A 144,179-nucleotide genomic window follows, 5' to 3' on the forward strand; every position below is an offset into this window, starting at 1 on the left:
TTACGGACCTCCCTTTGATGTGACCTGTGTTAGGCTATTGCAGACACATTAACGCTGTTCTGCAAGCATCACTTTTCTCTGTTTGACACTGAACACTTCTACTTGTAAACTGAGCTTTGTATTCATCTAGGACTTGACGATGGTCCATGATCCAGAAAAAATATTAATTTGTTAATTAGGACTATGGTGCTACCACTGAGGGGCTCATTCTGAGTACGGCGGTAACTGAACCGCCACACCGGCAGCAGTGTCTTGACCACCGCCGGGGTGGCAGTGCAGACTGCCATATAATGAGTGTGGCAATTTGGCTTGTGCCAAACCGCCATTTACCTGTTCCTACCGCCAGGGTGGTTGGACCCGCTGGGCCGGAAATGAGCATCTCTGACCCGGCGGGCCACCCAATACCGCCACTGGTATTCCAAGTCCCCTTTCCACAAGGGATTCTGTGGTGGTAGAACCGCCATGAAATCCCTGGTGGAAAGGCTACCGGCGACAGGAATTTGAACCACTCCCAGTAGTGATCACCCCCACCCCCCTGATCCCCGTACTTACCTCCCACCCTGATCCCTGTACTTATTCCCCATCCCTGCACCCACATGCACCCACAGACATGCACACCCTGACACACACTCACTCACACTCACAAAACCCTTACACTCACATGTGCACACACATGCAACACCCCCCATATCCTACACACATACACACACATACATGCAACACCCCCACCCTGTCCACATGCATGCACACACGCACCCCGTTTCAGCATTCGCATTCACCCACACACGCATCACAATCACCACATTTACACACAGACACACATGCACGCACAAACACTCCCTTCCCACCCCCATTCTTGACACGCATACACACAATCACACACACCCATTCATACACCCCACCCCCTCTCCTCCTGCAAGAGAACACTTACCTCGTCCGAAGAGGTGCTCCTCCCTGAGGGTGCGTGACCCTGCTCTCCCACGTCTGTCAGCGCCCCTTCATCAGGACACCGCCAGTCCGTATTACAGGTTGTAATATGGAAGGCGGTGACCTACTGGCGGTGCTGGTGGTGGAACCGCCCCAGCGCCTTCGACCGCCAGAACGACTACTGGAGGATTTCTACCCAAATTGTGGCGGAAATCCTTCAGTTCTCGTAATATGATGGTCAGAGGACCACCAGCACTGGCGGTCCTCTGGAACCCACAACTTCGGCGGTCTAAGGAAAAGACCGCCGAAGTCAGAATGAGCCCCTGTGTAACGTAACTGAGGGTTTACAGTCTGCTCTGTAATCCTTCTATCACACATCTCCGCACCAGTCTCTTAATCAAACCTGGTATTGCCATTCTTTTGACCAGGCAATCACGAAGATGACTTTTTTACCTCAATGCTGCACACTATGGTGAATCTTGCTGGATCACTAGCAATACTAGTTATCTTGGGGTCCACCTCTCAGCCTCTGCCTCATTAATGAAAATTGGAGAGTGGTCACTGAAAACTCAGGGGTTTCACTTGCTTTCCCTTCAGGAAAGCATTAGCGAAGAACTAGCTAACATGAAAATAATAAGTTACAGCAAGGAAAATCTGGCCTCTGCCCTGTGTGTTTACATCTGAGCGTGTAACACTTCAGGTACTCATTACCAACTCCTCCCATTTCTAACTCTTTCCCCCAAATGTCTCCCTCACTTCACCTGAGCATCAGTATGCTCCTTATGACACCACAGGAGCTCAGCACTACTTAACTCTGGAATCTTCTGCAAAGCAACTCTCTCACTGATCTCTGTCATACACAGAAGCAAACAAAATCATTTAATGAAAACCCTGAGACAGATAACATTCGTTTGGTGAAAAATCCAGTACTACTTTGAAGCAGGGTCTGGGTCCAACACCTCGTTGTTAGGCAGGTTAGTTAAGTAGATTCAGACCAGGCTGAGGTAAGTGATGTCCACTCTTCATTTGATTTTTCTTTACATCACTAGTGATCAGTATAATGTTATACAGTGTTTCTTATTTAGGTTGGGGTGTTTTTTCACACCATTGATTACTCAGTACTCTTCTTAGCCTCTTCCTCTTTTCTTTTTTCTACAGGGTTTCCCCATCTCCTGCTCTCTCTTGGATTGCTCCAGGATTGGTGTGAGCCTCAGTAAGGAAAGACAAAAAGAAGTCCAGCTAAGTGTAAGTTAGTACCTCTAACAGGCAGGGGAAGGAAAGGTCATGAGGGGACTGGAATCACCCGTGCTTATCACCACCAGTGTGCAAAAAGACTCTGTAGTTTGCCCTGGTCTCAGGTGACCTATTTTATCAGGTGTTTCCACTGTACTCCCCGACATATATAGGTGCCATCCGTTCCTCCCACCACAAATGCAGCTTGCACGGACCACCTATCTAGGAGTTTTCCCTGTCCCGCTCAACCCTCCACCTCTTAACTTCTTGCAGTGGCCGCGTATGTGGTCCCATATGTGACCTAGTCACGTTCCTCCTGAAACGTGGCGGGCGACTCGTCCTCTTGCTGTCTCCTCTCCACTTTCATTCAGGTCAGCTCTGGCCTCCTCTCTGGCTTTCGCGTCCTGGGATGACTCTTCTGGTTTCTCCTGGCCTCCTCTTGCACTGCTCCTGATCTCCAACGCCACCTTCCACACTCTCTCTGTCAGCACTGCCTCCTTTTTAGGCTGTCGGACGTTCTGCAAATGCGATTTCAATGTATCGGCTAGACCTGCGGGCCTTTCCTTCGTGGTACCTCTGGGGGGCTTGCCTCGGACTTCATCCGACTCCACACTTTCAGTAGCCACGGTTCTTGGTTCAGTGGATGTGTACCTGCCACATTCGTAAAAGCTAAAGGCACTCTAGGAACTTGCATTACTCCTGCATCGCCAGCTACTCCCTAGTGATCATTATAATGGCTAGCCTTGTATGAGTTATATTTAGCATCTGAAATTAGTTTTAATGAAAGTGGGACCCTTTGTAGTAGGCCCAAAGGCCAATACAGAGCTTAGCGACTGAACTCTTTGTCACCAGATGTTAGTGCAAAGAAGCATGATGAGAGAAGCTGCAAGATCTTATGATGATGCCAATGACTGACCTTGCGACAACATGATGTGCCAGCTGCAATCTGCATAAGATAAGAGTGACAGGCCAAGGAAAAAAGCACTGAGATAGATAGAATGATAAATTGAAGTTTTCTGAAGGAAGTATGAAGTATAAGTAAAAAACTTGGTTAAAACTTTCAGGAGGTAAAAGCATACAGATCTTTTGTATGGTTTCCTTAAAGTTAGACTCGGCATCCAGCCCTTGTTCCTAACAGCTTAATTCTTACAAACAACAATGTTCTCCTGTGGAGGATATTTGTATCCTCCAATGTAAAGAGTATTTGCAGATGTTTTTTTAATGAACTGACTGGACTATTCATGTTTGTCTTATTCTGCTCAATCCACTGTCATTGCCTCCATGCAAAAAATATGATGTAAATTAAAACCCGTTGTTAAACTCACAATTTAGACATATTTGATAAAGTAACCTGGTAGACCTTCTTAATTCGCAATTCTATGTCACAAGGATTTTTCTCAGGTTTTGGGTCTTCTAGCACAATTTATGTAATTGCACATCCTTGTGCCACTTACTAACACTTTTGGACATTGCATACTATAACTTGGGATACTTGTTATGTGCATCATCCTGCATAATTCCGTTCTTATGTCTGCATTATGAGGATTGTGAAAGCTGAATTAATTACTAATAAATGTGCATTAATTAATAGCTAAGAATTTACATGAATTAGGATCACATAGAAAAAATTGTGTGTCTTGGAGAATATGCCCACTGATGTGACTGCCATGACATGTACGACATTAATAAAGAATTTCACTTATATTCTAGATAGATGTGCATGTGTAGAATACAATGTATGAGTTCATCATACTAACGTATTAGTACTATGCATTTGCCTAAATGTATTAAGGCATCGATTAATTATGAGATTTGGGCCTAGTCGACAAAGTCTTATGTTAAGTTTCATGACATAAATAAATGTTCGTAAATGTTTTGTGAAAGCAGACAATTAATATTCCTTGTTCACACTGTGCTGACCATGCGATTTGTAGATGTCTTAAACTTTCTTGTGAGAACTATCTGCTGAAATGTACTGTACTGCGAATCGTTGCAAATGCATATGAGAAACTGATGTTCCCAGGATTAAACAATGGCTGCACTGACTGCAGGTAGGACTACAACTAAAAAGTTACTTGACAAAGCTGATGTTAGGAACAGGAGAAGAGAAGCCAATCATAGACGTGTGAAAGACTGTCTAGTTATATCATAGATTTAAAAATTAGGGTTTATTGTTTCTATTCTGAACATACAATATTCTCACCAATGACGGCGTAAGAAGATACTTTATGGAGTTTAACTTAGCCTGACTGCACTTTGGAGTCCTAAAGCATTCAATCCCACTCTCTACCCTTTGGCAGTCCTGTTTGTGGAGCACTGCAGTTCCAGATGTTCAATCAATCAGTCAATCAATCGGTGCTTGTATAGAGCAACTACTCACCCGTTAGGGTCTCAAGGCGCCTGGAGGGGGGAGTGTAGCATTTACCGGTGAGGTAGTTCTTAAAAAAGCCATGTCTTCAGTTCCTTCGTGAAGCTGAGGAGGGAGGTGGTGTGTCTGATGTGGAGAGGGAGGGCGTTCCAGGCGGTGGCTGCAAGGTAGGAAAAAGAGCGTCCTCCCGTGCTGGTTTTCCTCATGCGGGTAGGCTGGTCTGGTGTTGTGGAGGGCTTTGTGTGTGTGGGTGAGGATCTTGAAGGTGATTCCTTTCTCTAAGGGAAGACAGTGCAGTGTACGCAGGTGTTGCGAGATGTGCCAATGTCGAGGTAGGTCGAAGAACAGTCTGCCAGGGGCTTTCTGGATGTTTTGTAGTTTGTGGGTGAGTTTCTTGTTGATTCAGGCGTAGAGTGCGTTGTCATAGTCCAGTCTGCTGGTGATGAGGGCGTGTGTGACAGTCTTTCTATGTTCGAGGGGGATCCACTTGAAGGACTTGCGTTAGAGGCAGAGGGTGCGGAAGCAGGTGGAGGTGACTGAGTTGGTTTGATGGTTCATGCTGAGGTTGGAGTCCAGGATGATTCTGAGGCTGCGGCTTGGCTGGTGGGGTTGGGTGGGTTTCTGAGGGTGGGAGGCCACCAGGAGTCGTTCCACACGTTGGGTTGAGGGCCCATGATGAGTACTTCTGTCTTGTTTGCGTTGAGTTGAAGGCAGCTGTTTCTCATCCAGTTAACGACTGCTTCCATGCCTTCGTGGAAGTTGTGCCTGGCTTTGTTGGGTTCGCAGGAGAGGATTGACTGTCATTGGCATAGGAGATTATGTTGATTCAGTAGCTTCTAACAAGGGTGGCTAGTGGGGCCATGTAGATGTTAAACATCGTGGGGCTCAGGGAGGATCCCTGGGACACTCAGCAGGTGCAGGGTGTGATGTCTGCGAGGAAGGGGGCGAGCCTCACTCACTGAGTTCTGCCCAAGAGGAAGGATTGGATCGAGTAAAGAGCCTTGCCTCTGATGCTGGCTTCGTGGAGTCTTCTTATCAGGGTGTGCTGGGAGACTGTGTCGAAGGCTGCCGAGAAGTCTAGTAGGATAAATGCTATTGTCTCTCCCTTGTCCACCAGGGAGCAGACGTCGTCTGTTGCAGCCAGGATGTTCTTTTCCTCATAGTTTATCCTCATAGAGTAATTATGTTAATGCTGATTCCTTAGCTTGATGACCTTTCTAAGTTGGTTCAGTTGACTTAAAGCCCAACCGTGGCTGAGCCAACCCCCTTCACTATCCCATTGCTGACACTGACCAGCCGGATGTCCAACTGACGAAGAATCGCAGCTTGCCAATCCATTTAGGTGAGATATAACAAGATGTTATTGTTTTTGTTATAAATGTTGATCTTTTTTCCTAGGTACCAACAGCTATTTTGATAGAGCCTTAGTTAGATGTTTTCCAAACTAACTTTGACTAAAATTACTTTTGCATGAAGCCCAATCATGCCATTCGAATTGGAGGCTTATTTAGGATGTCCTGCGCTAGTAAATGCTATCAACAAAGAATTGATTTTCTTCACCTGTTGAATCTAGATGTATATGCCATCTCTGTTGTGCAGTTACTGATGCTATTAATTTGTACTGTAACTCTTGAATGCCTAATGATTAATGCTTTAGTTACATTGAGGTTCTTCCTCCGCTTTGGTCAGCCTGTGTTGTTTGTATATGTTTATCGTTTGGTTTTGAGACTAATTTACGTGATATTAGCATTGTTAATCTAGGGGAATAAACATTTCTAATTCAACTAAAGGTGTGGTTATTCATGGCCGCATGGGTCATGGTGAGTAAAGATTACTGACTCCTAAATAGTAAAGTAGTTGTTATTGATTATGTAGTTACATTGCTGATTTGAAGTTATGATCCATGGTGGAATCACTCTAAGCGTAGTTACAAGGTCCATCAAACCTCTAACCAGTCCCCTTTTTAATAAATTATATAAGGGCAGACGCTCTCACAGTTTTGGTAGCAGAGTCAGATGGTTACGTCTCCTTAAGAAGCCACCATAATTTTCTAGATTTGGTAATGCAAACAAAAGATTATGTTTCCCTAAGAGCCTACCATGACTTTTCCCAGAACCTTGGAGGTTGCCAATGCTTGTTTGAAGAGGTTCTCAGCGTTCCTAGTGAGAGTGTGAGAGAAATAGTTTTTGTGCTTGCACTGCTTAAGCAAATCACAGGGGAATTGTGATGTTTGTGAGTAATAGGGAGTTGGCGTCCTCCAATGAAGTTGTTTAAGGAGTTTGCATACTCCAATGAAGTTGTTTAAGGAGTTTGGGTACTCCAAGGAGTGTGTGCATGGAAATCATCGAACTTCACATGTATGTGGCACTTTGTGCTAAAAAATTGCCTACGTGGTTGTTGGTATATGGGCCCTGCATGGTCTAAGACTCCGGAGTATTGTACAAGTGTATGAGACACTTGCTCCTATATTTATACTTTTTGATGGAAAACTGCGCAAACACAGTTTTGCATCAAAAAGTATAGCGCTGGCTTGGTCATTCCAGAGTGCCAGCCGGATGCCAAATTTATGGAATGCCACAAGCCGGCAGAAACGGTGGGCTAATGTCTGGGAAAATGACGCTAGCCGGGTGGGGGTGGTGGTATTGAGAAAGAGGGTTTTGCACCAAAAAATGACGTTAGGCTGGTTAGAGGCAAAATAAATGCCTCTAACAAGCCTAGCATTATTTCCTAATGCAAAACCATCCATACCGCATGACTCCTGTCACCACCCCATTGGCCAGCACATGGGACAAGGGTCGTCTGGGCATGGCCATTGCACCCAGTGCCTTGTTGGGGGGCCCTTTCCAGGGCCCCCAATGGCACTTTAAAAAATATTTAAAAATACTTACCTCCACTTAACCTACTTACCTGGGATGGGTCCCCCCATCCTCTGGTGTCCCTCTGGTGTGGGTGGGGGTGTTCCTGGGGCTTGAGGTGGGAACCTGTGGGCTTTTTCCATGGTGACTGACCATGGAAATGAGTCCACAGGACCCCTAACACCTGCCATGACCCAGGCGTTAGGGGTCCTGTGGACCCTTTTCCATTATCTATGCCCGCCCCCGTGCACCATTTTCGCATGGGAGGATAAAGAAGGCGCTAGGGCCTACGAGTCATTTTTTGGATGGGAGCACCTACCTTGCATCTCATTGACGCAAGGAGGTTTGAAGCAGCCAAAAAATGACTTTAACTCCAATATTTTGGCACTAGATGGGTCTAGCATCAAAGTATAAATATGGAGTTAAGTTTGCGCTGAATTAGCGTAAAAAATTGGCGCTAATTCAGCGCAAAGGAAGTATAAATATGCCCCTTGGTTTGATATTGTAATTCGTCTGTTTAATAGGCCAATCAGGCGTGGTTCACAAACTCAGAGTGCGTATTAAAAAGGTGTTAGTTTTAACGGAGATTTGGTGAATCCAAATGCACCAGGAGGATCTGATGATCAGTTGAGGGTAGAATTTCCTGGTAGAATTTTGCATGCAAGTCCGGGAAACTGAGATAGAAGGAGTCAGAGCTAAAAGCCACAGTTGAAAATTCAGTAAGCGATTGTGTTACCTACCTGTAGTAGACAGACAAGTTTGTGTATTGATTTTATTTAGTGCTCGCAATATTCACATTAGTTTGGCGTGAATCTGAGTTGAGGAAGACAAGCCGGAGGGCTTTGTCAGTCGCTGTACATGTGAGTGTGATGTCACTAGAGCTGCACTGGGATAGGTTGGTTAGTGAGAAAAGCCGCAAATGGTTTGGTGAACAACCATGAAGCGTTACTGGGTGAGAAGGCAGACAAAAAGGATTTTGGGATTGAAATGTATTACCTGATTTGATTGAAAGCGTAGCCTAAACACAAAATGAAAAATTTCAAAGCATTAATGAGTGCCCTAAGGGAAGATGTGTTAATTCCAGTCAGGTTAGGAGAAGTTACACCGCCAGAAGGTACACCTGCATATATTAAATTCGGAGAACAAGATGCTGCGCCATGTCTTTGGCTAAAACAATGGTGCAAAGAGACAGAGAAAGAAGGGAGCTTAGCGTTTCCTGCCCACGGAACCTTTAATTTGAGAATATTCGAGAATTTGAGGAGAGTACTGTATGATTCAAAACCTCCTCCGAGACCTGCACAGTTTGAAGGATTAGCTATTTGGGCGTTAGTGGCCAGACAGCAACAGACATTTGAGAGGAGATTGAGAAAAGCTGAGAAAACTTTAGCTGAGGCGAGATGGGATAGAGAGGAGAAATTTTGGAGAACTGATACTTTACAGGGAATTAAGATGTTTCCGGCAAGTACACAAGAGAATGAGAGCCATGTCAAACAGAAGGCTAAAAGAAACAGTTTGCATCCTTATGAGGAAAAAGAGCAGGAGGCAAAAGAGTACAGACTATCCTTGACTTACAATGAAGATTCAGATGACAATGAGTTTACTTTACAATTATTGAGAAGTTGTACCCCACCATATGCAGCACACGTGGACGGTCCAAGTACTAGTGCCGATCCTACTGCTCCAGTACCTACTGAAGCAACACAAGGCCAAGTACAGACTAGCCATATTATCCCTACTACTTGCACAATTCAGACACCTGTGCCGCAGGTTGACATCCCTAGGATTTATCCAGATGTCCCTATTGTAAACTCAACACCAAGTTTAATAGTTCCGAAAGGTCAAGTGTCCCAAATGAGACAGGTTTACCAAAACCTGACATTGATTCAAATAGAATCTACACCTAATTTGATGTCCCCAATGCAAGCTCAAGATACATACCCATAACAATGTCACAGACAAAAACATCTGCTTTTACAAGTCAGAATACAGGAGTAATGTATCCTGGAGATCAGAGCGTTTGACCAAATCCAGACGCTGTGTCAGTACTTGATACTATTGGTCCTGTTATACCATTGTTTGCCAGGGAACTAATAAGAGCCATGAACAGAAAACTTTAAATTCGAGTGCAGAATTGGGAAGATTCAATGTAAATACAGGAAGTTTGACTCCAGTAAGCAAAGCATTTGACATGACATCCATCAATCGACTTGAATTATTCCAGGACTCCACCGAATATCTCGGGGAAACCAGATATAGGTTCTATCCCGTTCTTGGTGACACCAAAGACTCCATGCTTAACATTACAACAGCTGCCCGGTGCAAGTAATGTCTCATCAGCAATTAACCGAACGGTTGGACAAATTGAGTATCACACCAGGAGATTCCAGTGGAGGAAGTCCGTTAAATTTGACCAGGCTTAAAATGGAAATAGAAGAGTTAATTGAAGGAGCAATTGGATTGGACAGACTTCACTCATACCGAGAAGATGAGTGGCGCTTTTTGTGCAAACTAATTACCAACAAAGCAGGATTGGTACATCAGAAATCAGCAAACCTGGCAGATAAATATGACACAGAAATTGAGAAAACAAAGCATCTGAGAAGCAGTTACAGACTCAAAGGATATTGGGAACATGAGAATACCGGGAATGAAAATTCACATAAGGGAATTAATACAGAGCATTCGAACATGGGGAGCATTAGACATATGGGAAGGCAGATGGGTAAAGAAACAAGCCAAAAGGAAAAGGGAGTCTGCAAATCAAACTGTTAATGTACAGCAGACTGATGATCCCGTAAAAATCCTACCAATGAGAGAAATTCCGAGAGGGAATTTTGTCCATGTCCCTTGGAGCAGAAGTGACATTTTGTCATTTACAAAAGACTAATCAAGATTGAGAGAGAAACCAGTGGAATGGTGCCAGCAAACAGATAGGTTTGTGAAACTTACAAAATGCCTGTGGGAAGATTTGAATACACGGTTGGAAATAGTGGTTCCAGCAGATTTGTCGGTGGAATGTAAAAGGAGTATAGATTACCAGTGAGAGAGCCCCCTCGAGACCAGTCCACAGGTGCCCCATCTCCTGACGTAATGAAGTATTACAAAGTGATTGAGTTCTTGAAAACAAGAATGTCTCACAAAAATAGCGATTGGCAGAGAATAGACAGGACAGCACAGGAAGGAAAAGAGTCCATACATGTGTACTACAAAAGATTGTTACAGGCATTCAACCATTATAGTGGTACAGAAACAATTGAGCAGAAATACATGATTTGCTTTGTGTTCAGATTTGTTGAAGGATTGAAACTTGAAATTGGCCAGATGATTAAGAGTCATTTGATTTGTTGGCAAGCAAAGCCAATTGATGAAGTATTATAAGATGCTAAGTACTGTAGTGACGAGATTTGAATTGAAACAGAGAAAGTTGAAAGAGAAAACAATGATGATGCAGGTTAAAGCGGCACAATCAGGAATGCAAGAGAGTTTTCAGCAGCAGCCACAGCATGGAAACATGTTGTTTCAGAATCAGGCAAGAGGTAGAGGTCATGGTAGAAATGGAAATGTGGACCGTGGTCCCTGTTTGAATACTGTAGTCACTCAGAATGATGTGCAGGCTTGTGGAGGCCTCGGACATTGGAAGCAGAAGTGTCCGACGCTAGGACAGGAAGGTGTTACCTCACAGACAGATGAAATCAATTCTTTTCCAAACATGAGAGGACCAAGAGTGAGAGGTCAAAATTTTGTTTTCCAAAACAATGTGAATCCGGTGCAAGGTCCTCAGCCCATGCAACCGATGCAAATGCCACGTTTGCAGATGCCACAGGCACAGCAAATGCAACCCCAAGTTTAAATGGTACCTAGACCACAAATACAGATACCTCAAGCCCCAATGGATCAGCAGCAGAGTTGCTTCCTCAGTAGGGCATAGGTCAAAGGTTTAACCCCAGTAATAACACAGTAAACCAATACCCATTACACAGTGAGGATGGAATGAATGATGACTGGGTGAGTGAGAGTTCAGATGAAGAAGAATGTGTGTTAGCAGATTCATTAGAAGTCAACCAAAAGGGCCCTTATGTTAAGGGAAAGGTAATGGGTCACAAAGTTTAATTCTTGGTTGATACAGGAGCTACACGCTCTACTATAAGTGCAGAAGTCCCTAACTTACCTTTTCAGGAAGAACAGTACAAATTGTAGGAGTTGGAAACCAGTATTTGACCAACCCAATTACTGAACCAGTTTCAGTTAAAATTGGAAATTTCAGAGGTCTACACAAGTTTGTAGTTTGTGACTCGAGTCCTGTTTCCTTACTAGGAAGAGATTTGCTATGCAAAACAAGATGTTCAATTACTTATTCAAATGATGGAATTGCTATTCAGACAAATACTGATGATGAAGATGACCAACTTGAGGTAACAGGCTGTAACTCAGTAAATGAAGAGTACCCCTTAATCAGTTTCTTTCCTGTCATTATAGTACAAGATCTTCCTTCTGATTTGCAGGGAACAGTTTAGATGAAAGTATGGGATTTTTCAGGGAAAGACATTGGTCTAATCAAAGGAGTTGAGCCAGTCAAAGTTCCAGTTAAGCCAAATGCAATTTCCCCCCAGATCCCCTAATACCACATGACACAGGATACTATTGAAGGGGTCGCACCTATAATTGCAGAATTTGTAAGGCAAGGCATCTTAAAAGAAGTATTGAGCAGCCCATGTAACTCACCTATGATGGGACTGTGAAAGCCATGTGGGAACTTTGGAATAGTTCAGGATTTGAGGAAAATAAATGATATTGTGATTATGTACAAACACATTTTCCCATAGACACAGAATGGGCAAAACTGCGTGCTACATGTGGCCCTAAATGTTGTACTGTGGTGCCAAATCCAGCAGTGATATTGTTTCAGGTTCCATATGATGCTGAATGGTTCACCTTAGTGGACCTGTCACAAGCATTATTTTCTGTACCTCTTCACGAGGATAGCCAATTTCTCTTCTGTTTTAAATTCTTTGATTGCGTATATTGTTGGTGCAGAATTCCGCAAGGTTTTTCAGAGTCACCATCCATCTTGATTCAGATACTGAAGAAGGATCTAGAGTCACTGGAAATGCCTTTCCAATCAACATTAGTTCAATACATTGATGATTTGTTAGTTGCTTCAAAGACAAAGGAAGAGTGCAGGCAAGATACTATTGCCTTATTAAATAATTTGAGAAAGAATGGACACAAAGGCCCTCATTATGATGTTGGCGGTCTGGGCCGCCATGCCGGCGGTCAATACCGTCACCCGGCATGGCGGCCCAGACCGCCACATAATGATGACAGGGAGGGCCGCCATAGGCGGCCCTCCTCCACTGCCAGGCTGCCTCTGACAGGCAGCCTGGCGGTGGACGGCATCATTATCCGACAGTACAGCGCTGCTGCCCCTCGGATAATGATCCCATGTCCTCCAGCCTTTCCCTGGCGGAAGGGGTGCTCCGGGACCCCTGTGCAGTGCCCCATCGCGCAGGTTACTGCCCGATATACAGGCAGTGATATGCGCGACGGGTGCAGCTGCACCCGCTGCACAGAGGCATTGACGGTGGCTCCATGTGGAGCCGCCGGCAATGTCCCGGCCATGCATTCTGCTGGGCTGGCGGGCGGAAACAGTGTTTCCGCCCGCCGGCCCAGCAGAATGTATATTATACGGCCGGCCGGGTACCAGGGGGGCTGGCGGTCGATAGAAAGACCGCCAGCGTGAACACGGTGGTGTTAACCACCATGTTCATAATGAGAGCCAAAGTGTCTCCAGCAAAATTATAGCATTGCCAGAAAGAAGTGCAATATTTGGGACATCAGATTGAAAAGGGAGCAAGGAAAATTTCCAGAGAAGGGGTCACTGCCATTTAACAGATGAATCCCCAAGTTACACAAAGAGATGTCAGAATGTTTCTGGGAATGGTGAGGTATTGTGGACAGTGGATTCCCAATTTTTCAATCAATCTCAAAACCACTACACAAGTTGACACACAATGAGGTTACTGACCCCCTAGAGGTAGATCAAATTTGTCTGAAAGCCTTTACTGATCTGAGAGAAAATCTGTGCAAAGCTCCAGCTTTGGGAATGCCTCACTACACAAAACCTTCAATGTTGTTTTGTCATGAGCGTGATGCATGTTCTTTGTCCGTCCTGACACAGGTACATGGTGGCGTAAACCGCCCAGTAGCACATTTTTTAGCTACTTTGGACCCAGTTGCAGCAGCTTTACCTGGCTGTTTGCGAACTGTGGCAGCTGTTTGTTTGAGCCTCCCTCAGAGTGACAGTATTGTGATGGGACATCCCTTAACTGTTTTGGTCTCTCAGTCCATTGAAGTTTTGCTTACCCGAACAAAGATCCAACATCTGACGAATGTCAGATTGACCCGATATGAAACTATAATTCTGGGTTCACCAAATGTTACTCTGAAAAGGTGTACAGTGCTTAGCCCAGCAACTTTGCTTCCAAAAAAAAAATATTGAAATTGACAAATTGACAAATTAAAAGATGTTGAACATGACTGTCTGGAGGTTACTCATTTGTGCACAAAACCTAAACCTGACATTCGAGATACCCGAGTGGAAGAAAATTACCAAATTATTTTTGTTGATGGTTCCTGTTTAAGAGATAACATGGGAACATTGAAAGCAGGATATGCTGTGTGCACAATTTCTGGTAAACTCGAAGCTTCCTGGCTTCAGGGAGTATATTCTGCACAACTGGCATAATTGGTAGCTCTTACTGGAGCATGCCATGTCTCTGCACAGCTTAAAATGACCATTTATGCAGACAGCCTGTACGGTTTTGGAATAGTCCGTGATTTCGGTCAGCTATGGTCACAGAGAGGTTTTATGACCTCTTCTGGTTCGCCAGTTAGAAATGGTGATAGAATCCATGACTTGCAAAGGTGTGTGCGTCCACGAATCTGAAATGGCCAGACGCACTATCGTTAGTTCTGATGAGTATGAGAAACACACCTGACAGAAAGACTGGACTGTCACCGCATTAAATCCTCATGGGCAGAGCAATGAGACCACCTGCGGTTCCTTCCATTGCTCTTGTGAACATAACAGATGATATGGTGTTTGATTACTGCAAGGGTCTGGCTGATGTGGTTTGCTCTTTCTCTCATCAGGTGGAGGCTACAACTGTGCAGCCATCCTAAGACCAGAGTCACATCCTGAGAGCTAGAGACTGGGTTGTAATCAGAAAACACATGAGGAAGACTTGTTTGGAGCCCAGGTGGAACGGGCCTCACCAAGTAGTACTGGTTACTACTGTGGCTGTGAAGTGTGCAGGAGTTCTGAACTGGATTTATGTCAGCCATACTCAGAAAGTACCCTGTCATTTAGACAATGAAGAAGAGTTGTTGAGAATACCAACAACATCTGGACGAACCCCAGAAGCAGACAAGGAGACTGCAGAATCAGAAACGGAATCTGAGCAGACCGAGGAAAATCCAGACACTCCTGTAAGAGCCGAGACGGAGGACTTACAGGAAAGGTACATCGAGCAAGCCTCAACTGAGATCGCAGGAGAGTCTAGTCAGAGGAGGGCTCTCCCAGAAGCAGATGATCTTGAAAATCTAGAAGAACAGCCCACCGTCTCGGTGGAGAGAGTTGAGTCAAATCAGAGTCAAAAGGACCGGACTCCTCCAGAACCAGCTGCAGGTACATCAAGTCAAAATCCTGCAGAAAAATGAGAAGCTGTAAACCCAGCACTGAAAAGAACATTCACAAAAGGAAGACAGGAAGAGGACAAGTGGCCAAGATCACAAGCAAAGAGAAAAGACTCAGTTGCATTATCAACAATCAAAGAAGAAGTAGGCACCATGAGAAAAGAAGATTTGAGTGATGGAGAATTAAGTGGAGATTGAAGACCGAAAAGAAAAAGAATTGCAAATCGAAGGTACGCAGGACCTGAATGGGCTCATGCAACAACTAGTGGTTTGCAAGTGAATTTTTGTCATTTTGTTTTGATCAAGAGATTCCAGGCCAATACTTTGGCACGTGAAGTTTGTCAATGAACTGAACTTTGAGAAGGATTCTGTGCAACGGAAAGAGAGAAAAGAAACATTGAAAGTAACCTGAAAAGACTTAAATAAACTGATTTTGACAAGCTGCTAAACCAATTTTTTTGACAACAGTTACCGATTTTGACAAAAGTTCTGGACAAGAGACTGAAAGCTGTAAATAACTGGCAAGAGGATTAAAGATTTTGTATTTTGTTTTGTTTTGCTGCATAGATGTATATATTCCCCTCTTTCTACTTTCTGATTCTTTACAGATCATGAGTAACCACAACAAGGAGGTTAGGAACAATAGGTGCTGTAAATACATAGCTATTAGCTTAGCGACTGTGTACATGATAGTACGCTTGTTCTGGATTGTGAGTATGAGCTTTCTCGGTAAAGCTGTAGCTAATCATACCTCTGCTTTAGAAACTACTACTAAACTTACAAAGTTAGACAAGTCTAAAAGGGCCAAAATATATTTACACATAGATAGGTCACAAGAAGATCTTTCCTCTCATGTTTTCTATTGCTTATTGCGTGAATATGTTGAGACGATGAATGCGAGAGATTGTTATGTTTGCACCCAAATTCCTTCATCAATAGAGGAAGGAATAACCTACCAAAGTTTGCCATTAACGCATAGAATTAGTCACAGTCTTTTACTAACAAGATTCTATAACCAAGAATACATACAATATTTCTATTCAAATCACAATGTAGTGTTTTCTTTTGTTCCTATTATTAAATACTTGAGTAGAGTGGCTAAAGAAAAAAATATAGAATTAGTGAGAGGTTTCTTTGAACCTACATTGACATTTGGTACAGCTTCTGCGCATAGGAACAATTTAAGTTCAGACTGATGACAGAAGAAAGGCATTGAAGGAGAAGAGAAATCAGAGAAGGGCTCAGAGAAAAGGACATTTAGAAATGATTATGCATTTAGTGAAACTAAAACACAAGGGAATTTAGCTTTTGATGCACAACACATAGGGAAGCTTTGTATATATATAGACCACAATCCAGAACTGATACATTATTTGTGGGAAGGAGTGAATGCAGACATGTGTTTCTCTTCCAGAGTAAACAAACGTTCATGTTAAATGGACAAGACCCAGCTATTACAGAGGTTTATTATATATGTAGACCTAATGCTTATTACTCTCTGCCAAGAGGATGGTATGGCACATGTTACTTGGGTATAGTTTTCCAAAAGATTTCTCAACTTGAAAACTTAAACGAGACACCTAAACTGAATGAATTACACCTTGGTAGACCAAAGAGAGAGTCTTATTCTGGTATAACTGGAGATACATTCGGAGCAAATAGTCCCTCAGTGGGAGTTATTCTGAATTCTTTAAAGATTCAAAAGTTGTCTACTATTGTGGATAACATGCTGACTAGTTTTTCAGGAGCCATAGTCTTAATGGACACTGAAAAGGCTGCGGTAAGATCTATGAATCTTCAGAACCGCCTTGCGTTAGACATCCTTTTAGCAAAGGAGGGCAGAGTCTGTAAAATGCTGAATTCGCAACATTGTTGTACATATATTCCTGATAATAGTAGAGAAATTAGAAGCTTCATTAACAATCTGACTAACATTAAGTCTGACCTAAAAGTTCTAGAAGAACCTGGAGTTTGGGAAAAGGTTGGCAAAGGTTTTGCTTCTGTCAGAAATTGGCTGGGCAACCTAGGGAAACGTATAATAATGAAAATAATACAAATAATATTGATTATTATAATTTGTATCAGTGGCTTATGGGGAGTTTGGAAATTGTACCATGTAATTAAAAGGCAGAAAATGAAAAATGATCAGAGGAGGAAAGAAATTAAATTAGAAATGAAAAGGAGTACACATTTGAGAATTTGGAAAGGAAAGGAAATGTGAAACATTATTATGAAACAAAACTTTGGATGAACAAAAATTGTGTTGTGTGATGTAGAGTGTGATGACACATTTAGTTATCAGAGGAGGGATTGTGAAAGCTGAATTAATTACTAATAAATTTGCACTGGTTAATAGCTAAGAATTGACATGAATTAGGGTAACATAGAGAAAATTGTGTGTCTTGGAGAATGTGCCCACTGATGGGGCCACCATGACATGTACGACATTAATAAAGAATTTCACCTATATTCTAGATAATGTGCACATGTAGAATAATATGTATTAGTGGATCATACTAACGCATTAGTACTATATATTTGCTTAAATATATTAAGGCATCAGTTAATTATGAGATTTGGGCATAGTCGACAAAGCCTTATGTTAAGTTTCTTGGCATAAATAAATGTTCGTAAATGTTTTGTGAAAGCAGAGAATTTATATTGTTCCTTGTTAACACAGTGCGGACCATGAGATTTGTAGATGTCTTAAACTTTCTTGTGAGAACTATCTGCCGAAATGTACTGTACTGCGAATCGTTACAAATGTATCTTTTTTGCGTGAGAAACTGATGTTCCCAGGATTCAATCGAGGAGAGGTACAACAAGAAGTTATTGTTTCTGTTATAAATGTTGTTCTTTTCTCCTAGGGACCAACCACTACTTTGATAGAGCCTTTGTTAGATGTTTTCGAAATTAACTTTTACTAAATATACTTTTGCATGAAGCCCAATCATACCATTCGAATTAGAGGGTTATTTAGAATGTCCTGCGCTAATAAATGATATTAACAAAGAATTGATTTTGTTCACCTGTTGAATCTAGATGTATGCCATCTCTGTTGTGCAGTTATTGATGCTATTAATTTGCACTGTAACTCTCGAATGCCTAATGATTAATGCTTTAGTTATATTGAGGTTCTTCTGCTGATTTGGTAGGCCTGTGTTGTTTGTATATGTTTATGATTTGGTTTTGAGACTAATTTACGTGATATCAGCATTGTTAATCTAGGGAAATAAACATTTATAATTCAACTAAAGGTGTGGTTATTCATGGCTGCATGGGTCTTGGTGAGTAAAGATTACTGAGTCCTAAATAGTAAAGAAATTGTTATTGATTATGTCGTTACATTGCTGATTTGAAGTTATGATCCATGGTGATATACTCTAAGCATTGTCAAAAGGTCCATCGAACCTCTACAGCGGCCCCTTAACAATAAATTATATAAAACCAAATAAGACCAGACGCGCTCACAGTTTAAAATAAAATCCTGAAAAAAAACTAATTAAAACATGGAGGGAGGAGACCGTGCTAAAATCAAATGAGAGAAATATGGAGGGATCAGACTGGGCTAACATCTTGTAAATCTGGACTTTAATAATTCACAGATTTGCTATTTGACTGTAAAAACCCCTTTGGGTAATAGGGTGGCCACAGTGTGTTATTTGGTGATGTATGTTCTATGTTAATGAACAAAGCCAATAAAGTTGTTTATCAAAAAAAATCTTGTTAAATGTTACAGCTCACACTACCGCATTCGGAGGCGGCCTGCACCGACAAGAGATGCTAATTACAGATTGCATCTGGCTGAGCTCAGACCCAAATGTTTTTTGTGGGCATGTCATGAACATCGAGTCACTAACAAGGCCGCCCGCCTTCACTTTGAATGTACCAATCTAGCATTAGCAGTCCTTCTATCTCGAGTTAATAACATCAATATTTTCCTTTTTTTCCTCAAATTAATGCTGCATAAGGGAAATAATTGCAATGTATTAATGAGTAACTTTTTTGCGGTTTTGCTTTGTGGAAAGCACAAACGGACTAGAACTTGGAGTTTGTACTAGTATGTTATTTTATTTGGATTTCTAAAGTGCAGCCTATCACCTGAAAAATATCCAGGTGCTAGAGCAGGTCTGTAGTCTTCTGCTGGATATATTTTGAAAAGGCAGGTCTTCAGCTTCTTGCATAATTCTGGAAGTGAGAAGAAGGCTCTTATGTGTAGTGGGAGGTAGCTGTAAGTTTTGAGTGCGAGGTAGGAGAAGGCTAGACCTACTGTTCTGTTTTTGCAGATGCAACGGGTGTGTGCAAGAGACAGTAAGGTAGAGGATAGGTGCAGGTGGGATGGTGGAAGTGGAGGCGGTAGTTGAGGTAAGCTGGTCCTGTGTTGTGCAATACCTTGTATGCATGTGTGAGGAGTTTGAATTGGCAGCCTTTCTGTATATGCAGCCAGTAGAGTTGTCTGAGGTGAGGTATTATGTGGGTGCGCCAAGGGAGGTCCAAGATGAGTCTGGCTATGGTGTTCTGGATGGTCTGGAGACAGTGAAGGAGGTGGTTGGGGATTCCGGCATGGAGTGTGTTGCCATAGTCTTGTCTACTCACCAGTAGTCTACCATAGCCCCTCAGCTGATTCATATCAATTCTCATTGTTGTAGATTAGAGATTAATTTGTGATCCCACAATATCAGTGAAAACCAGAACAATTCAGAGGTGGTTTTATCATATCATTACAGCAAACAGCATCCTTGTATACATCTTTTATAACGTGGAAACATAGGAGACGCATAGTAAGTGCAGTAGCTGTCCATTTTATGATTTATTGCAATGCTTAGCTTATAGCCTGAGCAGGTGGACACATTCAAAAAATTTCAGATCTCCAAGGCCCGACACTCACTGAATTTGCTTGGAGAGAACATATGTCACCAGTGCTCACAAGTGTACACTGGCTATATAGCAGTTGCAATTAATTACATAGGACTACTTTTGGGTCATAGATTACTAAAAGAAATTACATCAAAGAACAAAATCCATCCTACACAAGCCACTCACAGGACAAAGTCAGGCAGCATCACCAAAATCTAAGAATGTGTGAGCAACTGAATAGCACATTGCGGCCTGTATGACCAGCATTCCCCAAAAATATGTTGAATAAAACATTACAATTGTCAAGAAAGAGATCAGGTTCATAAACACTACCACTTCAGTAAATTATTAATGATAATGATGATAAAGTGGTAACAAATTAGGAGCAGAAAAAAGGAAAGAAAACATTGTTTCTTTTTTTTTAACAAAAAAAGGAAGGTGGGAATCTGCAAACAAAATCTGAAAAGAATATTCTTTCAAAGGTCTACTAGGAGTCTCTCCGATGGATTTGCAGCACAGTAACCAATGACTCAGGCAATTGCTTTCATGTATCTCTACTTCAGAACATTTAGCAAGCCTGTTTCTTGTGACTTGAGAGTGTTGCCATGTTCACTTTCCCATATAGTTGTAGTTGAAATTCGAGAGTCAATAATTGTGCAGGTATATGTGAAAAATTCAATGTTCTTTTCGTAGCACCCTGACGCCCAAGCACGATTCTAAATAGGCTGGTAACTGCTGGCTGAGATATGGCAATTGGGTGGGAAAACAATGAGGGAGAGAAGTTACCATCCTAGTTAGAATCGTACCAAGATACAAGAGCTTTTTCTGTTCTAGTCCAATATATTGCCAAGAAACCCTCTGGTGTAAGTGTGCTTTAACAAACACAAATTCTTAGAAGTCAAGGAATTTTGGGGTATGGAATTTGAAGTAAGTTCTCCTGCCCCTCTGCGCACCCTGCCCCTCTACCCTTAGCTCCCTGTTCATGTCACTACTGACAGCTGAAGAGGACCTAAAAAGTGAGAGCATCGCTCCTCCTCTGGTGCTCATGATGGGAAATTGACTCTCTGGAAATTGAGCCTCAACAATGATAACAGGTGTTTCCTTGCGAGGACTTAATATTACACTGTCATCTCTCTTGCATGAACCCTGTCAGTAGCGTAACAAAGGTGCAATAGTCCTCATGCCAGCAAAGAAAATGTGACCACTGTCCCCTGCTAGTAAATAATAGTCATAATTAGGGTGCAGGAGGCACCTGGCCCTTTTTGCAGGGTCATCCCCAAACATTTTGCCTCCTTCCTCCTATTTTTTCTGACCGGTTTTTGTTGGCTTTAGGACTCTGGGCACTTTACCACTGCTACCAGTGCTAAAGTGAATATGCTCACTTCTAAATTGTATTGGTAATTGGTTTATCCAAGATTTGCATATTTGATTTATTGGTAAGACCCTAGTAAAGTGCACCAGAGGTGCCCAGAGCCAGTAAATCAAATGCTATTAGTGGGCCTTCAGCACATGTCTCAGACTGTTTCAAACAGCCAATTCGACCTGGCAAGTGAACCCACTTGCCAGGTCCAAACCTTCCCTTTTTATACATGTAAGGCCCCCCTAAGGTAGGCCCTAGGTAGTCCCATGGACAGGGTGCAGTATATGTTAAAGGTAGCACATGTACTGATGTGTTTTATATGTCCTGACAGTAAAATACTGTCAAATTAGATGTTCACTGTTACAAGGTCTATCTCTCTCATAGGTTAACATGGGGTCTGCCTTTAAATATCTTTTAAGTGCATATTCCCTTTGGGAGCAGATAGAGATGTGGAGTTTGGGGTCTCTGAACCCACAATTTAAAAATATATCTTTTGGTGAACTTGGTTTTTAGATTGTCAGTTTGAAAATGCCACTTTTAGAAAGTGGGCATTTTCTTGCTTAAACCATTCTGTGACTCTGCCTGCTTGTGTATTCGTTGTCTGGGTAAGACTGACAGTTGGGCTGTTTGTGAATCTCCACTACACCTTGACACAAAGGGAGCTGGGGTGTAACCTGCATATCCTGATGGGTCATCTGGGCTAGAGTGGAGGGAGGAGCTGACACTTACACCTGAATGGGCTGTGCCTGCCCTTACACATTGCAGTCTCCAACCCTCTGGTGTGTGTCTGGGGCCAGGCCTGGGCAAGGCAGGATTTTGTGAACAACAGAGACTTTCCTTTGAAGTTTGCCTACTTTAAAGGCAGAAAGGGGTATAAGTAGTGGACCCAAAACCCTAGATTTTCAGATTATGTCTGCAACCAAGAGGAACCTCTGCCAAGGAGAAGAGCTGAAGAGCTGGAAGAGGAGTACTGCCCCTTTGCCGGGTTGGCCTGTAGTTGCTGCATCTGCCTGAAAGAGGACAAAGACTGGACTTTGTGGTATAGTCCTGCTTGTGAAGTGTCTCCAAGGGATTGGACTGATCTTGCCTCCTGTTTTGAAGTCTCAGGGCCATCAAAGACTTCCTCTGCCAGCACCTGGACTCTCTGCTGAGACTCCTACCCTGCCAAGGGGTGCCCTATCCAGTTCCTAGGACCTTGAAAGGTGAAGCTGCAATGCGGCTGTAAAAATGATGCGCCACCTCCATCGCGGCTGAAATCGAAGCACCACCTGCATCATGGCTGGGAAATCGCCGCATTACCTGCATCGCAGCTGAAATCGACACAACACCAACTTGCGGCTGCTAAAATTGACGCAAACTCACGTAGAGTGGATTCTTGTCCTCGTGGGGCTGGATTTTGCACACAACATCGCTGGGCGTCCAAATCGGCGTGAACCTGCCGGGACCCGAGGTGTCCATCCAGAAATTGATGTATCACTCTCTTGTGGGAGAGAAAAATGACACACCGCCTACATGACCGGAGAAGAAACTACGCACGGCCTCACTTGCCAGTTGGGGATCAAGACATCGCTGACTTTTCTGGCGCATGCTTGCCCGTGTGGCTTTATTTTTTACGCAAACCAAGTACTTTGTGTAACATCAGCGAATCCATTGTTTTCTATGGAGTAAGAATCTTTTTACTTTAAAAATTCATAATTTTACTTGTGTATGTTGGATTTTTGTCGTTTTTGGTCTTGTTTGATTTAGATAAATATTGGCTATTTTTCTAAACAGGTGTGGTGTCCATTCTGTAGTGTTTTCACTGTATTACTGTGTGTGTTGGTACAAATACTTTATACATTGCCTTTGAGATAAGTCTGACTGCTTGTGCCAAGCTACCAAGGAGGTGAGCAGGAGTTATCTTAAGTGTGTATCTCCATTGCCTTGACTAGAGTGAGGGTCCCTGGTTGGACAGAGTGCAAACTGATTGCCAATCAGAGACCCCATTTCTAACAGCACCTCACACCTCTGCGCCCTAGAGCTGCTGCACCTATTGCACCAATGAAAGCTAGGCTGATGGTCTTTGCACCTCAAGGATTTAAGGCAGAGCAGTAGATGGAGGTGGCACTGTTCCTCTTCACATTGTCCCTAACCTTTAAAGAGCAGCCTATAGAAAATGTGTATGTAATAACTCAGAATGGATAGGCTATGGATCCCCAGATTTGTTAACACATCAGATTTCATGAGCGTAAAAGCACACACAATTCTGGAAATGCCACTTTTAGAAAGTTGGCATTTTCTTGTCCAAATTGATTTGTGCCTTCTGCCAGTGCCACATGACTAGGAATGGCTCTGCTGTTGGGGTTTGTGTATTGCTTCCACAAAGGGGGCTTAGGTGTGAACAGAATGAGCCATCTGGACAGGATGATTGGGGAGGGGCTGTACCCAGCCTCACTTATTCTTTAAAGGGCTTTGCCTCCTGCAGAGGATTCTGACACCATGCATGCTCTGTCTTTGTTTACCCCATAGAGTTTGGAGCCTTGATAGGGGAAGGGGAAAAACTTTCCAGAACCAGATGTAGGAATATGACAGGGGGTCCCCTCACACAAAATATGGCACCAGGTATAAATATTCGACCTCCAGAGCCACTCATCAGCAGTCTCTTGGAACTGAGGAGGTTTCAGAAGAAGGACTGTCATGCTGCTGAAGGACTGCCTTGCTGTCTGAGAAGGTAGGTTTGACCTGCTTGCCTTCACCCTAGGCTACTCAGAGTGACTCCAATGGTGGGTTGGCTGACCTCATGTGTGAGCTACAGGGACACAACAAGCTTCAGAGGCCTCCCTGCAACTGCCCAGCTGACCTGCTGCACTTGACCTGCTTTGCCCTGCAACTGGACCTGCCTGAGCCCTGCTGCTGGTCTCTGCCTGGAGTGAATCCTGATCCCCAAGAGGTGCCCACCAGGTACTGGACCACTGGCTGGCATCAGAGTGTACTCCTCCCTGCTAAACTGTGAGTTTCATCAGAACCTACGCAGCACAACGCAACTTGAAGTAGGACTTTACATCGCAGCCCCACAGAGCTCCTGATTGGAACTGATGCTAAGAGACATGAAGCCTCACATCAAGGACATAACATACAGCTCTCAGTGGGACTAAACTGGTTCCTGTAGCCAGCCTGCTCTCCATGCAGTCAGCTTAAACTTGTGACTTTGGACCGGTCCAAATAGCCAGGCAACCAGATAGCCACAGTTGGTGCTTTGTGCTTGTGGCACTATTTCTACAAAAAAAAATTAAAGTGAATATCTCCAGTTCTACTGATTAGATTTTTGTCCTCCTGGTATCATTCTATTTAATAAAATTTACTTTGGTTTTCTTAATTGGTTAGGAATTTTTCTTCTGTTGTGTTTTCACTTCATTGTTTGCTGCATAAATACTTTACACATTACCTATAAGATAAGCCTGATCGCCTTGTGCCAAGCTACCAGAGGGTTAAGCATAGGTTAATTTAATGACTTTTGTGGCTCACCCTGACAAGGATTGTGGTTGTTGCCTGAGTGGGACATTCACTCCCATCAGAAATTAACCCAATTACTTATAGGTGGGATGAGGAAAAGCTTCAAGTGCCCATTGTCATTAATGTTTAGGGAAGTCTAATAGTAGTAGTCGAGGCTAGTTCAAAAGTGAGTCTGCAGTGGAAAGTTGATTCAAAAGTCGATAAACCAGCTCAGAAAGGATAAATGCCTCACATCAGAATTAAATGTCTGAGGGATGGAGCTGTGTGTGCACTAACATCTGTGTAAGCCAGCACTGATGTTATCTTCATAGGAAGAAGTGGTGTCTCATGGTTAAGCTCCTTTGCTTCATCTCTCTGATTGGTTTAGCCAATTGTGTTGGATCTTAATGATCTCAAAGTTTTAGAAGCTTAATCAAAAATAGAGACTTCGCCATAGCCCGCTGCCTTCCATCCTGATGGTTCACCTGTGACAGTACGTGGATATCTGCACCTCAATCTCTTCGTTAAATCATTATATATATTTTCCCATTGTTGTATGGAACTTTGTTAGTCGACTTGAAGGGTTGTAAGGGGGCTAACATCAGAAATACCTTTCCAAATTTGTGAAGACAATGTGACTCCACAATGAAGACCAAGAATCAAATCAATTAATTCAATTATATAGGACATTAATCCATCCAGTAAATCTGCAGAGTAGAAATAAATTCAAAAGATATAGCAATATAGTTTGAAGACCAGATTGTGCCAGTAGGTTAAATCGCTATAAAATGAGATCCAAAATAGCAACAGCCACAATGCAAAGAAACCCAATTGTTGCAATAGGGTGTTTCATAAAGAAACTCCCCTTTAATAATCTAAACATAGATTGAGATCAAATTTTCTAAAGTGGATTCCTAGCCGGGAGCATAAAAGGTGTCAGCATAGAGTCAAAATTCTGTTGACATTCAGGGAAATAAGAGAAGTGTTTAGCATGTATCTTTACACTTGGGAAAGCCCAGCAAAGATATCTGTATCTTCTCTCAAGGGAAAGTCTGCCTAACTAATGGTGGAAACACTAATCAAATATAACCAGTAGCTTCAAGAACATCCATATCTCTCTCCCACCACCAAGAGCCATGCATGAAGGGAGTTGACCTACTCCCTCAGTTCCCATCTCCTCAGGATTAGGTATTCAGCTGGCAGCATTGGACATCTCACACTCATGGTTCGTCATGAATAGAAGGCCTCTTATTATAATTTCTTCAAGTTTGTTGCCAACTTAGTTCCTGCAGGCCTCACTATCAGTAGTCTAATACAAATGATAAGCCTTTCTCTAGCTAATGAGAAGCGTTATAACGATCACTGGCAACATTAAAATTAGCATTTCCAATCAATGCCTAATATAAAGCTAAGCTATCCGCAAAATCAAAATGGATGCCTATTAAAATATTATATGTATATGTAAAATACAAACAAACATGAATATTAAATGTGAATATGAAAAACATGATTACAGCAGTCATTTAATCAACTTAATACGCTTATGTATAAATGCTTGGCATTGCAATCGGTGCACACTATTAATTCATCTACGGGTAAAGCGCCCCCCCCCCCCAAAGTGGGGGAGCGCGGCCCGTTAGGGGACGGGCCTTCGAGGCCCAACGCTCCCCTTACGCACCGGTGGTGTGCAGGACTGGCCGGGGCTTCCGCCCCCACACCTCACGAGGTGTGGGGGGCGGAAGTACTTGGGGAGGAATCGTTGAGGTGACATTGGCGGCCGGCAGGATCCGGCCGCCGCAGAAAGGTGGGGGGCTATTTAAGAGCCCCCCTAAGAAGGCTTGTCCTTCTTCTTCGTCTGCGGCGGCTGGGTTCGCACGGAGCCCGAAGTTATTGCATGCCTCTCCAGGATTCGTCGGAGGATCGGCTGCTGGATCGGACCTGAATCTCCTCTTTTCCTTAGTCGACAGTGGTTGAGCGTCCTCTGCTTCTAGGACCTGGATCGGGTGCTGCTCTCGTAGGCTTCGTTCTTTGGGCAGCAAGTTTGTAAGTATCCGCTCGCATTAGTTGTAGAGTGCCGGGGTTAATTAATTTGTATTATTGCGCTTGGAACCATTTTGCGGGGTTGCTTTATTGTTAGTTAATTGCTTCGCGCTTGGGTGGCTAAACACGGCTTTTTGCATCAGCGTGCTTTGTGCGCTAGGGCACCGGTAAGAAAAAACACGCATTGCACTATTATATACGTGTAACTTTTTAATATAATTCTCCCTTTGGTGTCCTTCCAAGGCCAAGCCTACCCCTTTTATGAAACCCTCGCTCATGGTTTGAAAGTGCCATTATTTACGGGCTTAGAGCCTGGTCGCTAATTTTCCACAGGCAGGGAATAAGAAAAACATGCATTGTATTATTTTGCACGCGTAACTTTTAAACATCATTCTCCCTTTGGTTTCCTTCACGCGCCAAGCCCCCCACCCCCCTTTTTAAGGAAACCCTCGCTCATGGTTTGAAAGCGCCTTTATTTACGGGCATAGAGCCTGGTGTCTAGTTTTTTCCGCAGGCAGGGAATAATTCTTGTGGGGGCATCACTGAGCTCAGCACGCGAGGGAGAGAGCTCTTCAGTTATTGCAATTAGTTCTCTCCAGGACAGCTATGTTTAGCAAGTGAATAATTCAAAAAGTATACCGTTTGTACTTCATTTATTGGGGCAAGTTAATAAATGTGAAAGTGTACCATTTGTGCTTCATCTCTTGCAGGAAGCCGCTAAATCATAATAGTATTCATGCTTAGGTGACTGTACGGTATATGGCCATGTGTTAAGGCTAGTGCCTTGGTTGACTTGTTATTTAACACAACTATATATTGTTTGATTTACAGGGTCATCATCATCACCTTTCCTAAAAAAAAAAAACCAAAAAACCTTACTTCATTGTTGAGTAGTTTTTTGGTATTTCATTTGCACCATCCCACCTAGCAAGGCTAATGCTGCCAAGAGGAAAGGGAGGGACCCAGAATTGTCACAGTTATTAAAAATGGTGTTGGAGAAACTAGGGAATGGTGACGCGGACAGTAGTGACACGGCATCTGATAATAAAGTTAGTGGGGAAATAGCCAGCTGTTTGCGGCGGTCCCACGTAGCCCCTCGTGCCGCGTTTCCTCCAGTCAAGCGTAGGAAGAATGGGAAGTCAGCGTCCCCCGCACCCACTAGTCAGGTTTCATCGGGTCCCCCTAGTCAGGTTTCACCTGCAGTGGTCATTCCTCCGGCGCTGGTGACTCCGGTCCCCGAGGTAGTGACTCCACCCGCGCAGCAGGGCCCGAGTGTAGGCGCACCCATAGCTCCAGCGCTAGGAGTAGAGGAGGTCTTAGCGAATATTCATAATTCATTGGCTTCCTTGTCGCCCGCATGTAATACCCATGTTAAGTGGTACAGCTGAGATTTGGCTGTCACCTTTGACATCACAATGTTGATCTGCACATGATCATTTTGATCATATATTGTGTAGATTGATAAGCTAATTGTAATGTGGTGCTCTAAAAGTCCATTTCGAGGTGCATTCAGTTTAGTGTAGCATTTAAATGTGTGCAATATAACCATATTAATTGAAATATAATCAGTTATTTTGATTTCCTATATTTCCTTATGATATTAGAGAATAGTTATCATTTCAATGATGATGAATTTCATAACCAATGAGCACTAAATGTCGTAGGCTAAAATTGAAAAATGTATTTCCCCACCATATTTACTGACATGTGTTAACAAAGTTGTTTCATCTTGCATTTCATTGTAACATGGAGTCTAAACGAATTATTGCTGAGAATTTTATATTTGAAAAGCTTATATGTTTGGATTAATCTGAATAAAGTGTGCCATTTTAATCCTGCTTTAGTTTATCATGCGAGGCCTGCTAGGCCTCAGTGTCATAAAATGTGGGGAAATTCTTTTTCTTCTTTGCTAACCTGTCATTTCTTTTCAGATTTTGTTCAAATGAAATGTTAGTTTGGAAATAGATGTGCTATTTTTTTCGTAGAGAGCCCGAGATATTAACTTTGAAGATGGTACATGGAGAAACAGAGAATGTGAAGACTAGTTTTATTCATATTGTTGTAAAGTTGTACAGGACACCAAGGACGGAAACCATCTGAGGATGGTCTTTGGAACGTCTAGCCATGTTTTAGATGTCTGTTGTATAATGTGAAGGGATTGGACAATGAAATCTTTTGATCTATATGGCGTTACCAATGGACAAATCATCATTCACTTTGGACATTAATTTATTATTTTCAGTTAGCTGCAGTAGGGGAGATCCCTTGGACTTTGTGAGGTACAGACCTCTTTGTCCTTGGCCTGCACTTCTCCAGATGCTTGCTGAGAGAATTTAGGATTACTTTGACCCATGAGAAGTCTCTTGACCGAGCTTCTGAGATGCAAGCACCTTCCTTTTTACCTACTTTTTCCTTACTTTAGTCAGCTTCAATTTGCCCGATATGTCATTTTTCCAACTTATTTTTGTTCTTTATTTTCTTTTTACTTTTTGTCCCCATATTTTGTAGCCCAGCACATGTCAATTAGTGTCTTGACCAATTCCCATTGCTTAGCTAACTATTTAGATGACTTCAGTTTGCACTCATGCTTAGGACGGGTTGGACAATGTTTATTTAATGAGCACCCAGTGTTGTTATTGTTGTTTTGTATAGTTTTGTTTGTTTAATGTTAATCAGGTTGCTTTTCTTTCAGAGGTTTGGGCACCCAATGGTGTTGCTATACCTCTACAGCCTCTTTTTGACAACTGCTTACATTAAGGTGAGTGCATGTTTGTAATAAAACTTTTCAACTTTATTCTTGATTTGAGTTTTCATTGTGTGGCCAAATTGGTCATACTGTAAATTGAGTGCTGATTGATGTACACCTTAACATCTCTTAACCCCTGTTAGAGGTGAAAAGATTTGTCAACCTTGTTTTGAGCCTATGGGGAATTATTATTTTTGCATGCCGTGACTTGTAGTTCTGTTTTTTTTTAAGCTAGGATCAGCACAAGTTCGAGCCCTTTAATGCAGGGAAAAATACAGAGCTGAATGAACTACATGCAACTTACTGGGGACAACTGGTGAGCTTTCTGTATGTGTAAAGTGAGAAAGATCCAGTTATTTTAAGATAAACTACCCCCAACATCAAAAAGCAAGTTACATATGCTTCTGTGCAGTGATAGAACTCCGTGCTGACAAGCTATATCCTTATTATGTATAGTTATGGAAAAACTTTATCCATATGTTATTAAGTAATAAAGGAAATCTGTAGCATAGCCAGCCGGGTACAAGTCCTACAAAAGAAGTAGGGGGACTAACCAAGTTAGGCAGTATGCAAGTGACATAATGGTGCGTGACATCACATTGCGCCATCACGCCATCACAGGAAGTAATATTACAACCCATGACCTCACAATAAGTGACTTTACAAGATGTGACATCAGATCCTAACTCTTCACACACATTTTGCAGGTCTATCATGAGTACATTTGAGCGCATTATGAGATTTACACGATGAGATTTTGTGTCTGGTTTGTGCCAAAATCATGACGCAACTCCACACAATATGTGGATCTCAATTTACAATCTTTTTTAAAAAAAACTCTGCTTGCTACAAGAAGTTCACAAAAAAAGAGAAACGTAGCAGTAAATCTATTTTGCTTAATTGGTTGCAAAGTCTACATTTTAAAATACCTTATGGGGTTACGGCACCTGCCGCAGAGATCTTTGTGTGCCCGGTAAATCCCAGGAAACAATAATAATAGTAAGATGACGTTGGAGGAAAGCGCATTTGCTGGAGAGCCCTGTATTTTCTATAGTCTAAGTTTTTAATCAGAGTAGCGTAGAGGGCTAATGTGTCTCCTCCAAAGCATCTGCAGATGACAGATTTTATGTTGCTAAGTAAGTGAGTTACTGCCTTTGAGGCAGTCATTCTTTTGTTACTTGCAGTTTGTGAATTGTAATCCTCATATAGCACAGCAAGCTATGAAGGCAATGTGACTGCTACACCTGATAACCCTCACTGTTTTATGTAACACATCTTGTACATTGATTTACACATTTATAGAATTTATTGTCAATGTATAATGTGTACGTCTGACGTAAAGCGCTCTGACACACTGCATTGAGATGAGGAGCGTTATAAAAGAAATAAAACAAAATAGTGGTATTTAAATTGTTATTTGTCTAATAGGGCAGACCACCACATCTGACATTCTTACAATGCTTGCATATCTCTTTTATATAGGGGCTGAACACCATAAAAAGTATGCTTCTATAAAATACTTGTGTAGTGATAACAACAAGCTGTGCTTCTTGGTATCCCCTCATTTGCATCTAGGTGTGAGGATCAGATAGATCTCAGTCAGGACAGTGGACCAAAAAGAGGCCTGATGGTCCCTCAAATTTGGCCATTGTTATGGGCCCAGCAGGAGTTTGAAACATGAATGCCCCCTCGCCACCTGAGGCTTGCTGCTCGAAATGAGAGATGACAAGTTTAAGGTGCTGCTGAATAGTCCCCGTGTCTGAAAATGACACCTGGACATGTTCAGCATAGTTCAGTGGGACCCACTTCTTGCAGGGTAGCCGGCATCCACCTTCTGAAAATAGTGGGTGGACGCCCTGCAGGTACCCCCGACTTGTCCACTGGTAGCCAGCGTCATGGGCCCTAGTCTATGGAAGGAAACGGGCCCGCTCCCACTGCACCTGCTGCACCAATTGAAGCTACACCCTGCAGCAAATATGCATGGAAACAGGGAAATTGTGCACCCCTTACATTTCGGTTTGGAGATTGTCTCCAATGATGAAATCTCAATACAATAAACCAATTGCGAAATCAGTGGTACTTCGCAGACGCGCTGCACAGGCTGTTCTGTAACTGCTGAGAACTGTGTGAGTCACCCGTGGCATGGTATTAACTGCCTCGGGCCGGTTAACTCACTTACAAACACCGTGACGTTCTCTTTGGGTTCTCACAACATCCCTGAATTTGTCCAGTTTGTATTTATTGTGCCAGCATTTCTCCAACAAAGAAAAACCCGCGACTTGAAAAATATCGAATGAATAAATACACTATAGTGTAAACACGGTGATTCCGGAGAAACCTTCGGAAACTCGCTCTTGTAAAAAAAGATGCAGTACGATTAAAGGTGTATGAAAGAGCAAGAATGCCTGATATTTGTTTCTCAGTGAAGAGGGGAGGGGCACCCTTAAATGGATTAGGACGGTTAAGTGGAATTCAATGTGGCTAGCTGCTTTTAAAGATGCAGTGCATATTTGCACAGCCGCCATTTTGTTAATTGAAAGTCCTGCCTGCAGGGTAGCTGGGAGGAGATGCTTGGAGACAAGGGTCATTAGAGGCTCAGATGGCATGCGGAGATACTAATTCTATAATTGACTGAATGGAAAGAGGAGACGCCTGCGTCCAGTAACTTTCTGGCTATTCCAGGGAAAGACTGCCAGGCCCAAGGACGCTCTTCTTTAGAACATATACACAGAAATATATAATCTGTCTGATGGCAGACAGCAGAGCGAGGTTCTTACAACCTTCCTATTTTTGCCTGATTTTTTACACATTCACTGTATATGGCCTCCATATTTATCCTTACGTACGTATTTTATTAGATGGAAAATGTGATACAAAATACATAGCATAATGGAATAATATAGAACGATACCTTGAAATCCAAAAGCAACAAATTGTACAAAATCATAATAATTACTTTAATAAATGAATGAAGTTAATAGAAATTAATCTGCACATTGGAAAATGATCTATGGTAGACATTGCTTTGACTTAAAACTTCCGAATGTTTGCTCACCTTTTTCTTTCAAATGACTCATTCTTTTCTTCCATCCACTGCATGCCTTCTCTCTCTGAGCACAGCTGACAATAAGTCAGATGCATGTTTGTCTTCATCATAGTTATTGAATTGTAGTTCATACAGGCTGCATTATAATTCCTTCATACTGCCCATCTCCATCACCAGTACTGTATCAGTCTGCAGCAATAAGCAAACCATGACTAAATGAACAGGCATGAAATAACTGAACAGATCTGCCAAGTGCCTCTGAAGGTCGTAACAAGGTACAGACTACAACTGCTTCCTTACATCTTACAATAACAATCAGATGTGGGATCATATTACCAAATGTCCATTCCAGCAGATCCCTCCACCATTTCTCCCTGTAGCCTATGCCTGCTCAGGACCATAAACTTTAAACAAAATGGAATGGACAGCTCAGTGCAGTAACCTGCTAATTGGTATATTATCATAAGAAATACCATAAAGGGACCTGCAAGCTGTTCAAAGCTGGCAGCTTAGTGAAAACCATAAACAGTGTGCATCTTTCTCAGACTTCTTCACCTATCACACTGCTAAACGCTGAATTGCATAACACAAAAACCACACCTCAGTGATCATCACGCACAGCTTGGAAACACTTACCACATAGGATCAAAGTGAAGACAGCACACTTCCAACTACTACCTGTGTAGGCACGTGCTTAAGCGACCTACATAGGGGTAATAAGTGCTATATAAAGTTGCAATCAAATACATTAGACTACCATCAACCACCAGCAAAGTGGATCTCTGCGGACCTCTGCTGTGATATGCACCTCATGAGGGCTAATGCTAACAGAACCAATTCACCATTTCATCCGTCCCAGGATGAACATTTCAATACCGCGATTTCACTTCGAAATTACACTAAGCCTTTCTCCCTTCTGAGGCTGAAGAAATTGTGTAACACCTTTTTTTGCACCCTTTTATGAAGGGTAAAAACAGTGTATAAAATAAAGCATCATAACTACTATGTTTTACCACCATGCAACACCATTTCCAGAAAGGGTCAAATTCCCAACACAGCACACAAAGAATTAATTAATAGATATTTTTTATTTATTTTATAGTTTTTCTAGAGTGCTGTACAAAAGAGCTCAAGACCCAACTATGTGAATGAAAAAAAGGGATTACAACAATGGTGTGTATCCTTAAACCTACAGGTGGTACATAGGGACAAAGCATAGGTTAAAACTAGAACAATCACAGAAGAGGTAAAACAAGATACCAGCAGCCTCCAATATAGGATCAAAATGTAAAAGGAAAAGGAAAAGGAGAATTTTGAGCTTCTTCTCAAAGTTTCCTAGGGAGAAGGTGGTGCGGAGATCTGGAGGAAGCGAGTTTGGGGTGTGGCCTCAGAATGATTGCTTTAGATACCATTTCTGTTTTAATCTAGGAGGTTCAAGCAGAAGGGATTAGGCATTTCTAGATCAACATTAGCAACCATAGATTTTCAGTTTCTCAGTCAAATACGAGGGAGTATATGTGAGAAAAAGTTTGTCATTGATGCAGGCCCTTTTGTATTGTTCTTCAAACATCTACTGGAAGGAATTGGAGTGAAGTTAGGAATGTGGTAATGTGGTAGACTTTCATGCAACCATAGGCTATATGAGCTGCTACATTTAGCACTGCGCTAAAGTGGATTTGATGGACTTAGGAAAGCCAGTGATTAGAGAATTTCCATAGCCCAGCCTAGAAAGTAAAAGTCCCTGAACTACCAAAGTCTCGTCAGAAATGAATTACCTGATGCCCCAAAATACTTTGAGTTGATAGCGTGTGTTGTTAGTTAGTGTGGACATTTGTTTTTATAAGATACGTTTGTTCTGAAGGAAGAAAACCAAGGATTTAATATTTCTATCCACAGTGGCTCGTTTGCAACCAAGAAAAGAGCAGACTTCAATCTAGGATTGAATGGATAGGTTGGGCTTTTTTGGGTGTAAATAATAGAAACTCATTTTTGAGGATTTGAGTTTGAGGTGAAGACCTTGTATCCAAGTTCGGTCATTTTTGAGAATTCTGGAAAGCAACATAATGTAATTCGGGGAAACAATTTTCATACAGATTTGGGTGTCCTCTGCATATTAATGGTACAATTACCAAATATTCTGAGAGTGGTGCTAAGAAGTTTGAGATAGATGTTAAAAAGAATTGATGACAGGATAGACCTTTGACAATTTGTTGTCGGAATGCCTTGCTGCATAAAGCATTACTGATTGTCACTGCTTAGTATTGATTTGACAGGTAGGACAAGAACCATTTCAGAAAGACTCCTTCTATGCTCATTGCATATTTGAGGATATGATCAGGGGATGTAGCTGTATCGAAGGTAGCCGAAAGATCTTGGGGTACAAGTAAGCAGTAGTGACCTGCATCCAAGAAGCGGAGAGCAACGTCAATAACCTGCAAAACTGCAGGTTTCATACTACAACTCTGTCTGAAACCAGACTGAAAGTTGTCCAAGTGATTGTTTGACTGGATATAATGAGAAAGGTGAGAGGCAACACAGCATTTTGCCTGCTCCAGGAAAGGAAGACATAAAACATGGCAATAGTTATTGAGGTCACTGGGGTCCACTGAGAGTTTCCTCGGACTAGGCAAGACATGGCCAGTTTTCAAGCAACCAGGGAATACACCTTGCATAAGCGTTCACTAGGTTAGTCCAATGTGGTAACAAGTATTTGGCATTCTAAGGACATGGCTCCCTGTTGCAGTTACCCCCCACCTTTTGCCTGATATTGATGCTGACTTGACTGAGAAGTGTGCTGGGACCCTGCTAACCAGGCCCCAGCACCAGTGTTCTTTCACCTAAAATGTACCATTGTTTCCACAAGTGGCACACCCGTGGCATACAGATAAGTCCTTTGTAAAAGCTACCAGTGGTACCAAGGGTCCTGTGACTAGGGAAGGTCTCTAAGGGCTACAGCATGTGTTGTGCCACCCTTAAGGACCCCTCACCTAACACATGCACACTGCCATTGCAGATTGTGTGTGTTGGTGGGGAGAAAAAGGCAAAGTCGACATGGCATCCCCATCAGGGTGCCATGCACACAAAATACTGCCTGTGGCATAGGTAAGTCACCCCTCTAGCAGGCCTTACCTTACAGCCCTAAGGCAGGGTGCGCTATACCACAGGTGAGGGCATAGCTGCATGAGCAATATGCCCCTACAGTGTCTGTGTCTATTCTTAGACATTGTAAGTACAGTGTGGCCATATTGAGTATATGGTCTGGGAGTTTGTCAAAAGCAAACTCCACAGCTCCATAATGGCTACATTGAATACTGGGAAGTTTGGTATCAAACTTCTCAGAATAATAAACCCACACTGATGCTAGTGTTGGATTTATTAAAAAATGCACAAAGAGGGCATCTTAGAGATGCCCCTGTATTTTACCTAATCCTTCAGTGCAGGACTGACTGGTCTGTGCCAGCCTGCTGTTGAGAGACAAGTTTCTGACCCCCTGGGGTGAGAGCCTTTGTGCTCTCTGAGGCCAGAAACAAAGCCTGCACTGGGTGGAGATGCTTAACACCTCCCCCCTGCAGGAACTGTAACACCTAGCAGTGAGCCTCAAAGGCTCAAGCTTCGTGTTACAATGCCCCAGGGCACTCCAGCTAGTGGAGAGGCCTGCCCCCTGGACACAGCCCCCACTTGTGGCCGCAAGTCCAGGGGAGATAATGAGAAAAACAAGGAGGAGTCACCCACCAGTCAGGACAGCCCCTAAGGTGCCCTGAGCTGAGGTGACCCCTGCCTTTAGAAATCCTCCATCTTGGTTTTGGAGGATTCCCCCAATAGGATTAGGGATGTGCCCCCCTCCCCTCAGGGAGGAGACACAAGGAGGGTGTAGCCACCCTCAAGGACAGTAGCCATTGGCTACTGCCCTCCCAGACCTAAACACTTCCCTAAATACAGTATTTAGGGGCTCCCCAGATCCCAGGAAATCAGATTCCTGCAACCTGAAGAAACAAGAAGGACTGCTGACCTACAAGCCTGCAGAGAAGGAGGAAGACGACAACTGCTTTGGCCCCAGCCCTACCGGCCTGTCTCTAACTTCGAAAACCTGCAACCAGCGACGCATCCGACAGGGACCAGTGACCTCTGAAGCCTCAGAGGACTGCCCTGGAGTAAAGGACCAAGAAACTCCTGTGAACAGCGGTCCTGTTCAAAACCTGCAACTTCCTTGCAACAAAGAAGCAACTTCCAAAGACTTCACGTTTCCCGGCGGAAGCGTGAGACTCTACACTGTGCACCCGACGCCCCCGGCTCGACCTGCAGAAAACCAACACCTCAGGGAGGACTCCCCGGTGACTGCGAGCCCGTGAGTAACCAGAGAAGACCCCCCTGAGCCCCCACAGTGACGCCTGCAGAGAGAATCCAGAGGCACCCCCTGACTGCGACTGCCTGTAACAAGGGACCCGACGCCTGGAACCAACACTGCACCCGCAGCCCCCAGGACCTGAAGGAACCGAACTTCGACGCAGGAGTGACCCCCAGGTGACCCTCTGCTTTGTCCAGGTGGTGGCTGTCCCGAGAAGCCCCCCCCCCTGTGCCTGCCTGCACCGCTAGAGTGACCCCCGGGTCCCTCCATGGAAACCTATACAAAACCCAAAGCCTGCTTTGCACACTGCACCCGGCCGCCCCTGTGCCGCTGAGGGTGTGTTTTGTGTGCCTACGTGTGTCCCCCCCAGTGCTCTACAAACCCCCCTGGTCTGCCCCCGAGGACGCAGGTACTTACCTGCTGGCACTGGAACCGGAGCACCCCTGTTCTCCATAGGCGCCTATGTGTTTTGGGCACCTCTTTGACCTCTGCACCTGACCGGCCCTGAGCTGCTGGTGTGGTAACTTTGGGGTTGCCTTGAACCCCCAACAGTGGGCTGCCTACGCCCCAGGACTGAGACTTGTAAGTGTTTTACTTACCTCCTAATCTAACCTTTACTTACCTCCCCCAGGAACTGTAGATTTTAAAGTATTAGCTGTAAATCTTGAACCTGTGGTTCTTAAAATAAACTAAGAAAATATATTTTTCAATTTAAAAACCTATTGGCCTGGAGTAAGTCTTTGAGCGTGTGTTCCTCATTTATTGCTAGTGTGTGTACACCAAATGCTTAACACTACCCTCTGATAAGCCTTCTGCTCGACAAGACTACCACAAAATAGAGCATTCGAATTATCTACTTTTGCCACTATCTTACCTCTAAGGGGAACTCTTGGACTCTGTGCACACTATTTCTTACTTTGAAATAGTATATACAGAGCCAACTTCCTACAGTCATGGTCCTTGCAAATGTTACTTGGCACTGCGACTGTTAAATGTTTTGACATTGATAATGAGTTTTAGAAGCTCATGCTCCAAGATAAATGTAAAATGAGGCCAGAGACAGGAGTTTCGTGATAAGATTAACATTATTTACGTGTTTAGAGACTGGAGGGGGGTGAGTTTGATACATTTGACATTTTCAGTAAATACATTTACTAAGTCTTGACATTTGGAGTTTGATGACTCTGTTGAGGGTGACCTTGGCCAGGTTGGTTGCCTACCTGGGCCGGGTTTGTTGCCCATTTGACTAGGTTAAATATATGTCTTTGGCAAATTTTGGCAATGGCCAAGAAACACTTAATATGTGAGGATCAAGACCTGAAAATCTATTTTTGGTGCTTCAAGTAACTCTGAGGTGAGCAATAGTGCCAAGAGGTGGGGATTGTCTCCAACTGTTCCCACCTCTCCTAAAGCATTGTCTTTCCTATAAATGAATTTTCTTGAACCAAGGGACAGAACAACGTCATCTTTTATTATTGCTTTTCAAAAGAGAACATTCGTCCATCACAGCTGTCATACGTTTATTGTACTTAACTATGGCTCCAAAGATTTCTTGTTGGTGTTTAACCCCTTCGCTGCCAGGCCTTTTCCCCCTCAGGTGCCAAGCCTTTTTTTGGCTATTTGGGGTAGTTCGTGCTTAGGCCCTCATAACTTTTTCTCCACATAAGCTACCCATGCCAAATTTGCGTCCTTTTTTTCCAACATCCTAGGGATTCTAGAGGTACCCAGACTTTGTGGGTTGCCCTGAAGGAGACCAAGAAATTTGCCAAAATACAGCGACAATTTCATTTTTTTCACAAAAATGGTGAAAAAGGGCTGCAGAAATAGGCTTGTGGTTTTTTCCCTGAAAATGGCATCAACAAAGGGTTTGCGGTGGTAAAATCACAATCTTCCCAGCTTTCAGGCAGAGTTGAATTAGAAAACCCAATTTTTCAACACAATTTTGACATTGTACTGGGACATACCTCATTTTTACTATTTTTTGTACTTTCAGCCTCCTTCCAGTTAGTGACAGAAATGGATGAGAAACTAATGCTGAGTCCCAGAAAGATAAACATTTCTGAAAAGTAGACAAAATTCTGAATTCGGCAAGGGGTCACTCGTGTAGATCCTCCAAGTGTTTCCTATAGAAAATAACACCTTCTCCACGTTTTACTCTGTAACTTTTTCCTGCGATGTCAGATTTTTGAAAGCAATATACCGTTACTTTTGCTGGACTCTTCTGGTTGCTGGGATATATAGGGCTTGTAGGTTCATCAAGAACCCTAGGTACGCAGAGCCAATAAATGAGCTGCATCTTGCAATGGGTTTTCATTCTATACCGGGTATACAGCAATTAATTTGCTGAAATATAAAAGTGAAAAATAGGTATCAAGAAAACCTTTGTATTTCCAAAATGTGCACAAGATAAGGTGTTGAGAACCAGTGGTTATTTTCACATCTCTGAATTTTGGGGTGCCCATACTACCATGTGAATTACATGGCATTTCTCAAATAGACGTCTTTTTTACACGCTGTCTTACATTTGGAAGGAATAAAATTAGAGAAAGACAAGGGGAAAGAACACTTGTTTTGCTATTCTGTGTTCCCCCAAGTCTCCCGATAAAAATGGTACCTCACTTGCGTGGTTAGGCCTGCTACTAGCGACAGGAAACACAAAATGGACACATCACATTTTTACATTGAAATCTGACATGTTCTCTGCAAAGTGCCTAGCTGTAGATTTTGGCCTCTAGCTCAGCCGGCACCTAGGGAAACCTAGCAAACCTGCACATTTCTGAAAACTAGACACCTAGGGGAATCCAAGATGGGGTGACCTGTGGGGCTCTGATCAGGTTCTGTTACCCAGAATCCTTTGCAAACCTCAAAATGTGGCCAAAAAAACACTTTTTCCTCTCATTTCGGTGACAGAAAGTTCTGGAATCCAAGAGGAGCCACACATTTCCTTCCACGCAGCATTCCCCCAAGTCTCCTGATAAAAATGGTACCTCACTTGTGTGGGTAGGCCTAGCGTCCGCAAAAGGAAATGCCCCAAAACACAACGTGGACACATCACATTTTCACAAAGAAAACAGAGCTGTTTTTTACAGAGTGCCTAGCTGTGGATTTTGGCCTCTAGCTCAGCTAGCACCTAGGGAAACCTAGCAAACCTGTGCATTTTTGAAAACTAGACACCTATGGGAATCCAAGATGGGGTGACTTGTGGGGCTCTGGCCAGGTTCTGTACCCAGAATCCTTTGCAAACCTCAAAATGTGGCCCAAAAAACACTTTTTCTTCAAATTTCGGTGACAGAAAGTTCGGGAATATGAGAGGAGCCACAAATTGCCTTCCTCCCAGCGTTCCCCGAAGTCTCCCGATAAAAATGGTACCTCACTTGTGTGGGTGGCCCAGGTGCCTGCAACAGAAAAATGCCAAAAACCTCTAGAGATTGAGGGGATAGCACAGCGACTTGATAAGCACATATTTTTCTGGGGGCAGAAAGGCCTAAAATAAATAGGCCAATCTGCCCCCAAGGGTGGCAGAACTGCCCAATACTACTTTTTGCCCCTTGGGGGCGACCCTTGCCCAAGAGGGCGTCCCCCCACACACAAAAAAAAAAAAAAAAAAAATCCCTGGCGTCTTCATGGTTTCTGCCCCACCTGGGGGCAGAAGGGCCTACAAAAACTAGGCCAATCTGCCCCCAAGAGTGGCAGATATGGCCTAAATTACATTGCCCCCTCTGGGGGGGCGACCCTTGCCCAAGGGGCCACCCCCCACTCAAAGCACACACACACGATCCCTGGCGCTAAGTGGATTCTGCCCCCCTTGGGGGAAGAAAGGCCTAAAAAATAGGCCGAACTGCCCAATAGTGCTTTTGGGTTCTTGGGGGCGACCCTTGCCCAAGGGGCCGCCTCCCAACACAAAAAAATGAACAACAACAAACAATCCCTGGTGTCTAGTGGCTTTCTGCCCCCCTTGGTGGCAGATCGGCCTACAAATAAGGCCAATCTGCCCCCAAGGGGGGGCAGAAATGGTGAAAACGACATTGCCCCCCAAAGGAGAGTGACCCTTGCCCAAGGGGCCGCTCTCCCACACAGTTAACACACGCTCAAAGAGACATCGAGGGAAAGGAAAACCCTTTCCTTTCCCTCAATGCCTCTTTCAGAGGGATCCCCCCCGCCCGGAGGTAAAACTTATCTCCTTTCCCAAAGACGTGCTGGAAGCAAATGGCTTCCAATGCGTCTTTGCACCCTTTCATGATGTCAGGGCGCAATCGTGCGCTGACGTCATGGGGATGGAGGGGTGGGGGTGGAAGGGGAAGCGATTCCCCTTCCAGCCCTGACCTGAGGGTAGGGGGGGTGGCCTTTGGGGGGCAGCACTAGGTCTTCCCCCGAGGGCTGGTAAATGGACGTAATGGTTACGTCCATGGCGCCTCACAGGCCCAGCCATGGATGTAACCATTATGTCCATGGCGAGCAAGGGGTGAATAGGAGGGAGGATCATCAGAGCCTCGCAAGCAGGTGTTTTACTATCTATATTTGTTGCGTCCCAAAACCAAAAGGTTTGATGTTTTGCTGACCAAACGTTTTCCAGTGGGCAAGAGCTATGGTGGAAGGAAGCTAAGGTGGAAGTGATCTGAAGACAGCTTGACCTGTCCACTAGGATAGGGCCATCAGTAGATATGAAAAGATCTTTGGCAATTATCAAATTGGGTATGGACCCATTAGATTAAGTGGGTTTATAACAGTATTGTCATGAAGAAAGGTACAAAGCCGGTTGACAGAAGTATTATTGTTGCTCCTCCTCAACACACGTCAAAGTTGCCAAGTAAGATGCCATACTCAGAAATAATAATTTTGTGTGTGATGAAGCCCATACATTCTTCCAGAGATCGATATTCTCACCTGGGGGATGGTAAATAACATTTAGTTTGATTGGCCTTATGAGAAGAGATTTCTAACAACATGGATTTGAAGAAATTAAATTTGTCAGTGCCGAATCATCTACACTTGGTTGGTATCACATAGACCCCCTTATTCCTCACTCTTCCACATTCAGTTCTGACACTTTCCCATTTCTCACCTTTATGAATTCATTCACTGTTTTTTTCTCACCATGTCTGCTAAGAGGTCTTACCATGCATTTCCTCCTCATCTCCTTCCTAATATCAATCCTTACAAAATTGAGTAATTAGGCATGGCACCACTTTGTCCAAGCTTTCTTCAATTTCTATACTACTCATCTCTAATCTACTGCTTTAAAAAGATCGCACCATAGCAACATATTTCCAAATCTGATCTTTGAGTCCTGAAGCCCAATTTTATACCTGCCTACTCTGAGACTCTTCCTGTTTCCTTCCAGACCCCTTTTAAACCTCTCACTGACCGCATGATTTTTCTCAAATACCTTTTGACACACCTCTGTCCTGCCTACTCTAACAAAACCCTCTTTTACTTCCTTTTTCATCTAATTTCCATCCAATTTCCCAATTTGTCTTCTATCCATTCTCGCTAAACTCCTTGAATGGTCAATCTGTAATCAACTCTCAATACTTTCACTAGAACTCCATTATATTTACCTCTAATCTGGATTTTACCCCACTCACTCTACTAAATGACTCTTTTCCACAATGTCAAACTATCCTCTTTCATTATTACTTTTATTGGATCTGTCTGCTGAAATCATAACATACCACAACATATTGAACATTCAACCAAACACAACGCTAAACAAGCATTGGCAAATCAAATAGGTCTCACCTATACAAGAGCTATTGACTTTGCCCATGTGTTTTGCGATGTTGTACACCAGTGTGACTGCTGTTCAGCCTGGCTGAAAGTTAGCGGCATGGACTGCTATAGTGGAGTGGGGGAGTAGAGTGTTGTAGAATGGATTTGTTGGACACTCAAGGAGGAAATGAATTTACAAAAGGCTAAGGGCCATATTTATACTTTTTGACGCACAACTGCGCCAACGCAGTTGTGCGTCAAAAATTTTAACGCCGGCTAACGCCATTCCAAAGCGCCATGCGGGCGCCTTATTTATGGAATGACGTTAGCCGGCGCAGCTGACTGGTGTGCGTTAAAAAAAATGACCCACACCAGGCAGCGCCGGCGTAGGGGAAAATGGAGCTTGGGCGTAAAAAAATGGGGCAAGTCAGGGCTGAGGCAAAATATTGGCCTCAACCCGATTTGCGCCATTTTTTTTTACTCCCAACCCCCATTGAAATGACTCCTGTCTTAGCACAGACAGGAGTCATGCCCCCTTGCCCAATGGCCATGCCCAGGGGACTTATGTCCCCTGGGCATGGCCATTGGGCATAGTGGCATGTAGGGGGGCACAAATCAGGCCCCCCTATGCCACAAAAAATAAAAATAAAATACTTACCTGAACTTACCTCAAGTTCCCTGGGATGGGTCCCTCCATCCTTGGGCGTCCTCCTGGGGTGGGCAAGGGTGGCAGGGGGTGTCCCCCCTTAACGCCTGCCCTGACCAGGCGTTAAAAAATGACGCAAAAGCGGCTGGACGTCATTTTTTTTGACCCGCCCACTCCCGTGCGTCATTTTTGCACAGGAGTTTAAATAAGGCGCACATGCCTTGGAGTCATTTTTTAGACGGGAACGCCTACCTTGCATATCATTAACGCAAGGTAGGTGTCCACACTAAAAATTTACGCAGACTCCAAGATCTTTGGCGCTAGACGGGTTTGGGTTTTTGCTCTTTTCACAAATTCTTATAAACCTTGGAACTTTCCCAATAAAAGCAAAGGGGTGTAAAGCACAGAAGGAATAAAACAACACTGCAGTCAGAGCAGTATCAGCCAAAAGCACCTCCAGGGATAACATAAAAACTCCTTGTTGCTCAGGACAGATGAAGTTGGGAAGGCACAGTATACATTAGGGAAATTGTACACACTTTGGGCTTCCATCTTGATTACTCAATTGCCTGAAAATGCAGCGTAGTAAACCTTACAAAGTAGTACAACCTTTGTCAAGCACTGCTTTTAATGGATCTTCCTCCTTGTGTCTTCATCTGCCACCTCCACCTCCACACTATCCAAACTTCCTAGTTTGCAAGTGCTGCATCTCCCATAATGCTTTTTTTTGCTTCTGCCCTTAAAGATTTAATTCCGGTGTTGGATATAACATAAGGTCTCACCTACCACCCCAATCTGGCAAATGCATTACCTTCATAGCAAGTTTAATGTGGACGATGAGATCCATTCTTCTCAGTCTCATCAACCCACAAGACATATGTAACCCATCTTGGCCGTCACATTAATAATGTTTTTAAGATTCACTTGTGCCTGAGTCCTCTTATAGAAAACACTGCACATATGTATGAGTGACAAGTGAGACATTGCTCGCCGCTACCATTATAAAAATGAGTTCTAGCACACAAGTCACTCTGCAGTGATGCTATCTGTAACTTTTTTGGATCATTACAGCTACTGCTAACAGAAGATGTTCACCAGTCTTATTTTGAAACTTAATCCATAGAAGGACAGCTGAACACTTGTTAATACTTCTCTTTCCTATCACTTCACACTTTCAGAATGGATAATGTAGCCTGACTAATGCATAGGCCACCATCTGTTCCCTTAAGAAGTATTCTTTTCCAAGTTAAAATATATGTAGACCTATCAAAAGGAGTGCAGTTGCTTATCCCAAAGCTATACAGTTTTAAAAACAGGCCCATACTGCAGTGTAAAACCAATTTATAAATTTTAGATGTCTGTCCTGGAAGTGTAAATCTAGGTCTGATAGCAGCAACATTCCAACAATGTGTTGTAAAGGTTTGATTCTGGATGGTGAGAGCACAAAGACCATGCTCATTAGACAGAGTGATGCTTGGGCCCTTCCATCTAGCCTCCCAATATTTGATCTTTACCCCACTATTTAAAATACTGACAACAAAGATTTCCTCAAATCCAAGTGGACATAATTGTCTCTCTTCGTGTGCTTTTTTACGCTAACGTCCTTCACGGAAGTATCCCTACCTAAAGTTTCAGCAATTATTGGCTGACAGATTGACTAAAGCAATGCACTCAACTTTGAGCTGCCAACACCCCACCTAGTGATGGTACGTTCTATGCAGATGTTACAATGCAATACTTCCTGAAAAGACACTGCTGTTTTGTGTGGTATTTGACAGTTATGGGATTTAATGCTCTTTCTAAACAAAGGCAGACATTTTACCAACCTCACATTCTTAATTCCAGAGCCTATATGCCTTTTTCTGATGGTACATGGTCTTTTTATAGTCTGGTTTGACAACGAAGGGCTTTAGCTCTGCTTAAAGGTTGGGAGGCAGGAGTACATGTTTTGACTGGGTAGAAGTAGAGTTTGCTCTCCACACAGCTGTGATCATTTGGTTAATTTAACCATCTGCCTGATCTTGAACTTTCAGGGGCACACACATGACATTGTAATGCTATTAGTCTTAGATAGATAGCTAATTTATTTAGCTTACTTAGCTTTTTTCTGGAAACAGCACAGATGAGAGGAGAGCAACTAGTAATCAAAATGGATTTTTTAGGCCTGGCTTGAGATTGCAACTGCTACCAGACCTTTTAACCTGCATTAATATTATTCTACAGTTCTTTGCTTCCACAAAAATACATATTAATTCCTGTGCTATTTATTTGTAATGCTTCACATTACCATACTGCATTCCTTTAAAGCCAGATCTAGTGGCATTACCAATGCCTGTTCGAACATGTTGCAACATTCTTTTGTGTGGACTTTTTGAGTTTTTAGGGTTGTTCAGCAGCTTGAATATATCTAGCACTAGGGAACAGCCAGGCGTCAGAGATCTTCAAAGTACCCACAAACATGCAAATTGCACGTAAAAAACATAAAACCTTCATTCACCTCTCAAATATTCCTAAAGGATATTTAATCTTCATGTATTTATTAAAGTTGAGTGTAATACCTTGTCAAAGCTTTGTGAGTAACATAATCAAATTCAACACTTCATCTTTTTGCATTTCAATACTTGCACCACTTCTTTATAAGAAATCAAAGGGCATTAATGCTTAACTACAGAGCCAATGACATGCTTGCCATTCACCACAATTCTTGTACCACAGAAGCAACATTTAATCTTGAAACCATATTATATCAAACTAGTATTTTTGGATGTCCTGATTATCCACTATTACAGTAGATTTGCCCAGTGGCATAACATTAGCCCCCGCTGTCCCTGTGGTGCGGGGGCCACCTCAGCAACAGCAGTCACTTATAGCTCACTGGCTGGCACTGTACACGGGGGGTGGGACTCTTGTCCTGACTGGGTCACAGGGGGGAAGGATAGTCTCCTCCATGTACTTCAAGTTTGGTTATGCCACTGGATTTGCCATTTACTGTGTGTAGTTGCCAGATGTTTTAATCTGTGAAAAAAGAGTGCATGGTCCAGTCATTGTCTGAGGAGCCGACCACCAGTGCTGCTGAATACTAATGCTGACTGTTCTTGATTCCATCTCCTGCCTCTTTCTCCCGTCCTCATGCATTCCTCCCGGTCTCCTAAACCCACTCCTGCAAGTTCTTTTATCACGGTTTCAATATCTTCCTCTCCGTCTTCTTTCCCTCCCTTTTGCCTTTCTTTTGCTCTGGGTTAAAATCCGATGATGAAAAGTTAAGTCCAGGGGCCATCTTATACTTAAGGTGCACTTGCCCTTTTTGTGCCACAAAGTACCCTTCAAAACGCTGGATGTAAACATGGACTGTGTGCCCTATTACAAAGAACGTGCTGCCCCCAGGACTGCCGTGAACTCTCACTGATCTGGGGCAGTGCATTCAAGTGAAACACAGAGAGCGCCTGCTTTGAAGCTGTTCTGTGTTTCACAGTGCAGGCAGCAACCCACCTGCACTTTGAAGAGGGGAGAGAGATCCCCTTGCAGGCAGGTGCAGTGAGTGACTACACCTGCATGCCGGGGAATGTCTGGTCTCCCCTCCACCTTTTTGCAGCACATGTTCAGTGCGCCTCCTAAGGGCATGTAAGCATCCATAATACGGTGCGGGGGCAGAGGCAAAATGATTCCCTCATTTGCATAGGGCCATGCTTCCATGCAAATGAGGGAACGCTCTCTCACGATATCGCTGGCACCACATGTAAACCAGAGCTATCAGTATAACAGAAGGGGTCACCCATCTGTAATACCATTGTGCCCTGGGGTGCACAAAGTGGGAGCACATGCCCATTGCACCCTCAGTGCTAATGTATAATACAGACCCTGGTGCCCAAAAATGAGCCTGCATTCACCGGCACAAATTAAGCAGTGGTTGCTAAGGACTGCAAATAATAAAGGCTCTCTGCTGTAAGAGCAGATATTCTAAAGTTTTAGTTTTTGGATCACTATGATAAATCATGAGTAAATATATTCAGTCAGGCCAACAACAAACTAACCCTCCGTGTTTGGATTTATAGCTAATTAATTCCTCGTATTGTATCAGCAAGAAAAGGACAATATTGCATGATCAGGTCTACAAATAGTGATATATAAGCCAAAGATGAAACCGCTGCGCTGCGTTAACAAAACACATTCACTACAGGTGCCAAATGTAATATAGCCTTAGAACCCGCCGTAGCGGGCTCTACCGGCTTCCCGCGGCGAGGGCCTTTAACAAGGGAGAGGGCCTTTAATAGCCGGTAGAGCCCGCTACGGCGGGTTCTAAGGCTATTAGAACATTCTGCCATTAGAGGGCAGAATGTTCTCATAAATAAAACAAAGGCTTCACGGAACCGGAGGGGATTAAAATCCCCTCAGGCTCCGTAAGCTTTGTTTTACAGCTCTTGCTGTGAACAAAGAAGATTGGAATGTTGGCGCTCCGGGCTTTTACCGGCCAGAAAAAGCCTGGAGCACTCCATTGTTTTCAGTGGAGCTGCCAACATTCCAATGTTCTTATAGTGCATAGTATATGCAAACAGACTATGCCATGCATGATCATCAACTACAGTACACTGAAGAGGAGAATCATGGTGTGCCTACTGCTGTGCTATCATTGGAATGAATAGCATGAATAATCATGAGTCATAATCTGAGTGAGGGAGAGTGACTGTACTCTTTGAAGCCATCAGGGGTGGGCGCACTGCGCTAAGACGTCATGTAAACTGGCCTGATGGGTGATAAAGCTGGGTACTCCATGACCATACCTTGTCTTCCAACAGCTCCATGGAGGTCCCTAATCTGTTCTCTAGGGTGGTTGAAAACGTGTTAGTATTTAAATAGCTTAATTCCCGCTTCACATTGCTTTGCAGCCCAGAAGCCCTTCTGGATACATGTCTTGCTGAGAGATGTTAATGACCTTCTAGCTGTGGGGAGTGTGACTCATCAAGACAAAACTGAGAAACAGCCACCTACTGCTCCACAGCTGAACCTCCCACACCTTAGGTAGAAAATATCACAAGACCGATGAACACCCACAATTGAAACCCACAACCAGTACTGACTAATTCAGAAACCAATACCACAAGGCATCTTTATTGTTTGCAGCCAGATTCCATGCCTTTGCAACTGTACAGAGACTTGACGAAGTAAAGACAAGTATGTGACTCTCCACCATCAATTTCCACAAGGCGTTAATGTCGCTGCACGCATGTCCTGAATCCCACTTTTTTGAAGGCATGGTATATCCACGAACCTGAGTAATACCTTACTATGGAGTTTTGGCACTTCGAATCACCTTAGATCTGTTGCCTTACTGAATTTAGTTTAAATATAAAAATAGCTAAGCCACTCACCCTATGTTAGTATGCATGTTGCCAGGCATGGGATTTGTCGTGTGTGCATCCTTTCTAACATGTCTTGCACAGATGCCTGTGACTGCCTGCATGCTACAACCTTACAGGTGTCCTCACCTGTTGTTTATATCTAGAGTACCATCTGTATCTCTGATCACTTGCCGCAGGTACTTTTAGAGTTGTATTTTAACAAAGAATATGCTAGTAATTGTGTTTCCTCGCCTGGCACAACGTCACAATTGCTCTATTAACCAGCAGAATACTGCAGACAAGTATTCCCAATGGCTTCTTTGTCGTTTCATTAACTCCAATACCATATTAAAAACATTTATTGCATATACTGTATTGCTTTCTACACGTATCGCAGTCTCAATCCTATTTTCCCATACATAGGTCTACCACTTCCAATCCAGGGATATCCACAATCCTGCCTCCTTCAGAGAGAAGCTGTGCAAAGTGCAAGGGAAGTGAGGCTGGCATCGAGCCACAGATATATCCAGCTGTACAACATCTGGAGGGCATTAACAACAGGTCGATGTCAGCGAAACCCACACTCCTCTCATCCATCGCCCATCCACCCTCCAACCACCCAGCAGTCCCTATCCCTGCTTATAGCTTGCACGTCGACTGACGGCTGGAGGGAGCCTCGACATGGGCGATGGATGACTGAATTTTCTGCCTGTTACAATTATTATTTGTTATCTTTGTTTTATTGTATGTATTTTTGTGAATTTCCCTTTCATAACGATGGCTGTGTCCATTGATAACTCCTACACAAATAACACTTTCTCTCACATCTTGTTTTACGTGACCAGTGGCAGAGCTCATAGGAAGGGGCAGAAGCACCCCCAAACCCCGCTCCAAGGCTCACTTATTGTTCAAATTGCACCTCCTGACTGACGCCCAGTAAGGTCAACGTAATCAAAAGCACTGTCCACCCAAATCAGGGGGACTGCACCTTTCCAAATGATTTGTCTGCATTTCAAATGGTTCTAATGCTTAACAGTATTTACTGCTGCCCTAGTGGGAAGGGGGTTCGAGCTGGTGTTAATATCCAGGGCACAAAAAGGGCAGGCAGAGATTCAGGGAGAGATTTACTGACTGTTGACGCCTCAAAGAGCAGTACACAAAGTTGCTGTGTTGCGTTGCATGAAAAAGAGAGGGCAGAACAGCATCATGTCTACTAACATACAGCGCTGTTCTACTGTCTCTCTGCGCTGGGACGCTTTACGCTGCCATGTGCCAACTTACACACCTTTGCAGTGAGGTGAACGTCTTAAAAAGTTGCTCCACGGTTACACCTGCCTTGACAGAGTATAATTGTTTGGTGCAAACCATTGTCCACAAATGTCTGTTCATAGGGATTTGCGTCAAAACTTATGGGTGGTTGCATAGGGAAACACATATATTTCTGATAGTACACCTCTCGATGCAAACTAGCTCTATTTTGCATTACTTTAGGCAACCTTTTTAATGCAAATCATGAAGAAAGCAATGACCGGAATTGGTGCCCGCTGAGAAATCTTTGCACCCTCTGGTACCTCCTACCTCCATCACTCTTCCTGACTCATATAGCAATTAATTTGTCCATTTCTTTGGGGGATGGCAGTCTGTAGCATTCACATTACAACTTGCTGTTACTTGTGTTGTCCTTTTTTAAATTTGTTTTCTTCGCTCTCCTGGATTCACGTATGTTTAATGTGCTCTCCTTTTAGTTGAGCATGTTATAATACAAGCCTGGAAATGCTTGCAGTCTTTTAACTGTGCTAAGTAGCAATGTTTGCAGTTTTTTTATCCGTGCCTAATATCAGTGCTTGCAGTCTTTTATCTGTGCCTATATCTCTGAATTGCACAGACTTGCACCATGCACGCTTGCCTAATGTGTACTTATCTGTCTCTTGCTTCTTCTTTAGAGTCATCACGTCGGCGCCCTAGGGTTCCCATTGGTGAAACTGGAGGAGAGATACTGGGAATGTGTAGGACTTGGATTCATCAATGCAGGTAAGTCAGGAGACTTTGGAGGTCTTGCTGCTGCGGAAGCTGATTGCCAAGCAAGGCATGGACTGAGGTGTGGCCTTTTCTGACCTTGGAATCCAAGATGGCCGCTGAAACTTCTAAGTCTCGAGTGGCTTTGAAACCACCTATCAGGTGGCTCTTTCTCAGGGACTGAAAGGGATGAAAGCAGGACGCTGTTGTATAAGTGGGCATGTCTGTAGTGTGCATGGACATGTCTGCAATGTGAGTGGGCATGTATGTGATGTGATTGGATGAGTTTGTGTTATACATGGGCATGTCTGTGGTGTGATTGGATGAGCTTGTGTTATGCATGTGTCTGGGTGTTTTTTGCATTGGGAAAGCATGTAACGAATGTGTATTTCTCCCTCCTGTCTCCCACCGCTCTAGCCAAAGGAGGCCATAGATGGCAGAATGCACTATGGGGCCCAGGTGCATTCTGAAATTATGTCCCTGAGGCTTAGATCAGGACGCCAGCAGACTAGCCCTGGAGTCATCATAGGGTCCTTGGTTAAAGATGAATTTGCAGGTCCAGTTCTTCTTCACCAGGCAAGAGGGCAGGAAGCAACAGCTCAGCGCAGCAGAGAAACATTTTCTTTAGAGCAGCATTGCAGAAGAGGGGCACTCTTTGTAGCATAGAATCCACAGGCACAGAAATGTACTGAAGAGTTGGAGTCTGAGGTCCTTCTTTTATACACAGTTGTATCTTTGAATTGGGGAGCAGTTTCTAGAAGCAGGTCTTTGAAGTGCACAGATGCCCTCCCATCCTGGCCCTGGCTCCAGACTAACTACAGGGGGTATGCAGCCCTTTGTGTGGAGACAGGGCACAGCCTATTCAAGTGTAAGTGCATCTAGGCCCAGCTCCTCCCACACATCCTGACAGTGTTGGCCCATCCAAACCTAACACCTCCCACTATGTGTGGCTGCCTAGGAGGAATACACAAAAGCCAACTGCCAATTACACCCTATCATATGATTCAGAGATGGACTGTAGGCCCCAAATGGCAAAGGCAAGAAAATGCCAACTTTATAAAAGTGGCATTTTCAGAATTGCAATTAAAAATCTGACTTCACCATAAGTTAGGACATTAAATTGTGATTCAAGATACACAAAACATGAACTGTTAATGTCATCACATTTGGAAATTACACTTACAAAACTATAATAAGGCAACTCCAATGTTATCCTATGAGAGAGATAGGCCTTGCAGTAGTGAAAAATGAATTTTAAAGTTTCCACTCCCAGGGAAAATGTAAACGTGCACACCCTACATTGTAAATACATTGCTCCCTGCCCTCTGGGCAGTCCAGGGCCTACCCTAGGGCTGACACATGTTTTATAAATGAAGGTTTGGGCCTGACAAAGGGTTTATTTTGCCAAATCAAAATGGCAGTTTGAAACTGCCCACAGAGACTTCAATGGCAGGCCTGAGATGTGTTTCAAGGGCTACTGTTGGGATGTAATGAATTGTGTTAGCGTGGAATGTGGGGCAGCAATGTTCTGGAATGATGGGGAGGAATGGTGACAGTTATGTGGAGGACAGGAAGGAGGTGAAACGCTGTCCTGTTGTTGTTTGCAATAAATCTTCTGAAATCGGCTTGGAGTTCTCATCTTTATAGCTACTTAAGTGGGTCACACGATCAGTGCTGCAGGCCCAGTAGTAGCATTTAATTTACGGGCCCTGGCCACATGTAGTGCCACCACGGACTTACAACTAAATTAAATATGCCAATTGGGTATAAGCCAATTCGACCATTATTTTAAGAAGAGAGCACAAGCACTTTAGCATTGGTTGCAATAGCAAAGTGTGCAGAGTTCTAGAGCCAGTAAAAACAAAGTCAGCAAAAACAGGAGGTCTGAAGGCAAAAAGCTAGGGGAAAACCATGGCAAGGATGCCAGGTCTAATGAGGACCGGTTACATTACACAAGAACACATTCATTTTTAGGTCTCCGGTTTAGGCTCGGCTAGACTGCGCATGCACTCTCTCTTTGAGACATTTTGTTTACACACAGTGTGCTTACAGCCCACCCATAGCATTATCAATGGTTTGCTTCAGCATCACTCTCATTTCCTTTGGTCCAGTTTGCGAAGGCATGCCTATGGCGTTGCCATATAACATTGCTAAAAGGCATTGACATTGGAAAAGCCAATAGCCCTCACATTGCCGAGATTTATTGGCTTTGCCAATGTATGTTCTTAGGAACAATGAGCAGTTTGAAGTAATTGGCATCTGTTTTTGATCTAATAGCTTATGTTCTACACACCAGAAACTGATGCACTTCAGTCTACAGAATCAGTATAATAAATATTCATTGTGAAGCACATTTAAAACAATAAATCTTACACAAAGAGAGATAAAAGAGAGCTACTGACTCACACCTATAAGGCACTTCAGAATATCGGACCAGGCTACCTCAACCATCGCCTGACCTTCTACACCCCGTTAGGTAACTCCGATCCTCCCATCTCGCCCTCTCCACCATCCCCAGAATCTGGAAAAGCACAGCTGAAGGCAAATCCTTTTCCTACCTCGCAGCCCAGATATGGAATACACTCCAACTCATCCACAGACAGGCCGCATCACTGAAGCAATTCAGGAAGGACCTCAAGACGTGGCTCTTTGAATGATCAGCACACCCACTACACCTCCTTGAGACCCAATGGGTGATAAGCTGTGCTTTATCAATACCGACTGATTGATTGAAAAATCTCTGTGAATTGCCTGTATTCTAATCAGTGCTTAATTCAGGAAAAGCAATAAAGTGATGGGACCCACAGTTCTGTTCGCAGGCCTGCCGCTGGTGCTATGGAAGGTCAGGGTGCGGAATATCAAGGCCCATATTTAACACAAAATGACGGAGCGCGACGCTGAGCCAAAAATAGGCAGCGCCGCACTCCGTCATTTTCACAATGCAGGGATGCGCTGTATTTAATTGAATACGGTGCACCCCTGTGTTGTCTCCTGCGCCGTCGCTAAATTTGCAGCCAAGCGCAAATGCAGCCACACTTGCGCCATGGTACACAAATACAATCTTAAATGGTGATCTGCTCTTCCTATGTGTGCTGCAGAAGGCAGAACAAATAGAAAGAGCAAAAACAAGGAGAAATAAAAGTACTTCTCCTCGTTGCTCCCTGCTAATGCCACCCCTGGAGTGGTGTTAGATTTTGGCTCTGCCTCAGGTTTACGAAAACTTGTAAATCTGGGGCAGCGTCAAAATGCAATGGGTGTTGCTCTGGCACAGCCACAGCAATACCCATAGCACACCCCTTCCACGCAAAGCCTGCATGTGAAGGGGCTGTATTTACAAGGTGGCGTTAAGCTGATATGGTGCAGGGCATAGCGCCACCGAAGGATCACGAAAAGTGACACTCAGGTGGCGCTAGGGACTCTTAAATATGCCCTCAAGTTTTTATAGTCTTGACTACACTTCATGGACACTCTACCGTAGACACTCCATGCATCTTTATCTCTCTCTTGCAGGTTTTATTTCATCCCTGCTTTCTCTCGTTCTCTGTTTCTCAAAAAGAAATTCTCTTCTTTCTCTGTTTTGTGTATTTCTCTCTCTGGCTGTGGATCGTGTATTGAGTAAAAATAAATGCTGGTCCCAAAAACTAGAGAAGGCAGGCACCACCGGCAACATCAGGTCAGTGCTTAATTTGTAAATAAAAAGATGTCGGTGCCCAAAGCCCTCCTCTTAAACACGCGGCTGCTGTATTTAAATGTGCAAACACGGAATACTGAGGCAGTGTAATCCTGAAGCCATCTCAGGCCTCTTCAATCCATTTACAGCCGCTTGCTGCCCCTTCAGCTCACTCTCTCGCAGCTTTCCACTTTCTCCCTTTGTGACGCTTTTTTCATTTTTCTCTTCCTCAGTCTTTCCCATAAGTGTCTTTTGCTCGCAGAAATACTTGAGAATGAAGAATAAGCCCTGGCCTCAAAAATAAGTGCCGGTGCTCAGCACCAGAAACAACAAGCACAAATTAAGCACTGCATCAGGCTCAAATGACATAGTGGTCATAATTAGGTTTTGAATGTGCAATTTCCCAATACATAAATTTACAGTGAAGACCGGGCTCGTAGGCCTTCCAGGGTGGGACTGAGTACAAAAATAGATATTTTTTTCTGTAGAGGAAAAAAGATGACTATGAAAATGCACATTTGTGCCAGCTTCATTGATGCCTCATTTTCCACCTGGTGCAAAGGGTTGATGTATACATTTTACACACGGGAACACTCCTGGAAATCCAAGACTGCCATAGATTTGCAAGAGAGCTCTTTGAATTCTTTATTAATCCCTTCAAAGTTGGAAGTTTGCTCCAACTGTAGCATTATCCCACATAGAAGGCGTGTGATTCAGGTGACGTGTGCAAAGGAACATAAGCAAGATTGTAAACAGAAATGATAGAATCTAGTAGTGTTTCTGCAAACAGGATGCCTACTATTTAGGCTCAAACATGTAACTGACGTTTCCTCAAGAAAACTAACAAGGTTGTAATCTGAAGCAAAGAAATTCTGAGGCTGGGAGAAATATTGGGGTTTACAAGTTTTGGGTGAATAACATGAAGGGATCATACTTACCATGCCAATGCCCTCATGGTTTCCCCACTGTTTTACCCAGAGACTTCACCTGCTTGGCAGCAGGAAAAATCCTGCTATGTAACACCGAGGGCAGCATACCTGCTTTAATAGAATATTCAGTCCCAGACTCTTCAGTCACATACATGTCTCTCTTATGCAGTGAAAATGTTTCTGCCTTAAAACACTGGGAAAAAAGCATACTTAATAGTCCTTCAAACAAGAGACACCTTTCTGCAAATTGTCAAAATGCCCTTCAACCAGGACTGAGGTCATGGGCGTGACCTTCCACAGATTGCTAAAAAATCTTCTTGACTAGGGTAGGTTGGAGTCAGGGAACCGGTTCTGAAGAGACTGCAGTCACAGCAGGGCCCAGATTTGTGGTGAGCCACGACAGCCCAATAATGGCTGTTTTTCCTACCCAAATGGGAAATGTGGCTCGATTTTCCTTGCTTGCGCCAGAGCCCAGGTCTTTCTTGTTACACCACAGACCAACAGCTAAAATAACTGATGTGACCACAATCAGTGAAAGGCCTGCGGCCCTTCAGAGCCCAGTGGTGTAAGGAATCCCTGCGAACTGCCCCTCCGCATGTTGTTCGCCTGCTGTCAAGTACTTTTAATGTAAAACATTTGGGCACAATTTGTTTTACAATACTCCTCTGATTCTGGATTCTGGGAAAGCATCGTGATAATAACAGCTCCAGCCTTTCCCATGCTGATAGCAGTCACTTTGGCCCCCTTCCAGGCCTGGAGGTTAGCAGGGGGGGTAAACGTGGAACCTATTAACTTCTCATGTGCTGGTGTAAAACGTTGCGGTGCTTTACAAAACTCCTAAATAAACAAATAGATGTATGGAGAACCACTTTCATAGCACACTAAATCAAGGGAGTGATTTCAAGATAAAGAAAGAGCGAGAAGATGAAAGGGAGAAAAGAGGCCGCTGGCTTGGTTTAATGAGAGCCATGGAGAATATTATACTGCAATTATTGTATTGCTTCCTGTGGTGAGGTGCGTTAATGTTACAAAAGTCCAATGCAGCGTTTCTCAGATAAATCTTGGCCCAGAAGTGAGTCCCGCAAAGCTGGGGCTGAGGTCACTGTTGAGAGAGATCGAATGCTGTGTATTACTGCAGGGGCCGTAAGTCAAGAACAGATGCTGTAAAATGCTATCACAGTTGCTAAGGCTGCCGTGAATGCACATTCAGAACAGTGCGTTCAAATTTAAAACAGTGCATGAAAATTCAAAACAGTGCATGCAGTTGCAAAACAGTGCATTCAAATTCAAGGCAGGGACGTAGCTACCATTGGTGCAGCTGGTGCAGTGTACCAGGGCCCCATTGAATAGTGATGGCTGCTGCAGTTTACTTGTACAACAGCATTCATAGGGACGATTTCCCTTGCTTGCACCAGGGCCCGTGGCATTCACGACACCTTACTGATTCAAGGTCAAAATTGATTCAGGCTCAAAAACGACTTCTGCAAGGGATTCGGGGTACTTTGTCATAGCAGCAGCATAGACGTCATTTAAGAGTCGTCAGGGGTTGCAGCTGTGACCCCTGGCTTGCCCTTTGCTACCCCTGGCACTGCCTTTGCGACCTCTGGCCTCAGAGGCGGCAAATTTAGTGCCAGGATCGCAGTGGCAGCTCACCCTTATGGACGTCAGTTGGGGCTCCGCCCTCTTTGTTTTCTTTCCGTTTTTTCTTACACTAATAGTGAATAATATATCATTATTCACTGTCAGTGTAATAAAAATGGAGTACAGTTAGCTGAAATATACCCTTCCAATGCAGCTCGGGTAAGTAAAAAAAATGCTTTTAAATGTATGTTGTGTGCCTGCTTGCGGGTGAGAGTGTGTTTATGTGAAAGAGAGTGTATTAAGTGTGAATTTGGGTGTATGTGTAAGTATGTGTGTGAGTGAAAGTGGAGGCCAAAGGGCATGTGATGTCACCGCTGCTACCCCTGGCATTTAGGTGACTTGAGGTCAAGGAGCAGCAGCTGGTTAAAGTCCTGCAAACTGTTAAAGTTCAATCGCAGCCGGTATATTTCTTGCGTTTGTGACTCCTGGGTGCTCTGTACTTGCATATAGCGCCGGTGAATCTCGTTCTTCCTGATCTATACTTTGGCGCTGTATGGTTATTAACAGGAGATGTTGGCCTCACTTTCTCGTGAATGTGACTTCGGCAAAGTGGGCCTGAACTCTCTGAACACACCATCGTGATCTAAATGTGTAAAAATATAACAGACCTAAAGACCCCTGATTTTTCACTTTCAAGTTTTATAGGTTTAAATGTACATCTTGCTAGCAGCTCCTCTTTGCGTAAACATGTGCCATGGTTGCTTAATCCATTCTACCTCTGTGCACAAAGGGCTCAGTTTGCTGAACAAACAACTGTCCCACCACGGTATTCTAGATGTAAAACTTTTTTTAATGTATTAAGAATTTTACCAGGCTTCAGAAAACTCCAGTCATGACAGGCGTAAGCTTAATTTGCACTTTTAGGTAATAACCTATGTGGCATCTTGAAAAAGTTAGCACCTGATATTTCTGAGTGATTCCACTAATATTTAGGAACTTGTTTTGAGTTTATTGTGAACACACTGGGGCATATTTACAAGCTTTTTGGCGCAGGGCAGTGCTGCAAGCCTTCTTGCTGTGCTGCCCTGCGTCAAAAGAAATGGGCAGGAATGCGCCGTATCTACAAGATACGCAAGATACAGCACATTTCTGTCCTTTTACCCTGCGCTGGTGCACAATGGACTGCCATGCGTCAATACGGCAGAATTGCACCGTGGTGCAAGGGTGTCTGCGTTGCAGGGATGATTGTTTTTGTGCAGGAAGGAACACCTTCCTCCACAAAGACAATCATGAGAGGCGTTTTTCTCTTTCTATGTGTACTGCAGAATGCAGCACACATGGAAAAAGAAAAAAATACAAGGAGAAATTAAGATATTTCTCCTCGTTGCACCTCCCTTACACCTGCCCTGGAGAGGGATAGACTTTTGACGCATTCCCAGCCATAAAAGTCCTTGTAAATCTGGGAATGCGTAAAAATCCATGGGTGTTGCATCGGAACACCCACCGCAACACTCATTAAATGCCTCCTTGTCGCCGGGGGAGTCAACGCAGTGACTTGCGCTGTGTTGACTCAGTCCATATTTACAAGGCCATGAAAAGCCATGCAGGGTGGCTTTATGTGGCCTTGTAAATATGGCCCTGTAGTGTGCCCCACACTAAAAGTGACGTTCCGGCAACCCAAAGGGCCTTGTAAATATGGCCCTTTGTTTACAATTCTCCTGGCATCGTTCCCTTCTCTGCTTCTACTTCTGATTCCAACTCTCCACTGCCTCACATTGGTTTTTCTCAGCATCAACATTCCAGCAATGGCATTACAGGTACTTCAGAACTGGCTGACTCCAGAATCCTCTGCACAAAGCGGTCACACAGACACCTGTCACACAGACACAACAATATTAAACCCTGTAATGCAGAACTTCTGTTTAATAAACAACTCAATGGCGGAATAAGGCTGTTCACACTTAATAACACAAACACATCACTAATGTGCGCTATTTACTCTGACCATGATAATAGAATCCTTACCTTCACAAAGGTTGCACTTTTTCAGGCTGAACTAGGAAAAAATGGAATGAAATCTACAAGAGGACGAGTTTTCTCATGCCTATATTTATTGGTACGAGACAACCAGATGACTTCAAAACTGCTGTTCAAGCCTCTGTACTCTTGCATCTGAATGGGGGTAACTACATGCTCCTTGGCCTCTCAAACTCCACACTGGCACTCCTTATAGGCAACCTGCACACTGCAGCATGTCTCATCTAGGGACTGAGGAAAGAAGAGCGCAACATCCCTGTCCATTGGGTCCCCTTGCCAACTAGCAACTTCTTCAAAACAGCTCCATTGTTTACAAAGCCATCACTGCCGTCACCTCTGCTTGTCTTGCGCTATAGACATACCTTATTCATAGACACCTGCAAATTATGAATTAACAGACCGCTTTCTGCCACATGCATCCACTCACTTATTCAATTAAGAGTTCTCCCTTGAAACACCTTGTTTTTATTCTATAATTAGTTGCCATTCCATGAAAGCGTCATTATCAGGAATGCAGTAGCGGCTCAAGGGGCGCTGAAGGGGCGGGGCAGCACACTGGGGGGCGAAGGGAATAAACATAAACATTTATTTTATTTAATGAAAAAAAACACGTACCTTTCCTCACCGCCTTGCCGCTCCTCTGCCCCTCGTCGCTGCTGCAGGCACAGGCTCCCAGCCTGCCCTGCGGGCAATCCTGACCCAGCCAGGGCACTCCCAGGCAGACGGGCAGCCTGTGCAGGCTCTCTCAAGCCCGGCACCTGTATTGCCGGGCTTGAGAGAGCCCACTGCGCATGTGTGTTTGGGCAGCCCGAGACGGCCGGCTAAACATACATGCGCAGTGAGGGGGAATACTGAGCACTCCCTCGTGGTCCTGCCCCCTTTACCAGAAAACAATCATAAACAAAGTTTATGATCATTTTCTGGTAAAGGCTTTGCAGCTGCCGCTGCTGGCAGGAGGGCAACGCTCCTCCCCCCAATCGGAGGAGCAGCCGCTGCAGGAACGTATGTATTAAATTGTCATCACGTTCTTTTAGTTGTGTTTGCGCACACAATCTAGCATTTAGGTACATACCTAAGTCAGGGTTGTGATACCAAGGATATTAGAGGGGGTTCCACCCAGGATATTCCATCTATACTGCACATCACTTTGCCACAGATCTCGGCCTTTGTGTCTCTACAAAGACTGATTGGGAGATTGGAGGCTCACCTTGTCCTAAGATACGGGGTTCGGATGCTTCTCATGGACATGGTATGGTCAGATTAGGTTTATCACTCTTGCTCTCTTGAGGGTAGCAAATACGCTTTAGGGAGGAATTTGCATATTCATGTTGTGAGAAAACAGGGCTGATTTCAGAGGCCCCATAACTTTTTGCCCCCATTTTCCTCTTTTTGCTGGTGTTTTCCTGACTTTGATGGTGCCCTGGGTACTGCTAACCAGTCCCAGGGCCTGTGCTCTGTGTAAAATGGATATGCAAATTAGGCTAATTATAATTGACTAAGTTAACCTACCTATAAGTCCCTAGTATATGGTAGGGCATGTAGGTTTAGGGACCACAGCATAGGTGGTGCACACTGCTGAGGTGCCCAGTGTCATTTTAAAAGCAAGCCTGCCTTGCTGGCTGCTTTTAAATTAAAGTTATATGCATATTCGACTTTGGAATTAAAGGTACTTCCAAAGTCTTAAACTACCTTATTTTTACATATAAGTCACCCCTAAGGTGTTCCCTATGTGCCCCTAGGGCTGGGTGCCATGTAACTATAAGCAGGGACTTTATAAAAATAGATTTATAACCCCTGGTGAGGTAAAAACAGCCAAATTCGTTTTTCCCTCATTGAAGTAAATGGCCTTCATAGGCTAGAATAGGCAGACTTTATTTTAAATTTTAAAGTCTCTTTAAATGTTACATACCAAGAATTTGGTATCAAATTAATTGTTGTAATAAATCCCACAACTTCCAGTTGTTGGATTTAATATAACTTGTTCAGGTAAAAAGTTTAGACTTTACCTAAAAAGTTGCCAATTTCAGCTCTGCATTGTTTTTGCTGCTGTGCTCTGATTGGCCAGCCTGCAGCAGCTTCTGCCAGGCTGCCTTGATGAGGTGTGAAGTGGCCTGGCTTCACACAAAGGAATGTGCTTGGGGGAGAGAATCTCCCCTCAGCAGATGGTGAGGCAGGAAGGGGGAGGGCTGCCAAACTGGTCTTCAAAGGCAGAGAAGGACATTTGGAGCACCCAGCAACACCCCCACATCCTGCAACCCCAGACAATTAGGTGCCCCCTTGATTAGATTAGGAGAGGGCAGGAGAGGGGTGTGTTTATGATTTTTAGCCACACCAGTGGGTGGGCTCAGCCAGATGTAACCTCCAAAAATCAGATTCATCCATGTTGGATTTTTAGAGACTGTTGCCTTCTGGGATGGATTTTTGCCACACTTCCCAGGAAGTGGTCATCACAGGGGGACGACCCTGTCCCTTATTGGAGAACCAGGGCCCCCCTGCTTTTCACCCAGGAGCAAGGATAAAACTGGCAGACCTGCACCCACGCCTCAGATCCCCACCAAATTTCAAGAAGAAAGAACTTAAGGAGAAGAAGGACTGCCCTGCTGGACCCCTGGCCTGCACCTGGAACCTGCACTCAGAAGGACTGCACCAGCTGCACACTTGGGCTTCACCACAAGAAGGACTTTGCCTGGCTTCAACTGGTTCAAGGAGGGACTCCCTGTGGACCCCAAAAGAACCTTAAAAGAACATCTGGGTGAAGCCCCAGAAGTTTGGAAAAGATTTGAGAATTTTTGGAAAAAAGCTCCAGAGAGGGACCGACCCGCCGCGGAAATTCTAGCCGGCTTGCCTCAACCGCGACCCGGCCTGACTTCGTGGTTCGTCCCGGTAAAGAAAAACATCCAAAAAAGAGACTAAGTCCGAACGTAAAAAGTTGACCGGGACCTCCCAGCCATCGTATCCGAGAAGGGCTCCATGGACGTCGGATCAATATCCAGGTTTACCCCGGTCGAAGGATTTTCATCTCGAAAAAACGACTAAGTCCGAAGGTAAAAGTCTCCACCGAGGAAACCCACATCGCGTATCCGGACAAGGGCTCCAGGAGGTCGGATTCAACTGGCAGGTTCGTCCCGGTGAAGAAAAACTTCAAAATAAAGACTAAGTCAGAAGGTAACTTTTTAACCTATGCCTCCCGCGACCTGTAGCCGAGCAGGGCTCCATCGGGGTCGGCCTGAAAGTTTGACTTTGCCCCGGTCGAGGTGCAACCAGATGACCCGATTGGCGCTTTTTGTTTCTAAGCGCTAGAAAAGTAATAATTCTTTAAAAATTCATATCTCCGGTTCCCCTGAACCGATTTTAATAGTTTTTGTGTCATTTTAAAGATAAAAATATAAACTATTTTTATAAATTGGTTTTGGATTTTTAAACTGTTTCCTGTGTTTTATTTAATTACTGTTTTGTGATATTTGAATGCTTTACACTTTGTCCCCTAAATTAAGCCTTGACGCTCGTTGCCAAGCTACCAAGGGTTGAGCTGGGATTAATTTACTGAGACCTAACTGTACCTAGGTGGAGGTTAGTGGCTTGTTGCTAGGTGTAGGTACCTACCTGCCCTACCAATAACCCATTTTCCAACACATGTCTAATGCAATATGTTGGGGTTGCTCATATTTACATCGCTTGTTTTCACAATCCTGATTTTGTCTCTTGTAATTATCCTAATCATTGCAGCTCATGCATTTTATCGTAGATTGCAGTCTTTTTAATATTTGTATTGAAAACTATCCTGCATCTTCTTTCTTGTCTGTGTGTGTGTGTAAAAGACTTATTACTAAGGAGGAAAGGGTAAGACTTGTTCAACCATGATTTTTCTCTTTGAGAATGTTCCTCAGAGTCCATGGACTAGGGTGCCAGAAATCACCTTTACTATTGTGTTTTGGTGAGGTGCTGCTAGAAAGCCGGAAGGATTGGGCTGACAACTGGTGTAGGAGTGACTCAGTAGCCTACAAGCAGAGGTGCTGCTGCCCCTAATCCAGCAGTGTTGTAGTAATACGAGGGTCCTTACGACATTGTGAGGACATAAGCATTGCATTTGGTGTGTGAGTTTAGATTTTCTTTTCTGTGTGAGTTATGGATTGTGGTCCTAACCATAATTTCACTGTTTTTTGGTTTTAATTCACAATCGTGGCTCCATTTAAGCTGTGCTTTTCTCCCTAAATTTCCAAGCGTATTTCACCTACCTTTATGCGCCATAAGCAAGCTTAATCACAATCTCACTTTAACCTTTGTTTTTTTCTGTGATTTGTCCAACAGTTTCTTGTGCCCAACCCACTGCAGGTGGTGAACCCCTACTGCATACAGCTTTATCCTTTGGCTGTATGCAGCAGGAGTTGGACACAAGGCCGGTTCATGCGCCAAACCTGCCATGGGCAATCAACAATTACTTCGCCCAGCCTTCAGCCTATGCAGCAAGAGTTGCTGTAGGATCTGGCCTCCAGTCAGACCTTGTGTCCAACATGCCACTGGCATCCAACATGGGGGATGTACCACAGAGCATCACATTTGGCTGGCCCTGTTTTTTTGCCCATATTAATTTATTTGGTTTATGGGCCATATTGTAGGGCTTGCATACACTTGCTGACTAGTTGACCCTTCTTGGACATTTTAAAGGGTCTGCTGACATGGCTTCAGAACGCTGCCGAAGGCCCAACAAGAGAACATGACGTTTGCTGCAAGTTTTCATTCCTTGACCATGAAGCTTGCTGTGGTTGAGGTCCCTGATAAGTGTTCACAGACCTCAGGAGCTGTGCTGGATGATGTGAACCCAGCCCCACGGTCTGTGAGCCGCATGGCAAACATTTTTATTGTATCCACAGGGGATCCCTTTGGTCCCCCTACTACCTAAACAAGACATTCTGGGGATGTTCTTCCTTGTTGCTCCTTTCATTTTTTAGGTCGAGCTCAGAAGTGCTCTGGCCTGTTGTAATCTATCTGTGGGCTTTTAACCACGCCCACAGCACACCCATCACTATCACTCGTTCATGCGCTTGCCTTTCAAAAATCTGTTGTTATCATTGGTAAATGCTTTACATTTGTCCCTCCTTGGGGCATTTTTGTTACTGCCTTAGCCATCGACCCTGTTACATGGATATTGCATGTTTGCCGATACGTTTCACTGCCAGCAAACATCTTTTTCCTTTTGTGTCTCTCCTTCGCGCTCACGCTAATGGCGGCCATTGCACTTTGAATTTGCTTGCTTATGTCAACTGTTTTATCTTTCATTTGTGTGTCACCCTATCTTTGTAGCCCTTCTGTCCTGGGGATTAAGATCTTGTTCTCCGCCAGCGATTTCATGCCCCCTGGGGGGCCCCCTGCTCTGCCCATGCACTTGGCATTTCAGTGGACGGGCTTTTCTGTCTGTCGAAATCCAAATGAGGCCCTATATGTCCAACAGGATTCTTTTAATTTTTCGGACTGCCCTCTGTTTCCAGGCAAGGCCAGTCCGAAAGGACAGAAACTAATGGTATACCTCTTTCTCAGGGCCAGGCTTTCCTAGCTAGGGAATAAGTAATCCAAAATTTCAAGAAGGCAAAGCATGTTTTTTAGTTGCATTTGACTCCTGAGCCAGTCTGCAAAGTAAGTATGACATTTAGGCCCTGATGTACGAAAAAACAGCTAGTCACTAGCCAGTCACAAATTGTATTTTTGATTTAGATTTAGATATTTAGATACTTAGAAAATGTAGCGATTCCTTATTTTTGCGATAGAAAATACGGACTCGCTAAATGTGATTACCAAATAGCAAATTACTATTTCGATGTACAAAGTATTGACAAATAGGAAATTAGTTAAAACGCAGCATTGTCCGTGTGCAAAATACCATCAATTGGAAGCAGATGGCAGTTAGGTGCGAAGTATAAAAGGTGGGCCAAACTACATTGCAGTCTTTCATAATAGCTGCACTCTATGCTGTAGTGAGGAAGATGTGGATTGTTGGACCTTAAGGAGAAGGAGGGAATAGATTTTCACAGAGAGGGTGACTTATTAAACAGATGGGAAGGTTTATGCTGGTTGCAGGTTTACGAAAGAGGTAATTCTTACTTAAATGATTTAGACACTGTACTGAACAGTCCTGCACAACGCAGTGGTGCTATTCCTACACACATTCAGGATTTGTGTAGTTTACACCTTTTCTCTTCTGGTAGCTACCAACACACTGTTGCAGTAGCAGGAGGGATATTTAAGAGCTCCTTATGCAGGAAGTTTAGGAATTTTCTCGATGAAATGTTGGCTAGAATTAATTCACACATTGCATTTCCAAGTATTCCTGCTGAGCTTGAAGCTACAAAATTCTATGCAATAAAATAACAAATGTTTAGGAATTGCTGTTTGCCTATAGGGAAGATATGTGAGTCATATTTAACGATTCAGCATTTGTCACAATATAGGAAAAGCGAAATATACTTTCAACAAGTGAAGGACACATAGATGTTGCTTAGAAGAAGGCTACATTATTATAGTAGTCTAAAGTTTTCTATATGTCAAGCAGGACGTGAAGCCCTTCAAGAGTAGCAACAAGCTTGCAGTCTTAGGATCTCTACCCCTAGACTCATCTTCAGTAATAAATAGAGACCACAGGACTGCATCTCCTCAATCTCCTCATTTGAGGTATTATTATTTCGTAGCCATCTTTCATCTTCTCTCCATGCCCTTAGACCCATTTGCAGTTCCCTCTTCATAAGTGTGAATACATTTGGAAAAGCCTCTATTTACAAAGCTTTGTAATGGCTTGAACATTCAGTCAAGAGAAAGAGGCAAGGTCTGTCTCCGTTTCAAAACAGAAATGTGGTACTAGCCTTTGCTTTGAACTTCACCTCATTATTGCTAGAGTCAGGTGTAAAGTTATAAACCTATGTATATATCACCCTACCAACACCATAAAAGTTAGCCACCCAGCAGGTACCTAGGCAGCCCACTTACCTGGACTGGTCCTCACACCAGTCAACGCCCTTTCAGATCCCGCTCTCCTCTGCGATACCGCTGCCCCTCTTCTGAACACCTCCGTCCCCTGCTCTCATCTGCCTGTATTGGCATTTTTCTGGTTTTCCGTTCTCTGTATTTCCATTGCTCACTCACACCTTTTTGCCTCCTCTCCTGTATTGACATTTTTTCTGCTTTTGCACTTTCTTCATTTCTCTGCTTTTCCGTTCCTAATTCACACCTTGTTGCCGCTTCTTCACCTTTCCCAGTCACCCGTTTTGCCTCTTGTTGCTCTTTTTACATTTCCTATATTTCTTTGCCTCTTTCTGTGCTTTGCCCCTTTTGCACTACTCTTCTCACCTGAATCCTTTAGCATTGCTCCTCCCCACTCCCGCTTTTTCTGATCTCTCCTGTTGCTCCCATTTTCTGCTCCCTCTGACATTCTCCCACTTCCCCCATGCTCTTTACCTGCTCTCCTGGACGTCTTACCACCTCTGCTTCTTCCCGCCATCTGCAGCCCCGCCCATGACCTACTTAATGACAGCTGCAGCCTGACTCCACGCAGCATGAACCCTGGCCTGTCCACACCTGGACCGCACCTAGTGCCATGAACCCTAGCCCATCTGTCTCCCACAGCTACACCTCTGCCAACCGCCACCAACTTCCACTCCCTCAACACAGGGAGCTACAACAAGCACTGTTGCCATGCCAATCCACACCACAAGTTAGGACCATTTACCTGCACCCACTGCCACTTCACCTACAACAACAAACAGCTAGCACACCACCTAGTCCCCTAACCACTCTGCAGACTGCACCAGCAGGCACACACAAGCTCTCATGCACCCTTCTCAACACATTTTCACTATGCAAACTTGCCTGCGAGATTTGGGACCTCTTAACCACCCTTGCACCCGATGTCCTCTTCCGCAAAGAGACCTGGCTCAACCCCACATCCTTGCCGGACAATGCCATGGTGGTCCCCACACGATACAAGATCACCCACCATTACTGCATCAATAAGCCAGGAGGAGGAGTCACCGTCATTCACAGGGAATCCATCTAGTACACCACAATGATGGGCAAAACCACCCAAGCCATGGAACACCTCAACTTTCAGCTCCAGTTCTATGGTAAAACCACCATCGGGGCACCCTCATCTACCACCTCCCAGGACCACGCCCAAGCTTCTATAACATCAAAACCGACTTCATCACCCCTCTCGCCTTAGACTCCAAAGACTGCATTTTCCTCAGAAACCTTAACATCCATCACAATTATCACAATGACAAGAACACCACTAACCTTCTCAACAGAATTAACACCATGAGGCTCACCCAACTCATCCACGGCCCAATGCAGACTGCAGTCCACAGGCTTGACCCCATATTCACCGCCAGTGACCGCATCAAGTACAGCCACACTTCAGAACTCAAATGGACCGACAACTGCATCATCCACTTCAAAATCACCAACCCATGGACCTCCTCCCCCCGCCTGCCCAGCACCGCAACTAGAGCAAAGTCTCAGAGAACCAATGGACCAATGCTCCTAACATTACTTACACTATTCTGCCAATAACCTAGACCAAAAAGTCACAAACTTCACACATGGATCCCTAACTGCGCCAACAAGGTCACCCTGTTCAGTAACAATGACACACACAGAAGATCCAGTAAGCAGTCAAGCTGGTACACAGCAGACTTCAGAACTGCCAAATGCTACTGTAAACAACTGGAAAGAAAATGGCGCACATTCAAAGACACCACCCGCAAGACCTTCTTCAAGACAACCCTAAACCTCCACCACCAACAGCTAAAAGACTCAAAGAAAAAAGCCATAGCTTCACACATCGAATCAAGCTCCAACAATAGCAAATAACTTTTCATCATTGTTGAAGAATTCTCCAACCCTGCAGCGGAAACAAACAACATCACCCCTTCACAGTAACTCTGCAATAACCTTGCTAACGCCTTCCACAAAAAGATCGCCAACATCTATAAGCACTTCAACCCGCAGCCCAAGACCACCAACTTCTTCAAACAACACAACAGCCCAGCTACCTCTGCAGATCACCAACTGACTGACTGGAACCTGCGTGACCACAGGACACCACCTCCATCATGAACTCAATCCACTCAGGGGTCCTCAGTGACCCATGCCCACACCACAACTTCAGCCAAGGCGGAGCCAAAATCAGTAAGGAACTCACCACCCTGTCCAACACCTTGATAGTTACAGCCACTTTACCTGAGGACTGGAAACATATAGAGGTCACCACACTACTAAAGAAACCTTCAGCCAACCCAGATGAACTCAACAACTACTGCCTGATCTCCCTGCTGCCATTCCCGGCCAAAGTACTAGAAAAAGTAATCAACCACAACTTCTCCTCTCACCTGGAACAGCACCGCCTCCCCTTGATTCCACAGCAACCACAGGGAATCCATCTAGTACACCACCATGATGGGCAAAACCACCCGAGCCATGGAGACATCCCTCATCATGGCCACCAACAACATCTGAGCACTACTTGACCAGGGGGAGGCAGTAGCACTGATCCTCCTGGACCTCTTTGCAGCATTTGATACAGTCTCACACCACAGACTCATCGCTAGGCTGAACAACATCAGTATCCAGAGAACCGCTCTCAGATGGATTGCCTAAACCTCACCGGAAGAACCCAGAAAGTCTACCTACTCCCTTTCGACAACAAACCTAAATAAATCATCTGTATAGTACTGCAAGGATCCACCCTCAGCCCCAGCCTCTTCAACACTTACATGACACCACTAGTCAGCATCGTCAAAACCCACGGACTCAACATCATATTGTATGCTGACGACACAGAACTCATCCTCTCCCTGTACAAAGACACCACCAACACCAAGACCAGCTTCCGCAACTGCATGACAGACATTGCCACCTTGATGAGGGACAACTGTGTGAAGCTCACAGAGACAAGACAGAGAGATCTTCGGCAACAAAAACTCCATGTGGGATGCCTCCTGGTGACCCACAGATCTCAGACCCACACCAAATCCAACTCCAACTGATCACGCCACATACCTAGGCATTATCCTGGACAACAAGTTAACCATGATGGTCCAGAATAACTCCATCTCCTTCCCCTGCTTTTTCATCATCTGACATCTTCACAAGATCTTTACATTTAAATAGCTTTCAGTAAGCTCCAGACGCATTATCATCCAGGCCCTCCTTGTGAGCCGAGGGGGCTATGGGAATGCTGTCTATGCAGGGATCTCAGTCCAACTCCTCTAAACACTGCAGACCATACTGAATGCCACCAGACTCACCCTAGAGAAGTCCACATCACCCCATCCTCAGGGAAGTCAACTAGCTTTCCATCCAGAAAAGATATCTGTTCAAGCTCCTAGCGCACACATTCACGGTTCTACACAACTGCAGTCCTACCTACATGAACCACCACCTAAACTTCCAAAAGCCCACCAGACACCTCCACTTTCCCACTGTTTTGACACCCCACACTCTTTGAATCTGACGATCCAGAAGCAGAGGTTGCTACTTTTCTTACCTAGCAGCGAAGACTTGGGGCATACTTCCCCTATATCTCTAGACCACTCCATCTCTGCTGAAGTTCCAAAGAGCCCTGAAATCCTGGCTCTTTGGTTGATCACCTGGACCCTGACATCACCTGGATACCATCGTGGGTGACAAGCCGTGCTATACAAATCAACTGATCAATTGACTGATTGATTGATTGAGAAAGCTGTGGGGACTGAGGGGCCAAAGGTGTTCATATGTGCTATGTCTCAAGATCTACAACAATGCAACGAGAAGGAATACCCACAGGCTATATGAAGACAATCTTTAAGTATCATTGTCTCATCTTTTAGTAGCATGGGCTATAGCTGAACGTTAAAAACTCAATAAGAACACATCAAACAGAAATTCAATTAGAAAACTGTATTGAATTGTAATTCCTTTACACAGCACTTCAGAGCACTGAAGACATGCCAAGTTGTATTTGTGGACAAGAACCATGTTACTCCTTAAGAGTAGTCTAGAAGGAAAAGTGTGTCTCTGTCACGGCCTTTATGAATATTGTCACAATGTTGTGTAGGAGGACCAACCTTGTTTTGTTTTGTCACTGTGTCTATGCGTGAATTTGAGTAGGCTAAGTAGGCAGACTAATAGAGCAGAGAGGAAACACTGATCAGCTAAACCCAGAACACAACATGTTACAACAAACAGAAACCTGTACAGGAAAACAAGGAAACAATATTTTTTTTGTAAAACAAATTTCTGACAAGTGGTTCAGCGCAAGACCTGCAATTTGTCATATCCGTGCACATTAAAAGCAATTAATGCAAATACCAATTATAAAACAAAAACATGGTCTGCATATGTCTTCACTTGTGGGCTTTCTTCACTGGAAGGGGCTGTCCCTGTTGTTATTTGCAGTGCCTGGAAAGCCCAGGTGTCTTCTCAAAGAGTGCTGAACACCAGGACGCAGTTATTTACTTGCTGCTTCTAGGGAGGCTTTATCTCCTCCTATAGCCAGTGCCATAAGACTCAGGTCAAGCTGGGTGACACAGTATGAGACATGGGGGTAATTACAACCCTTGCGGTCTTCAACCGCCAGGGCTGTTTTGGAGGAAGCACCGCCAACAGACTGGCGGTGCTTCCAGGGGGATTACAACCGCGGGGGAAGCGCCGCGGTCGCACCGCCGGGACCGGCAGTTTCCCGCCACTTTTGTCCCGGCGGGAGTAATCCTCTAGGGCAGCGATGCTTGCAGCGCTGCCCAGGGGATTACGAGTCCCCCTCCCGCCAGCCTTTTCATGGCGGTAAGAACCGCCATGAAAAGACTGGTGGAAAGGGGAGTTGCGGGCCCCCTGCCATGGCCCTGTGCAGCTATTCACTGTCTGCTATGCAGACAGTGAAAAGCGCGACGGGTGCAACTGCACCCGTCGCACAACCGTAACACCGCCGGCTCCATTTGGAGCTGGCTCCTGTGTTGCGTCCGAGATCCCCGCTGGGCCGACGGGTGGAAATCAGGTTTCCAACCACCGGCCCAGCGGGGATCTCATAATGGCCGTGGCGGGAGTGCGGCTGCATTGGCGTCTGCCCGGCGGTCCAACCACCCGCCAAGGTTGTAATGACACCCATAGTTTGTTGAGACTTCTGTTTGGGAAGTACCTGAGTATTTCAAAATGCTTGGGACAGGACATAGTGCTGGTGCCAGGGGCATGCATGGCTCTTTGTTGGATCAATGCAGGTACTACACCCCATTCATTTAACAAAGGTCATATTTTTAGTGGCCAGGCTCCACCAAATGGGTGTACAAAAAGTCTATCATAAAGAAACTTTACTCACTACCCATGCCGGTGTATCATCTTCAAATCTTGCTGCATCACTGTAGGGGCTGGCTGTGTATATACTATATCAAAATGAGATAGAGGGCCTGATTCTAACTTTGGAGGACGGTGTTAAACCGTCCCAAAAGTGGCGGATATACCACCTACCGTATTACGAGTTCCATAGGATATAATGGACTCGTAATACGGTAGGTGGTATATCCGCCACTTTTGGGACGGTTTAACACCGTCCTCCAAAGTTAGAATCAGGCCCATAGTGTTGCACAGAGTTCATGGGTTCTCCAGAGGTTTAACAGAGGCTAAAGTAGATAATACTAATGCTCTCTTTTGTGGTAGTGTGGTCGAGCAGTTAGGCTTATCAGAGGGTAGTGCAAAGCATTTGTTGTACACACACTGTCAATAAATGATGCACACACTCAATGGCTAGCTTCAGGCCAATTGTTTTTATGTAGCAAAAATATATTTTGTTACTTTATTTTTAGAACCAAAAGGCTCTTGTTGCAGGTAAGTACATTAGCAAGTAAGTATCAAGCATATGTATCTAACACACTTTATTTAGATTTGAGAAATAAAACTGCTTACAGGCAAGTAACACTTTCCACTTTAAAAAGTTGACACTGCAATTTTCAACATAGTCATAGGGGGAGAAAAGTGTTAGTGCAGTTTTGCAGTAAGTACTCGACTTACAGTTCCAGTCTCTGGGGGTTAGGATGTTCACAGGTCAAGGTTCAGGTTGACCCCAAACACACACCACCAGCAACACTGGGCCGGCCGGGTGCAGAGGTCAAAGTTGGTGTTGGATATAAAAAATGGGACTCTATGGAGACTGGGGGCACTCTGAAATAGATCTGCTAGCAGGTAAGTACCTGTGACTTCGGAGGGCATACATGAGGGTATAGCTGAGTACTGGGGGGGGCACAGGATAGGACCAAACGCACACCCTCAGCAGCACAGGGGCAGCTGGGTACAGGGTGCAAACATAGCGTTGGGCTCCCAATGATTTTCAATAGGAGGACCCTGGGGTCACAAAGATGCTACAGGCTGGGTCCGGGGGTCGGTTCCAGAAAACCACAGGCTGGACAAGGAGGAGGGCCACCTGCTGAATGTTTCTGGGCCAGTGGTCACATTCCCCAAGGCCAGGGGGCTGCGGGTGCAGGGGTACCTTGAGGAGTCAGGAATCTTTGTCCGGTTCTCTCGTGGTCAGGGCTGTCCTCCGGATTTAGGCTTCAGGAGTCGTTGTGTTGGCCAGGAGGGGTCAACCCCGGGCAGACACAAGGTCAGAATCACCTGGGGACCTGCTCTGGACCGGTGTGCCCCCTGGACATGGGCTGTGGGCATCGGGTGCAGAGTGGGCAGGGCTCGCGGATCTGGGGCAGTTCTGAAGTCCTTGTTGGAGTTTTCATTTAGACAGGGCTGCTGACCTCTGGAGTTCTTGGTCCTCTGGTTGGCAGGCAGTCCTCTGGGGATCTGGAGAGGTTGCTGGTCCTGTAGGATGCGTTGCCTATTTTAAAGCAGGACTGCTGAAGCTGCAGACAGGCCGGGAGGGCTGGGGCCAAGTCAGTTGGTGTCCGGAGTCTTCTCTGCTGGGGGGTTGGCTTAGCAGACCTTCTTCTTGTCTTGAGGTTATCAGGAACCTGACACATTAGGTTCAGGGGAGCCCTTAAATCCTAGATTTAGGGGTGTTACAGGGGTCATAGGGCAATAGGCAATGGCTACTGTCCCCGGGGGTGACTACACCCTTCTGCTGTCCACTCCCTTTGGGGAGAGGGACACAGTCCTAACCCTATTGGTCCCTGTCCTCCAAACCAAGAAGGAGGACTCTGCATGGATGGGGTCACTTCAGCTCTGGACACCTTAGGGGTGGTCCTAGCTGGAGTGATCACTCCTTCTTGTTTTACCTAATTTCCCCACTCGACTTGCTGCCAAAAGTGGGGCTTTGTTAGGGGGGCGTCTCCACTAGCTGGAGTGCCCTAGGGCACTCTAACAGGAGCCCTGAGCCTTTGTGGCTCACCGCCAAGTGTTGTAGTTCCTGGGAAAGGTGTGGAGCACCTCCCCCCAGAGCAGCCTTTGTTTCTGGCCTGAGAGAGCACAAAGGCCCTCATCCCATGAGGTCAGAAACCTATCTGTTAGTGGCAGGCTGGCACAGACTGGCCAGTCCTATACTGAAGGGTTGGGCAAAATACAGGGGGCATCTCTACGATACCCACTGTGTGCATTTTACAATACATCCAACACTGGCATCAGTGTGGGTTTATTGTGCTGAGAAGTTTGATACCAAACTTCCCAGACTTCACTGAAGCCATCATGTAGCTGTTGAGTCTGTAATGACAAACTCCCAGCCCATGTACCCAGTATGGCAACACTACACTTACAATGTCTAAAAATGGACTTAGACGCTGTAGGGACATATTGCTCTTGCAGCTTTGCCCTCACCTGGGATATAGTGCACCCTTCCTTAGGGCTGTAAGGCCTGATAGAGGGATGACTTACCTCTGCCACAGGTAGTGGTTTGTGGGCATGGCACCCTGGGAAGGATGCCATGTCGACTTTGCCTTTTTCTCCCCCCCAGCACTCACAAGCTGCATTGGCAGTGTGCATGTGTTTGGTGAGGGGTCCCTTAAGGTGGCACAATACATGCTGCAGTCCTTAGGGACCCCCCCCGGTCACAGAGCCCTTGGTACCATTGGTACCTTTTACACAGGACTTAGCTGTGTGCCAGGGGTGTGCCAATTGTGGAAACAATGGTACACTTTTGGGAAAGAACCCTGGTGCTGGGGCCTGGTTAGCAGGATACCAGCACACTCTCAGTCGTCAGCATCAATATCTGGCAAAAAGTGGGAGGCGGGGTAACCATGCCAAAAGGGGCACTTTCCTACAATCACCTACAAGGTACAAAACGACCAACACTAAACCATACCTGTCTGAACATCTCACTCCTCAGGAGGCCAGTTCAACACACAAAGCCATGACATCACAAGGCAGGAAATCAAGAAATGAAAGAAAGAAAAGACTAGAAATGCAGGTTGTTAATCTACAAACGAAGAGTACGGAGCAATGTCCTTTTATGCATCAAGCATGTCCTATAAGTTCTAGGCCTTAGATAATAGCGGAGAAGGAGGCAGCATGTCAAAGATCACCTTCACCGGAAAGGAAGCTCATGCTCCTCCCAGCACTTTGGCCCTACCAGAAGAATACCCCCATATCTGTAAATCATCCAGAAGGGCACCCCCTCTCTTGAATGGAGGGGCCCGCGGAGAGGGAGAGACGCAGTCTAGTCTCTCCGCGGGCATTTTTGGGAAGGGAAGTGGCGCGCAAGGCGCCTCATTGGTCGAGAGGTAGGTGGGGGTGGGTTTTAGGCAGGGGATATAAGGGAGGTGGAGGGTGGGGTCGACCTCTTCACCGCGCCGACGCTAGTGTAGGAGGGAGATTTATTTAGGAGGTGTACGTAAGGAGTTGGGCAGGCCAGTTAGGCCACAGGGCTAGGCTGGGGAGGTTTTTTTTGTTTAATAAGCAGGCGCCCCGCCTCGCGGGCCGTTTGTAATTTCCCCCCTGCTTTCATTATTAAGGCACCGGCGGAAGGTGCGGGCGGCCCGTTTTTGACGGGGGGAGCGGCTCCGTTGGGCAGAACACCAGCGGTGGGATCGGGGAAGGGCGGCCCCACCCCCTCTACATTACTTATACAGCGCGGAGCCGCGCGCTTGCGGGAGGCGGCCCCCGGGTTTTTTTTTGCCTCAATAAAGGACACCGGAGGAGCGGGACATAAACCGGCAGGTGCAGGCCTTGCCAGCACCGACGCGCGGGGCCCCCGGGGCCATTAACGAGCGCTAGGCCACGTGGAAGGGCCTTAAAAAAAAATAAATAATAATAAATTTCTTTTGCCCTCACAATTTCTGGCGGCATTTAGAAAAATAGCGGACACCCCCCCAAGGGCAAGGGACAGCGCAGGGCGCACCAGAGTGGGGCCAGATATTTTTGGGCCACACAAAAAAAAAAGAAAATATATATATAATAAGATAATAAGAAAAAACAAATATATACATACACAGCCAATAAGCTTGGGGGTAGTTGCAACCAGTGAAGTCCAGGCCACAACATGGCCACCGGCCACGACGCGGAGGCTGTAAGGGCCGCACTACGCGTGCTAGGCGAGGCAGGGAGGGCGGATTTGCTTAGACCTGGGGTTTTAGATAAGGCCTGGGTGGGGATGACACGCCCCAGCAGGGCGGCATCGGGGCGGGTGGCGGCCGCAATTGCGGCTTGCGAGTCACAAGACTCTGAAGAGGAAGGAGATGACGAGGCGATAGCCCCCGGGCAGGCCGGGATCACGCAGCAGGTCCCCCACGGGACTCAGAGCCCGCTGATGTTTGGCGGGGAAACCCAGGCTTCGCAGGACGCAGCGTCAGCCAGCGCGCAAGTAGGCGCGGGCCCAGCAGGTAGCGGGGGTCCCAAGGCGGGGGAGGCAGGAGACGACAGTCATGACAAGGAGGCAGATCAACCCATAGCGGGGCCCAGCGGGGGATTTTGCCCCGTTAGATTTGTCATACCACAGGGGGGAGGCCCACAGCTCTGGTTTTTTCGGGGCACCCGTCAAGAAAAGAGGAAAATATGCTGGAAGGCACAGGGGCGGGCCAGGAAGGGCCAAGGCAGCGCCCCGCCAGGCCAAGGGAGGAAAAGTCAAGGCAGTCCAGGGAACAGGGACCGTGGGGGACCTGAGCCCGCACAGGCAGGTGGCCTGGGACCAACGCAGAGACATGGGACTTAGATGCTAGAATAAGTGAACAGCGCAAGGCAGTGGCAGAAACGGAAGCCAGGTGGGCGCAGCTCTGTAAGGACAGGGACGAGACACAGGCCCGCAGTGAGTTAACACCAAAGCTTAGAGAGGCCAAGGGACAGGCGGGGCCACAACAACCGGGGCAGGGAGATGGTAGCTGGGTATGGGTGCCACAGGCAAGGGGAGAACAGAGACAAGAGGCTCGAGCGGCTGAAGGGGCAGTAGGCGCGGTGAAACCCGGTGACGCAGACGGTCATGGGGTCAGAAGGGCAGCAATGCCAGCGGCGGAGGTTGGCAAGAGACGGAATACGCCAACTGGGCGCAATACGGCCCAAACGCGTTGGCACGAAGCTCTGGAGGGGTCTGCAGCGGCCTTCTCCACACCAAGGGACCACGGACGCCGTCCCGATGGCACGCGTCATGCGGGTGGGGAAGCAAGTACGAGTACATCTGGCAATACTAGAGATTTCGGTCAGCGCAAGGGCCAGTGGGAAGGAGATGACGAACTTGAACTGGACTATGAGGAGGAAGGGGATGAATGGGAGGATGGCGAAATACGTGATTGGGAGGTGAATACGGTTACCAAAGGGGGCGGGCGAGGGCGCAAGAGCGGCGCAACCTCTTCGTTGTCTGTTTTACAGGTGGCACCCCTGCTGGAAGGCCCCGTGGGCGGTCGGCAAATTACGCCGCGAGGCAGAAGCCTAAAAAGAATACCAAGGAGTCTGGCAGACACCACTGGAGGTAAGAACTGGTAGTCAGTGTGGGGCGAAGGGAGTGGTATAATGAAGGAGGCTAACACAAAAAGGTCCTTTGGGGTAGGGGACGGGTCAGTTCTAGAGAAGGCAGGTGATAGCGACATTCAGAAGTCGGTAGAGAACAAGGACAAAGAAGGCACAGCCACGAGTGGTACGGCTACAACGGGGAAGGAGGATACGGGAGAAAAGACGGTAGAGGACAAAGAAGGGGGAGGCCTCAGAAAGAGACTGCCATACATGGGTTTAGCCATGCCTCTGGGTTCGCATGTGGCGGAAAAAACAAAAACAAAATATGGAAACATGAATATGTGGACGTGTTTAAACTGTTGCATAGGGACATACAGGCAAAGGAAGGGTCCAAGGAGGAGGAATGGGATCTAGCGCGTAGACCTCGGGTGCCGATAACAATGGATAACTGGACATCGGCCTTTTTGATATTCGCCAGTATATACTGCGAGGAATACCCGGACAGGGCCATTGCACTTTTCAAATACATGGATATAATTAGAAAGGCACAGATGCATTTTGGAGGTTTTGTATGGCTCAGTTATGATGAGAAATTCAGGGCCCGGGTGAGTGTTAATCCGGAGAAACCGTGGGGTGACGTGGACCCCGAATTATGGATGCAGTGGATGGCATTGGCGCAGACAGCGGCGTCCACTCACACTGCGAGTGGCCTGCCAGTGGCTTATAAGCCCTTTCAAACTCGCCCCGCCCAGGGAGGGGCGGGCAATACTACTAAGACAACAGGGACAACGGCAGGGGCTTGTTGGAACTTTAACAAAGGTTTTTGTTCCAGGGCACAATGCAGATTCAAGCACGACTGCTCCAAGTGCGGGGGCCGTCATCCAGTCACCCAATGTTTCTCATTGTCCAGCCCAGCTGAACAGTGGAGGGCTGCTAGAGGGAGAGGGGGCATGGCACTCCTGCGCCAAAAGGGGCCTACGCCAGTTAGACTGGAATTCCTGTTACCATGGTTGCATAGATACCCAGACAGGGATAAAGCGCGTCTACTCGAATGGGGTTTTAGAGAAGGTTTTAGAATAGGTTACCAAGGCCCCCGGCAACGTAGATGGGCTGACAATTTGCGGTCAGCCAAAGAACGCCCGCAGATAGTGCATGACAAGTTGGCAAAAGAGGTAGCCTTAGGCAGAATAGCGGGCCCATTCTCTGGGTGGCCAAGTGACACTCTTATGATATGCCCCTTGGGAGTGGTACCCAAGAAAGCACAAGGAGAATTCCGGTTGATTCATCATTTGTCTTGGCCGGAAGGGACGTCGGTCAACGACTTCATTGCCCAAGAGGACTCTAAAGTAATTTACGCATCAGTTGATGATGCGATAAAGTTAGTTTTGAAATGTGGCAGGATGACGGAATTGGCAAAATGCGACATCCAATCCGCTTTTAGACTGCTCCCTATTCATCCAGCAGATTTTGACCTCTTGGGCATGCAGCTGGATGGCAACATATACGTGGACAGGGTGCTGCCCATGGGCTGCTCGATATCATGTGCCCTTTTCGAGACTTTCAGCACCTTTTTACAATGGGTTTTCGTAAGGGCGAGAGGCCATAGGTGGGTGACGCATTACCTAGACGATTTCTTATTCGTAGGGCCAGCGGCATCCGGGGCATGTAGGCGGGCCCTGGCCGCTTTCCAAAATCTGACACGACAGGCAGGTGTGCCTTTGGCCCCAGAAAAAACAGAAGGCACAGTGCCGATTCTAACCTTTTTGGGCATTGAACTGGATACAAAAAATTTGGTCGCCAGGTTGCCAGCGGCAAAAGTGAGGGAAATGCTTGGTTGCCTAGAGGAAGTGCGCACTTTGCGTAAGATGGACCTGAGAACAGCTCAGAGGCTGTTAGGTTATCTCAATTTTGCGTGCAGGGTAGTTAGGGGAGGTAGAACCTTTTGCAGGCGTTTGGGACTTTCCATGTCAGGTGCTGTGCTTCCGCACCACAGGATACGAGTATCATTGTCGTTACGAGAAGACATTAGAGTGTGGGAGATTTTTCTGAGACATTTCAATGGAGTCCCGATGTCTTTTGGAGAGTCGGACACGGTATGGCAAATACAAATTTTTTCAGACGCAGCAGGAGCGTCAGGTTTTGGTCTGTATTGGGACGGGAGGTGGTGTGCGGAGAAATGGCCGGCATTTTGGATGCAGCAAGGGAGAAGCATTGCGTTCTTGGAGTTTTTTCCCCTTTTAGTTGCACTGGCAGTGTGGGGTCAAGAATTAGCGAACAGGACAGTGATTTTTCAGATAGACAATATGGCAGTGGTAGAATTGGTCAATAGACAGAGAGCAAGGGACCTCAGAGTGTTGCGCTTGTTGCGCCAGTTCATGTTGTTATGCCTGTCATTGAATGTTATTTTTAAAGCTGCACATATACCGGGGATTTACAACGAGATTGCAGACTCACTATCTTGTTCACAGTGGCGGCGTTTCCGCGAATTGGCACCTGGAGCGGATCGGAACAAGACTGTGGTCCCGGCAGACATCTGGGAATGGGGGGCATGATGATCACGGGGCTGGTGGAGATGTCATTAGCAGTATCTACGCGGCATAATTACAGAATGGCATGGTTGGAATTTAAATCTTTTGAATGGTTTTGGGGCAATTTCTGGGCACAAAGCCTGCCAATGCTGGAAGCCAGGACTAGACGTTTCGTGCTGTTTTTGATCGGGGAGGGTTTATCTCCAGCTACTATCGGGGGGAAACTGGCTGGTGTGTCGTTTTATGGTAAATTGTTTTTTGGCTATGATCCAGCGCGTAATGACTTATTGGGCAAAAAGCTGAAGGGATGGAGCAAAGTTAGAGTGAGCGGAGACAAGCCAGCCAGGGAGCCCATTACGTTTGAAATGTTGGTAGAGATGTTACAGGTGTTACCAGTTTGTTGTAGGGATGAATACGAGGTGGGCTTGTTTAGGTTATGCATGTTGTGGATGTTTTTTGGCGCTTTTAGAGTATCAGAGTTGTTGGGGGTGGGGAAAGAAATCGGGGTAAGGAGAAAAGAGGTATATGTGCATAGAGACAGGTTGGGGATATGGTTAAGACGGTCAAAAACTGACCAGCTGGGGAAAGGCAAATGGATATGGTTGAGAAAGGGGGGGGTGGATTTAGCTTGCCCGTTTGAGGAATGGGTTAGTTTCAAAGACAGATGGCCAAGGGCAGGTGAAACAGGTGTTTTCATGCATGCGTCAGGAAAGAAGCTAACGAGTTACCAACTTTTACAAGTTATGAGAATGGCACTTGGAAGGACAGGGCGGCGCGCAGGTGATTATGGAACGCACTCTTTTAGGATTGGCGCGGCAACAGAGGCGGCACACTTGGGATGGGATTGGGCTAAGATCAAGGCCATAGGGAGATGGAAGTCGAGGTGCTGTGAAAGATATTTTAGGCCGTGAAGAATAAGGTACAGACAGAAGAAGAAAATAGGGGAGGGGGGTTTCTTGTATATCCAGGCAGTTGTTACAATGTTTTTTCTTTATAGGTTGCGTGGCTGGGCCAGAGAAGGGAAAGATGACGACATGGTTGGTCGGCCATTCGTTTGTACATTGGGCGGTGAAATTTGCAGAGAAGCAAGTGTACGGCAGATCATTGGGACTGCCCAGCAGAAACCATGAAGTGCGCTGGTGGGGCGAGAGTGGTATGAGGTGGGGGAGCCTGCTTCCATTTATCACGAGTAACTTGCCGCATTGGGGGTGTCCAGATTTGTTATTGATACATTTGGGGGAGAATGATCTGGTGAAACTATCGGGGCTCACTTTGATTCAAATGATGCAGAGGGATTTGGAACTTTTAAAACACAAACTATGTGGAACATGCTTGATTTGGACGGAATTTGTGCCAAGAAGGGCTTGGAGAGGGGCTATCAATCACGGAGCCATAGAGCGGGCTCGGAAAAAATTGAACAGAGCTATGAGAGTTTTCTGCTGGGCCCAGGGGATCAAAGTGCTGAGACACGGGGACATAAAAGAACAAGAAAAAGAGTTGTTTCGTGATGATGGGGTACATTTATCACAACTGGGCAATGTGTATTATATTACAGAATTGAGATTGATGTTAGAAAGCGCATGGGGTACAAATTTGTGTACCAAGGAATAAGAGAGGGTGGGGCAGCGAAACGCCTCACGGGTTTCCCTGGTTGGCAGGAGATGGGGGAGGGTGGAGAGCCAGGTGCGGGCTTGTCCACCCTTCCAGGGGGAAAAACAAGGATTTGAAGGATCAGAGCGGGGAGGGATAGGCTACAGGCAGGGAAGGCATGTGAAGAATAGGGGAGTAGATACGGTAGGGAAATTGAAGGGAGATATTTTAAGGAGGAAATAAAGGAAAAGGAATTGTTTAAGTTAAAGTCTGTTTAAAAGAGAAATATAATTAAGTTTTGAGTAATGATGTTTAAAACCTGTTCTAATAAATGACCTTTTACACCAACAAGAGTGTCACGCCTGTATGTCCCGATGGAGGGGCCCGCGGAGAGGGAGAGACGCAGTCTAGTCTCTCCGCGGGCATTTTCGGGAAGGGAAGTGGCGCGCAAGGCGCCTCATTGGTCGAGAGGTAGGTGGGGTGGGTTTTAGGCAGGGGATATAAGGGGGGTGGAGGGTGGGGTCGGCCTCTTCACCGCGCCGACGCTAGTGTAGGAGGGAGATTTATTTAGGACCACCCACCCACCCAGCTTAGGAAGACAGAAGGAGGAGATCGTAGGTAGGTAGTAAGGGGTAAGTAGGGGCGGTTAATAGTCATTTAGGACAGGTGAATTCGAAGGGATGGCAGGAGATGGGGGAGGGTGGAGAGCCAGGTGCGGGCTTGTCCACCCTTCCAGGGGGAAAAACAAGGATTTGAAGGATCAGAGCGGGGAGGGGTAGGCTACAGGCAGGGAAGGCATGGGAAGAATAGGGGAGTAGATACGGTAGGGAAATTGAAGGGAGATATTTTAAGGAGGAAATAAAGGAAAAGGAATTGTTTAAGTTAAAGTCTGTTTAAAGGAAATATAATTAAGTTTTGAGTAATGATGTTTAAAACCTGTTCTAATAAATGACCTTTTACACCAACAAGAGTGTCACGCCTGTATGTCCCGATGCTTCCTCCCATTGGTTACGAAGTGTTGCCTCGATCACACCCACCCACCACTTTCAAGTGATTTAGTGAGTCTCCCTAAATGGATAGATTGTCCCTAAAACCGAGCCCTAAACTGACCTTAACTAGGACCTCCTAGACAAGGTTGAACAAGGCTTGGAAGGAGTTTCTTCGTATTCCATGCACAGAGTATGCCCAATACTGATTTTCGTATGGTTGGTCTCCTGTTATGGAACAAGTCAGCTAAACATAAAAAGAAAAGCTACCTAGAGGGAGTTCCATCTTAAAGAAGGTTTGACTCAAATATTTGTATCTGTTACATTTTTGTAAGTGACTCTAGGTGTGGGGGATATTTTCAGCCGCAGCCCTGAGTTTGCTTTAGACTCAAGTTTCGTTTTGTCAATTATGCTCCCTTCAACTGCACTTCAGCTAGGTGGAAGCATATTTGTGGTTGCCCTTTCCCTCTCATACAGGGCGCGGCTTAGAAATTAGAGATAAAGTGCTACTTTTGGAGTGTTTCTAAGAATGATGTGCAAATATTTCTTCACCTTTTATAACACGTTAGACAACCTAAAATCGTGGAATGGAATGCTGCCCAAAAGAATTCCTGGTGGGTAAGGACTACTGCCTGAAGCATTTCCACGCACGATTGCCAATCAGAGGAAGAGTTGTAGAGTCTTGCGATAACAGGAGATGGATGTGATCACACGTTACACAACACATAATTAATAAAATAAGAGGATCCAATGATCTATGGAGAATCAGTGCCTGGCTCAGTTGACTTCTCTAGGAGTCGAATGACATCACGATGAAGAAAAAATATCAGTGATAAATACATTATAGTTTATTTTTCTAAATGTCTGCTTGCAGTCATTTTGTTTTCCAAAGTAATTGTTATAGCAGACTTGAAGCCACTTTATCACTATAATATTGTTAGCCTTTCACTGGATGGCCACTTCAGCATTAACACGGAAGTCACACATCAAACTCTCATAGGGTAATGAAGCCAGCCAATGAAAATACAAAGTGCAAAACTATACCGATATAGATAGTGGGTTGAGCTACAGTAAAGGGAAACTTGTCAATAGTAAGAGCATGACTTTTGTATCCATGTATGTTAATAACAGATCAAGGAGAAACAAAAATACATGTAGGGGGTCATTCCAACCTTGGCGGTAAAAGCCACTTACCGCTGTCAGAAGACCGTCAAAAACCGCCGCGGCAAACCGCCACGGTCATTCTGACCCACAACAGGCAAACCGCCAAAATACAGACATCCACAAAAGTCCGCCACACCAAAGGCCAGCGAGAAACTGGCGATGACCAAACCTCCACCGTCACGCCAACAGAAATACGCCCACACTATCACGACACACGAATCCACGCGGCGGTTTTTCAACTGCGGTATTCCATTGGCGGTACACACCGCCGCGCTCAAAATACACACACATTTACAAAACACATCCACATTGGACAAATCGAAAAACACACACCTGATACACATACATACACCACTCCCACACACCCAACACAATATAAAACACACACCCACATCACCCACAAGCACCCACTTCTACAGAATCGGGACCACGCACTGAGAAAAAGAGAACTGAGCACCCAGACGCGCATTTTACTTTCACCCAGCAATATTTCCACGCACTTCACACAACACACCAATACACATCACCACACAATCCACCCCACACATCACCTACACCACCCCATGGCACCGCAAAGACACCCCAGGTTCTCCGAGGATGAACTCAGGGTCATGGTGGAGGAAATTGTATGGGTAGAGCCACAGCTCTTCGGGACACAGGTGCAGCACACCACCATTGCCAGGAAGATGGAGCTATGGAGCAGAATAGTCGATAGGGTCAACGCTGTGGGACAGCACCCAAGAAATAGGGACGACATCAGGAAGCGGTGGAACGACCTACGGGGGAAGGTGCGTTTAATGGTATCCAGGCACAACATCGTGGTGCAGCGGACTGGCGGCAGACCCTCACCTCCTCCCCCAGAATTTACAACATGGGAGGAGCAAGTCTTGGCGATCCTGCATCCTGAGGGTCTCGCAGGAGTATCTGGAGGAATGGACTCTGGTAAGTCAAATCATCACTACTTCATCCCCCCCACCCCACCAGCATGCCAACTCATACCCCCACCCTCACCCTCACCCCCATTACATCCTGCTCCTTGCAAATGTCTCCACATCACAGCCCACCCATCCCAACCCCAAGCCCTGCATGCGACCACAAAGCATGGACACCCATCACCAAAGCATGCCCACTGCACATACCCATCCCCCACCAAATCACCGTCACAAAAGCCCCCACACGGGAATGCCAGCACTGGGGTACAAGGGCACCCACCCATTACACGCTATGGCACACACAAATGCAATAACCATACTTTTATACCCCTGCAGGACCCGAACGCCAAGTCACCGCGCAGGAGGGTCCACAAATGTCCACTCCACCCCCAGAAGAGGCCCACAGTGAGGACAGCACCTCTGTCGACCTGGATCTAGATGACCAGCCTGGCCCATCGGGGACCTCGGGACAGTCGGTTCCCCTCAGACAGCCACAGCCCATAGCAGACCTTCCCCCCTCTGGGAACACCAGCACAGCACCCACCCAGCGGGCCCATCCCTCAGTCCCCAGGACACGTCAATCAGCGGTGTGTCCACCACTACAGGGCACCCAGGTTAACCCACCACCCCAACAACAACAGGGACCTGGGGGCAGTGGTAGTGGGCACACGGTCCAGGGGACAGAGGCCCAAGGAAACAGGGGAACTGGGAGGGCTGCTGTGCAACAGGGGGGGGGGAAAGGCCCAGGGAACCCACTCTCCACGAGGCCCTCTCCTCCATCATGGGAGCATACCACCACTCCCAGGAGACGATGGCGACGGTCCTGGCCAGGTTTCAGGAGACCCAGCGCATGCTGGAGGAACAGTATTTGGGGTTCAGGGAGGAACTACGAAACATCAGTTCCGCCCTGGCCACCATTGTAGGGGCTCTGAATCAGGTAGTCACCACATTGCGGGACACTGTGGCAGGACAAAGGGCCCCTGACACTAGCATGGACCAAGAACTGCCTACCACCTCCGCCGGCGCTAGTGGACAGGAGGCCCCGCCACAGGACCAACAGGCCACCAGTACCCCACCCCCTGCAGAAGGAGAACCACCCCGCACGCGGACCCTGAGATCCAGGGAGAAGACAGAGTAAGATGCCAAGACCCCCGCCAGGAAAGGATACCTCCCTGATTGTCATCCCACTGTCCCACATTGACACCCTGTCCATTCTTATACTGTCCATGCTCCACTTTCCACAGGCATTTGGACATTGCACCTGTGAGACTAATAGTCTGGACTCTGCCATGGACAATCCTCCACCATCACCCCTCACCGATTTGCAATCACCCACCAGTATAGAGCACTGAAATAAACACAGTTATTGCACAAAACAATCAGGAGTCTGGCTGTGATTTTGTACTAATGTATTAGACATTACCGTCCGCAAATGCATATTTACATTGTGATGCCAACATCCCACTGTCACACAGCTGTAGTCCATGGGGAAACAAAGCAGATGTCACACACTGGGGGCCACATCTCTGAAATTGGAAGGGAAAGTCACAACTCAGTTACCATACACTGGGGGAAAAGGTCAGACAGTAGAGAGGTAGTAGGGGTTAAGTATATGTAATATGAAGGGTTGGACTCTTACCTGTGTGTCATTGAAAATACTGCTGTATTACTGTGTTCCTGTTGTCTATGTCGTCCTCTTCGGCTTCCTCTTCTTCACTCTCCACAGGCTCCACAGCTGCTACGACACCACCATCTGGACCATCCTCCTGCAGAAAAGGCACCTGGCGTCGCAAAGCCAGGTTGTGAAGCATACAGCAGGCCATGATGATCTGGCACACCTTCTTTGGTGAGTACAATAGGGATCCACCTGTCATATGGAGGCAGCAGAACCTGGCCTTCAGAAGGCCGAAGGTCCGCTCGATCACCCTCCTAGTTCGCCCAGGGGCCTCATTGTACCGTTCCTCTGCCCTTGTCCGGGGATTCCTCACTGGGGTCAGTAGCCAGGACAGGTTGGGGTAACCAGAGTCACCTATTAGCCACACACTGTGCCTCTGGAGTTGACCCATCACGTAAGGGATGCTGCTATTCCGCATAATGTAGGCGTCATGCACAGAGCCAGGGAACTTGGCATTAACATGGGAGATGTACTGGTCTGCCAAACACACCATCTGTACATTCATAGAATGATAACTCTTTCTGTTTCTGTACACTTGTTCACTCCTGCTGGGGGGTACTAAAGCCACATGGATCCCATCAATGGCACCTATGATGTTGGGGATATGTCCAAGGGCATAGAAATCACCTTTCACTGTAGGCAAATCCTCCACCTCAGGGAAAACAATGTAGCTCCGCATGTATTTCAGAAGGGCAGACAACACTCTGGACAACACCTTGGAAAACATAGGCTGGGACATCCCTGATGATATGGCCACTGTTGTTTGAAATGACCCACTTGCAAAGAAATGGAGTACTGACAGCACCTGCACTAGAGGTGGGATCCCTGTGGGTTGGCGGATGGGTGACATCAGGTCTGGCTCCAGCTGGGCACACAGTTCCTGAATAGTGGCTCGGTCAAGCCTGTATGTCAGTATGACATGTCTTTCCTCCATTGTCGACAGGTCTACCAGCGGTCTGTACACGGGAAGATTCCTCCATCTCCCAGCGGACGGTGCCTATGTAAGACAACAGCGAGCACAGAGTCAATCAGCCCACAGGTACGTTACCACAGTTTGCAACAAACACAATTCCCAATGCATTGAATGGTTTGTAGGAGTGTTGATGCAAGGCCTAGGTATGTGTGACGCAGTTAAAAGTAAGCCATGTGGGCCCTTGAAATGGCGGCTGCCTGACCTGTGAAGTGTGACAATGGGATGTGAGGTCAATGCGCTGGCGTGGCACACTGTGGCAGTAGGTGGTCGAAGACCGCGGCGTAAAGCAGCATTGGTTAACATTGAACCCTATGGGTCTCAGGAGCCAATGACGATGTGTGCCAGCGGTCGCGGTACGCACTGCCGCGGTACACACCGCCGCGGGCGTGACCGCCATTTTCTATCGGCTTAATCACTCGATACCTGATCTTCGACAGGAGAGGACCTACACTGCAAGTGCTGCTGTGACCTCGGTCTGGAAGAGACAATGGCTCATGTGACTGGGGAAAGGGCCCCTGCCTTCACTGCTCAGGAATTGGAGAAACTCGTGGATGGGGTCCTCCCCCAGTATGCGCTACTCTACGGTCCTCCAGACCAACAGGTAAGTACACTGGGACCATGCTTTGGGGGCAATGCCTGTGTTGAGTTGGGTGGATGAAAGATGGTGGGGAGGGGAGCGAATGAGGCATGCATCAGACGACGGATGACAGGATGTGCCACGTGTCAAGGGTAGGGATGGGGGGCCACTCACATTGAGGGTGCAGAAGGTGAGGACTCTTTTTCTCCCCCTGTACATTTCACATAGGTCAGCGCCCACCAGAAGATAGCCATTTGGCGTGCCATCGCCAAGGACGTCCGGGCCCTGGGGGTCCACCACAGATGAGGCACCCACTGCCGGAAGAGATGGGAGGACATCCGACGCTGGAGCAGGAAGACGGCGGAGGCTCAGCTGGGGATGGCCTCCCAACATGGGAGGGGTGCCAGTCGTACTTTGACCCCCCTGATATCCCAGATCCTGGCGGTGGCCTACCCCGATTTGGATGGGCACGTGAGGACATCACAGCAGACACAAGGGGGTGAGTACAACCTCATTCTGCTGACTTTGCGTGCAGTGGAGGTGTCTGGGTGGGGGAGGAGGGCTGTGGGTATCCCTAGGCCAGGGTGATTTCTGTAGGCTAGGCCCCTCCGTAAGGCATGGCCCTGTGCCCCTGCCCCCCACCTCTGTAGGGTGCCAAGTACAGTTATCCATGGCCCTGTGTCATCTATGTGTGCAGTTGTCGTCCATAGGCTTGTAGGCCATGTCCCACGGATTGAGTAGTGGACCCCAAGTGCGCGGCGTAGTGCAGGGGGCTTCTGTGTCTGTCCTCTCCGCCAACTGTGTCGCCAATGCATGCACTCAACATGTCTTTATTCCCCCCCCCCCTTTTTTGCGGTCTTCCTGTTCATGTGTGCATTAGCATCATCAGGCGGAGGAGAAGTGGCATCGGAGCACGAGGGAGCTTCATCCCACATGGCCCTGGAGGGCCATGCAACGGATTCCGAGTACACCAGTGGGACGGAGGGCGAGGGGAGCTCCACAGCGGGGACTCGTGCAGACATTAGTGACACAGACTCGTCCTCTGAAGGGAGCTCCCTTGTGGTGGCGGCAACATCCGTGCCCCCCGCAACAACAGGTACAGCCGCCACCCAGCGCACCAGCACCGCCCTCCCAGCAGACCCTCATCGTTTGCCCCGTGCCCGCTCACCCAGGAAGGTGGGCATCTCCTTCGCCCCAGGCACCTCAGGCCCTGCCCCAGTCACCCCTGCTGCCCTCAGTGAGGAGGTCATTGACCTCCTGAGGACGCTCATTGTTGGGCAGTCTACCCTTTTGAATGCCATCCAGGGTGTAGAAAGGGAGGTGCACCAGAGTAATGCATACCTGGAGGGCATTCATTCGGGTCAGGTTGCCCATCAGCGATCGTTCAACACTCTGGCCTCAGCACTGATGGCAGCAATTGTCCCTGTCTCTAGCCTCCCCCCTCCAACTTCCTCCACCCATACCCTATCACCTGTACCTCTGCCTATCCCAGACACACCATCGGACCAGCCTGCACACACCTCAACACCCAAGGGAAGCTCATCCAGACATAAGCACCACACATCACACAAGCATTCACACAAGCAACATCCACATTACAGACATACCAACACCCACTGCCTCCACTGTGTCCCCCTCCTCCTCGTCTCCCTCCTCCCTCCCTGTCACGTCTCCACTCACATCTGCATGCACAACATCTTCAGCCACTACGTCCATCACCAGCACACCCACCAGAACCCCCCGCACACGTGCAGTCACCACCCCACTACCATTTACACGTCCCCTGTGTCCTCTCCCACTGTGTCTGTGACCCGCTCTTCCAAGCTACACAAACGCAGGCAGCCACCCACCCAACAGCCATCCACCTCACGACAGCATCCAGCCCAAGCACCTGCACCCAAAGACACCAGACTGAAGACTCCTACAACCACAACCTCTTCCTCCACTCCCATACCCACTACACCTACCCGTCCCTCTGTTCCTAAATTGGTTTTCCTTTCCAAACTTGACCTCTTTCCTACAACTCGCCCACCCCGTCCATCTCATAGGACTCCAGTCAGCACCTTAGCCACCACAAAAGCGGGACCTGGAATGACAGTGTGCCATGAACTGTGGAGTCCCCCACACTCAAGGGCAGCCAGTTCAGGAAGGAGCCAAGGCACGGCCAGCCCACCCCGGGTAAACATCCGAAGATTGTCAGTGGCCGGCGCAAGAGGCCGAAGACACCAGGGACCAAAACCCGACCATGGCTCTGGCAGGAAGTGTGGTGCCACCTGGCACACCGCCAAAGGTGGGGAAGGGCCACAGGCGAACAGGGAAGGCTGGGAAGGGCAGCACGCCTGACAAATCCGCCAGCAGCCCAGCTGGCCAGGAGGGCCCCGTCTGCCCCATCCCAGGTGGGCAGGAGGACACCCACAGGCCCGGTACTGCAGCCCAGGAGGGCCCCACCAGCCACACGACAGATGGGCAGGAAGGCACCGCCAGCCACAGGTCAGGTGGCGAATGACCTCCATGCCATGGCCAGATCCGCGGAGCTGGACACTCATCCGATGCACAGCTGAACCGGGCACCGCCGTCTCAAGCACCGCTGAACAGGGCACTGCCGTCTCAAGCACCGCTGCACTGTGCACCGCCGTCTCAAGCACCGCTGAACAGGGCACCGCCGTCTCAATCACCGCTGAACTGGGCCCTTCATCTCAAGCACCGCTGCACTGTGCACCGCCGTCTCAAGCACCGCTGAACTGGGCCCTTCATCTCAAGCACCGCTGCACTGTGCACCGCCGTCTCAAGCACCGCTGAACAGGGCACCGCCTTCTCAAGCACTGCTGAACAGGGCCCTTCATCTCAAGCACCGCTGCACTGTGCACCGCCGTCTCAAGCACCGCTGAACTGGGCCCTTCATCTCAAGCACCGCTGCACTGTGCACCGCCGTCTCAAGCACCGCTGAACAGGGCACCGCCGTCTCAAGCACCACTGCACTGTGCACCGCCGTCTCAAGCACCGCTGAACAGGGCACCGCCGTCTCAAGCACCGCTGAACAGGGCCCTTCATCTCAAGCACCGCTGCACTGTGCACCGCCGTCTCAAGCACCGCTGAACAGGGCACCGCCGTCTCAAGCACCGCTGCACTGTGCACCGCCGTCTCAAGCACCGCTGAACAGGGCACCGCCGTCTCAAGCACCGCTGAACTGGGCCCTTCATCTCAAGCACCGCTGCACTGTGCACCGCCGTCTCAAGCACCGCTGAACAGGGCACCACCGTCTCAAGCACCGCTGAACAGGGCCCCTCATCTCAAGAACCGCTGCACTGTGCACCGCCGTCTCAAGCACCGCTGAACAGGGCACCGCCGCCTCAAGCACCGCTGCACTGTGCACCGCCGTCTCAAGCACCGCTGAACAGGGCACCGCCGTCTCAAGCACTGCTGAACAGGGCCCTTCATCTCAAGCACCGCTGCACTGTGCACCGCCGTCTCAAGCACCGCTGAACAGGGCACCACCGTCTCAAGCACCGCTGCACTGTGCACCGCCGTCTCAAGCACCGCTGAACAGAGCACCGCCGTCTCAAGCACCGCTGAACTGGGCACCGCCGTCTCAAGCACTGCTGGCCCATTGGCGGAAGGGGCAGGCCCACCTCTGTGTCGGGCAGGGCTGCACGAATCACTCTGGGCATCAGTCCCCCGCATGAACCAGTGGAGACATGCATCCACTTGAGAGACCGTGGCTTTGCACTCCCCAGGATGTAACAGTGGGCAAGCCACCCACTGTAGAGACTTGAGAGACTGCGGCTTTGCACTCCCCAGGATGGTACAGTGGGCAACCCACCCACTGTAGAGACTTGAGAGACTGCGGCTTTGCACTCCCCAGGATGGAACAGTGGGCAACCCACCCACTGTAGAGACTTGAGAGACTGTGGCTTTGCACTCCCCAGGATGGAACAGTGGCCATGGAGGCCCATCGTGGATCTGGCGTCGTGGACTCATCTGGCTGAGGTGCCCCCCCTTCCCTTCCCCCTGAGGTGCCTGTAGTTTTGCTATCTGATGCCCCTGCAGTGTTCTCTCCGTTGGAGTCAGGTATCCTGTGTAGGCTTTGCCCATGTGATTTGTGCCCAGTGGTCCACGGACAATGCCTGCTACAATGATCGGACTTTAAAATTTATGTATATAAAGGTTTTAGATGTGTGATATATTTTTAAGCCAGTGATACAATATATTCCAATGTTTAGAATCATTTCCTTTTGTCTTTGCATTCTTCTGGGGGGTTTGGGGGGGTAACTGTGATGTATTGCTATGCATTGATGTGTGTGTTGTAGTGGGTGAGGGTGGGGGTGGGTGTGTCGCGTATGTGTGTCCCCGTAATTTCCTCCCCCCTCCCCTGTGTCGTAGGTGCAGTACTCACCGTTATCTTCTGCGCCGGTGTTCGTGCTCCTGGTAGAGGAGCAGGTAGACAATCGCTGGGAGTTCGGGTTCCATGCTGTCCAGATTCCTCGTGGGTTGTATGGAGGTGAGCGTTTTCCGTTCGAAATGGCTGTTTCCGCCGTGTTTTATCAGCGGGGCTACCGCCCCAGAAAAGGTGGCGGATTGGTAGGTTGTGATGGGGTGGGCGGTACATTGACTCTCGCCTGTCTGTTGGCGGTGACCGCCGCGCTGTTTGTTTGTCCCGCCGTGGCGGGCGGTGTGTTGAAGTGGTGGCCTCTGTTGGCGGTTTCCGCCAGGGTTGGAATTCCATTTGTTTTACCGCCAGCCTGTTGGCGGTTTAGCCGCAGGTTTAACACCGACCGCCAGGGTTGGAATGACCACCGAAGTCTTTACAGAGGATTCTAAGTTGGAATATTGACTACAGAACCATAACGCTACCAAAATATCACAACCAAAATATTGAGAAACAAAATTTAAAGAAGTTAAGTGCATAAAGATAAGTAAAATTTTACTATTCTTAACACCACATCTATGTACCTTCAAGATATATATATATTCGAGAAGATATAAATGTGAAATTAAGTAAAGTAAACCTAAACTTACTGTATGCAATTTCCTTGTCAATATTTTGGTCCTCGATATTTTGTCCACGATATTCCGGCAGCACACTATTCTGTAATCCAGTGGCGGCTGCCACAAATCTCAAGGGGGAGGGTGGGGGAAACAAATAAAAAATAAATTAAAAAATAAACGTATCTGTCTCGATGCTGCCAGCCGCTTCGCGCTCCTCTTCTGATGGTGTCCCAGCAGTCCCTGGGACACCAGCACAGGCTCCCCATGCAATTCTGCCACTGCTCTCCTGCAAAACCTAGCATGAGAGCAGCACCAGCATTGGTCTTCCACTGAGACACTGCATGGGAGTCTGTGCAGTTTCTCCAACCCGGCTGTGCAACACTGCCGGGTTAGAGAAACCAAAGAAAGGGAAACCAAAGTGCGGCTGCCCAAACTGACATGCACACTTAAGGGGCACTCAGTGACTCCACTCCTCCCCCCATGGCCTTCCCCACCTCTCTCCGCACATGTTGTCTGAGCCAGCAGCTGAAAAGTAAAACAACAGTAAACAATTGTTTTTTTTTTCAGCTGCTGGCTCTTAGCCGAGTTGGGGGGACGAGGCACTATCGCCATTGCGAAGGAGCCGCTCCTGTTGGAATCGATATTAAGGAGGAACAGCATTCAGGGCAAATGCACCATTTTGGGGGAGGTGTTTTCACTTGGATGCTTGTGAAAGCAAAGCTGGGCAACTAAATGGAGCAGTAGATAGGTCTGGACTTGTCAGTCCAACCTATAATAAATCAAGATAGGTTTTCAAAATGATTAACAAACTTTCAAATGGCCATACTTTAATGTTGCTTAAACATACCCATTGCTGTTATTGCCCCTGGTATTCTTCATTGTGCAAAGCAATTATTGGATTTTAACTATTAGTTTGGTGAGATGACTCAGTGAGCTAAGTTCTGACTGCTGAGACCTGTGTGAGTGATTGACCAGGTACAGTTTGAATAGTGACAGGGCCAATGTTGTCAGTCTCCTGACATAGACACATTGAGCACAGTTACATTGCGCAAATGTAACATCTGCTATTTCCAATACTATGAAGCCCCAACACTTGTGTATTAAGTGTTATAGAATCAATTATTATTATTATTATTATTATCATCATCATCATCGTTATCATTATTATTATTCAGTGGCTCGAAAGAGCAATCACAGCTACTGTGCCAATCTCTAATAGCCGGGTCACTGGAATAATCGATTCTGCAGCTGCAGCTTTTTTAGCACAACTAAGAATTTGCCCTATTCAACAAAAGTTACTAAAAACTTGGTAATGTGTGTTCACGCGCATTGGAAGACCCTTTGCAAAGGTTAACTGTTCATCTTTCGGTTGCTTGTTTATGCATTTGGTTGGAAAACTGGTACTGAGGTGAAATATTTGCCCAGACAGTATTACCTAGCATAAAAAATATAAAATAATGAATAGCATCAAAAAACGTGCCACGTTATGCCGCATACTTTGCCTTTTCTTGGCGCACAATATAGTCAACTCTGTTTCATAATTTGGTGCTGTTTTGCCGCATAAATGCAGTGGGCACAGTAGAGCACTGTTGTGCATACATTAATCTGCACGCGATTGCAATGATCTCCGCGTGTGATCCCTCTCTGAAAGAGGAAGATGAAGTTCTGACTCAAAGAAACCGTAATTACCGCATAGTCGACAGAGGCGGTCACTTTTAGGAATTGTTTCCGATAAACCGCGGTTTGTGTAGACGAAATCAAACACATTCTGAAGATATCGTGCTCGCGTGCTGCCAGGGAAACACAGTGCTGAGATGCGTGTGAAGTCCCCTCTTTGGAAACAACTGGTGAGTAATGAGCACATGAGTTGTTGGGGAAACTGTTGCTAAGCGATATTGCAAGAACATGCAAATGACTCCTTAGCAGCGCGCAGCAGCACAGTGTCAAATGAAACATCTCGGGGCTTTCTCTACTTGGAATTTAGAAAATGCTGCCCCTAATGCACAAACATCAGATGTTGTTTACATGTCTGACAGAAGCTTTTAAGCGGACAGGGTATTTCACATCATGTGGAGCCGCTCTCTGGTGCACAAACTCCTCTTTCAAAACAGTGCAAGCATTGGCAAAGCCAATAGGTCTAGCTTAGAGAGTAAGCCTTTTGACATTGTCAAGGCTTGTTTTGTTGTGATATCTGTAAAAGTTCCCAGCCTTTTGGCTACGACCAAGTGTAGTACATTTTCTTAACATATTGAAACCACTATCAAGTGGGACTAAATTTGATAATTGTTAAATCTGCTACTTCAACTTTTGAGATTAAATAAATTTGCATAGAATATGCAAATGTTTGCAAATTGTGGTACAAGGCCCACTAGTCTCTATAAAGAGAGAGAAAGGACACCAGCGTGCTGGGGTCAGTTTGCCCAATAGGGGCGCAAGATATAAACCCAGAGGACGGCACTGTCAGCTCTTAGAGCACAGTAACATTGCTCTCCATATCTCTTCTTTTTCCTGGCGTTTGGGGGGACTAATGCTAGAGGATTAACGCCCCTATCAAGCTTCCTTCACAGGCCTGTCAGTACTCAGACCTCTGGAGAGAGGATACACGCTTAGGTGGTAACACTTATAACCTTCAAGAGTGACTGCCAGTGCTTCTTGCACTGCAGGCAATTGTTGTCTGCTTGACGGTACAGGACAGGTAAACCCACAGGCATACTGGTAACCCTGAAGTAACCCAGTGAGAATCCGGCAGCCCACGCAGTATTACCAATGGCAGCAATAGTTGAAGATATGGACACTGGAACTCCAGTGACCAACACAGAAGGCATCCCCTCAGTAGACACCCAGAAGCCCAGCCCCAACACCTCAGGGGAGGGTGGGAAAATGGCAGGTAAGACGAACCCCCCAAAAGAGACCACCTGCACTGAGAAGTCTGCTGCTTAGAAGGCACCATTGCCAAAAAAGGGAAAACCTGAAAGCACCACAGCCAAACTAGGGAGTAACGTGGAGGGCAAGAAAGGGACCACTCAGGGAAACACAGCTGAACTCTTTAATGTGCGCTCCCTCGCACATAGGCACACCCAGGTCATGTGATGGGAGATTAAAGAGAAAGAGGGGCCCAGGTTAGATCGGGACCTATTTCTATATAAGGACATCAAGCCAGCGAGGATCTCAGGGGCGGAGGTGCTGAAGAGCCAAGCATCAGCATTGGGGTTGATCTCCCTCTTGAGTTTCATCACCCAAACTCTCTATATGAAGGTCTGGGTGCGCTTCCAAGAGACGAAAGAGGAAACACCCTACAACGCCTTCAGTGTGACAGTAGGATGGGAGCCAACGTCAGTAGAGAAAAGGAACACATGAAAATGACAAACCCCTGCATCCCGGACTGAGACATTGCAACACTTCTCCAGAGATACAGCAACACCGTGCAAGGACCCACCCAGGTCTGAGACAGAAGAGGCATATGGAAAACGGCCAGACAGGCAACCATCAACCTCCACAAAGACCCAGCAGGGAAGGACAGACTGAGACATCACCGGCAAGCTTCTACCTAGGAGTAGACAAGGGCAAGATTAAGTATCCAGGACAACATTTTACCTGCAGGAAGTACCAGGTTGTGGGGCATAGACTGTCTGGAGATGTTGTGCAGGGTCTGCAAAGAGACCAGAGACGAGGCAAGCCGATGCGCTGGCAAGAAGATGTGCAACTTCTGCAGAGAAGAAAGTCACACCTACTACCAATGCCTGAAGTCTGACAGATTACGGACCTATGCAGAGGTAGCAGTGGGAACTCCAACCCAAAAGACCACAAAGCTGGACATGGCAGCAAATGGAAAGGTAAATGCCCTCCTGAAGGCTTCAAAGGAAGAAACCCAGAAGAAGCCAGAACCAACCAGGAAGGGCATTAAGAACGGACTGGCCAGAAGGACCCAACACCACCAGGCCTAGAAAAGCAGAACTGGCCACAGTAGAGGATCCAGCACCCCTACTGAGGCCGCACATCATAGGGAGATCCACAACTGAGGGGTGCCCTGAGGACAGAGCACCGTAGGTCGGTCTACCAACAGAAGCCCAAAAGGAGCCAGAACCAACAACAGAAGCAGCGGGCAAGAAGGAAATGGAGACCACAGCCCCAACCGAGGCAAAAGGGAAGCAACCAAAGAAAAAGAAGAAGAAGGAGGGCAGCAGCAGGATAAAGTCAGCATAGTGTAGCTGAGTGAGATCCCAGAGGCTGTGAGAGAAATGCAGGAAGGAGAAAGAAGAGAAGGAATACTTGTGACAGGCCAGGACCAAGGGAAAACAGGCACCTCAGAGAACACCACAGTTAACACCACAGAGAACACCTAAACCCAAACCTAAGCAGGAGGAAGAGATGGAAGAAGAAAAGGGGGACCAAGGCCCCACACAAGCATGCAGGAAAAGGACAAGGCAAAGGAAGAAGGACTTCTACACCAGGAAGTACCTCATCACCTTGCAAGCTAAGCACCAGGACAGAGACTGCAGGACTATCAACTTCAATAGTGAAGATGACGAAGAAGACACAGGGGCACCCTGGACGTACCAGACCTGGCCATCCAATCAGCATTCCAGGAAATACATCAGCAACTACAAACAAACACAAATGATGGATGGAATGCAGAATCAATCAAACATTCACCCCAGTCACAGAGCTGGGTTTAATTATTCAATTATTTTGCTCACCATTCCACCCCAGTTTGGACCCAGCCATATGCAAAACAGTTGTGACCCTGTTTCCCAGGGGAACAGTTAAGCCCTAACTGACAGATTAGGTCCTCCCTGGACCAGAAACAAGCATCCTGGGATGGGTTTTAGGGTATTACCCATCGTCAGCCAGGCTAGTTTGAACCCAGTGGCCTAGAGAACCCGGGACCCACGGCTGGGTATGCCCGGTGAAGGGGGAAGCAAAGACCAGTAGGCAGCTCAGCACCACCAGTAGAGCAACTCAGGGCCCTCATTCCCAGCAGCGGTTTATCCAGATACTGACAGCTAGTGCTGAGACAATGGCTATATCAATGTTCACCTGAAACTTCAGGAGTCTGAAGGATCAGGTCAGGTGTGTTGGTACATTAGCCTTCCTGGCCGCTCAGAACAAAGATGTCTGTTTTCTGCAAGAATGGGGATACCATACATCCAGTTGTACAGCCATCTCGAATGGTAGTGGATCATTTATTTGGGCCGATGGAGACAACAGCATATCATCTGCATTTGCCATTCTGATCAAAGCAAAGCATTTTACTACGGAAAGGGTTACATATCAGGTCAACGGCAGAGTGCTGATTGTGGGCGGCTTATGGTCGGGTGAGCCCGTTAGGATCATCAACATCTATGCCTCACCCTGGGAAAAACAACTTAAGATATTCAGGATGCTCAGGATGCAGCTCATGCCCTCAAGGGCCAGCCTGAAGGATGGTGATTTCAATTACAGTGTAGAGGTGGATAGACACACTAGGTCAGACTCTGTGGGGATGGACGTGACATTCAAGCGATTGGTGAAGATGATAGGTGAGACATCCTTGCGGGATGTCATCATCGGGAACAAGGAACAGAATGCCAGGAACCTCTCCTGGAGTAGACTGGACGGATCTGTGCATTCACAGATCAACTTCCTATTCACCTCTCCAACGATAAAGTCTGGGTGGAGCTCAATGGCTGCCGTCCAGTTCTATGACCACAGAGCAGTCAGTTTGGAGGGTGAACTTACAGGGAAGTTCCTCACAGGCCCCAGGTCATGGAAGCTGAACTGCTCACTGCTGGAAAATGAGGAGTTAGTGGCGAACGTCAGATTTGCATATGTAGAGCGATGAGTGATGGGAATGAAAGGATAGGTTCCAGAGCTTCTTCCAGGATGCAGGCAGAGTTGTTCATAGGAAAAGAAGGGTGCCTTGAAGAAGCTGCAAAGCAGATTGCAACAACTGTATGAATTCAAGCTCAGGGGACTGGATGTGGATGAAGACCTTGAGGAAACCAGAAAGAGGCTTGCAGAGCACTTCAGGGAGGAATCTAGGAAAATCGTCTTCCGGACCAGAACCAAGAACCTCAACAAGAACAAGAAATGCAACTTGCTCTTTTTTAAGAAACTTCACTCAGCCCACACCCCGCTAGTGGAGCATCTGAACTAGAAGGGTAACCTCCAACATAGAAAAAAGCAAGTCATAGGAACTGTGACTGACTTTTATGGTGAGGTTTACTCACCAAAATCATCAGAGAGATTTCAGACAGACAGTTTCTTAGTGGGCATCTCAAATACTCTGGATCTGAAAGACAGAGAGGTCCTGAACGCGTCCTTCACCCTGGAAGAGCTCCACTTGGCCACTATGATCTCTATGAGAGGCAAGATCCCAGGAAGTGAAGGTCTCCCAGTGGAACTTTATGTTGAACTGTGGGACCCGATCGGACTAGACTTGCCAGACCTCTATGAGGAAATGGTAGACAAGGGCAGTATGCCGCAATCCCTGCTTGAAGGCATGATAACACTTTTTTAAGCATAAGGGAGAGAAGGAGGACCTAAAGAACTGGAAGCCTATCTCGCACCTCAATGTGGACTACAAAATCCTAGCAAAGATAATGGCCAGCCACCTAAAGAAGATAATGGCAAAGATAGATCACCCTGGCCAGTCCTGCAGGATACCTGGTCGGCACATCGTGGACATTCTGGCCCTGGTTTGGGACACAATTGTGTACGTCAAGAGTCAAAAGGTTCAGACGGCCTTGGTCAGTCTAGACCAGGAAACATGTTCTACCACATCTCCAATGAGTTCATGGGCCGGATGCTCAAAGCACTGGGACTGGATGACTTCTTTTGCGACATGGTCACCACAATGTGATATTTCTAGCATGGTGTTGGTTAACAGATGGAAAACCAACCCCTTCCCTGTCCTGTAAGGTGTTAAGCAGGGCTGTCCACTCTCACCTCTTCTGTTAATTTGTGTTATAGAACTCCTCGCCGAATGCATCAGACAGAACAGGAATATCAATCAATCAATCAATCATTGCATTTGTAGAGCGCGCTACTCACCCGTGAGGGTCTCAAGGCGCTTGGGGGTGGGGGGGAGCTGCTACTGCTCGAACAGCCAGGTCTTGAGGAGTCAGTAGGTCCCTGGTCTGACGTAGGTGGATGGGAAGGGTGTTCCAGGTCTTGGCAGCAAGGTAGGAGAATGATCTGCGACCGGTTGTTGACTTGTGGATGCGTGGGATGGTGGCAAGGGCGAGGTCGGCAGAACAGAGCTGACAGTTCGGGATGTAGAAGGTAAGATGATCATTGAGGTATGCTGGTCTGGCGTTGTGGAGTGCTTTGTGGGCATGGTTAGGAGTTTGAATGTGATCCTTTTGTTGATGGGGAGCCAGTGTAGGTCTTTCAGGTGGGCTGTGATGTTACTGTGGTGGGGGGATGTTGAGGATGAGGCGTGCAGAGGTGTTCTGTATCCGTTGAAATCTTTTCTGGAGAATAGCCGTGGAGTGACAGTACGGGGAGCAATGAGAAGGGCGAAGTAAAGTGCTTCCTCTACATGATGGTCTTCTGTGCAGACTGGCGCACTGTGAAGGAACTGAAGATGACTTGCATTGAGTTTGGAAAGCCATCAGGGGCAAAGATCAACAGCACCAATTCAGAAATTCTGCTCTTCAGACACTGGCCCCCCACCCGAGACCTGATATCATTTCCCATCAAGCTGGATTTCCTGAAGATCCTTGGAGTCTGGTTCAGCAGAGACAGTGCAGCGAAGAAGACATGAGAGGAAAGACTGTCAAAGACAAAACAGAAGCTGGAACTCTGGAGCCTCTGGAAGCTGGCAATGGAAAGGAAGTCTTTGGTCCTGCGAAACAAGACCCTGCCAGTGCTCCAGTACACTGCATGGGTGTGGCAAGTACAGCCTCGAACGGCCAAGGCCATCACGAGAATGAGCTTATACTTCATCTATAACTCCAAGATGGACATAGTTAAGAGGGAGGTGATGTTCAAGTCCCATGATAGGGGAAGCAAAGGAATGCCTGACATTGCCAACATCCTGAGAGGGAATCTTTGTGTGCCACTGCATGAGGAGCATTCCGAGGACTGTAGATGAAAGCCATGTTGACTTTCTGAGGGCACCCTTCTTCCTATTGCCAATGTAGAGGCACCTTGAATGGGCAGAGTGAGTACTGTCCCCTACAACTGGGATACCCTGTGATTCTACAAGGAAGTGGAGAAGTTCATAAAGGAGTTTGGTCTAGTGGTTCCTGCCTCAAACCAGTGGACTCCGAAGATCGTCCAATGTCAGATCCATGCGAGGGCCATCAGTAAACCGATCGGAACCCTCTCATCACCTCCAACCGCCTGATCAACCACCACAAAAACATTCCCTGGATGGCCATCCAAAGAGTTCTGTCAGTGGGAGCCTTCTTGCACGCCGGAGGACTCAACTGATCCAAGTCCTGCCCAAGAGGATGCACCACAGACGAGGCGTCCTACCATCTCTTCTGGGAATGCATCCTCACCCAGGACCTGCTGAACACCCTAAGCACGGAACTTGAAGCCTTGATACCAACAACGTGCATCACTGTGGATTCGGTAATGTATAGTTTGCTTCCAGAGACGCACGCACTCTGAGACCTCCAGGACTGCTGGATGCTTCTGTGCTGTTTTAAAGATGTTCTTCTGTTTTCCAGAAACTGCCTGGTAGTAGGGAAGGAGACATTGATCCTGACCTGCCAGAAGATGATCCACAGCCTTCTGCAGGTCTGTGCAGCTCGGGATGGCTCAGACAATGACAACGACAACAGCACTTGAGAGCCCAAAAAGCCCCCATTTCCCTTTTCTGGGAGGGAGGTCCTGGGGGGAATACTTTCCTGTCGTCTCTCTTTCTCGTCACTCCAGGAACTGGAAGGTGATCTGGGAGAGGAGGATACAGATGAAGACAGGTGTAGTAAATCTAAAGTGATGTAATGTAACGTATTGTTTTTGACTAACGTGACTCTTTTCCTTAACAGCTAACAGTTTAAAGGGATAGCTTGTACACACGTTGTCAAGTTTGTTACCTATGAATTACAAGTAGTGAGGTATTCATGAAAGATTATGATTGCCTGTATCTGAACCAAACACAAATTCCAGACAAGAGGACAACAAAATTATAAAACTTAATTTTTGGGGAAGCTGCAGTAGGAAAAAAGAAAATATTAGCTAAAAGCAATATATTTTTGCCACAAAACACACACACTGTCATAGTAGCCCCTGGAACTGAAGGGAACAACTTTGTGAGTCTACGTGCTACATGTGAAAGAGCAGAATATTTTCTCTTGCAGTGAAGTTAGTCAAAAGTTAGTCTGAAGTAGGCTTATCCATTGCCACATGCTATTTGCTGTAATGAATGAGACAACAACTGACCAATAAATGAAGAGCGCCAGCAGAAAGCCCTTATGAGTAAGTATATTATGCTTATAACGTTAGTAAAATCAAAAGTGTTGGCCAGACCTGAAAACAATGGGGCATATTCACAAAGGTAAATTTGTGCATAAGTAAATCTACACATGTAAATTTACTCTTACACTTTATAGTAAATTACTATTTAGGGCTATTCACCATTCCAGCATGTACATTTGATACAAAGAGTAGACTTACGTCTCCACCCACTGAAATAGGGAACAGAGCCAAATTTAGGAGTGTACAATGACTACAACCAAAATAACCAAATAAATGTACTCCAGCTGAGAACTTGTAGTAAGTTCAGCACTATACGTGGCCAAACACTGGTACTGCAACACCCACTACAGAAAACAATGGAGGAAGGATCTTAAAATAGAATCCCATAGGAATGCCATAGAAAATAATATTAAAGTATTTTAAAAATTATTTCTTGTTTTCTTGTTGTGCACATTACATTGGTACATTTTTATCATTAGTGTTGTTTGACACCCCCAAAATAAAACAAATAATATTTTATGGTAAAAACCTTTTTTTTTTATTTAAGAATAACTGTAACTTTATTTAAAGAGATAGTTACATTAACTGAAATAATTCGACACATAACATTTATTTTTTTATAAATACTTGCAATAATGTCATACTTTAGAAGTTATATTTGTGACTAGAAATGGGCTTAGTCTTCTGTGGGTCGGTGTTTGTCCACATAAAATTGTTACTGAAAACATGGAAAGAGAAGGCCCATTTTTGCTAATGCATGAGTTGGGAGGAAAACGTGCAGAGTCATATATGCTCAGAGAGGAATACAGGCCCGAGTGCTCATGGCATCCAAGTAAAAGGTCAGTGCAGGAGACAGAGAAGAGAGACAAAGGCATAGTTATCCACAAAGCAGCTACACGTAGAAAAGCCTAGAAGCTTGAATCATAACTCGATAATCTAGTTACAGGAAAGGCATGCATTTCAAATCCACGTTAATGAGGAAAGGGAGTTTCTGGACAGGAGCATGATAAGCTTTGATGCTAGAAGGTCAGCAGCTGTGTGAGGGAGGCCAGACAGTCTGGGGAGGGTTCCAAGACTGGAGTTAGGAAAGGAGGAGCTACAGACAGCCTTTAGAACGTGAGATAAAAGGTATTGCTGTTTTTCAATAAATCTGCACGTGACAGATATGTAACCTTCGCTTTTCTGCAAATGTGTAATAAGATGCTTTCACATGAGAAATGCGGCTTTATGCTGACGAAAGCAGTGACACAATGTACCACGTGAGCGCTTAAATCAAAATGCATGACAAGTGATAAGATGCATTCAAGGTAGCAAAAGTATATAAAAAAGGGCTGCTTGAGTTGATGATTTTGAGAGCAGCTTCAGACTTAGAGCTGTGCTGTCCTCCCGGCCGTTATTCATAAATGCTCATATTAATTGCCAAACTGAGTCCTGTGGTTCTTTATTCGTGACCTGCTAACAACATCTGGCGAGCCAGCCAGGAGCCCTCCTTCTCTTCTCCGGACGCAGCTGAAGGGAAAGCCGTCTGTACTGCTTGAATACAACACTGCGCGCAACATAAACAGATGAGATTACACCTGCCTATTCAACCAGGCAGTCGGGGATTCCAGATGTTGCAGTCCTAAAGGGGTAAAGAGAGGTCGGGCTTGTACCTTATTATTTTTAATTGCATGTTTCTTTTTGGCAACTATAATATGACAAAATGCATGCATGATTTATGTGGGGTTTAAATGTTTTAATGCAATATTATGCTGTGTGCTAAAAAATAAATTGTGATTTCCCGGTTAGACCGGAAGACTAGCCAGGGGGTTAAAGCAATGTTTTGATGGTATGTTATTACTACACTGTGATTCCCTGATCAGACCAGAAGACTAGCTGGTGTAATAGATAGCACTGCATTACCCAGGGGGCAGCCCCTGGACGACAGTTGTGCATTACCCAGGGGGCAGCCCCTGGATGAGAGCTGTGTATTACCCAGGGGGGTAGCCCCTGGAAGACATTAGAGCATTACCCAGGGGGTAGCCCCTGGAAGACATTAGAGCATTACCCAGGGGGGTAGCTCCTGGAAGACATTAGAGTATTACCCAGGGGGGTAGCCCCTTGAAGACATCAGAGTATTACCCAGGGGGGTAGCCCCTGGAAGACATCACCCAGGGGGGTAGCCCCTGGAAGACATCAGAGCATTACCCAGGGGGGTAGCCCCTGGAAGACATCAGAGCATTACCCAGGGGGGTAGCCCCTGGAAGACATCGGAGCATTACCCAGAGGAGTAGCCCCTGGATGACGGTAGTGCATTACCTAGGGGGCAGCCCCTGGAAGTGACATTCATTTGAGAATGCTGAACAGGTATTCCGGTTAAGACAGGGGTTAGAGCAGGAAATAGTGAGGTGGACCGAGTAACAAGTGTGCACATTTTGAGTCACACGCCCGGTTCACCAGACTCCCAGATTTACTAACCTCTGGAAGGCGTCTTTGAGGGGAAGCAACCAGGGCTGAAATATTAGTGAGAGTCTGAGTACAGTCAGACCCCTGGTTGCAGACCTGAAAGCGCAATAGGGACTAGTGAATGCTTTTTATGAGTAATGAGTAAAAAAGAGGATCAAAATAATACTGTGTTTTACAATCATAAAGGTCAGGTTATAGAGAAGTGGCAGGTGTCCCCTCCAGTTGTCACGCAGTCAGATATAAGTGAAGAAGAGAGGGTGCGAGATCTCTGCCATATTTTTGACATCCCAATAGACACCCTTAAAGAGTTCTGTGAAGGGGCAGTAATTAGTGAAAATAAAAATGCAGGAGGCCCGAATAAATAACACCAAAGCAAGTAAAAGTTGATAATAAATCCCTATGAGTGAGGCTAATAATTCTATGTGGCAAGAAACAGATACACTTGAGCTAAAATTTGTATTTAAGTGGGCTCACGGTCAACCCCCATGCCCATGTAACACCCCGAGGTTTGAAATAATAACTTAATCACCCCTTTTATTAGAGGCTCTTCTTGATGCATTCCTCACAGATATTCGTACCTTCACTACTTTAAATAATGAATGGCTCAACGCACCCAGGAGCACCACAAATACTCATCTACATACATGACAACGTGATAACACGCATTGCTTCAGCTACTAATCCACTTAGACCAACCATAAATTCACCTGCCCCAGACATCACCATAGAAGAAGTGTTACACAGACTAGCGATAAGCATGGCTGATGTCCACAGATACGGTCTTACAACAATATATGTGAAGTCTGGTAATACTGAGTAGGACTGACTTTACACAATACTGTTGTGAGTTAGTGACAGTGGCATAGTTAAAATAAGCACAAGATAACGGACAGGGAAAAAAAAGCGCATCAGTTACGTTGCTAGAGGTACGCATAGGAAAACATTCGTCCTATGGGGATCATGGATACCCCTTTGGACCATTTGATGAAAACTTTCCCTTCAGACAAGGGAAGAATACAAAAATATTGCAAACAGTGGCATAAAGGCACTGAGGGCCACGCTCAACCATGGCCAAAAGATGGGACATTTGACCACGATATAGTTGAACACACATTGACTTACATTCGTTCAACATACAAGAAAAAGACAAGGAGAGGACAGAGCAAGCAGAAAGGGCCGCAGCGAAGTTGGTGCAACAGAAGCTTAAGAAGCCAAGTACAGAAGGAGCACTCGTGACTGCACCACCAATGTCCGTCACCATGCCAGTACAGGTGCAGACACCAGGGGGACAACCAGTAAGTGACATAAAGAAAGGACAGGGAGGAGGATGACACCAGACAGAGTATTAGGAATATGTCTAAGCCCACAACCACTAAACAGATGCAGAAGTTTTTAGGACCCTGCAATTATGTGAGACAGTGGATATTTGATTATGCCACCCTAACTGCACCACTTCTCACGGCCTTAAAAGAGTCCCCCGCAAATGCAAATAAAGTAGACTGGACCGATGACAGGGAAACAGCCTTCCTGGAGCTAAAAGAAGCAATTACAAATGCTCCAGTGTTAGCTACACCTGATTACAAAAAACCTTTCTACCTCTTTTGTCATTGTAATGGAATAACAATGACAGCAGTACTGACTCAAAAGACATCTATGGGGCACGATTGCATTTACGCGAATTGCAAGAACAAGCACTACCTTATGAAAGAGAGCTGTGGGAGCAGCGAGGGTGTATACAGTCACCAACAGAAAGTACAGGCAAACCAGTGATGCATCAAGCCCTGCTGTATATTGCCCTTGAGCAGCTACACCTTCCTGCACACACTGCCAAAGAATACCTCCTTGCCACATTACAGACAGACTGGTTCATTCCGCAGTTATCTGAAATGATTACGATGTACATTGCAGAATGCACGGCATGCCAACAATACAGTCCAAGACCTACATTAAAAGTAATTACATCAACTATACCGCGTCCAACAGGTCCATTTAAAAATGTGCACATAGATTTTGTTGACATGATTAAAAGATGTAATAACTACAGATACCTTATTGTAGTAGTCTGCCCCTTTTCAAGGTGGATTGAGGCAGGACCATGTGTACATAATGATGCCAAAGCTGCAGCTAATTTTGTGATACAAGAGGTCATACCTAGCTGGGGAATAGCAGAAGCAATACGTTCAGATAACGGCACCCATTTTGTTAATGCCATGTTTCAGCACATCTGCACCTCTTTAGGAATAAAACATAAATTGTCATCTGTTTATCATCCCCAAAGTAATGGTATTGTGGAACGCCTTTACGGCCTGTTGAAGAACAAAATCAGTAAATTATGTGTCACCATGAACAAAAATTGGCTGTACTGCCTTCCCCTAGCCTTATATGCCCTTAGAAACCAACCAGGAAGTGACCATCACTTGACCCCTCACCAGATAGTAACAGGACGGCCTATGCCAACTCCCTTAACTATAGCTCAACAGCGAACAGATGCTCAAAAGACAGCTGAAGTCCTAGGACAGGAAATGAGTAGCTATCTATCTCAGTTATTGAAGTCTGTCAAGTTCTTCTCTAAACAGGTGGCACGACAAGAGAAGTACACCAACGCAGCCCAGCAGACCAGTCCAATATCCGTGGGCCAGCAAGTGCACAGCCGCAATTTTGTGCGACGATGGAAAGACAGCAAGTTCGAGGGCCCTTACTTAGTGACCCAGAGCACCCCCACAGCGGTGAAGGTGGAGGGCAGGAAGCCATGGATACACCTATCAGACGTTCGATTGTCCCCGGCTTCATGTCATACATCACCATCTTCACAGGAACATTTACAGCAAGACAAAGACAAAGACGAAGGACAGCGTCCTTCCTAAAGAGGCCAGCAGAACTTCTACTCGACACTACTAGTGTACAGTTATGTATTTCGATTTTGTTTTTCTGTTCATGCTTTGTTATGTTAGCAATTACCTTTCAATGGTATCTTAGTGCACGCATGGCAATGTGTCAGTATACTAAGCGCTTACAGAGAGAAGTATATAAATATGTAAATATATCTCGCAATATTCATAGTAGCTTATTAGACAATGTATGGTATCAGCACATGACAGAGATAGGCATGCAGAATACTAATGAATCATGTTTCGTTTGTTCTTTGATTCCACATGCTACTGACACAGATAGGCTACAAAGCATCAAAAGAAGTATTTCCAAATATTACTCGATGTTTATTGCACTTGTACCTTTGTAGGATGAGACCACAAATGCAGCCCTTACAGATAAGACAGGGAGCATTTCTAGTAAACACCACACAATATGAAGAGGAATTAGCCGATATAACAGATGTCCTGACAGATCGCAAGGAATTAGTGGTGAAATTAGGGAGGATGGCTGAGACGGGAATAATGAAATATAAAAGTAGAAATTGGAAGAACAAAATAATAGAACAGGGATTCCTGGGAATATCAAGATCTACACTTTTCTGCAAGAATTATTCAGTTTCACCCATGCCCCAAGATTGTCAGGAAAGACCATATTTTCGAGTAAATGGATCAGTGTATGTTCATGGTCAGTGGTACCACGGTGCAACATTTGGATGTAGAGCTCTCTCTCTCTGGAAGGGAAATCAGACTGATAATAGCACCCAGAAGAAGTGTCCGGCTATATGGGATGAAAATATATCTAGATTAACATGGGTGGAAACACCAACAACTCTCCAAGCAGGCAGAACACCAATTGTTTTCTTTTTATGTTTTAGAGGGAATGGAACAGTCCCCGTGGGAAGGAACATCAATTGCATCACCACAGAGTACAATGCTGATATGCAATGGGGCACCTCCAGTCTGATGGACTATTATTGGCAATGCGGAGAATGGCTGTATTCGCGACTTCCTTCCGGATGGAAAGGTCTCTATTCCTTAGTAACTGTGCGCACCCCCTCCCTGGTGGTTCCAGGGGTGGACATCTCAAAGTTATATGATCACCCCATGAGCCGTCCAACAACTTTATTGCGTCATCGAAAAAAGAGATTTGCAGAATACATGGGTACTACAACCTGGGAAGACGTTCCACAAGAGCACAGGTTGTTTAATGATGCCCAATTGTTCTTTGGGAGCATCTTTCCCTTTGTTCAAACAAAGGCCACGGCCCGCTGGCTGCAGATAACACGATGGGAACTGATGAAGACAATCAATGCAACTGAAGATGGATTCAATGCAGTCAAGGAAGAGATGCAGGCTGTGAGAGTGATGCTTATGCAACATAGGTATGTGCTAGACTTGATGACAGCCATGGAGGGTGGGGTCTGTGCCAAGATCGGAACTGCCTGTTTTACATGCCAACGATGCAGACAATGGAACAATCACAGAGCCCATACAGACTCTACATAACTTGCGGAAGAAGATGGCAGACGAGGGGGGTGCCCCAGATGGATGGTTTTCAGGATGGTTTGCATGGATACCATCCTGGTTATCAGGACTGATTAAGGGGTTATTCCCGATACTTGTGGTGATGTTATTAATGTTCTGTACCTTTCAGTTAGTGGTAGGATGCTGCAAGAAGGTTAGCCAGAAGATAGGTGGGATGTTCACTATTAGGGCAGCCAGGGACGTAAAGGAGGATGAGGTTCACATATATATCCAAATGAATGAATGTAGTAGAGAGGTTGGAATAGTAGTTGAAAGTTCAACTAAAGGGGGGAATGTTACTGAAAACATGGAAAGAGAAGGCCCATTTTTGCTAATGCATGAGTTGGGAGGAAAACGTGCAGAGTCATATATGCTCAGAGAGGAATACAGGCCCGAGTGCTCATGGCATCCAAGTAAAAGGTCAGTGCAGGAGACAGAGAAGAGAGACAAAGGCATAGTTATCCACAAAGCAGCTACACGTAGAAAAGCCTAGAAGCTTGAATCATAACTCGATAATATAGTTACAGGAAAGGCACGCATTTCAAATCCACGTTAATGAGGAAAGGGAGTTTCTGGACAGGAGCATGATAAGCTTTGATGCTAGAAGGTCAGCAGCTGTGTGAGGGAGGCCAGACAGTCTGGGGAGGGTTCCAAGCCTGGAGTTAGGAAAGGAGGAGCTACAGACAGCCTTTAGAACGTGAGATAAAAGGTATTGCTGTTTTTCAATAAATGTGCACGTGACAGATATGTAACCTTCGCTTTTCTGCAAATGTGTAATTAGATGCTTTCTCATGAGAAATGCGGCTTTATGCTGACGAAAGCACTGACACAATGTACCACGTGAGCACTTAAATCAAAATGCATGACAAGTGATAAGATGCATTCAAGGTAGCAAAAGTATATAAAAAAGGGCTGCTTGAGTTGATGATTTTGAGAGCAGCTTCAGACGTAGAGCTGTGCTGTCCTCCCGGCCGTTATTCATAAATGCTCATATTAATTGCCAAACTGAGTCCGGTGGTTCTTTATTCGTGACCTGCTAACAACAAAATCCATCCTTAGCCCTCACTAAACCCCTCCCATTTAGTAGTAAATATGCCCCATTGTCCGGCTACTGCACAGGTCCCTGCAACATTTACTACTAAGTTGTAAACTTACATATGTGAGGATCTTCCCACAGAAAAGATAGGAGGGGAAAGTGGTGATTTACACTTATATGCTTGTGAATTACATTTGTGGTAAGTAGTGTATTAATACCTTACGTACTACAAAGTGCGGTTTTATGAATCAGGCCCAATATGAGGGCACCACAGTACATAGCACCATTTAATAGTGACTGTTGCTGCCTTCCGCTTCGTTTATATACCACCAAAGCAGACTAGGCATGATTTTGTGACATATAAATACATTTAGATGTGGCAATGTTGGGCCCTGAAACGAGGGATCTGGGGCAAACATCTCCTGCCTGTCCCTCCTTGTGATGACCCTGGTTATGTACACTTATTTTACCACTAGTGTTGAATGGGATAGGGTACTTATCAGATGACAAGTATTCACATCAGTTTAGACTCCCCAGAGGTTTGCGTGCTGGAGCAGTCAAGTATCACTTTTGGATGTGATCATGATTTGGAATCGAGGTACACTGTGAATCAAAATCGATGTCTAGTCAACGATATAAGTTTAAAAGATGCTAGGTCTCTATTATTTACAACAGTAAAATGTAGCTTTGGGGCCGAAACATCAACACACCCTCAAGAGACTACCTAGAAACCTAATCCATAATTTATGTGCAGCTGTAATTCCTCTTCATTAGTGAAATTATTTCGTTTTTATATTTACATCATTTCACAGAAACCACTTTCTCTGGCTTATTTGTACTTCCTCTGTGCACGGTTGCACCTCTTCATATAATAATACCCTCTTCTAATAAAATTCTTGTATTACAGTCCTAATATATTTCATGCAAATTTATCCTTCTGCATAGTAGGATCATTCAATATGCTTTATTGTTTGAATTGAACATCGTGCTCTTTTGTACTCACTACAATGTGGGACGATTTTTTTGCTGTTCAACAATAACTCTCATAGGCAGGGCCAGTTGTAGCACTGGTGGTGCCCTGTGCCAGAATCTATTTTGCTGTCCCCCCAATGACCTCCTTCTCCAAGGATTCCCTTACTACCACCTCCAATAGTGCCCCTCATCTCTCCAAAGCACCTCTTTCACATGCATTTCATTTGTTTTTATAGCGCTACTAATACCAGAGTAGGGTCTTAGGGTACTTTATATCGCACACACATTATACAGAGACAAAGAGTCATACATGTGTAAAGCAGTTTATAGAAAATGTTACATAAGAGCAAGGCCACTGGAATGTTTCGGCACGAGAGGGCCAAATTATTCGACAGGATTGAGTAAATTATGCGACAAGAAAAGGGACATTTCAGCACATTTCCTAATAGTATTACTTTATTATCTTGTAATTTTTAAACTTGGTAACACTGTATGGGCATTAGTTGCACCTCATTAGTATCAGTTTAACACCCAAATATAAAAATAAGCAACAGAAAGGTGGCCAGTCCAGCTTTGCAAAGAGCTTTCCAGTGCGTGGCAACACGTGTCACTGCATTTTTAGTAACTTTTGAACGTTTGAGCTAGAAGCAAATATTTTTTGTTAAAATCTGCAGATTATGTGGTAGATGACGGATTATGTGGCATATGCGGTAGATCTATATTTAGGCAAAAATCGCCCCGGCTGCAAAATTGCTTAATTCCACTGGCCCCACATAAGAGGAAGAGGGTTAAAAAGTGTAAGAATCACATGTCATCCATACTTGTAGGCAGAATATTCTAAGAGTGTTTGGTCTGGAGAAGCCCAAACTCTGGATTTAATGCGTACCACAGTGGTTAGCTTTACCAGTAAGAATGTATTTCTATCCAAATGAACCCTTTTTTGCAACATTAGGATAATGAAAGCCTGTGGAATGAGCATTACGTTCTAACCTATACCATGCAGATTGTATGTAGTTCTTTGATGACTGTTCATAGGTCACTGTTCTATATTAGAATTGTAGCTTACAAACTGCTAGTAACCAAAGAATGTCTGTGACAAAAGTAACCCACCCTGCTATCCATAAAAAATACAGCTCTGTGAACTGCATGGTACACGTTCCTTGCAGCAGGCACATTAACCCTCTGTGCTACCTAATAATGAGTCAAAACTGCCACTAGACAACATTTCCATATCTCTCCTACAAGAACGTTAATCACCAGAGTTATCTTGACATTTTTATTGTTGCATGAAAAGTGCTGGACACAAATTAATTCTTCAGCTGGTGCTTTTAAACGCATATGTAATTTGTACGCACAGCACCACTGAGGTCAGACTGCACCGGTCACACCACCCTAAAGCCAGTGCTGATCCTGGGTACCATGGTGGCTCTTGAAGTATAAAACTCAGTGGTTGACTTCAGTGTTTCAAAGTCTGCTTGTGACCTGAGCTCTGTAGCTCCATTCCACAAGCCTACTTTAAAGTGCTTTGGACGTGCTTGGTAGTGGTTGGTTCTCATTGCAGCCTAGCCCAGGTTAGATCTCATTAGTCTCTCAGTCTTGCTGCCTTTCTCTGCACTGCTCGGCACCTTGATGAACCGCCTCATGCCTACATTCAAAGCTTTCAGTAGGCTGAGTCCCTCAAGGTCTCAGATCGGACAGTAATTTAAACTAGACGTTGAGATAGGTCCTTATTGGGCCCTACAATGATGTCCCAAACTTTACAGGCAAAAAACACTCATCGGGTAAACAATGACTGTAAAAACTACTAAGGTAATCCATGTAAGCTTTGTAGTTCCTGTTTACATGTCATAAGTTTAGCTTAATCTTTCATTCTCTATGAGTGTTTGCGTTTTCAACAATGATGTATTTTTTTTTTTTTTTGTGCAGCAGCCAGCGACCACCGCCTCAAATATCATGGGAGGGGTGGGATCCTGGAAGCATACCAACATTCCGAGGATACGCTGGGCCAGATACTGGACAAGTTGCAGGAGAACATGCGGCTACAGGAGGGACAGTACCTGGGGATCAGGGAGGACTTGAAGGACATCAACACCACCCTGGTCACCATTGCAGGGGTGCTGGCAGACATGGCCAACACTATGAGGGAGGCAGTGGCACACCACGGGGCCCCTGACACTAGCCAAACTGATGAACAGCCCTCCACTGCCGCTAGTGGACAGGAGGCCCCGCCACAGGACCAACAGGCCACCAGCACCCCTCCCCGTGCAGAAGCAGAACCACCCCGCAAACGTTCCCTTCGATCCAGGCAGAAGCCAGAGACTATTGCCAAGACCCCCGCCAGGAAATAAGACTCTCCTGAATGTCACCCTTGTGTCCTACCCTGTCACCCTGTCCACCTTGAACTGCCATTGCTCCCCTTCCTATGCCCCCGTGGACAATGCACCTGTGATCCCAATAGACTGGACTCTATCCTGGACTTTCCTCCACCATCACCCCAGCCCATTGCACATCCCCCTCTACTTCTTAGCACTTAAAGAAACACTCTTTGAAAAAATACAAGTATGGAGTATGTCAAATGATTTAAGTATGTTTTTGTTTAACAAGGTTTAAACATTGCAATTCAACTGTACAGCAATTTATACATAGGAATGACCTGTAGTTGGCTGCAGTCAACACACCAGGAGTGATAGTGGGGCACAAATATCTGAAAATATAGATGCCAAAGGGTACAGTGAGTGGCCATAGAAGTGGGAAAATCATCATGCCAGTGACAATGTCAAACACAAAACTGTCAATTAAATGTTAAGTTACACTGTCTTACCTGTGTGTCATTGGAAGTATTGCCGAATTATTGCACTTCTGTTGTCCTCATCCTCATCCTCTGCCTCCTCATCTTCACTGTTCACAGGGTCCACTGCTGCCACACGGCCATCTCCAGCCTCATCCTCCTGCAGAAAAGGCACCTGGCGACATAAGGCAAGGTTGTGCAACATACAGCATGCCCCGATGATCTGGTGGACTTTCTTGGGTGAGTAGCACAGGGAACCACCTGTTAGCTGGAGTCAGCAAAACCTGGCCTTCAGGAGGACGAATGTTCTCTCTATAATTCTTTTTGTTCGCCCATGTGCCTCATTGTAACGTTCCTCTGCCCTTGTCCTGGGATTCCTCACAGGGGTCAGTGGCCATGAGAGGTTGGGGTAACCAGAGTCACCTGCAAATGTCAAGGGACAACTGTTAGCCACACACTAACCCTTAGGGCCCACACCATACCCATACCCCAACATCCACTGGGTGGTAACCAGGGCTCACCTATTAGCCACACCCTGTGCCCCTGGAGTTGAGCCATCACATATGGGATGCTGCTATTCCTCAGGATAAAGGCATCATGCACAGACCCAAGATATTTAGCACTGAACATGGGAGATGTACTGGTCCGCCAGGCACACTATCTGCACATTCATTGAGTGAAAGCTCTTTCAATTTCTGAATACCTGTTCATTTCTCCGGGGGGCGGGGGACAAATGCAATATGTGTGCCATCAATTGCCCCAATAATGTTGGGGATATGTCACATTGCATAGAAATCAGCTTTTACTGTGGCCAAATCCTCCACCTGGGGGAAAACGATGTAGCTGCGCATGTGTTTAATCAGCTCTATTGAGAACAGTAGCTGAGACATTCTTGCTGCCAAGCCCACTGTCATTTGAAAGGAGCCAGTTGCCAGGAAATGGAGCACAGATAGGACTTGCACAAGAGGGGGGATCCCAGTGGCGTGACAGATAGCAGAGATTAGGTCAGGCTCCAAATGGGCACACAGCTCTGTGAGTGTGGCCCTTTCCAGTCTAAAGGCGAGGATAATGTGCCTGTCCTCCATTGATGCCATGTCCACCAGGGGTCTGTACACGGGGAATGTCTGCATCTCCTAATCGTCCGCAGCGGTTCTAATCTATGTGGCAAAACGGTAAGCAGATGGTCAGTATCTCATATTTCCAACATCTACACTTCATTGCAAGTTGTGATTGTAAAAGTATATTGTTTGAGTGGTCCAAATGGTGCACATGTGTACTGTGACGCAGTTATGAGCCATGGGCTGCACCCCCCAATGAAATGGCGCCCGCCAGTCCTGTATGGAGAGACAAGTGGAAATGAGGTAATTCCGCTGATGTTGTGCACCGTTGCGGGAGGCGGTCGAGAACCGCCATGCAACTCCTCATTGGTTATCATTGGGCCCTATGGGGTACAGTGGCCAATGGTGATGTACGCCGGTGGTGACGGTACGCACTGCCACGGACGTTACTGCCATTTTCTATCTGTTCACTCACTTGCTACCTGACCTTCAACAGGAGAGGACCTACACTACAAGTGCTGCTGTGACCTGTGTGTGGAACCTACCATGGCTCGTGTGACTGGGGGAAAGGGCCCCTGCCTTCACCTCAGCAGAGTTGGAGCGACTGGGGGATGGGGTCCTACCCCAGTACAGACTGCTGTATGGGCCTCCAGACCAACAGGTGAATACACTGTGAGCACGGTGCATGAGGAATGAATGCATGGAGTGGTGTGTGTGAATGCCTCATGTAGGGGCGGTTGGTGGATGGGCCCTGGGTAGCATGCATCATGTATGCTGGGCCATGTCTATGCTAATGGGGATGTGAAGGGCTATAGTGGGCCATGAGTGTAACAGGCAGGACAGTCGACTAATACCTTTCCCTGTGTCCATTTCCCTGCAGGTCAGTGCCCATCAGAAAAAGGGTATATGGTGTGCCATCGCCAAGGACGTGTGGAACCTGGGGGTCTACGGCAGGCAGAGCACCCACTGTTGCAAACGGTGGGAGGACCTGAGGTGCTGGGCAAGGAAGATGGCGGAGGCCCAGCTGGGAACCCTGACCCTCCTGATGGCCTGCATACTGGCGGTGGCCTATCCGGAGCTGGATTGGCACTTGGGGGCATCACAGCAGCCACAAGGGGGTGAGTACAGTGCCCCAATATACAACTTGCGCGTGGTGGGGTAGTATCCGGGTGGGGGATGTGGGCCTGTGGGTGCCCATAGGCCAGGCCTGACATTGTAGGGTAGGTACCATGTTGGGCAGGGTTCTGATGTACAATTTCTCCAACCAAGCTAGTAGGCATCCCCTACTGGGCAGGGGTCGGTGGGTCTCAGGTATGCCGCAATTGGCGTTAGGTGTCCCTATCTATGGGCTGGTCACTAGCATTGTGACTGGTAGTGCATTGCCTAGTGTGTCGGACTGTTCCCTGTGTGTGTGTGTCATGTACGCCAACGGTGGTGTTGTTGCCGCCATTGACCAAGTGTATCCTTTGCCTCTTTCCCCCTTTTTGTTTTGTCACCCTGTCCTTCTTTGCATTAGCATCATCTGGCAGAGGCGCAGAGGCACCGGTGACGGAGGGAGCTGCATCCCACAGGACCCAGGGTGCCGAATCCACCGACGGTGAGGGCACCAGTGGGACGGAGGGCGAGTGGAGCACCATGGCGGAGACTGGAGAGGACAGTTCTACAGTGATACCTCCTCCGATAGAAGCTCCCTGGTGGCGGTGGACACCTCTGTGCCCACCCCAACTGCAGGTACAGCCGCCACTCCCTGTACCAGCACTGCCCTCGCAGCAGCCACTCAGCGTGTTTCCCGTGCCCACTCACCCAGGAGGGTGGGCATCTCCTTCGCCCCAGGCACCTTAGGCCCTGCCCCAGGCACCTCAGGCCCTGCCCCAGTTAGCCCTGCTGCCCTGAGTGAGGAGGCTATAGACCTCCTGCGATCCATCTCTGTTGGGCAGTCAACCATTATGAATGGCATCCAGGGGCTGGCAGCCCAAATGCAATAAACAAATGCATTCCTGGAGGGCATTCACACTGGCATGGCGGCCCAACATAGATCAATCCAGGCTCTGGCCTCTTCTCTGATGGCAACCATTGTCCCTGTTTCTAGCCTCCCCCTTCCAACTTCCTCTACCCAATCCCATTCCCCTCAACCTCAACCTATCCCAAGCACACAGGCAGACCAGCATGCACACAAAACAACACACAAGAGTGGTTCAGACAAACACAAGCACCACACATCATCCCACAGGCACTCACACAAACACCGTCCAAAATCAGATATACCAAGATCCACTGCCTCCACTGTGTCACCCTCCTCCTCGGCGTCCACCTGTCTCCCAGTTGCGTCTCCAGTCACACCTGCATGCACTACATCCTCATCCACTACCACCATCACCAGCACGCCTATCACTACACACCCCTCACTGGAAGTCACCACCCCCACATCCGTGCACACATCCCCTGTGTCCTCTCCCACTGTGTCTGTGCCCCCTCCCCCAAAAGTATACAAGCGCAAGCACTCAGACACCCAACAGCCATCCACCTCACAACAGCATCCAGCCCACGCACCGGCACCCAAACACAGCAGACAGACACCTCTTACAACCACTTCCTCTTCCTCCACTCCCAAACCTTCTCCCTCTTCCCGCCCCAATGTCCCTAAGAAGCTTTTCCTCTCCATCGTTGACCTCTTCCCTACCCCTTCCCCCTTGTCTTTCATGTCAGGCCAGGGTGGTCAGAACCCAGGTGAGCACCTCAGCCACCTAGTCCACGGCCACAGTAGTGTCCAGAGCTACTCCAGGTGGGAGAGGATCCCGGGCACCAGGCAGCCAGACTGAAAGGGTGCCTGCACCAGGTTCTACAAGGAAGGGCAAGGAGGCACCCCCAGCTGCTTCAAGGAAGGGCACGGAGGCACCCCCGGCTGCTACCAGGAAGGGCAAGGAGGCACTCCCAGCTGCTACAAGGAAGGGCAAGGAGGCACCACCAGCTGCTACAGGGAAGGGCAAGGAGGCACCCCCAGCTGCTACAAGGAAGGACAAGGAGCAATCCCCGGCTGCTGACAGAAAGTGTAAGGGGCCTGCACCAGCAGGCAGGAAGGACTAGAGGCCAGGTGCTGGGACTCATTCGGAGCCCCCACCACCAACCATGGTGGTTCAGCCATCCGAGGCTGCAAGGGAAAGGCTGGAGCCTCCCCCCACCACTGCCAGCAGCCCCACCAGCACCACCACCAGCACCGCCACCGCCACCAGCACCACTGCCAGCAGCACCAGCCCCCACCACTGCCAGCTCCACCAGCAGCACCACCACAGCCACCACTGAGCAGCCGTCACCGCTAGCGGACAGTGTGTAGTCCTGCTTCCATGGGCTGTTGTGCAGCCTGGCACCAGCAAATCCTGTGGGTGTGACACCCAGGTGAGAGACTGTGACCTTGCACTCCCCAAGATCTGCATCACAGGGCACAATGTCCCCTCCAGAACCAGTGAAGAAGCCCTCCACTCACCCCATCCTGAACAGGATGAAGCTCACTGGGCACAATGCCCCCTCCAGAACCAGTGGAGAAGCTTCCACTCACCCCATCCTCCACAGGATGAAGCTCACAATGCCACCTCCAGAACCAGTGGAGAAGCCATCCACTCACCCCATCCTTCCCAGGATGAAGCTCACTGGGCACAATGCCCCCTCCAGAACCAGGGGGAGAAGCCATCCACTCACCCCATCCTCCCCAGGATGAAGCTCACTGAGCACAATGCCCCCTCCAGAACCAGTGGAGAAGCCATCCACTCACCCCATCCTTCCCAGGATGAAGCTCACTGGGCACATTGCCCTGCTCCAGAACCAGTGGAGGTAGTCGCCCAGATGAGAGACTGTGGCTCTGCACTCCCCAGGACCAAGCAGTGGGCAAAACACCCACTTGAGAGACTGTGGCTTTGCACTCCCCAGGACCAAGCAGTGGGCAAACCACCCACTTGAGAGACTGTGGCTTTGTACTCCCCAGGGCCAAGCAGTGGGCAAACCACCCACTTGAGAGACTGTGGCTTTGCACTCCCCATGACCAAGCAGTGGGCAAACCACCCACTTGAGAGATTGTGGCTTTGCACTCCCCAGGACCAAGCAGTGGGCAAACCACCCACTTGAGAGACTGTGGCTTTGCACTCCCCCGGACCAAGCAGTGGGCAAACCACCCACTTGAGAGACTGTGGCCTGGCACTCCCCAGGACAGTGCACAGGGCATGTAGCCCCCTCCAGGGCCAGTGGCGTTATACCATCTTCCGGCTGAGGTGCCACCCTATTCCCCGTCCCCCTGAGGTGCCCGTCTGTTTTTGACCTGATGCCCCTGCAGTGTTCTCTCCGTGTTGTTGCAGGAGTGAGGTGGGGCCTTGGCTTATGTGTTGTTTCCCTGTGGCCCAAGGCCTTTGAGGACTGGGTAGTGTCCCTACATTTGTAAATATGTATATACGTTTGAATTTGGATGCACTTATTCATAGTATTTTATCTTATTACACTCACTTTCTTCAAATCATTTTGTCCTTGCATTATTCCTGAGGGGTACGGGGTAAATATGTTATGTTGCTGCATCTGCTTGTGTGTATGGTGTTGTGGGTGGGGAGTTGCGTGTTGTGTGTGTGTATATCACTCTCTTTTTCCTCCCCCCTCCCTTGTGTGCTAGGCGGAAGTACTCACCGTGGTCGTCTACGCCAGCGTTGGTGTTCATAATGGAGCAGAAGGTAGACGAGTATGGGAAAGACATGCAGCTCAGGCTCCATGGCGTCGTGGTTGTTTCTGGAGTCTCCAGAGGTGAGTTGTTTCCCTTCTGCGCAGTGTTTTCGCCAGGCTTTTGATCTCGCTGGTACTGCCCCGGAAAAGGTGTCGGATTTGCCGGTCATAATACAGTGGGTGGAATATTGTCTTTCGTGTGGCTGTTGACGGTTACCACCGTGGTGCTTGATGATTCCGCCCTGGCGGTCGGTGTGTTAAAGTGGCTGTCTTTCTGAGTGGTTTCTGCAGTGGTCATAATTCCATTTCTTTTACCACCGGCCTGTTGGCGGTATTACTGCTGCTTTATCATTGATTGCCAGGGTTGTAATGGGGGCCTATATATTTATTATTCTTATTAGTGAATCATAATTAAACTTATCATTGAGAGCATATTATTTTAAAAATAGGTTCAACTAAGTTGTTTTAAGATACAGCAAACAACTGTAAATCTGAAGGACAAAAAGGTCCTAGCACTCGGCATGCAGAGTAATGTAGTGCTTGTGTAAATTTGAGTTTCTTGTTACTTCAGAGTGTAATGTTTGTATAGGTTATGTTTATGAATTCTGTAAATATTCAACAGTGAAAAAGTAATGCATGTGTAAGGAAGGAATTCTCAGCATATCAGGCAGAAGTTCATACACAAACAAATTCTCCCAATTTCGTTTAGAGTTAGTTGTTTTCAAGAATTAACTATTGAAAGGTTGGAATGTTGGCTTTTTCCACACACCTCCACCCTCTGGTAGTGCAAAATGTCCAAAAGCGAAAAGGTCAGTGTTTTCTAAAAAAGTTACATTCTCAGGACTGTTAAACTGGATAACTTTTCAATCGGGTGCGTGAACTCACAGAGGCCCTTATTAGGACCTTGGCGGCAAATGCCGCCTACCGCCACGGCGACGGCCATCAACATACTGTCGCCGTGGCTACCGACCATCCATGCCATTATGACCGTAGACGGAATTCCGCCAGAAGGCTGGCCGAATTCCATCTACAGTCATGGCGGCGGACGGTGGTAGGGTGGCACTGCCTACCGTCTCATGTGGCGGTGGACGGTGGTAAGGTGGCGCTGCTGCCAGCAGCAGCACCACACCAGCAAAACACCGCCTACCGTATCATGTTCCATGATACGGCCTGGTGGTGTTTTGCTAACGGACGCTGCTGCTGGCAGCAGCGCCACGTCCCGTCTTCTGCCGGAGGACCCCCTGCATGCAGGTAAGTCAGGTTCTCCGACAGGAGAGGGGGTGGGGGTGTTGTGTGTGTGTTTGGGGTGTGTGTGACTGTGTGTTAATTTGTGCATGCATGTGTAATGTGTGTGTGCATGAGTGGGTGTGAGTGTACGTGCATGTTGTGTCATGAGATTGCTTGTGTACCTGGATGTATGTTCGTGAGTGTTGCTGTGAGTGTGTATGAATGTATGAATGCATGGGTGAATGTGTGTATGTGTGTGTGTATGGGTGTGTATGTATGTGCGTGTATGTGTGTAAATGTGCGGGGGAGTCAGAAGGGGGAGGGTGGGGGAAGGATCTGGGGAGGGGAGGGGGCCAAACCGCCAATGTCATAATAGTGGAGGTAGGTACCGCAAGCCTGTTGGCGGTAATGCCTCCACTATTCCACTGCACCCGGGATCGTAATGACCCCCATAGTCACATAGTCTGAGGTACAAATGTTCAACTTGAATGCCTTAGTGTTTTTTACATTCTAATCAAATAATTTATTGTGTCACGTTACCTTTAATAAAAATCAAACGTTGACACTCAACTTGAAAGCATGGATTAAATTGATCCGGTATTGCTCGATAAACCAATTAAATTCTAAAACTGTGCTGGGATATTTGACACACTCATTAAAATTGCATGTAGTCTGTATTTTCCTTTTAAAACTGTTTAATATTTAATATTACTAGCTGCAATAAGGCACCCTCTATCATCGGTTGCTCTAAGTTTATCTATATTTGCCATATGCCGCAGCACAGCTTTGTTTGTCAACTTTTTAATGAAGACTAAATTCATGCTTGTTTGGTCAGCGCATTGATTGAACACTCTCAAAACACTGTATACATATTCACACACTAACATCACTTTGCAAGAAACGTCTCGAGGAACATGTTGTGTTTCTGCACACACAAAGTCTGTAAAAAGACTAAAAACACTGCCTATCTATTGACTGTTTGTGAACTGGCTGGAAGGGGAATGTTCTGGCGGAGCTTCACCTCAGGATTCTAAAGGCTCAACCACAGGTACGGGAAACCATGTCAGGAGAAACATACCAACCGGAGCAGAATTACAACAATATGTTCAATGTATGTGTCTTGTTATGAGACCCTGGAAGATTCCAGATATAAAACCCTAAAGAGAGAAGTAAAATGTGGCAGAGTTTGTGTACATTTGAGTGCCATTTCTTTAAAGTCTTGTTGGGAGCAGTGTCTCTGCTGTGAGATGAATTTGTACAAAGAATGAAACAAAACATTATTATGTCAAAGAAGGGCGTATTGTTTCCACCCTTTTGAAATTACATTTATGTATGAAAGCACTGTTTTCATGCTTCAAGGAATACTACCAGCTTCTACAATTGGGGACATTGCATCTCCCTGGACAAACGACTCACCTCACTAACATCAGTTCAATACCAGGATGGGGCACTCAAAGGCTGAAATTGCAAGTGCATTCCCTTGTGTTGCCCCACAACATCAATGTTTATTTTTGTAACTTTTGATCCGTTTGAGCTAGAAAATAATATTTTTTTGTTGAAATCTGCAAATTATTCAGCAGACGGATATGCAGCACGACTGGCAAATCCATAACCACCCTGGAATCGCTGCAGACGCACAGTTGCATCATTCCAGTGGCCTTTAAAGAACAGCTTAGAAGAAAAGTGAGGCAGTTCATTGGCTGAGAGCACAAAGGAGGTCTCCAAGTGTACACAGAAGGGAAAGGAGCTGCAGGCGGACATTGCTTATTCATTCAGGGCTGCAGGCAGAAATCGCATATTCAGTCAGAGCTGAGGCAGAGATCTCATTTTCACTAAACAGGGCTGACCTATTTTCCTTGAAGGCCAAGGAAGACACTGCAAAGCAAAGCAATGGGCGACCAGCTGTTGCCATGACCTCAGCAAGTGGTGGTCCACAGAAAGTTTCTAACACTGTATTAAATAAAAAAGAAATGTTTCAGTCTCAGGATTTCTAGGTCAGTGATAACAAAAAGCAAAAAAAAAAAAAAAAAGAAAAACTAATTCTATTCAAGGAGAAGCAGGTAAAAGAAACAGGGTCAGTCAGCAGGGGAATTCCTAGTACAAGTGTTCTCCTGGGCCGCCAAAGGAAACTGGAGAAAGCAAAACATGGTTTACAACTTTCAAGTGCTTATTAGTTTCACTTACAAATAATTCATCATACGTCCCGAAAGGTATATATGTTGACAATATCATTTTGTTCAGAAAAATTAAATACAATTAATACTATACAGCATAAACAGCTTTTTCACACTCTTGCATCTGCAACAGCTTCATCAACAACCCTCGCTGGAACGACCAGGAGGGACTCAGGCTAGTGGATGGGTTGACGTGGTGCTGTCACCCCAGTAGTTTGGAGCAAAGAACCCGAAAGTCTCTTAGCTGATCGAAGCATATTTTAAGCGCAACAGCATAAACTTCGTATGGAAGTTCAAGAAGACCACATTCATTGTTTCTAGCATTCATCTAAGTCCAGGTTCCCCTAGTCAAAACTTTGTAGTGTGTTTGTCTAAACTCTCTCATACCACAAAGCCATTAAGTTCTCCATCCTAATACCATATTATGCTGTGGCCGATGCTGTACAACATGAGCAAAAGGAAAAAGAGGTTCAATTACGTACTTTTGTAGGTGCACATGCGTGTGTCATGACGTATGCAAGTGAGACAGCTCTATTTTTATCTACCAATCTGAGATGGATCGAAAAAAAACATTCAAACCGAAGTAGCGTAAAAACACTTTCATTTATAATGTGGAAGTGACAAAGGGAGAAGCACACGGACGAGAGAGACCAACATCGAGCACGAGGGAGATAGAAGCACTCGAGGGAGACAGCTGTAAAACACATGCACACTCATGGAGTGCTTAAGTAAAAAAAAGGCAAAGCAGTACCCTAAAGGTGTGCAGTAGAAAGACATAAGTAAAGAGTCTGTGCTCCACTGGAGGTGCAAACAGGAAGTAGGAGAAGGCGAGCCTTTGAATAAATAACCAAACGAAAGTGACAATGAAGCTAACCAATGGTAAACAATGAGCAGGCTTCAAGCCCATTGTATGTTCTTGGAAAGCCAACAATACGTCTTTTGCAACCAGGTAGCTTGCAATGTCTGGTAGGTGTGGCCTAAATATGTAAATGCAATCTCAGAACAATAATTGAAAGCTAGAAAGGCCTATGCAACAGGGCTACCACTCACGCTACAAAGATCTTACAGGTTCAAACAGAGAAAGGAAGCATTTGTCTTGCAGACTCAGATCTCATACAGCAGCAATGATAATGGCATAAAAAGCCAATTGACATGTTTAGTCATGCAATATGTCCTCGGCTTTCATAGATATGATAGGCTCAGAGTTGTTGGCTGGTTTACATAGATCATGCGGGCTCAGGCTGCAATCAGAAGAGTTATCATTTCATGAGATATGCTTGTTTCTCAAGGTTCTAGACTTTGGCAAGATCGTGTTAGCATCTAGAATGAAAATAAAATTCACACTGTACCTCGTTTGCTTGTTCAGAAACCTGATGGTCAGTGATGGTGGACTAGCTGGGTTCCAGTTGCAGTGAAAAACAAGTCTGTGCACTGCCACAATGGGTGACGGCATTTTTCTGGAGATTAGGGCCACCAATAATGGGAAGATCTGACAGCTATGTCATGGCACTGGCCTTGTTTGGACATAATTGGGAGCATACAGGTCACTCAGAGATTTACTTATCTGTTTGCTGCTATTCCTCCGTGCTCCCCTTGTGGCCAGCCTGCATTACCCCTGGTGTGTCTTGCAAGTGGGAATGTGGATCTGCACGGTTTCCTTAATAGTGCTATTTAGTATATGACTGAAAGAATAAGTTGCTGCTGCTGGCTGGGAGCCACCAGAAGGGGAATGATTGTGAGGCCTAGTGCACGCTGCCATTGTCTAGGAAGGGACTGTGGTCCTATGTATTGCCTATGAAGTCCCTCATCAAGGCTAAGCTCTCACTATTTCACCAAACTGTGCATCAGATCTGGTGACTGCCCATCGGAAGGTGAATCCTGTAGGGTACACAGAATAATTCTGCAATTTGGTGATCTGCTTCAACTGACTGTCCAGCTCTGGCCTATGTCTTTGCTTTAGAACACTTGGCAACTTTTTGAATAGACAGTCCTCATCTGTGTGTTGGAGAATCAGTTGGTGCCTACACGATGGGTAAAACTACAGAGGCAGGGGAAGCTGCAATTTGACAAAAGGCATGGGTTGAGCCAGCAAGAAGGTAAGTAACACACTCAGACTGAGTCCCAAGATGGTGAAGCAGCCACCCTGTGTGAGAAATAAAAAGCAATTTGCAGTATATTTAGAAAAAAAAAACAATCTCACACCTGTATGGATCAATTGAAGGAAGAAATTGATAAACATGAACAGCGTATGACTGAGGCAGAGACAAGGGTTTCCGGAGTGGAGGATTCCATCTGAAAGGTGACAGGCACACTGACTAAGTTGTTGCCGCAAGCCAACATGGTGAAATTGATCAATGAAGGCCTAGAAGGGCGTTTGTGTCAAAATAACATTTGCATCATCGGGACGCAGAAATTGAACTTCAGACCAACATTGAGAAGTTTGTTGAGGGCTTGGTGGAATCCCTGTACGGACGGGACTCCTCCTCACAGGTTTTTATAGTAGCGAGGTTCCACACATAACAAGCATCAAAACTGAGGCCAGGTCAAAGTCCCAGACCAATAATAGTATACCTGCTCAGTTACAGGGACACAGATGCTGTCGTGTGCATGAATAGGATGAACACAGATCTCCAATATAATGGCTCACGTACCACATTTTATCACAACTTCACACCACTGACGCAGGAAGCCAGGTGATAATTCCTCAAAGGCAAAAAATTGTTGTGGAAGAAGTCCATCAAATATTCCATGATGTATCCAGCCACGCTGAGAGTTGAGCACAACAGAAAAGTATACTTATTAACTCAGCTGGAGGTCATGTATGAGTTCACAATATGAATTTGAAGCCCAGAGGCAACCGCAGTCCGGATCCAGCAGCCACGGTTCCAGCCATAGGGAATGAGTAGCTACCACAAGTGACTTATGCATTGACAACTCAAATATTCGATGTCTGACTCAAGGTATTTATTGAAATATGTCACGTGTTATACCAGCAGCTATATTTTAGTGTCTTGCAGTTAGGAACCTATGAGGAGTGGACTCTTTGTAAACTGCTTTTTTGATATCCACAGGTGTTTCCAGGGATGTCTCTTTTAGATTTTTTTATTGCAAATAACAAATGCATTGTTGAATGTTTTTGGTTTGACATCTATTGAAAGGGAAGGTGGGGGTGACCCTTTCATTACAGTATTGGTGGTGTTAGTCGCTCTAGACTGGGTAGCGTTTCTAGGCACCCTCATGCACATAGCTCACCTATAGTGATGATGTGGATGGCTACAATGGTTAAATTTGTTATTTTTTTGTTATGGGGGGTGTTCGCTGATTATCGGTGGTGAGAGAAGGATTGGTCTTGAGAGGTGGGAAGGTTTCCTAAATTGTTTGAGTTCATGTTTAAGTTGCACCTGAAAGGCAGGATGAACAGGAGATAATGTCTATGTGTTCACACCTTTGCATTATCTATTTAGGTCCATAATTGGAATGTGGTTGCTCTTGCACACCATGCTGAGACCAATTATTTGGAAATGCACATGGTTAACAATCCTCCTAAGACCTGCCAAGAACTTTCCTATCTAAATCTCCATAAAACTGATGTGCATTACTTTAAGAGAAGCATATATCACTATTTATGCAATCTGCAATTCCCTTCACATGGAGCCAGAACAGGCATTTCTCATCTTACTCCATATATGCAAGAGGGGTGGTTACCCTTATGCGCAAATCAAATCTGTGTATTACACTCTGCAGGAATGGATGGGAGATTTGCAGAAATGGGTAGTGATACTGGTAGGGCGCTCTGACTTGATGGTAATCATATTAGTATATGTGTACAACCCTAATGCTGACGCACCAGAATATTTTGATGATTTCATGCCATGAGTATGTAGATGTATAATTGTTATAGGGTGGATACTTCAATCTGGTGCTGCTGGTCCTGCAGCAAGATAGAATCTCAGAAATTCGGAGGCAGCCTTTAAAAGAAAGTGGTGCAATGGCTCATATTATGCAATTGTGTTGTTTGGTTGACGTGCAGAACTCTGCATCCCACACTGTAAGGAAATGCCTCCTTGGCATGGTTACCCCCTGACTTTTTGCCTTTGCTGATGCTATGTTTTTGATTTGAAAGTGTGCTGAGGCCTGCTAACCAGGCCCCAGCACCAGTGTTCTTTCCCTAACCTGAACTCTTGTTTACACAATTGGCACACCCTGGCATCCAGGTAAGACCCTTGTAACTGGTACCCCTGGTACCAAGGGCCCTGATGCCAGGGAAGGTCTCTAAGGGCTGCAGCATATCTTATGCCACCCTGGGGACCCCTCACTCAGCACAGACAAACTGCTTGCCAGCTTGTGTGTGCTGGTGAGGACAAAACGATTAAGTCGACATGGCAATCCCCTCAGGGTGCCATGCCAACCTCACACTGCCTATGCAGTATAGATAAGTCACCCCTCTAGCAGGCCTTACAGCCCTAAGGCAGGGTGCACTATACCATAGGTGAGGGCACCAGTGCATGAGCACTGTGCCCCTACAGTGTCTAAGCCAAACCTTAGACATTGTAAGTACAGGGTAGCCATAAGAGTATATGGTCTGGGAGTCTGTCAAACACGAACTCCACAGCACCATAATGGCTACACTGAAAACTGGGAAGTTTGGTATCAAACTTCTCAGCACAATAAATGCACACTGATGCCAGTGTACATTTTATTGTAACATACACCCCAGAGGGCACCTTAGAGGTGCCCCCTGAAACCTTAACCAACTACGTGTGTAGGCTGACTGGTTTTAGCAGCCTGCCACACTCGAGACATGTTGCTGGCCACATGGGGAGAGTGCCTTTGTCACTCTGTGGCTAGTAACAAAGCCTGCACTGGGTGGAGATGCTTATCACCTCCCCCTTGCAGGAGCTGTAACACCTGGCGGTGAGCCTCAAAGGCTCACCCCCTTTGTTACAGCACCACAGGGCATTCCAGATAGTGGAGTTGCCCGCCCCCTAGGGCCACGGCCCGACTTTTGGCGGCAAGGCCGGAGGAGATAATGAGAAAAACAAGGAGGAGTCACTGGCCAGTCAGGACAGCCCCTAAGGCAACCTGAGCTGAAGTGACTATGACTTTTAGGAATCCTCCATCTTGCAGATGGAGGATCCCCCCAATAGGGATAGGAATGTGACCCCCTCCAGTTGGGAGGAGGCACAAAGAGGGTGTAGCCACCCTCAAGGACAGTAGCCATTGGCTATTGCCCTCCCTGACCTAAACACACCCCTAAATTCTGTATTTAGAGGCTCCCCTGAACCTAGGAACTCATATTCCTGCAACCTAAGAAGAAGAGGAATGCTGAGCTGAAAAACCCTGCAGAGAAGACGGAGACACCAACTGCTTTGGCCCCAGCTCTACCGGCCTGTCTCCCCCCCTTCTGAAGAAACTGCTCCAGCAACGCTTTCCCTAGGACCACCGACCTCTGAATCCTCAGAAGACTGCCCTGCTCTAAAAGGACCAAGAAACTCCAGAGAACAGCGGCCCTGTTCACCCAAGACTGCAACTTTGTTTCCAAAGAAGCAACTTAAAGACAACTGCATTTCCCGCCGGAAGCATGAGACTTGCAACTCTGCACCCGACGCCCCCGGCTCGACTTGTGGAGAACAAACACTTCAGGGAGGACTCACCGGCGACTACGAGACCGTGAGTAGCCAGAGTTGACCCCCCACAGCGATGCCTGCAGAGGGAATCCCAAGGCTCCCCCTGACCACGACTGCCTGACTCCCAGATCCCGACGCCTGGAAAAGACCCTGCACCCGCAGCCCCCAGGACCTGAAAGATCGGAACTCCAGTGCAGGAGTGACCCCCAGGAGGCCCTCTCCCTTGCCCAGGTGGTGGCTACCCCGAGGAGCCCCCTCCTTGCCTGCCTGCATCGCTGAAGAGACCCCTTGGTCTCCCATTGATTCCAATTGAAAACCCAACGTGTGTTTGCACACTGCACCCGGCCGCCCCCGTGCTGCTGAGGGTGTACTTTCTGTGCTAACTTGTGTCCCCCCTGGTACACTACAAAACCCCCCGGTCTGCCCTCCGAAGACACGGGTACGTACCTGCTGGCAGACTGGAACTGGGGCACCCCCTTCTCCATTGAAGCCTATGTGTTTTGGGCACCACTTTGAACTCTGCACCTGACCGGCCCTGAGCTGCTGGTGTGGTAACTTTGGGGTTGCTCTGAACCCCCAACGGTGGGCTACCTTGGACCCAAACTTGAACCCCGTAGGTGGTTTACTTACCTGCAAGAACTAACAATTACTTACCTCCCCTAGGAACTGTGAAAATTGCACTGTGTCTAGTTTTAAAATAGCTATATGTGTTTTACTTGAAAAGTATATATGCTATTGTGATTATTCAAAGTTCCTAAAGTACCTACCTGCAATACCTTTCATTTAAAGTATTACATGTCAAATTTGAACCTGTGGTTCTTAAAATAAACTAAGAAAAGATATTTTTCTATACAAAAACCTATTGGCCTGGAATTGTCTCTGAGTGTGTGTTCCTCATTTATTGCCTGTGTGTGTACAACAAATGCTTAACACTACTCCTTTGATAAGCCTACTGCTCGACCACACTACCACAAAATAGAGCATTTGTATTATCTCTTTTTGCCTCTATCTTACCTCTAAGGGGAACCCTTGGACTCTGTGCATACTATTCCTTACTTTGAAATAGTGCATACAGAGCCAACTTCCTACATTGGTGGATCAGCGGTGGGGTACAAGACTTTGCATTTGCTGGACTACTAAGCCAATACCTGATCACACGACAAATTCCCAAAATTGTCATTAGAAATAGATTTTTGCAATTTGAACTATTTTTCTAAAATCTTAAAAGTCCTGCTAGGGCCTTGTGTTAGTCCCTGTTAGCATTTCTTTTAGAGTTTAAAAGTTTTGTAAAAGTTTGAATTAGATTCTAGAACTAGTTTTAGATTCTTAAAAAGTATTCCAACTTTTAGAAACATAATGTCTAGTGCAGAGATGAATGTGGAGGAACTCGATCTCACACCTTACCTCCATCTTAAGATGAGGGAGCTAAGGTCACTCTGCAACCTAAAGAAAATCACAATTGGCTCAAGACCCTCCAAACAACAGCTCCAGGAGCTTTTGGCAGAGTTTGAAAAAGCCAACCCCTCTGAGGATGACAACCCAGAGGAGGATGTTAGTGACATGGAGGAAAATTCACACCTTCCAGTCCTAACTAGGGAACCCAGGGACCCTCAATCCCTGATTCCAACTGTGATAGTCAGAGATGCTGCTTCCCTCACAGGAGGGACCAGCACCTCTGGAATCACTGAGGATAGCCTCAGTGAAGAGGACCTCCTGCTAGCCAGGATGGCCAAAAGATTGCCTTTGGAAAGACAGATCCTAGCCATAGAAAGGGAAAGACAAGAGATGGGCCTAGGTCCCATCAATGGTGGCAGCAACATAAATAGGGTCAGAGATTCTCCTGACATGTTGAAAATCCCTAAAGGGATTGTAACTAAATATGAAGATGGTGATGACATCACCAAATGGGTCACAGCTTTTGAGAGGGCTTGTGTAACCAGAAAAGTAAGCAGATCTCACTGGGGTGCTCTCCTTTGGGAAATGTTCACTGGAAAGTGTAGGGATAGACTCCTCACACTCTCTGGAAAAGATGCAGAATCTTATGACCTCTTGAAGGGAACCCTGATTGAGGGCTTTGGATTCTCCACTGAGGAGTATAGAATTAGATTCAGGGCGGCTCAAAAAACCTCGAGCCAGACCTGGGTTGATTTTGTGGACTAGTCAGTGAAAACACTGGATGGTTGGATTCAAGGCAGTGGTGTTAATGATTATGATGGGCTGTACAATTTATTTGTGAAAGAACACCTGTTAAGTAATTGTTCAAATGATAAACTGCATCAGCATCTGGTAGACCTAGGACCAATTTCTCCCCAAAAATTGGGAAAGAAGGTGGACCATTGGGTCAAGACTAGGGTGACCAAGACTTCCACAGGGGATGCCAAAAGAAAGGGGTCACAAAGCCTCCCCAGGGGAAGAGTGTTGAGATATCCAAAAACAAAAATAGTAAAGAGTCTTCTTCAGGCCCCCAAAAACCTGCACAGGAGGGTGGGCCCAGAGCCTCTTCACAAAACAATTTTGGGTACAAGGGTAAAAACTTTGATCCCAAAAAGGCCTGGTGTCGTAGCTGTAATCAGCCTGGACACCAAACTGGAGACAAGGCCTGTCCCAAGAAAAGTACCACTTCCAACTCCACTCCAGCTAACACTGGAATTGCTAGTCTCCAAGTGGGATCAACAGTGTGCCCAGAGCAAATCAGGTGTCACACTGAAGTTACATTAGTCTCTGAGGGTGGGGTGGATTTAGCCACACTGGCTGCCTGGCCTCCTAATATGCAAAAATACAGGCAGCAGCTCTTAATTAATGGGACAAGTGTAGAAGGCCTGCGGGATACAGGTGCCAGTGTCACCATGGTGACAGAGAACCTGGCTTCCCCTGGTCAATACCTGGCTGGACAAACTTATCCAGTCATCAATGCTGACAATCAAACTAAAGGACATCCCATCGCTATGGTAACTTTAGAGTGGGGAGGGGTCAATGGCCCGAAACAGGTGGTGGTCTCCTCAAATATCCCAGTAGACTGTTTGCTTGGAAATGACCTGGAGTCCTCAGCATGGGCTGAGGTAGAACTGAAAACCCATGCAGCCATGCTGGGTATCCCTGAACTGGTGTGTGTCAAGACAAGGGCACAGTGCAAGGCTCAGGGTGAAAAAGTAGAGCTGGAGTCTGGAAAAAGGGCCCAGCCTACCAAGAGGTAAGGAAAGACAGCTGGGAAACCAGCTGCAACAAAACAACAAAAAGAGAACCTCTCTTCTCAGGAAGAAGTTCTGCCCTCTGAGGGAACTGAGCCTATGGAGTTAGAACCTTACCAGGTTGAGCTCTTGGGCCCAGGGGGACCCTCAAGGGAGTTGTGTAAGGGGCAAGAAACCTGTCCCTCTCTTGAAGGCCTTAGGCAGCAAGCTGCTGAAGAGTCCAATGGCAAGAAAACTGGAACACATAGGGTCTATTGGGAAGATGGACTCCTGTACACTGAGGCAAGAGGTCCCAAACCTGGTGCCACTAGGAGAGTGGTAGTGCCTCAGGAGTTCAGAGAGTTCATACTGACCTTAGCCCATGATATTCCTCTTGCTGGGCATTTGGGACAAACCAAGACGTGGGAGAGACTAGTCAACCACTTCTACTGTCCCAACATGTCCCAGAAAGTCAAGGAGTTTTGTGTCTCCTGTACCACCTGTCAAGCCAGTGGTAAGACAGGTGGACATCCAAAGGCCCCCCTCATTCCACTTCCAGTGGTGGGGGTCCCCTCTGAAAGAGTGGGTGTGGACATAGTGGGTCCACTTGAACCTCCCACAGCCTCAGGGAACATGTACATACTAGTAGTAGTGGATCATGCTACTAGATACCCTGAAGCTATTCCCCTTAGGTCGACTACTGCCCCTGCAGTAGCCAAGGCCCTCATTGGTATCTTTATCAGAGTGGGCTTCCCTAAGGAGGTGGTGTCTGACAGAGGTACCAACTTCATGTCAGCATACCTGAAACACATGTGGAATGAGTGTGGAGTGACTTATAAATTCACTACACCCTATCATCCACAAACTAATGGCCTTGTTGAGAGATTCAACAAGACATTAAAAGGCATGATCATGGGACTCCCTGAAAAACTCAAAAGGAGATGGGATGTCCTCTTGCCATGTCTGCTTTTCGCTTACAGAGAGGTGCCTCAGAAGGGAGTAGGATTCTCACCCTTTGAACTTCTGTTTGGCCACCCTGTAAGGGGACCACTAGCTCTTGTGAAAGAAGGCTGGGAGAGACCTCTTCATGAGCCTAAACAAGACATAGTGGACTATGTACTTGGCCTACGTTCAAGGATGGCCGAGTACATGGAAAAGGCAAGTAAAAACCTTGAGACCAGCCAACAGCTCCAGAAGTTTTGGTATGACCAAAAGGCTGCAATGGTTGAATTTCAACCAAGGCAGAAAGTCTGGATTCTGGAGCCTGTGGCTCCCAGGGCACTTCAGGACAGATGGAGTGGCCCTTACCCAGTGCTAGAGAAGAAGAGTCAGGTCACCTACCTGGTGGACCTAGGCACTAGCAGGAGCCCCAAGAGGATGATCCATGTGAACCGCCTAAAGCTCTTCCATGATAGGGCTGATGTGAATCTGTTGATGGTAACAGATGAGGACCAGGAAGCTGAGAGTGAACCTCTCCCTGATCTCCTCTCATCAAACCCTAAAGATGGCTCAGTAGATGGAGTGATCTATTCAGACACCCTCTCTAGCCAACGGCAATCTGACTGTAGGAAGGTCCTGCAACAGTTTGATGAGCTCTTTTCCCTAACCTCTGGTCAGACACACCTGTGTACCCATGAGGTGGACACAGGAGACAGCATGCCTGTCAAAAACAAACTTTTCAGACAATCTGACCAAGTTAAGGAAAGCATCAAAGTGGAAGTCCACAAGATGCTGGAATTGGGAGTCATTGAGCACTCTGACAGCCCCTGGGCTAGCCCAGTGGTCTTAGTCCCCAAACCTCACACCAAAGATGGAAAGAGAGAGATGAGGTTTTGTGTGGACTACAGAGGACTTAATTCTGTCACCAAGACAGATGCCCATCCCATTCCAAGGGCTGATGAACTGATTGACAAATTAGGTGCTGCCAAACTCTTAAGTACCTTTGACTTAACAGCAGGGTACTGGCAAATCAAAATGGCACCTGGAGCAAAAGAAAAGACAGCATTCTCCACACCTGATGGGCATTATCTGTTATGCCCTTTGGTTTAAAGAATGCCCCTGCCACCTTCCAAAGGTTGGTGAATCAAGTCCTTGCTGGTTTGGAGTCCTTTAGTGCAGCTTATCTTGACGATATTGCTGTCTTTAGCTCCAACTGGCAGGATCACCTGGTCCACCTGAAGAAGGTTTTGAAGAGGCTCTGCAATCAGAAGGCCTCTCTATCAAGGCATCCAAATGCCAGATAGGGCAGGGAACTGTGGTTTACTTGGGACACCTTGTAGGTGGAGGCCAAGTTCAGCCACTCCAGCCTAAGATCCAGACTATTCTGGACTGGGCAGCTCCAAAAACCCAGACTCAAGTCAGGGCATTCCTTGGCTTGACTGGGTATTACAGGAGGTTTGTGAAGGGATATGGATCCATAGTGACAGCCCTCACAGAAATCACCTCCAAGAAAATGCCCCAGAAGGTAAACTGGACTGAAGAATGCCAACAGGCCTTTGACATCCTGAAACAAGCAATGTGCACAGCACCAGTTCTAAAAGCTCCAGATTACTCCAAGCAGTTCATTGTGCAGACAGATGCCTCTGAACATGGGATAGGGGCAGTTCTGTCCCAAACAAATGATGATGGCCTTGACCAGGCTGTTGCTTTCATTAGCAGGAGGTTACTCCCCAGGGAGCAGCGTTGGAGTGCCATTGAGAGGGAGGCCTTTGCTGTGGTTTGGTCCCTGAAGAAGCTGAGACCATACCTCTTTGGTACTCACTTTGTAGTTCAAACTGACCACAGACCTCTCAGATGGCTGATGCAAATGAAAGGTGAAAATCCAAAACTGTTGAGGTTGTCCATCTCCCTACAGGGAATGGACTTTATAGTGGAACACAGACCTGGGACTGCCCATGCCAATGCAGATGGCCTTTCCAGGTTCTTCCACTTAGAAAATGAAGACTCTCTTGGGAAAGGTTAGTCTCATCCTCTTTCGTTTGGGGGGGTGGTTGTGTAAGGAAATGCCTCCTTGGCATGGTTACCCCCTGACTTTTTGCCTTTGCTGATGCTATGTTTTTGATTTGAAAGTGTGCTGAGGCCTGCTAACCAGGCCCCAGCACAAGTGTTCTTTCCCTAACCTGTACTCTTGTATACACAATTGGCACACCCTGGCATCCAGGTAAGTCCCTTGTAACTGGTACCCCTGGTACCAAGGGCCCTGATGCCAGGGAAGGTCTCTAAGGGCTGCAGCATATCTTATGCCACCCTGGGGACCCCTCACTCAGCACAGGCACACTGCTTGCCAGCTTGTGTGTGCTGGTGAGGACAAAACGAGTAAGTCGACATGGCACTCCCCTCAGGGTGCCATGCTAACCTCACACTGCCTATGCAGTATAGATAAGTCACCCCTCTAGCAGGCCTTACAGCCCTAAGGCAGGGTGCACTATACCATAGGTGAGGGCACCAGTGCATGAGCACTGTGCCCCTACAGTGTCTAAGCCAAACCTTAGACATTGTAAGTGCAGGGTAGCCATAAGAGTATATGGTCTGGGAGTCTGTCAAACACAAACTCCACAGCACCATAATGGCTACACTGAAAACTGGGAAGTTTGGTATCAAACTTCTCAGCACAATAAATGCACACTGATGCCAGTGTACATTTTATTGTAACATACACCCCAGAGGGCACCTTAGAGGTGCCCCCTGAAACCTAAACCAACCACCTGTGTAGGCTGACTGGTTTTAGCAGCCTGCCACACTCCAGACATGTTGCTGGCCACATGGGGAGAGTGCCTTTGTCACTCTGTGGCTAGTAACAAAGCCTGCACTGGGTGGAGATGCTTATCACCTCCCCCTTGCAGGAGCTGTAACACCTGGCGGTAAACCTCAAAGGCTCACCCCCTTTGTTACAGCACCACAGGGCATTCCAGCTAGTGGAGTTGCCCGCCCCCTCCGGCCACGGCCCCACTTTTGGCGGCAAGGCCGGAGGAGATAATGAGAAAAACAAGGAGGAGTCACTGGCCAGTCAGGACAGCCCCTAAGGCAACCTGAGCTGAAGTGACTCTGACTTTTAGGAATCCTCCATCTTGCAGATGGAGGATCCCTCCAATAGGGATAGGAATGTGACCCCCTCCGCTTGGGAGGAGGCACAAAGAGGGTGTAGCCACCCTCAAGGACAGTAGCCATTGGCTATTGCCCTCCCTGACCTAAACACACCCCTAAATTCTGTATTTAGGGGCTCTCCTGAACCTAGGAACTCAGATTCCGGCAACCTAAGAAGAAGAGGACTGCTGAGCTGAAAAACCCTGCAGAGAAGACGGAGACACCAACTGCTTTGGCCCAGCTCTACCGGCCTGTCTCCCCCCCTTCTGAAGAAACTGCTCCAGCGACGCTTTCCCCAGGACCAGCGACCTCTGAATCCTCAGAGGACTGCCCTGCTCTAAAAGAACCAAGAAACTCCAGAGAACAGCGGCCCTGTTCACCCAAGACTGCAACTTTGTTTCCAAAGAAGCAACTTAAAGACAACTGCATTTCCCGCCGGAAGCGTGAGACTTGCAACTCTGCACCCGACGCCCCCGGCTCGACTTGTGGAGAACAAACACTTCAGGGAGGACCCCCCGGCGACTACGAGACCGTGAGTAGCCAGAGTTGCCCCCCCTGAGCCCCCACAGCGATGCCTGCAGAGGGAATCCCGAGGCTCCCCCTAACCGCAACTGCCTGACTCCCAGATCCCGACGCCTGGAAAAGACCCTGCACCCGCAGCCCCCAGGACCTGAAAGATCGGAACTCCAGTGCAGGAGTGACCCCCAGGAGGCCCTCTCCCTTGCCCAGGTGGTGGCTACCCCGAGGAGCCCCCCCCCTTGCCTGCCTGCATCGCTGAAGAGACCCCTTGGTCTCCCATTGATTCCAATTGAAAACCCGACGTGTGTTTGTACACTGCACCCGGCCGCCCCCGTGCTGCTGAGGGTGTACTTTCTGTGCTAACTTGTGTCCCCCCCGGTGCCCTACAAAACCCCCCTGGTCTGCCCTCCGAAGACGCGGGTACTTACCTGCTGGCAGACTGGAACCGGGGCACCCCCTTCTCCATTGAAGCCTATGTGTTTTGGGCACCACTTTGAACTCTGCACCTGACCGGCCCTGAGCTGCTGGTGTGGACCCCCAACGGTGGGCTACCTTGGACCCAAACTTGAACCCCGTAGGTGGTTTACTTACCTGCAAGAACTAACAATTACTTACCTCCCCTAGGAACTGTGAAAATTGCACTGTGTCTAGTTTTAAAATAGCTATATGTGTTTTACTTGAAAAGTATATATGCTATTGTGATTATTCAAAGTTCCTAAAGTACCTACCTGCAATACCTTTCATTTAAAGTATTACATGTAAAATTTGAACCTGTGGTTCTTAAAATAAACTAAGAAAAGATATTTTTCTATACAAAAACCTATTGGCCTGGAATTGTTTCTGAGTGTGTGTTCCTCATTTATTGCCTGTGTGTGTACAACAAATGCTTAACACTACTCCTTTGATAAGCCTACTGCTCGACCACACTACCACAAAATAGAGCATTAGTATTATCTCTTTTTGCCACTATCTTACCTCTAAGGGGAACCCTTGGACTCTGTGCATACTATTCCTTACTTTGAAATAGTGCATACAGAGCCAACTTCCTACACACCCCTATAAGTAATATTCGTTGGAGCACTACACAAGCTCCCACATTTACTTGCAGCTGACCCTACATCCTTTGGTGCAGAAGTCTGAGATGTGGTCATCCATCCCAAGACCTTGTCAGTTCATTCTTCTGTGAGATTATCACTGGATAATCCTTCCCTTCCTCAGAGGTTTACATACTGGAGATTCAAGGGGACTGAGTTGTAAGATGCAGTCTCCCGGTTTGAGGTTAGAGTTGGCATTAAGGAATATTTTAAATTGCTTGAGGGTTCGTTCTTTGATGTGAAGAGTTTATGGGAGGCTTTTAAAGCATATATCCAGGGTGTGTGCATCTTTAGGGAGGCGGGAATCCTTAGATTATTACTGATGCATTTGGGAACTTTGAAGGAAAGGCTTACAGAACTTGAATATTGGTATGAAACAGACAGGGTTGCAACTGTGTTTCTAGCAGTACACTTTGAAATAATTTAGGAAGTCAGTGGATCATGAGGTGCTATATTCAGGTAAAACATCTCAGGCCAGAGTATTTGGGGAGGGTAATTTTCCAGGTAAAACTTTAGCGTTGGTGCTCATATCTTGCTCTGGTGCCACATAGGTGTCGAGCATTGCTACAGAGGACGGCTCAATTTCAACATCTGCAATTGATATCCTGCAAACCTTTAGGCAGTATTATGAGTGATTGTATGCGCCTCACTCTAGTCACTCTCCAGGAGAGTTGGTGTCTTACATAAATGAGGCTGCCTGTACCTGGATATAGGTGGAGATGCAGTAGATTCTTAACTCCTCATTCTTGAAGATATTAAACTTGCCAATAGAAAGCACCAGTGAGCAATTAACTTCTGTTTAAATTCTACAAAAAATTATCTGATACTGTCAGCCCCAGACTGCAGGAGGGCTATAGTGCAGGCGCGGCTCGTCCCTTAGGGAGGAGGGGCCACACACCCCCACCTTTTGACCCGCATGAAGAGTGTCTGTCAGGCTGAACAAAGGTCAGCCTCACAGACACTCTTCATTTTCAGCTCAGACAGCCAGGAGTGAGACAAGCGCGATTTGCGCAGACTCCTGGCTGCCTGAGCTGAACTTTGCTGGGCTGAGGAGGTCACAGCTCCTATGGGCGTGACCTCCTGGGCTCAGCAAAGGTGCCTCGAGACCCTCCCCTGGGTGACGAGGAAAGCGGCACCCATTGACTTCGACCTGGGCGCTTCAGGTTTAAGCCCTGAAGCGCCCAAGCCAAGTGCCAATCAGTGACACTTCGTCACAGATTGGGGTGGGGTGAGCAGTCTCACTGACCCCATCCCACTCTGTGACGAGGCTGGGACTGCTGCAACAGTCCCAACCCACCTGGGACCTTGAGGCTGAAGGTAAGTGTGTGTGTGTGTGTGATGTCTTAAAATGAATGTTTGGAGCGTGCATGCATGTTTGAATGTTATGAGTGTTAATGGATGTGCGTGCGTGTGTGAAAAGAATGAGTGTGTGTGTGTGATGTTTTAAAATTAATGTTTGGTGCGTGCGTACATGTTTGAATGTTATGAGTGTTGTTAATGGATGTGCGTGCGTGTGTATGTGAAAAAATGAGTGTGTGTGTGTGTGTGTGTGTGTACTTCCCGCCCGCCCCCCTCCCTCCTAAAACTGGCGGCCGCCACTGCTATAGTGCACCTTTCACTAAAGGTAGGCTGCTTCCATCAATGCTTGAAGCTATAATCACTATCCTCCCGAAGTCAGGAGATGTCTGTGTCAATGTTCTTCATACTTGTCACTCTCCTTGCAAAAATCTTAGCACAGAGATTACAACCCTTAATGCAGAAACGGGTCCTTCTGGAACAATCCCGATGTGTATTCCAGTGGTCAAAGTCTTTTAATTTGTGCCCATTCATGGTCACTGTGCACTGAACAGATCAGAACTTGTCAGCGGCAGCCATTTTACTTAACAATGAATTGCGTTTGCTGCACTGGAATAGCCTGTTATGCAGAAAGTGCTTAGGAGCATGGGTCTAAGCAGATATTTTTGAGACTCCTAAATTTATTGAATAAACTCCCTTCGGCTCAGCTGTGGGTTAATACTTTTTAGTTGGACAGTATACCTTTCGCAAGGGTCCGCTCTAAGATTACCGTCTGTCTCTCTTGATTTCCTGTTGGTTATGTCCCCCCTGACATGTTTCCACTGGGAATTTGATTCCTGGCATGGGCTTTATATCTGAGGGAGATCACCTTCTTGTCTCCTGTGCTTACGTTACTGTGTTCTATGATAAGAATGCAGAAACGAGTGTGGCCCCTATTATTTGAAATGTTATTAAATTTGGTGGTTACTCTGTATTACAAATAAACTGGTACAAACCAGAGCTGTTCCTGCTCACAGATAGCACCTGTGCATTTAATGGAGAGTATCCCATTAGGTGGTGGTGTTCTCTGACCTTGTTGTCAGGACAGGACGCTCCCCCCGCCGCACAGCGCACCCTGCAGGTGCCCTGTCCCTGACTGCCGCTGCTGCCTGAGTTCGAGGCCCTCCTCCACCCGCAGGCCCCCGCCTGCGCCTTATCCCTGGTTGCCCAGTGGTGGGCAGTAAGGTTTGCTCTGTCGTGTCTGTTTCTGTCTCTGTTTCCTCGCCGTCTCTCCCTGTTGTGTATTCTCTGTGCTGTATTGTGCTGTATTGTGTTGTGGTCACGTTGTCACTGTTGTTCACTGTTGTTCCATCTGTGCCCTGTGTTCTAGTGTCTGTACCTGTTGCCTAGTGGTCTCGTTGTCCTGTGTATTGTGCCGCTTTCGCTCTCTCCCCTTGCGTGTCTCCCTCCTCCTCTGGCCCCCCTGCCCTCAATCCAGCGCCATCCGCCTGCTTCCCTGACTCTTTTCTCCCAGCCTACGCCCCCTGCCCTCCCACCTCCCCCTCCCCTCTAGCTATCTAGCGTTATTTCCCCCCCTACTCGCCGCTTCTTCGCCCGTTTGCCGCCGCTTCGGCCCCGCCCCCTCCCGCCCCCTCCCGCCCCCAGCTCCTCCTCCCTCCCTCCACCCCCTCTTAATGCAGGTCGCTGCGTGACCGCGCCGATGGCGCGCCAGAGGCAAGCCCGTCTGCGCCTGGCACGCGCCCAGCGCCAGGACCCCTGGACCTCGCACCACGCACCGCACACAGCACACCGCCCAGGCTCAGTTACGACGCCGCCTGCCTCCACGCACTCAACTACGACCAAGACCGAAACCAACGCTGCTACCAAGCCGCCCGAAGCACACCCACGGACCTTTCGCCTGCCGCAACTGCCACTTCTCATGCGACCGAACCCCCAAGCCAACGACCACCAGTCCGAAACACCTCCGCTGCATACTCCTCAACACCAGCTCCGCACGCAAACACGCCGTAGATCTCTGGGACCTGCTCGACAGCACCGCCCCGGACGTAGCCTTCCTGACCGAGACATGGTGGAACGAATCATCCGCGCCAGACATCGCCATCGCCATCCCAGACGGATATAAGATCTCCTGCAGGGACCGCATCAACGGCCACGGAGGAGGACTCGCCATCGTCCACAAATCCTCCCTCAAGATCACCACCCACACCGATGACCACTTCAACACCGCAGAGCTTCTACACTTCCGGATCAACACCGACCCCAACACCACCCTCAGAGGAATGCTCGTCTAGAGACCCCCCGGACCACAAGCCCAGTTCTGCGACGCCATCGCTGACCTCGCAAGCACCCACGCACTAGCCTCCACGGACTACATCCTCCTCGGGGACCTCAATTTTCACCTCGAGAACAACAACGTCCACAACTCCACCACACTGATCAGCTACCTCACGAACCTCGGCCTCAGACAACTCGTCACGTCACCAACTCACGCCGCCGGACACACACTGGATGCGATCTTCTCCACCAGCGACCACGTTACCTTCAACGACACCACCGAACCCTACTGGACCGATCACCACTGCGTCCACTTCACCTACAACAAAAACACTGCACACCACCACAGCCGCCAACTCCCCAGCCGCAACTGGGGCAAAGTCACCAAAGAACAACTTCTCAGCACCCTCTCCCAGAACCCACCAAACGAGCCCACCGACCCAGACACCGCGGCCTGTAACTTCAGACAATGGATCAACAACTGTGCCAACATCCTCGCCCCACTGAAGAAACCCCCCAGCAACCCCACCAGCAAGAAAGCCTCCTGGTTCACCGACGAACTCCTGGCCTCCAAACGCGCCTGCAGGAAACTGGAAAATAAATGGCTCCAAGAACGCACACCGGACAACCACTCAGTCCTCAAAGACGCAACCCGCCGACACCACCACCTCATCAGGACCACCAAGAGGTCCTCCTTCAAAGACCGCCTAGACAACAACGCACATGACAGCAAAGAGCTCTTCCGCATCGTGAACTATCCACCCCCAACACCAAAGTCAACGACATCCCGCCCTCTCAGGAACTTTGCGACTCCCTCGCCGCCTTTTTTCACAGCAAGATCGCCGACATCCACAGCAGCTTCAACACCCCGACCGCACCCACCTCTGTCACCACCTCGTACCCTAGCATCACCAACCCCATCACCGCCTGGTCCAACGTCGACAACGACACAACACGCAAAATCATGAACTCCATCCACTCCGGATCTCTGACCGACCCCTGCCCCCACCACATCTTCAACAAAGCCGACTCCATCATCGCCCCAACTCTGCAAGATCATCAACGCCTCCTACGAAACAGGCACCTTCCCAGAAAGCTGGAAGCACGCATACATCAACGCCCTCATCAAGAAACCAAAAGCCGACCCCAAGGACCTCAAGAACTTCCGCCCCATCTCCCTCCTCCCCTACCCAGCTAAAGTCGCAGAAAAAATCATCAACCTTCAACTGACACGCCACATCGAAGACAACAACGTCCTCGACCCCTCACAAACCGGATTTAGACGCAACCACAGCACCGAGACCGCCCTCATCGCGGCAACAGATGACATCAGACGCCAACTCGACCGCGGCGAGACCTCCGCCCTCATTCTCCTAGACCTCTCCGCGGCCTTCGACACAGTCTGCCACCGCACCCTACTGTCACGCCTCCAAGATGCCGGCATCCAGGAAAAAGCCCTAGCCTGGACCTCATCCTTCCTCTCCGGCAGAACACAGACCGTCCGCCTCCCACCCTTCCGCTCAGAAGCCAACAACATCATCTGCGGCGTCCCCCAGGGCTCCTCCCTGAGCCCAACGCTGTTCAACATTTACATGGCCCCCCTCGCACAAGTGGCCCGCCGGTTCGACCTCAACATCATCACCTACGCCGACGACAACCAGCTCATCCTCACCCTCACCAACGACCCTGCCATCGCCAAAGCCAACCTCCACGAGGGTATGAAAGCAGTCGCCGACTGGATGAGTAACAGCCGCCTGAAACTCAACACCGACAAGACAGAAATCCTTATCCTCGGGACATCTCCCTCCGCCTGGGACGACTCGTGGTGGCCCACCACCCTCGGAACTGCCCCGACGCCCACCGACCACGCCCGCAACTTGGGATTCATCCTCGACTCCGCACTCTCCATGGACAGACAAGTCAGCGCCGTCACCTCCTCTTGCTACAACACCCTCCGCACCCTCCGCAGGATCTACAAGTGGATCCCGACCAACACCAGGAAGACAGTGACCCACGCCCTCGTCAGCAGCAGACTGGACTACGGCAACGCACTCTATGCAGGAATCCCAGCAAAACACCTACAGCGACTCCAACGCATCCAAAACGCCTCAGCCCGACTCATCACCAACGCACCCCGCCACTGCCACATCACCCCTCACCTCAAAGGACTCCACTGGCTCCCCGTCAACAAAAGGGTCACCTTCAAGCTCCTCACCCACGCACACAAAGCACTCCACAACACCGGCCCCTCCTACCTCAACGACAGACTCAACTTCTACACCCCAACCCGCCAACTGCGATCCGCGAGCCTCGCCCTTGCCCTCGCCCTCGCCACCGTCCCTCGCATCCAACGAGCCTCCTCCGGCAGCAGATCCTTCTCCTACCTAGCCGCGAAGACCTGGAACACGCTCCCTACCTACCTCCGACAGACCCAAGACCTACTCGCCTTCAGAAGACTCCTCGAGACCTGGCTCTTCGAACAGTAGTAGTCTCCCCCCCCCCCCAAGCGCCTTGGAACCCTAACGGATAAGTAGCGCGCTCTACAAATGTCTGTGATTGATTGATTGATTGTGCTGGTATGGTGAAGTTCCTAGGTTTTTATGTAACTGGAGACACAGTGGAATTTCTGAGGTGCAATTTTGGGGACAACTTTGGAGAATTTTAAGGCATGAATAAAGCGCTTGCTGTTAATCCCCTGTCACAGAAAGGGCGTAATTCTCTGGTTAAAATGGTAACTCTGCCAAACTTTATTTACCTTTCTAGCAATATGCCCATCCACATGCAATTTTTTCACCAACGCAAGTAGATGCTGCTGGGGTTAATCTGGGGTGGCGGGCAGCCATGGGTTAAATTGGAGCTTTTGACTCAGGCAGTGCTGAGGGGTGACCTGTCAAAAACTCCCATTTAATCAAGACCAATTTGTTTATTATATTTATTTCATGCACACTATCTTGGATCAGCGCACAGACCTCCTTTATACATGTAAGGATAGAACGGACACTGGTCAAACCTTATTTGGTGCTGCCTGCTGCCGGTACTATGTAGGAGATGCGTGACCGAAGAGGGTCCTAGTTGCGATTAGAGAGTCAGGCCTGGTCAGTGCTTAATTTGTGCTTGTTGTTTCCGGTGCTGAGCACCGGCACTTATTTTTGAGGGCCGGCGTTTATTATTCTTCCCTAAGCATTTGCCGAGAGCAAAAGATATATATGGGAAAGATGGAGGAAAAGAAAAACCAAAAAGCGTCACAATGGGAGAAAACAGAAAGCTGCAAAAGTGAACTGAAAGGGCAGCGAGTGGCTTTAAACGGATTGAAGAGGCCCAAGATGGCTTCAGGATTATGCTGCCTCAGTATTCCGTGTTCCAAAATTTAATTGCAACAGTCATGTGTTTAAGAGGAAGGTTTTGAGCACCGGCACGTTTTTATTTACAAATTAAGCACTGGGCCTGGTTGTAAATGGGTGAACGGTTCAGCATAGTATACCTCATTCACCCTTGCTGATAGTAGTTTATAATCCTCTCCTCCCACTGATTCTTGAAAAAGCTTCTGGGAATACTCTGAAAGGCATGGAAATAAGGTGCTGGGTGTTCTCTTCCCAAATGGGGTCTTTATGGATTTGCTAGAATGTAAATCTAAGCGGTGTGACTGCATTGGCGGATATATCATAGGTTATTGCTACTTTCAAGTCTGTTGCCCCGGATTTTGCTCGGATTTTTTCTGCCTCCAGAACGTGATATACTTACAGAAATGATCCAAAGAGGAGACACCTCTATTATAATATCCTTCCAATATGCAGAGTTGGTGAGAAATGGGA

At 46.7% G+C, this 144,179-nt stretch overlaps 1 protein-coding gene across 2 annotated transcripts; it reads left to right on the forward strand.

Moving 5' to 3' along the window:
• The first annotated feature begins 26,436 nt into the window (after window positions 1-26,436).
• On the forward strand, window positions 26,437-109,375 carry LOC138248719 (uncharacterized). Of its 2 annotated transcripts, XM_069202569.1 has the most exons (5): window positions 26,437-26,809; window positions 29,499-29,564; window positions 50,578-50,665; window positions 106,540-106,867; window positions 107,709-109,375. In XM_069202569.1, exons 2-5 carry the CDS (start codon window positions 29,514-29,516, stop codon window positions 108,337-108,339), a joined length of 1,098 nt encoding a protein of 365 aa, XP_069058670.1. In that variant the 5' UTR covers window positions 26,437-26,809; window positions 29,499-29,513; the 3' UTR covers window positions 108,340-109,375. The 2 variants fall into 2 exon arrangements, with proteins under 2 accessions (XP_069058670.1, XP_069058671.1); XM_069202570.1 differs by lacking the exons at window positions 106,540-106,867; window positions 107,709-109,375 and adding an exon at window positions 80,222-81,165 and having other exon boundaries at window positions 26,494-26,809.
• The last annotated feature ends 34,804 nt before the right edge of the window (window positions 109,376-144,179 follow it).

The sequence above is a fragment of the Pleurodeles waltl genome, chromosome 8 (assembly GCF_031143425.1).
Source record: "Pleurodeles waltl isolate 20211129_DDA chromosome 8, aPleWal1.hap1.20221129, whole genome shotgun sequence".
NCBI lineage: Eukaryota > Metazoa > Chordata > Amphibia > Caudata > Salamandridae > Pleurodeles > Pleurodeles waltl.

What these genes read in the sequence shown, in the direction of transcription:
- LOC138248719 (XM_069202569.1), top strand. Translation starts at nt 29,514, where the DNA reads ATGGTGTTGCTATACCTCTACAGCCTCTTTTTGACAACTGCTTACATT. An exon ending in TGACAACTGCTTACATTAAG is followed by an intron (nt 29,565 to 50,577) that starts GTGAGTGCATGT and finishes CTTCTTCTTTAG; the next exon opens with AGTCATCACGTCGGCGCCCT. An exon ending in ACTTGGATTCATCAATGCAG is followed by an intron (nt 50,666 to 106,539) that starts GTAAGTCAGGAG and finishes TTCTCTAAACAG; the next exon opens with GTGGCACGACAAGAGAAGTA.